The sequence below is a fragment of the Cicer arietinum genome, chromosome 3 (genome assembly GCF_000331145.2).
Source record: "Cicer arietinum cultivar CDC Frontier isolate Library 1 chromosome 3, Cicar.CDCFrontier_v2.0, whole genome shotgun sequence".
In the NCBI taxonomy this organism is placed as follows: Eukaryota; Viridiplantae; Streptophyta; class Magnoliopsida; order Fabales; family Fabaceae; genus Cicer; species Cicer arietinum.
The window spans coordinates 75,281,171-75,401,897 of NC_021162.2; the positions used below are offsets into that span (position 1 = coordinate 75,281,171).

A 120,727-nucleotide genomic window follows, 5' to 3' on the forward strand; every position below is an offset into this window, starting at 1 on the left:
TGACAAGGTTTTTCCTCCATTACATGTAAGACGTGGGTCACCAACTTTAATTAACTGTGAATTATCCAATTTCTATATCCACATTTATGGGCTCAACTTACAGAATACCAGAAAAGAAAACTTTATGATTTGCTATTGCCACATTTTGAGAACAAGTCAAGACATAAACTAAAAAGTAAATAATGCAAAGGACAGCCATAGCTTCAACTAATGCTTAATGCCTTTTTAACATTGCCTCATTTTAGGAATTACATAGTGAACTATGTTAGTATCTCATATTAGAAGGGATTTTCCACCACACGTTCAATTGAAACTTGGAGTTCCAAAACACTATTCAATTATACATACACAAGCAGGGAGAAGAACACGGGAAAGGAACGAAAGCAGGGCTGGCTGAGAAGAAACACTAGATATCAAAATGGGTTGATTTGAGCTTTTCAGAATAATATTACTAGCTATTAACAATTAACAAATATTTTAAAATGACAGGAGTGCGAACATACACTTGTAGATCATAATTTATATGGTTAGATTACTCAATGAACAATTCAAATTTACAATGTTTTTCGTTATCATCTCAATTAACCGCCTGATTCCTGAGAAACACCCAAATATGCCAGCATGATCGCCATAATTCTGAACAGACCCGATTAATAACCTTTGTGCCAGATGCAGAGTTGCAGACCACCTATGACTCCATCATGTCCAGCAAAAATACGCACTCCAACTAGATATAATTCAAAATTTATAGTAACAGCTCTCCACTAAAGAAAAACTATCCAAGCAGGTAAGGAGAATGCTACTAAATTTGGTGACGAATGAGAGCTCAGAATTTACAACATTCTTATAATGCCACCCATCAATGCAGGCCACCAAAGAAGAACAGGTGCTCAAAGGTATTTTTAGACATTGACAAGAAAACCTGCGAGTATTAATCACAATAAAGTCTGCATCTCTTGCTGAAACAACACAAATCAAGTATATATTTCACACCCAAGTAGAATGGTATATCAGCATGGAGATTCAATTAAACAAAAACTCTCACCTTTATTTTTTTATAAATAAAACTTATAGTATAGTGTAAAAAGGGAGATGAAATGGTTACAAAATAGTTCCAGAAATCTAGAAGTTACCAATAATGACCATTTGAACACAGGTAATTCTGTCCTATTTGATAGAGAACAAACTATTAACAAAGATTAGGTTTCTTCACCTAAGATTACGTTTGTAACATTTACATCAATAATAAGGAAAAGAAATGTGATCCATAAAATATAGTTCCCCTTTCCAGATGGCAGTAAATTATGTTTACGAAAAAAAGGGAATGAAGCCATTTAATCATTAGTATCACATTGTATTTGTAGCTGATAAAAGCCACACAAAGCTCAGGATTACCAACCTTTGATGCATATCCAATTTGAGGTCACTTGCCTTGAACCACTCTGTAATTTAGGACCAGGTCATCTGATTTCTTCCATATATAAGCTCGCACCGTGGCTAAGCTCATGTCAGGAGATAACACCTGGAAATGATCAACAGTCAGCTAAATCTACATTACTTCAGTTCAATGATAGAAACTTAGAAAGTATATCATTTTAAACCAAATACTATTGCAAATCAAATAAAAACAACTTCCAGTCAATGTGGGTCAAACAATGTTTCTGTTCTTAAAAAACATGATGTCATTGTTCAACCAATCATGAGATGTAAGTTCAAAAACTTCATTAAAAATAAAGATTATAGCACATGAGAACAGTTAAAACTACAGATCAAATACAATCACTACAATTAGAGCCTTCGATTAAGCCCCAAAATCCAAAATACCCATTAAAAAACCCTGTTAAGCCCATAATATTAGGCCCCCTATTGAAATAATTTTTTAAAAGCCTCAGTCCATTATTTCATTATTTTTTTTTAGCTCAAGTGAGGGGGACTCATGGGCTCATTAGGCCCATTTTTTTGAAAAGTTTTCGAAATTTATTTTTCTTGGAAAAATATCGAAAGAAATCTAAAACATTTTTTTCTAAAAAAAATCGCTTTTTTTTTTTCGAGTCAAAAGAATTTCGAGAAAAAAGTAAAATAAAATTGTAAATCATTTTTTAACGAAAACAAATTTGTCGAAATTTATTTTTAAAAAAGTGGGCTCATAGGCCCCACTTAGCCAAAAAAAAAATTAGAGGCTTTTTAACTTTGGGGGCTTCCTTTCTTGGGGCCTTAATAACTATGAAATTTTTGTCCCCTCAAATATGTGGACTAGGCCCAATAATTAGTGAGCTTGTGAAATTGACAGCTCTAACTATAATCCATTTTAAGACTTCAGTATAACTGTAATGGTGCTTCAGTAAGGAGCATATAATACATGAATTTCAAAACTAAGGCCAAACCAGTAGAGTAGATGAAGATTTTAAGTATGAAGACTTGTGACGGTGAAGATAAACTATCACATGACTACAATGCTTCTACTAAATGAAGCTTTATTGTTGCTTGAAGTGAAATAAAGGTTTCCAACAAAACATTTGAAATCATTGGTAAAAGGTATGTTGAGCTAATTTAAGGGATAGTCAAACCAAGAATACTTAAAACTATATTTAAAGCTACTGCTGCATCGTGATTCTATAAGTCAGTCAAAAGTGTAGCTTTGTAAATCAAACTATAATGCAAAATGAAGTGCAATTCTAAAGATACATGATAATATGATGTATTTTATGACTTACACAAAACACCACAATGGGAAACCAAAAATAGCATATGCATAAACTGGAAAGATTCTAGATTAGAAGGCATATGCATGAATTGAAAAGTAAGCCAAAAATAGAAAAATAAAGCACAAACTCACTCACTCTCAGCATCTAAAGAACAGTATTATTTATATGCATGTTATTGTGACTCTGTTTAAGAGGACATATAACTTGCCTGATTGTTGCATAATATTTCAATGGAAGGTCTAAGCTTTTGCCAAGGTTTGAATCCAGATCCAGATCGGAAAGATCCATCCCCGACTGCTTGAAGTTGTGATTGTGACCCAGCAAGTCCAGGGGTAAAATTACCATCAGCGTGTAAGTTATCCAAAGGTTTATCGAGCACCATCTTTTCTACCACATAGTTAATAACCTAAACCAACAAAAAAAGGGATCGCCAATATGAATAGATAATCATTCAGAAATGCATGGTCACCTAGGAAAAATATGCTTCTGAAGTCCACAAAGCACAAATTGAAGACGTAAAAGAAGTTCATCCTTTTGGGTAGGCATGACCAAAGTCAACAACGCATGCAAAGATTTTTAACAAAATTATTATTTCCCAATTGTTAATTAATATAAATATGAAAACTTACTTTGTGAATTCTTAATATACGTGGAGCACTTAGCTTCCCTTGTGTCAGGATTTGGACTGGAGAGCCTTCACATGGATGTAAATAGAAACTGCATCTGTAGAGGTCGTAACAAAATGATCTATATCAGAAAGAGCAATATATAACTGATCAAAGACCAATGATAGTCATGCTAAAATAAATTCCATCAGACTCGGACAATGAATTCATAGACAATGTTCCATTTGTTGTTTATATCTTCAAAAGTAAGGAAATAAATTCAATATTTTCATGGCAAAAGCATCAAAAGTACAACAAAATGTTCAAAGCTATGTAGTCAGTAGCAGACAGTGTAGCGTAGCAGCAACCCTCAAAACACTATAGTGGGTAGTGGTATGGCCGCTACATCGAAGTCTACGGTAACACTAGAAGCAATTTATACCATAACAGAGGGGAAAGGGAATGGCTGAAACAGAAACAGAGTTCGGGAATGAAGACAAGTGGTCGGTGGAGAAAGGAACTGAAGAAGACCACCGTTTCAGTTCGTGATCCTTTTTTTTTCATCATAAATGTTCTCTTCTTCCTTAAAAAAAATCTCTGTTCTCATGAAAACAGGGCATGTGCTCAAGAGAAGAGGTCAGCCTTTTATATAATAAATTTTTTATAATAAAATATTAACTGCAAAAAGACAAAACAAAGTATTAGAAAAACCCTAAACGGATTAAAAGAGGAGGGTATTTTAGACAATCTGTATTGCAATTACTGTTGCGTGTTTTTTCCAGAAGATCGCGCATCATTTTCTCTGCTATTCCGACGCGACGCTCCGGCACGATTGCAGCCGCAACGGCCGCTACTGACTACAGAGGTTCAAAGATGCTGCCTGTAATAATCAACACATAGATAGACCAAACAACAGATACAATTGACAAAAGATAGATTCCCAAGACTTCTTACGCGTGTAGAAAATGATGTCAGTTATAGACGTTGTGTTATGCACCATCATTTTTTCTAAATGCAAGTGTAAAGTATTTCCATTTAGCTCTCTAGAGTCACGTTCTCATTCACAAGGGCAACAGCAATTTTAAATCATCAAGTTAGTTACAATAACAAGAAATGCAAATTTTCATGATCACAGTTTCTTCCTTTCAATTATGTCTCAATGCAACAATAAGGGAAGGAAAAAATGAAGAGAATGAGGAAGGAAAAGTTACTTAGTATTTTCTCTGGTAGGTAACCGATTATTCAAAACGCAATCTAGACACCACCAGGGAAAGTCTTTCTCATCCTCTGTTCCATCTAAATCAGTAATTTTTTTCCTCCACGGACCTCCATGAGAGCCCTCAGTAACAATTGAAGGAGGGGAAACAGCTGAGAATTCAAAGGGAGGATGAACCATAGCATCATTCTCAGAACTTACATCAACCTCAGCTCTCGAATGGACAAGACTTCTAGTAGCAACATCCTTTCCAGATAATTCTCCATTAGCTAGAGCTGGAGCTGGAGACCCCACTCTTTGCTTTCGTTTTCTCAACCAATGAGCCAAGAGTCCTTTCAGGGTTTCTCGACCCAAATTAACCTGTGCAGATTAATAAGCATTGATTTGGATTGTTGATGGTAAACTACTGAAAACATTTACATAAAATCATTTTGTATGCATGAATCCATTTTTCTTGAAACTATAGAAACACATAAAATAACTTAGCCAATGCCAATGTCGGTTCAACATAAATATGACATTTAAACACTTCCACGTCCTGATACTAGTACCATGATAGGATCATAGGAATTGTTTCAGATTGAGCAAGAATACCAACTATGATTATGAGGAGACAAATGGCGTTACCAATTGTATAAAACTTGAAATCAATTATTATAGCTGACAGTAACAAGCAAATAGTTGCATAAAGTTGATATTGATTCTTACGGCATACAAAAAATAGGAGCAAAATCAATATAATTAATAAGGAATTTAAGATAAGGGCAGCTAAATTGCTTATGACAATGGAGCAAGTACCTTGTCATCTTCAGGCTTGCCGACAATGTTTAGATCTACTGAATACATCTCTGCAGAAAAGCATTGGGGAGTGTCCAAATGGACTGACAAACTTCCAAGCCTGGTATCCACTGTGAACCATGCAGGAATGTTTACCTGAAGCAGTACAGAAAGAAAAATAAACACTAGCCAGGGCTAACAAACTATTACAATTCATAATATTTTCATAACAATTACAAAGTATAACCAAAAATAAAAATCGTGCTGTAAATCACTAAGCGTACCATCTCAAATAGCTCTTCCTTTTTCTCCTTAAATGAAACCTAATAGTCCACAGGTAAAGCATGAGATATTACGAGGCAATAAATGAGCTGGATATGATTGAAATTCGCAAGCATTATTCAATAAATCCAAGTTCCTTTCCTAGCAAATATGCAATGCAAGTTATCAAATGAAAAACAACCAGCAGTCACCTTTCCATAATCTTCAACCACAACACCTCTGGTAATCTCCCACAGCTTCACTGAATCAGATGTATCCTATACCAAGTGCCAATTACCAGTTCAACAGATTATCGATAAAGGTTAACAACTTTGCAGAAGAATCAATTACAATGTTAGCAAGTATGGTGTAATAACATGAAAACAGAATACCATGATTACCTTTGTCAGCACATGCCTTTTATTATTCAAAACTTCATGTTGCACTATTCCAGGGGTGCCCATGATAGATAAGGTGGGTTCTTTATATATAGGAACCTATAAAAAATTAATAATTTAAAAAACAAATATGACAATTATTAGTTCTCCAGAACATAAAGAACCAAAAGAAAATTTATTTTCAACAAAAGCTTGTTTTGAAGACAAACTCCGTCACAAATAGGAAGCAATAATATGGGATATCTAGACACATGCTTCATCTATAAATTTACTTAGGGTCTTTCTCAAATGAATGCCCTAGGAGTACGGGTTAAAAATAATTTGATACACTATATTACATGTTTTTAATTATTTTAAAAAGTATGTATTGAATGTTTTTCTCATTTTCAGGGTAATAAATGTTTTACTTATTTTGTATCTTTAATTGATGCTATAAGAGTACTTGATATCATACTTCATTTATGTAAGCAACTGGTATAAGTAGTTCGCAGAGTAACACAGCACTTTGAAAATAAAATAATAGAAAATTATACGGTGACTTTTTCAGAAATGTAACATACAGGGATAGATCCTTCTAGGGACACCCTTGCTCTTGAAAAGGACAAGTTTCCAGCTAAAAACGAATTGCCTCTTTGGAAAATCTTTTGAGGGTTGCACCCTTCAGCAGGCCATCTATGAACTGAAGAATCTGTTGATGCAACCCATATGTTATCATTGTGCAAAGCCAATTGAAGAATGGGGTGCTCGCCAGTGCAAAGCAAACTACTCTCTCTAGTTTGCAAGTCTGTCAAGTATAACTTAAGGCATAAAAGAATTTGGCATTAGAAAGACAAGCTTCACAAATTAAACAGAACAAGGAGATGTCAAAGAAATTCCACTCATATTGATAAATAAAAAATTGATGTTATTTTCATTGAAGTTGCACTCACTGAAAAGTCTCTGCCACCACTATAAACATGACTAAATGTCGGGGTGCTGGCAAGTGCCCAAACAGAATCTGTATGAACTGCATAAGAATGAACACATCTCTGCTGACCTATATCCCAAAGCCTACAAGGAAAGATGGAAAGATTATTAGTCAACCACACAATAAAACAAAAAGAAATTCTTCTAACACTATAAGCATAAATTACCTTATCATAGAGTCTGAAGATCCTGATAAACAATACCTGCAATAACAAAATGCTAAAAGTATTGAGTTAACTTGTTAGGAAAAAGTACAACGTAATTCTTTAACTAACAAAATTATCCAATGAAAAGAGGCATGGCAAAGAAAATCCAACAGCATTTCATTCATCATTTTTTTTTAACGGAATGGCATTTCATTCATTGTACTGACAGTCAAATAACACTCCACTATGACAGTCAATGAAGGTTGTTGAGATTCCAGATCGACAAAAGTTGTTGAAATCCCACATCAACTATACATATGGCCAAGGTGGTTCTTAAAAGGCTTCGTTAATATCCTCGCCGAGTCGCCTCTTCAGCTGGATTTTGGGATTGAATTAGGTGTAGCACAAATTTAAGATGGTATAATAGTTTATCCTAAATTTGTTATTGGATCACCTATATTTGTCCACGTTCTAGATGTCAAGTCTTGGGTATGAAGGGTGTAGTTATTGGCTAATATGTTATTAATTATGGATTGTGAGGTGACTGCTTTTCTAATCTTTTTTTTTTATATCTAATAAATATTACTACTGTATATAAAAATCCTATTTATTTTTAATTTGTGCAACTATTATATATTTTAAACAGGTATTTAAATAATTGTGTGTGTGTGTGTGTGTGTGTATACACTACCCACACACACACACACCATATTTTTGTGGAAAAAGGGTGTATTACACTTTTAATACTTTTTAGTGGTGTTAGGCCAAGCCCATTATGACATTATTATTATCAGTTAACCCAAGTTCTCAAGGGTTTTTTGTGCTCCTGCATAGTCCAGCAGACACATTTCTATCTTCATTTTCCCCCCTTCTTCTCTCATCTGTATCCTTATTCTCTCATCCCTACATCCTTCCTATTTCTGACGGAGTGCATCCGTGGAAGAAGGATGTCTCTGTAGCGGTCACAGAACACTTCCAGTGCAATTTACAGCCATGCCGCAGCTAAAAAAAGCTCCACACCAGTACTTCGCATCAAAGCAGACTTTGATTTCACTCCGTAATTGCACACTCTCACGCCACTATTCACAAGTCACAAAATAGGGATTAGCCAGATTTTTTCATGCTCCAGATGTTCATTCTTGGGCGAGCAAGAGTGTGTTGAGATGCCACATCAGCTAGAGATATGGCCGAAGTAGTCTTCACAAGGCTTGGGCAATCCTAATCACTTGAGCTAAATTCTAAGAAAAGTATTATAAGTTGATCGTGTATATTGTTGTAGGAAGGCATGTAATTTGCAAAATAGAAAGATTGAAAAAAAGAAACGAGGAAAGTTTATGATAATAAAGAAAATATACATAAATATAAGGAAAAACAGATTACAAACTTCAAAATATAAATGTCAACAGAAAATTTGCAACTAAATTTAAATATTCTTTCTCAAACCTGCCATTTGGATCCAGAAGTAGAGCCCTAATGTTATCTGTATGACCTTTAAGCTTTAGAATCTTTGATCCTGATCTTGTGTCCCAGACACGTACAACCTAGAGAACCCCAAAAAAACAAAAAATAAAAAATAAAAAATAAAAATAAAAGAACTAACAAAGCATGCTTTTAGATCGGAGATACTTCCCACAATCTAGCTAGTGAAATTTAAGCAACTGCACTTCAAACAAAACCTCATCTAACATTCCCAGGTAAAAAACCTCAACAAGTCAGCGTGTATGCCATATTGTTTGTACCTTTTCTGTGCCACCAGAGACAAGAATTGTTCCACCTTCGTTCATGGCCAATGCATAAACAGACTCCTTATGGCCTTTGGCAGCAATTGGAATGTACCCTTGAGTTTGAGTAGTGTGCAAGGATATACTGTTACTTGAGCTGATATTACGCAAGTTTGTCAAAGGTAGTGAGTTGGCAGACCCATGTATACCATTTGAAGATTCATCAACCATAGCATCACTGCTCTTAGAGACTGGAGCAAGCGCAGCTTCAATATCCCACATAAAAACCTCCCCACCAAGGCCACCAGAGGCAACAATATTGCTCTAAAATGCAGACACTATTAAAGGATCACAAAACGGATTTGACAATGATACAAACTTTTAATTGAACCAAAGTATCTATTAGATTCAATGTGGAACATTATAAAACAAGAAAGTCAACATTTTTTATGCACGTAATAATAAGCGCAGGAAATTTGAAGTACATTACATTTTTTCCAGCTGCTGCAAGGCAAGTAACATAATCAGTGTGTTGGCGGTGTGTCCTAAGACAAGTTCCGGTGGACAAAGCATTCCATGTCTAGCACAAAAGTACGGCAACCCAGTTAAAAAATAAAAGGAGTAAATAATTATATTAGTGTTGGTAATACTGTAGAAGGGTAAGGATTGATCAGAGCAACTAACAGCCAGCAATTAACAAACCTTAAGGGTTGTATCTGAAGAACAAGAAACGAGTGTGCTATCACCGACAAGAACAGCATCGTTAACCTGCAAGAATAGAATAACATTTATATATTCAACTGCAACCTATACTGCTATGCACCACATATTATAAATTGCATTATTTTCATGTTTTGCAAGTATAAAGGAATCAACATTTCCATTTCCTATTACTGTAACACATCCAAATCAAATGCTAATAAAAAATGTGAAAGTCAAAGGCTGATTAAAAGTTGAGATTAGACATTAGAGATATTTTATAAAAAAAAATGCATTATTAACAATCTAACACAATGGTCCAACAAAATATGAGAAGGCCAAAAACTATGGGTGGGGGAAGGGGGGATCACTGCAGATGTAGCTTTATCAAGTAATTGTAGTATAGAAATATTGCTAAATTACCAAAATAAATTTCACCAAACAAATGGAAGGGAAGAAAAATGAATAAAAAAAATAGGATTACCCAGTCCACGTGAGATTCAAAGGTAGCAGAGCATGTTGCCACATCCTCAGCTAGTGCCCATCGTTTTAGCCTTCCATCACGGCTTCCGGTAAAGAGATAATCAGACCCATCAGATATTGCAGACGTGAGTAGGGCCAGACTATTTATGCCTGCACAGTGCTGTAGAAAACAACCAATTTTCAAATATAATAGACGGCAAAACTAAGAAAACTATCAAAATTGAAAGAGTTTCAACCAAAACAACCAATGTTCGTGCAAAAATAGAATATCTGACATGACTTGACACCTCTACAAGCAAAATGCTAAGTACCTACCTGAAAGAAGTTAAATACCATATGAACCAAAAATGAAGCTTTGATTATTTATAAGATGAAGTATTGGGTAAATGTTTAAATATAAAGGAGAAATATGCAAAGCACCAAAGAGTCCGTTCAATATTAAAAGAGAGAAAATACTCCCTGGCCCTGCATAACTGTCCTCTTTATAGATAATAAAAAAACTATTTTGTGAATTATACCCTTATCTTCACTTAATTAACTAATAAGAGCAAAAGTTGTCAAGAGATAAAATATTAAAAAGATAAAGGGAAAATTGGAAAATTAAACAATAATTTCAATACAAATATATTAATTGTATTTCTTAATCTGCACCTTACCTTAAAGGACACTTACAAATGAATCGAGTAGGTGGTATTAAAATTTAGAGTAGACCTCCATTTTAACCTCGTAATTTTGTTTAGAAATTCAATTTAATCCTTGAAAAATTATTACATCAATATGGTTTTAAAAATTTTGGTTTTAACATTAAAATAGTCCAGATACAGTTTACTTGAACCAAATTGAGGACTAACTTGACGACAATAATCTCTCATGAAGCAAATTTTAGCTTCAAAAAATATTGCGGGGAAATTGGGGGTTCACACAAAATTTTAATTATATTTTCATCCAACTAAGTAAAATTTGCATGTGTTTATTATGAACTGCCAAATCAGTCTCAAATAGTTAACAGTTATAGAGGTGCGTATAATACCACAGACAATTTTAGTGGGGATAAAGATGCAACTACAAGAAGCAAGAATCAAACTTGTTTGTTTTCCTAGATCAAATAAAATAAAGAAATAATGAGATCACCTTTGTGTCATCAGAATCGTTCAACACATATGTTAATCTCTTCTCCTTTCGAGGGCGAGTTGAATTGTTTGCGTTACCAGTACTACCCACGCGGTGCATTGCAGAGACTAAAACATTGATAAATCACATAGGATAAATAGTATTCCCAGGAATAAATTGAAGAAAGTAATTCCAATTAAAGAATTCTACTTAGGAGCATTTCCAACAGTACCAAAAATAATATTTGGAGAAAAAAAAATCAAATGATATAGTCATAGTTTATGAAATTATGAAATATGACTATCTACTTAAAGAGGAGGTACACGGTTCAATAGAGCTTTCTCAAGGGCACAGCTGAAGACATAACACATCTACTTCCAGAGATTCCATATACATAAATGGAATAAACCCTAGTACCCTCATATTATCCCTAAACTATCACACGCTCTCCTATTTTTAATCCCTAAACTGTAGAAAGATAATAAATAGCCTCTAAACTATTCTCAATCTATCAAGTTACTCCCATATAGTAGTAGCAGCAGAACTAAAATACACAATTCCAATTTCTTGATCAACTAACTCTTTCTCAACAATACAATCGCGGAAACTCAATACTTCCACACTCTTTGAATTACCAGTCAAATCACAATTTCATATCAAATTCATTGAGACCTCCATGAAAATCAAACCAAAAGCCAAAGTTACACAATCAGTCATCGAACATAAACCTAGAAGACATAGCATACTGAACTTGATGAAGAAATTGAATGAATACCCTAAATACACACGCGCGCGCGCGCGCATAAGGTAAAAAAAGAGTCAGAAAACATAAACAAATAAAACTCTTCACACAAATTAACTGGTTTAATCAGAAGATTAAGCAAATTGCAACTGGCTCTGACATAAGAGCAATTGATAATTAGTTACAATAAATTTTGAGTAGATTGTTCTGTAGAATCGAAAGCAGTGAATAATCGAAATCAAGTAGGAGAAGTAGAAGATGAAAGAGTGGAAGAAAAAGGAAATAAACTAACCGTGATCAGAGATGAAATTAAAGCAGTTTAGTTTTGTGGTAGGTTCGTTCCGAAGCTTGAGTTTCAACTTTCAGAGAGAGAGAGAGAGAGAGGAAGGAGGAGAGGGTATCGAACAGGGTGTAAATACGAGGTGCGTCAAAATTTATTCCGGTAGATCCTTTCAGGTTTGACCCGATTAGTGCATTTTAACTTTAAGGATAAGATTGTCTTTGCGATGAATGTGAAACTATATGGAGAAATATATTAATATTTCTTTATTTATTTTAACTTTATAGTTCTTAATATATATCTTGTGCTTATAAATTTCGAAAAAATTATAAATGTAATAAAATTATTATTTTTTAAGTTAAGAATTATACGAAAAAATGTTTAAAGAAATATATTTAAATTTTATCTTTATTTTTTTATCAAAACAGTATTATTTTAATTATTATTTTAATTATAAAAATAAAAATAATTATTAATGTCTATGCTTAATAAACAACACATGTAATAAACAACACATGTAATCGCTAAAATTTTAAATATTTTTTAAAATTAGTTCATAATAGATCGTAGTCTAATAAATATAAGTCAAATAATTTATCAATCTTTCAATACTAACTCTATTTTACCTAATAAACAAATCTTTATTTCCTTCTTTCCGACATCAAAAATAATTAAATGCTCATTTTTTTTTAGAATAATTGAAATCATATTATTTTGGTCTCTATGTAAATATATATATATATATATATATATATATATATATATATATATGTATGTGTGTGTGTGTGTGCGTGCATCAGCTTAAAAGCATGTAGTTCTATTTAGATAATGAAATGATAGTTGTTAGTATGTTATGTATTTAGAATTACCATGATTTTGGAAAGGGTTTTCCATGGTGTCATTGACTAATGTTCCAAGTGAAAAGTGATGAGATTCATGAGTTGTTTGAAGATGAGGTGGTATTGAAGAATGATGAGTTGGAGAAAGTGGAAAGGAATAAATGAGTTTGTCATCTGAATGAAAGGGATCGCGAGACCGTACATGTATAAGACTATATAATTGAATGATGAGTTATAAAAATTATTTGATACTATTCATATCAATAAGATGCATTTTTTTATTTTAGTTCGTAACATAAAACATTTGTAGTTAAATGTCTTTGATTTGAAGCACCAATTCAGATGGGTGACCTTTTGAAATGTTTTACAAAAAAATATATGAGTGAGGATAAAACATATTGAATAAATTTGTGGGGTAGACGACGTGCCTTGAAAGTTGGTGGACAAGTGACATATGAGACAAACGAAAATATGGAGTGATTGTCAATGCACAAGGCATGTTCAACGAGCGACTCGTGACATGTTTCAAAGGTTCAAAGCAAAAAGACATATGAATGAATAAAGTTCACATCAAAACGAGAAGAATCCTAATACCATACATGTATGACACTGTACGGTAGAAAGATGACTTATTAAATAAATTATTGGTGTTGCTTATACCATCAAGATGAAATTTCTTTTGTATAGCTTTTGTCACAAGAACTCCATAGTTTCACACAATGTATGTGAATGAAAACAAAATACACTAAAATGGTTTGTGATTTGTGGGGACAATCGAACATTCCTAAAAAACGATTTGAGTCGTTATACTACACTCTATTTACATCGTTACGAGGAATCAACGTCAGATAAGACAAAAACAATTAAAATCACTCAATCACCTATATGTGCTTATAAAAAGATTAAATATTCAAAATATCAAAAGGGATCATGTTCGAAAAATAAACATCATACAATATGTTTCTTAAATATTTAAATATGTAGGAAACACAACTTTGCTACTAGAATGAGGACAAAATCAATGATAAAAATAAGCATTGTGTCTGAGAGTATAATGCATGAGATAGGCTATAACTACCCTTTAAATTTTGAAGCATCAACACCAACAATCACATAAAAAAAATATTATGTTGAAAGAAGTTTCGTATAGGTTTATGAGTGTTTGATAACAATCAATAATCTAAACATCTTGGCGAAGAAAAACATTAATTTGTCTATTAAGTGAAGACAAGTTTTTTAACAAATGCAAAGTTGTATTCTTGTTAAAAAGTCATGAATTATAAGTTGAGTGATTACCAATAAATAATCACGTGTTTGTATATAGAATTTAAACAATTAATGTTTGTTACTGGAAGATAAAAAAACTAATGTAACTATCGAGTTGATTTATTAGTATAGATTAGGTTAAATAGCACATACACTCCCTTAACTTAATTTTATTTAATATTATAGTATTTTATATTTTTTCCTTCTGATAATTTATTTTAATTTTAAGTGACAATTTTATATTTTATGTTTTAAAATATCAACATTGTTATCTCTTGTTTACAAAAATTCATCAAATTTTTCAAACAAAATCCATAAAATTAATAATCATCTTCAATATAATATAAATTTCATCAAATGCTTAACTCAAATATTCAAATAAACTCATATTTTCATCTTCAATAATATCAAGTTCATCAAATAAAGAATGAAATATGAATTTATTTAAAAATTTAAGTTATGAATTTGATGAATTTTGCATTATATTGAAGATGATAATTAAATTTATGGGTTTTGTTTGAAATTTTTGATGAATTTTTGTAAAAAAAAGGATAATATTATTGATATTTTAAAACACAAAAGATCAAATTGTCACTTAAAACTAAAATAAATGACCAAATTAGAAAAATAAAAAAATATAAAAGACTAAAACGTTGACTGAAATTAAATTAAAGGACCACATATGGTATTCAACCTATAAGTTATTGTGTTTATTTATTGTTTTTCGTAAACTTAATACATAATTATTTTTGCCTCTTATTTTTGAAGAACTTGTTTTTTCAACGAAATTATTTTTATCAAAGATTTTTAATTTTTTATTTATTTATGAAAAAGTAATTTAAAATAACAAAACATATTTTGCAATTATGTAAGTTGTTTAATTGTACGAAATTAATATATTAAGATTCTTTTTTTTTTCCCACGAGTCCTATAATGTTTAATTAATATTTTTTTTTAGAAGTTGAGACTAAATTAAAGATATCTGAGCCAAAATGGTAGAGTGATACATGTATATAGAGAACAAAGAGGGTGAAAATGTGAAAGTAACTTAGAAAAATATCAAATGTGAATAAGTGTTTTATTTAAGTTTCTTAAAAATAACAATGTAGGTGGGACATATTTTTTGAAAAAGTAAAATCGGTCAAATGTGTGAGTCCGACTCATTTTATCTTTTATTTTAAATAAATTAAATTGAAAATTTGAATATGTTTATTTAAGTTGGTATATCTCATTTAACCCACTAAAAAATAAATATTATTTTGGTCTCTATGTAAATATATATATATATATATATATATATATATATATATATATGTATGTATGTGTGTGTGTTACTGTATTTTTTTTGTATAATATATATTTTTATTTTTTTATTTTATGACTACTTATTTTTGAATAATTTTATAATAATTATTTGTCATTTTTTTAATGGGAAAAACTGTTTATTTTAATTTATCTGAATTTTAATATAAATATTCATATAATGTTGTATTGCTGAGAAGGTTTTTAAAATAATGTTGTTGATTTAAATTTAAATTTGAAAAAATCATAATTGTTAAGTATAAGTGATGCATGAATAAATGAGTTTGTCATCTGAATGAAAGGGATCGCGAGACCGTACATGTATAAGACTATATAATTGAATGATGAGTTATAAAAATTATTTGATACTATTCATATCAATAAGATGCATTTTTTTATTTTAGTTCGTAACATAAAACATTTGTAGTTAAATGTCTTTGATTTGAAGCACCAATTCAGATGGGTGACCTTTTGAAATGTTTTACAAAAAAATATATGAGTGAGGATAAAACATATTGAATAAATTTGTGGGGTAGACGACGTGCCTTGAAAGTTGGTGGACAAGTGACATATGAGACAAACGAAAATATGGAGTGATTGTCAATGCACAAGGCATGTTCAACGAGCGACTCGTGACATGTTTCAAAGGTTCAAAGCAAAAAGACATATGAATGAATAAAGTTCACATCAAAACGAGAAGAATCCTAATACCATACATGTATGACACTGTACGGTAGAAAGATGACTTATTAAATAAATTATTGGTGTTGCTTATACCATCAAGATGAAATTTCTTTTGTATAGCTTTTGTCACAAGAACTCCATAGTTTCACACAATGTATGTGAATGAAAACAAAATACACTAAAATGGTTTGTGATTTGTGGGGACAATCGAACATTCCTAAAAAACGATTTGAGTCGTTATACTACACTCTATTTACATCGTTACGAGGAATCAACGTCAGATAAGACAAAAACAATTAAAATCACTCAATCACCTATATGTGCTTATAAAAAGATTAAATATTCAAAATATCAAAAGGGATCATGTTCGAAAAATAAACATCATACAATATGTTTCTTAAATATTTAAATATGTAGGAAACACAACTTTGCTACTAGAATGAGGACAAAATCAATGATAAAAATAAGCATTGTGTCTGAGAGTATAATGCATGAGATAGGCTATAACTACCCTTTAAATTTTGAAGCATCAACACCAACAATCACATAAAAAAAATATTATGTTGAAAGAAGTTTCGTATAGGTTTATGAGTGTTTGATAACAATCAATAATCTAAACATCTTGGCGAAGAAAAACATTAATTTGTCTATTAAGTGAAGACAAGTTTTTTAACAAATGCAAAGTTGTATTCTTGTTAAAAAGTCATGAATTATAAGTTGAGTGATTACCAATAAATAATCACGTGTTTGTATATAGAATTTAAACAATTAATGTTTGTTACTGGAAGATAAAAAAACTAATGTAACTATCGAGTTGATTTATTAGTATAGATTAGGTTAAATAGCACATACACTCCCTTAACTTAATTTTATTTAATATTATAGTATTTTATATTTTTTCCTTCTGATAATTTATTTTAATTTTAAGTGACAATTTTATATTTTATGTTTTAAAATATCAACATTGTTATCTCTTGTTTACAAAAATTCATCAAATTTTTCAAACAAAATCCATAAAATTAATAATCATCTTCAATATAATATAAATTTCATCAAATGCTTAACTCAAATATTCAAATAAACTCATATTTTCATCTTCAATAATATCAAGTTCATCAAATAAAGAATGAAATATGAATTTATTTAAAAATTTAAGTTATGAATTTGATGAATTTTGCATTATATTGAAGATGATAATTAAATTTATGGGTTTTGTTTGAAATTTTTGATGAATTTTTGTAAAAAAAAGGATAATATTATTGATATTTTAAAACACAAAAGATCAAATTGTCACTTAAAACTAAAATAAATGACCAAATTAGAAAAATAAAAAAATATAAAAGACTAAAACGTTGACTGAAATTAAATTAAAGGACCACATATGGTATTCAACCTATAAGTTATTGTGTTTATTTATTGTTTTTCGTAAACTTAATACATAATTATTTTTGCCTCTTATTTTTGAAGAACTTGTTTTTTCAACGAAATTATTTTTATCAAAGATTTTTAATTTTTTATTTATTTATGAAAAAGTAATTTAAAATAACAAAACATATTTTGCAATTATGTAAGTTGTTTAATTGTACGAAATTAATATATTAAGATTCTTTTTTTTTTCCCACGAGTCCTATAATGTTTAATTAATATTTTTTTTTAGAAGTTGAGACTAAATTAAAGATATCTGAGCCAAAATGGTAGAGTGATACATGTATATAGAGAACAAAGAGGGTGAAAATGTGAAAGTAACTTAGAAAAATATCAAATGTGAATAAGTGTTTTATTTAAGTTTCTTAAAAATAACAATGTAGGTGGGACATATTTTTTGAAAAAGTAAAATCGGTCAAATGTGTGAGTCCGACTCATTTTATCTTTTATTTTAAATAAATTAAATTGAAAATTTGAATATGTTTATTTAAGTTGGTATATCTCATTTAACCCACTAAAAAATAAGGTAATCACAAGATATTGCGAGTTGATCTATTAAATTAAATTAAAAATTTTATTTTTTTAACTTTTTTTAAAGATTTAAGTAATTTATTTTTTCTTCAATTTTTTTTACTAACTCAATCAAACTAAAAAGCTAAATTTCACACGATAAATATCTAATTAAAATCTGAATCATATGAATTAGAGAGGTGAAATCATGTTAAGAATGCATGCTAACCTCCCCCTAAAGTCATGATACATTTATTAAATTTTATAACTTTTTATTTAAATCAGCAGACTTTACTACATTTATTTGGAATTGTTTAATGTTTGTCGGTTACAACAAAATAGAGGGGCCGTGGGTGACATAGAATTTAGGGAAGGTGACCGTAATTTCCCAGCCCCAAGTGAATGCTGTAGCCTGTGGACGCTATTTGGCACATCCAAACGGCGTCGTTTTACCCCGACGTCAATGTTTGGATTTTGAGGGCAATTTTAGTTTGAGTCTCGTTCGTTATGACCTGAGTTGTCACTCGCCAGTCTTTCAGGAACAAGTGTGAGTTACACGGTGTTTGCATTTGGAGAGAAGAAGAAAAAAGAGGCGAATTGAAAAATTCGATGGCTACACTTCGCATCGCAAGGAATTGTCACCGTTGGTTAAACAAAAACCAAGATTACCAGTACCGATCAATTTTCACTACGGTGCAGCTTCAGAGTTCATGGATGGACAAGATCAAAAATGTCTTCACAGGCCAAAATACCGAATCAGGACAACAACAACCAGGCATATATCAATTCACCTCCGACTCGTTCACCTTACTCAGTCAGTTCCTTTTCTCATTTCAATTTATTCTTCTCTGTTTTCTTCATTTCTAGGTTTTCATTTATCTTTTTATTTCGCTTACAGATTTTGCTGATGAAATGAACAAAGCAAGAAAAATTGGGGCGTTTAAGGAGTATATGGTTGGACGAAGCAGTGAAGTTACTTTTGCTACTGCATTCCAGAAATACGAAGCCATTATTCGATTTCTCGGGGCTTTGGATCCCACTGGAGAGGTACCTATTTCTTCTTCCTGTCAAGTTTGAATTCTCCATCATAATGCACCATTAGATTGAACTGTAATGTAATTGGCCTGGCCCTATTTGGATAAATAGTTTAATCAAACTGCTATAGCATAAGCGCTTAAGTGCTCATATATAACTTATTTCTATAACAAAAGATAAAATAAAGTCAAATTATTCTCACGCAAACTATAAAATGTTTTAATAAACTATCATGGAGTTTATGAAAATAAACTCTAAATAGTTTATACACATGTCATAAGTATTTATGCCAATAGATAAACAGTTTCACAAGTCTGTTTAAATTATTTCCTGCAGTAGGGTTTTGTTTATTTATCTTTGCGGTGATTCTGTTATCTTCAGAACCTCAAGACCAGTCAAAAACAAGAAGCGGCAAAACATTGTAATTGCACAATTGCTGATGTGGAGAATGCACTTGCAAAGTTTACTTGGGCTAAAGAAGCACACAAGAAGATTCTAAAGTTAAACCAAGAAGGAAAACCCATGCCAAAAAGCGTTGCTGAAGTAATCTTCCTCTTTAATTAATACTTTCAATTTCTTCAACGCCTTCACCATATTTTATATTTGTTATATACTTGAAAATAGGTCTTGGTTGGACATTTTAACTTAACATTTGTACTTTTGTATAAGTAGAACAATTTGGGTCTGTGACTCTGTATGACACTATGACTAGCTAGGTGCTAAGCCTTGGGTGCAGTTCCATGATTTATTTTCCGTGATAATTAATGAATAATGATGAATCGGTGGTTTCCCAAACTGGTTTTAGAATTATTATAGAGCCAAAGACATTTAATGTATGCTGGACTGCTCAATATTAGTTGCTCATGTTAGCCTTGAATCGTTCAATATACTATTTAGCATATCTGGAATTACAGTGATAGTGGTCAAATCATTATGTCACCGCGTATCATGATTGTGTCGCACAGTCACAACGTGATCATTGCAATTCTCAAACACATGCATACTGTTCTTCTGTTAAGAGCCATCAGAAACTGCATCCTTGATGTTGATTCATGTTACTAGAAATATATTGTGTGACATCATGCCCTAGATGAAAATAAATAAATAATACCACATTGATGTGTCTGTTTTGTATTTTCTTGTCTTAATATTGTTGGTAATTTGGTATTGATATTTCATTCATAATTCCTTTAATTGTTTACATGATTTGGATGTCTATGTAAATAACCTAATGCAAACTAAGTCAATAATCAATTTCTTTGCTAATTAAGATATGTGAGTATATGCATATACAGCAAGATAAGAACATCACTTTGTTTTGTTAAATAATTTTGCAAATGCATTTCTTGTAGGGGTATTTGAATTTATGTGTAACCATCTATACTTGTATTTCTTGTTCTTTAGCTCCAAAAGCTGGTCGGTACAAATCCATTGGATCTTGCAAGGTCTAATTTGGCTCAAAGTGGACAAGTTAGCCGGAATGCATTCTGTCCATGTGGTTCAAAGAAGAGATATAAAAGGTTGGTTTTTCTCTTTCTGTTAAAAAAATGAAATATTTAGAGAACAAACTGATTCCTGACTCTATTTTTATGTTTTATAGCAGTTCCTTGTTCATAAAAAAGTTATGTCTCTATTTGCCTGCTAAAGTTCTTGGGTGTTCTCATATATATTTACACAGTAGTTAAACTTAATGGTACATCTTTACATGGCTAAGCTAACAGGTTTACAGAATACATTAGTGCTTTGTCACCTATAATCTATCACTTTTCTATTATTTTGATAAATATTAGATTAGTTTGCCACCTTTTACTCATTTTGTATATTTTCAAAAACTGGATTTGGTGTCCCCCAATTGTTTTGAATTTCAATATACCAGAGTTCTTTATGAAAAGGTTTTAAAATATATCAGCTTATGCTTCTGAATATTATTTATGAAGGTGCTGTGGAAAGGATTGAACGAATTCAGAGACTAAGTATTTAACTGCAAGGAAGCCTTATTTGTTAGAGGTGTCCCGCATATTGCTGAATGGATCTACACTTGTACTCTATTTTATTTGGTTCAGATCAAGCCGTCCAATGCTCTAGACTGCAGACATGTTCACAGTAGGCTGATGTTAGGATGAGATATTTTGCTAATTGTTGCTTGAGTCTGTTAATCTTTACAAATTTTGAGGTGAATTTAGGCAGAACTAAATAGAATATTTATTTTTGTTCAGTTGAAGAGTAGGTAGTTTGTTCTATTCTTTCCCTTACTTCCACCTTAATGACAGGCAAGAGAATAAAACAGAAGGGTTGAAGCAGAATTTGATTTTGATTCTCTGTCCTCTCACTTTCATCTTTCATTGATCCATTGTGTCATCTTGTTTTGATAATTAACATATTTCAGTTTCAACTAATTGGTTTACTATTTTAAATCAACAATTGAATACATCTTTATAATTCTGGATTTTGTGTGCAAATATCATCAGGTTTATGATATATTTGATACACTATTGATCTCACTTATAGATAAGATGTTTAGGCACTTTTTTTTTCTTTTATCAAACCATAGTTAAGCTTCTGCCGAATATGGTTCAGCGACAGAAACGCTAAAATTGAACATCCAACTATTAGCTCAAAATTGTTTGACACAATCGGAACTTCATTAGAAATAGATATTTGCTACTGGACCGGTATATTATTATTAGGGTTTGGGCCTACAGAGTAGTGGGCCGAGGCCGAATACAAGACATTGTGGCCCGAGAAACCAAAGGATCAAGGATAGATCGTGTCTGCCAGAGTGAGGAGCAAATAAACTTAGTAGTTGATGGTCGAGAATATCGGGAAAAGACCGAGTAAGCAGACTTGAGAAACCCTAATTTAAGCCCTATATAAAGAGGAGAAAGAGAGTCAACTGTATCTCATTCATTAAGACTTACACCATAAACACTCAAGTCTTGATCACGACACATCGCCGAAAAGACTTATCAATGTATCCCTGAGGTCTAGCTCTTGATTCATAACATTAGTGAATCCTCGAAAGTTTTGCATGAACAACTATTATATGCAATGGTCATTAATTTTTCAGTTGGAACAAGCGCTAATGCTTCTTCTATAAAGAGATCCTCTAGGCCAACCATTTAGTAATTGTTTAAATTGACATCTTGATGTTTCGATTGGTTGGGTTTAAACTCTGGTATAACTTTCTCCAACATATAAAATATAACTATCATCATTAATAATTGGGAACCCGGTAAAAAATTACACTTGTTTTTGTTATATCCACGTCTTACACGTGATCAAAATTGCAAAGTTTGGTTAATGTCATCCAGTCACTCTGTGAAATATTTCTCATAAAGGGTATGACTAAGATTTTGACAACAAAAAAAATATCACCAAGATTGAGTCGTTTATAGAATCCTCATATGAATGTTCAGACAAAGGTAAACAATCCCTTCCACGGCAAGTATGATATAGAAAATATAAAACAAAAATAATATAGTATGGTATACGTTGAAAATTAAACTTGTGTTGTTCGTATACAGTCAATTGTATAATCTATTTTGCACAAAGTTCACTGACCAAATATCATAGACAAAGCATGTGCACTTAGTATCATTCAAAAATTTCGATTGAACTACTCTGAGCGCGCACGACTGTAACCCAAAAAACTAAATAAAACTTACTAGATCCCATACAAATAACAAATTTTTGAAATGATAACTAGTATTGTTTGATAACTACAATGAATGATATTAGTAATAAACTCAATTGACTATATTGATACACAAATCTAGGATATTTTATAACACCTCTAAATAACGACAACTTTGCTTTTGAGATCAAATGACAATAATTGCTACAACATGTGGAAAACATTTGATGAAAATTTACCTAAAATATTGAGAAGGATGGAATAATCTACAACTACAAGAAATGTCTCATCAATTTATGAGGATGTTGTCTTCTCTTATTTAAATGTTCTTCATTAATCATAATGAAACTTTGAATTTAAATAATAGGGTCACATGCACTAACATTTGAATATTTGCTAAGAATCAACAAGCAACAATTCACTAACAAATTGGAAAACAGGTCATGGAACACTTCAAGCATATCAACATCAAACATAAGCAACAATAAAGAAATAGCATATATGTAAGCCTCTTGAAGGAGTAGTGTATTCTATTCTTTGTTTCTTACCAAGTGACAAAAGACTAGCTGTTGAATCTATCAACCACTATTTAATGATAATTCAGTTCATTTGCATAGTTATTGTTGTGTAATATTTGATGGAAAATGTAAAAGAGAAGTCTTGAGAATGTGTAAGAGAGAAGAAAAAATGGATTAGATCAGCCAAAGCACTGAAGCAGTATGGAGCGTTGCCTTTTAAGTTTGCAAAATATTATCAAGCATGCCCAGTGTAATGCCTTTTTGTTGTTGATAAAGACCACTTCGCAATATCAGAGTCCCACATCGGTTACCTGTATGAGCATAATTTAATAGAGAGCTATAAATAAAGAGGGAGTGGCAACATTGAAACATACTTACCTGGATGGGGTCTATGGGTGATCATGAAGGCCCATGGCCTAGGATGGTGACCTCCATTGCACTTAGGAGGGGTGTCATTCTAAGGTCTACCCAAGTGGTGGAGCCTACATCATAATTTGTTGCTGTGGGGGCCTGCGTTCGCGCGGCCCCTCTCAATCAACTTCAATTCTTGTTCGTAGATCTGTGGAACGCTTCAAACTCATTCTTCGTTGGGTAATCGATATTGTATTTAACTCATTCTGTTTATTTTCGCCAATTTGCTCTAATGGGGTTTTGTTTTACCATCTCGAAATCTCAAATTTTGAATATAACTCTGTTATTAGTTTGTCAACATTTTGTGGTGATCACTCTAAAACTCAAATAAATATTCAGTGGTTTGTTTCTAACCTTTTCTTTGTGGGCTATATAGTTTTACTTGTTTTAATCGGAAACTTTGGGTTTGAATATGAACAAGCTATCTCCTTAACTTCGTGACTAATTGATGCTTTTTGGTAACCTTCGTGATTCTTCTTGAAATGACTAAGCAACTCTTACCTGTAAACGGTTTTCTGGTATTGAGTCAATCCATTGTATTTAATGATATTCACGTTACAATTAGCCTTGTTCATTGTTCATCTCCAACATCTTCACAACTTCCTCTCGCGTGGATTCTTCATCATGGAGCCGACATAGTGCCTTCCCTGGTGATTGATTTTGCATTTTGCGACCTCAACAAGTTAAGTATCTGTGGAGCTTACTTGTGTGTTTAATTTGAATGAAATATCGTTTACAAACAATTTGTCACATTAGGAGTGCTAGAATGTGTCTTTTTAGAAAATAACTACCTCTTCATTCTTGATTAAATGACATTAAAATTGTAACTTGTGTCGTTGAGACTTCAAATGACATCAACTATCAATTCCTTTTAGAATTTGCCTCCTATAACATTTCTTTAACTTCTCATGTGTTGTAGGAACAACTAAGATAAAAAATCTTGATAGTGATACTAATATGTGTTCATTTAAAGTAAAGCTCATCAGAGATGGTTTGAAGGAGATTGAAGATGTTGTGCCAATATCTGAGGTAGCAGGGAATCGGACAATCGTTGCTTTTGTTCAATGCACATGGAAGTTTGCTAATACTCTAAAGCATATAGATAACTCAGCAAATTTTGTGTTTCATGCTTAATTATATACATGTTATCGTGGTTAGCTACCAGTTTGCTTAATAATGGTTCAATTAATGTGAAATCATGTACCACGAAAATTTTTCTTGTCTTGAGAGAAATCTGAAATTGTGATTTTTTTTTTCTCTGCCTATTGTTTTAAGTTTAAAAATTAACTAAGTTGATTTTATCTCAAACAGAATACAAACTCTGTTGTACACATCCACAATTTCAGATTTTTGCTATTTGCTCTTAGCTTTGGAAAGCATATAATCAGTTAAAAAGGTCTTCAGAGCTGCCGTATTTGGATCCGAGTGGAAGTGCCGAATGTTTGTTTATGTGAATGTATAGTCGCAGATTGAATCCGTCCCAGTTTAGATTTTAGATTCATGATTTCCCTTTGGACAACAAAGTATGCTGCAAATGGTGTCCGGTGTTTCATAGTCAAAATGATGTCTAAGCCATTACAAATGGACATCTAGCTAGTATATTTATTAGAAAGAATTTTAGCAGCACCCATGTAGATTTAAGTCCCACATCTACAATATAGACAAAACAATGAGTAAGATGAGATATAAAATCAAAGTGTCTGACCCTGGATTACATACTTACCTGGATGGGGTCAATGGGTGATCAATAAGGCCCATGGCCTAGGGTGGTGACCTCCATTGCACTCAGGAGGGGTGCCAACCTAAGGTCTACCCAAGTGGTGGAGCCTACATCATAATTTGTTGCTGTGGGGGCCTGCGTTCGCGCGGCCCCCTTCATCTGCAGTCCAAATTTTGAAGCTCAATTTGGTTGAAATATTTAAATCCAACTGATTTTAGGCCGAATGATGAGACCGATTACCGCTATTTGTGGTTGAATTATTTAAATCCAACTGATTTCAGGCCCAATGTTTTTGAGCGATTACCATATACCCTTTTTATTATTTAAAAGGGACCATATCAATTTAATAACACCGCACTTGGAGCCTCGGTCAGCTGTTAATTTTAAAAAAAATGAATTGAAATTGGTTGGTTATCTTTTGTGGTCGTTCGAATCATTAACGATACAAAATTGTTTTGTTTGAAATGAATATATTGTAAGGTGGTAGTAGGTAACAAGAACAATAAGTAGCATTTGACTAAAGATGTCAAAGGTGGATCTGTCTGCGATATGTCTCCGACCGTTCAAGCTAAGCGACGTTGACGATTTCTTGTTATGGGCCGGGGACGATGAAGTCATAAAAAACATCCGATGGAAGACATGCGGTTCGAGGGAAGAAGCTCAATCCTTCATTAGAGATGTCTGCATACCTCACCCTTGGCGCCGTTCTATCTGTCTAAACGACCGTTCAATCGGTTTTGTTTCTGTGTATCCTTGGTCAGGTGATGATAGGTGCAAAGCTGACATAGGCTATGCTGTTGCTGCTAATTATTGGGGACAAGGTATAGCTACAAAAGCACTTAAGATTGCTCTGTCTCAAGTGTTCATTGATTTCCCTGATTTGTTAAGGTTGCAGGCTTTTGCTGACGTGGACAACACGGGTTCAATAAGAGTTTTGGAAAAGGCTGGGTTCCTTAGAGAGGGAGTTCTTAGAAAGTATACTTATATTAAAGGTATCATCAAGGATTTAGTTGTGTTTAGTTTTTTGTCAACGGATGAAATTCCTCTCATTCATTAGTTAGGCTTCTAGTTAATATAGTTCTAAATTGCTTATTGTGAATCTTTGATATCACATAAAAATGCTAGAAAATACGGCTGATGTGGCCGTAATTGTCATTGGAATGCCTTTACAAAGAACTTTAAAACCTTTAATGGGCTTAGTGTGTTGTAATTCGATTCTAAATAATGTCAAAATAATGTCAAAATCTACAATTTTTGCTCCTATTTCATCTGTTTTGTTAGACAAATTATTTCATCTTTTGTTATTCGATATACAATTAAGAGATGTTATATGAATTTCTTATGCTAGCCGTACATATAGTCGTGGATACAGCTGGATATATAGAAATAAATTTTATCTCTAACTTTAATTGTCTCCACAACTGCTATCTTAATGTAAGGAATTCAATCCAAGTTCTTTGATGATATATTAAATTCCTTCTAAATTAAAAAATGATCATATCATAAGGATCGGCACCACTAATCAATTATATAATGGGTTGTCATGCAAGGCAACAAGGGGGTGGTTAGCCCGTACAAAATATTTTATTACTAATCCAAGAAACTTTTTTATATAAAGATTCAGTTTTGTTTTCGTGATTGTCCCTTTTTTACTATTGCTGATCAACTTGAAAGTTAGTCCAACAAATTGTTAAAGGGCTTCATTGGTGGACAAGATAGGATGTAAACAAGATAAAATATAAAACAAGAAAAAGATAAGTACAATAATCAATCATCACATAATAAACATTATCTTATTTTATAGTTGTTTTTATTCAACTTTGTGTAATGCAAGCACATAACATGAAAATGAGTCTTCTGTCCACAAATTAAATGAACTCACAGGTAAAATGGACATTTGTTTATATGTAATTTGTATATCAAATTTTTTGAAGTTCTAAAGAGGATTTTTTTTTGGGTGAAATCTAAAGCAAAGATTTTAATTGTTTAAATTTTAGAAATTTGGAGGCTTAAACTTTAAAGCAAGGATTTTAATCTAAAATGTAATTTGTATACGCAAAATTATTGGTGGACACCCTTCTATTCTATATAAACCTAGAGAAACAGAGCAATATAAAAAGTGATGTAATAGATCTGATAAAAAAAAAGAGATAGAAAAAATGAAATGTGAATATAAAGAAATAATAGATTGTGAACTTTGCTAAATATTACAAACAAAACTGTACAAGAAATATAAAAATAGACATATGGTAACATCTTTAAATAAATATAAGACTAATTAGTCAAAGTTTTGCTGAAATCATAGGAGTAGTAATTGTAAATGATGGTCTAAATTTCTTCTTTGCCTTTCTTGTTTTTGTTGTTCATAATAATAAGCATTTTTGTTGTTTGTATATAGACTAAACCTAAATTTTGAAGATTTAGAAGCCTTTTTATTTGAGCCAAAATTTGAAGGACTAAAACAAGGACTTTAATTGCCTTATGCATGGGCTTGCCCTGCACATAAATTAACATAATACACTCTCCATGATAATTTGCAACCATGCATCTAATCCATTCCTTCTAACTAACACGTACTTAAGTCACTAAAAAATATCTAACTAACTAAACCAAAAACTACATGAGTTGCACCCATGTTCCAGAACTAGGCACACCTTCATGCACTAAAAACAAAATATAATAACCTGGTGGTGCAATCTCTTGAGTAGATGGTCCCACAACAGTAGCATAATAAGTCCCAAAATTCACTTCCGTTACCCCAATCAACTTCAAAACCACCATCCTCTGATTCATTCCATATGAGTGTGTACTAAACGAAGGTGCCAAAATCCTAACAGACACATCACTCGCCGAACCAAATTTACCCACTGTAAATGTAACATAGTAAAAAACTCTATACCCTAATATATAACTGGTGACGTGCCTTATAATTGGACGCACCGGATCAAATTCTGGTGATAAATACGGCGGAGAAAACGCTTCCAAACTTAAATCCGTTGGAAATTCAACTCCACTGAAATTGTAATTCACATGTGGATTACTTCCACCAACTAAAACTCTTCCATCTCTTAAAACCACCGCAGAGGAATGATATAGTCTTGGCCTTGAAGCTCTTTGCATTATACTAAACCGTTGAGATTCCGTTACCGTTACCGATGACCGGTAAATTACCGGCGTTAAAACCGGTCGACGTCCGTTTTCCCAACCGGCTGTACCTAATTCAACGCCGTTAATTATAATAATGTCGCCGTTAGGTAAAATTAACATGTCTCCCATTACTCTTGCTATTGGCATATTTTTCATAATCCAATTAGGATTTGAATCTGTTACTTTAAGAAATCCACACGTGTTAAGTGCTTGAATGAAGTTTCCTTTGGAAGCTTCTTCAAACGCGCCACGTGGCGCACCACCACAAACCATGATTTCAGCTTCAATTGAGTTTAGGTTTTCGTCTAATGGAAGAAGAACCGATGAGCCTGAACTTGGATAGTTACGTGGATCACCACCTGAAATTTCGGGAAATTCTTTAACGACACGGTTTTGTTTGTAATCGAGTAAAATGGATCGTTTATTTGCGAAAATGAATAGGTTTCCGTTTGGTAAAAGATGAACAAATGGATATAAATTGTTTTCGTTTGGATCGTTAGTTTCTTGTAGAAAAGGTAAATGAATCGATGAAGGAGATGATTCAGAAGAAGTTATTGTTTTAGGAAAGAATTCGTAGTTGAATTGTTTTCTACCACCGATGATAATAACACGATTATCTGGTAGAATTTGATTTGTTGCATACCATCTTCTTTCGATTAAGTAACTTGGAAATTCAATCCAATCGCAGTTTTCGTGGAAGCATGGTGTGAACATTCGGATACGGCGTTCTCCGTCGTTGAAACCACCGGTTTGGATCAACGTTCCGTTTGGGAGAACGGAGCCAGAGGAACACCATGTATCTGTTTGAATTGTTAATGAGCGGAAGGTGTTTGTGTAAATGTCGTATAGAACGGAGTGAGCAGTGCAATCAGTTTTAAGGGCAGTGTCGTATGGGTCCATACGACACTCTCCATTTGAAAGAGGGAGGTTTGATGGACCAAAATCGGTTCGGTCGAAAATTATGATTTTGTCGTTGTGTGTAAGTTGCATGTGCATAGCTGATATGCCAATGGTTGGTTGTAATAGATTCCATTGTCCTTGATTGCTTGGAGGTGATATTAATGATGATGATGCTAATGGGAGATGAAAATATGGTATGATTAATGAAGATAGTGTGATGAGAATTAGGAATAATGTGATTGAGGTCATTGTGGGTGAGTTAGAAGAGAAAAGGAGGTTATAGAAGTGTTGGAAGAATTAAGTAGCTGGTAGTTGAATTAATTAATTTATTACTAGTAAAGTGTTGGTGGGATTTGGGGTTAATTGTTGAGTGATAATAGGAAATGGAATTTATTTTTGGTTAAATATTACATGAAAAGAAAGAAAAAAAAGATGGAATGTGTCGTTGTAAGGAATGATCAATTCAGCAGCTAAACTAAAGGGGCGGTACTCCAGGAATGCAATTGAAGACCAAGAAATATGATATGATTCTTACACATATGCAAAGAGATCTTGAATTCCACATCTTCAGGTAAGACTAGGCATTGGACTCATTGTAAGTACTTAAGATATGTTTTTATTTATTTATTTTTTGTGGTACTATTTGGTATGACGAATTAAATTATCACAATACTGACATATTCTTTTCAAATACTTCCTTAAAAAAATAATAATACTATTTTTGTACTTATATTTCTTTAAATATTGGCGATGGTTGCATGATGAGTGTTCTGTGTGACTTATTCTCTATAAGTAATTCAATCGCCAAGTGTGGTCACTTATATACAAACATTTGGATGGTAAAATTATTTTGTCTTTGTGCAACCCAAACAACTTTATAAAAGAGATAAATCACGTTTGACATTGGCAATGTACGTTCAGATCAGTTCAACGTGTATCCAAGCATACAATAAACATATATCATTTCAATCTTGTTCTAAAATAATTTTCTTAATTATAAGATCAGAATACTTATGAAAAAATCACACCACTTTCACATAAGCTACCAACTCTTGTTGGTTAACTTTTAAAAATAAAAATAACTATTGTTAAAGGTTTCAACTTATCGCAATAGCAAACAAATCTTTCATTTTCATTAAATAGTAGATATAAGCTCAGAACACAACTTTATTTAATAAAAACATAGTAGTATTGAATTATTTTCTTATCTATGGGAACATTGATATTTAAACTATGATTTTTAACTAATCATATATTATTTTGGATGTTTATATATATATATCATGAGCAAACTTTTTTTATTTCTAAAAAAATTAGAATTTTTTCCAACGATTTTTGGTAGAAAAGAATCTCGATTTTTTTTTTTAATTTTTTTAAGAAAAATCAAGAGTTTTTGTATTTTATTTTTAGAAAATTTTTGAAAAAAATATTGGTCGTAAAACTGGTTATGGATATAACCGTTTTGTAATATCAAATCCAATTATATAGATTGGTTATAGGATGATTTTGGTTACTACCAATCATTTCATCTAACTCATTAGAAAATCTCTTCATATCTTCGTAGGGCAAGGAAATTGGTAACATTAAACTTTCTTCTCCTTTTGCATTCTTATACGGGACAATAAAGGTTACTCCAGTAAATGGTCCAACTCCACCTTTTGCCACACCACCATACATCGCCTCACCCCATCCAAAATTCACTTCTGAAAGTTTAACACGAGCTACATCTGACACAAAACAAGACCTTACAGTTGTAAATAAACATCGTTCTTTAATATCCATAAGATCTGCAACAGAATTCATGTATTCCTCTGTAACTTCAACTTTTGCTTTTCTTATTAACTCCACCAACATGTTTAGAAGTATCTTTATCAATCACATTAATAATCAATCACTCTTTACCAATATGTTCAATAAAAAAAATTAAAAATATACATTTATTTGATGTGTTGGAATGTTATAATTGATTGCCAATATATGTCTAGTCTTAAATCTAAAAAAAAGAAAAATGAAAAGTATCTTTATCATTTTAGCACCTTAAGGGGCAGTACTCAAGGAAACAGTTTAAAGCCAAGAAATGTGATTTATATGGGAAAATTATATCCAATATTCTTATATGGATTATTTATTGAATTATTTATTTAAATATTAGAACATCACAAGCTACAAATTACAAGGAAGAGTTGACACTAGGACCACTGTTAAGTATCTCACCTAACTCTTTAGAAAAGCTTTTCATAGCTTGATAGGGCAAGCAAATTGGTAACAATAAACCTTTTTCTCCTTTTGCGTTCTTATACGGGACAATAAAGGTTCCAGGAAAAGATTCAATCCCACCTTTTGCCACACTACCATAAACTGCTTCACCTCATCCAAAATCCACTTCTACAAACTTAGCACGAGTCAAATCTGACACAAAACAAGACCTTACAGTTGTATATAAACAATGTTCCTTAATACTCATAAGATCTGCAACAGAATACATATATTCCTCTGTAACTTTACTTTTTGCCTTTCTTATCAACTCCACTGCATAACCTAACGAGTTTCCACAAAGCTTCCCTGCAGTAGTGACAGCGGCTGGAAACGCAAAACAGTTACCATAGTACCCAACAAGTGATGAACGGTTAATTTTCTTAAACATAGAACGTGCATTCACAACACACATAATTCGTACATCTTCATTTGGCTCTAACTGCATTGCTTTTGTGTGACAGTACCAAAAGCATGCAGTGATAAGATCGAAATCGGTGCACTGACGAAGATTAAGTGGAACCAAGCGACGAATCGTAGCTATGTGAGAATGTGTAAAGAAGAAAGATTTATGAACTATGGTAGTGGTATCTTCTTCCTTGGTGGTATTTGGGAGGAGTTGTTCGTATTCGCGATGGTTGAATGAAATGTGAGGTGGTTCTCTTCCCATTAAGAATTCTCTAAACCATATAGGTTGAATGGAAGGTTGATGTGATCCTCCAGCCATTTCCGCCCAAGCATTCATAAATTGTTTGAACCCACTTGCATCGCACATAGTGTGGTTTATAGTTAAAGCAAGTATAAAACCACCGCACTTGATACGTGTCACCTGTCATTTTAAATAGATAAATGTTATTTAAACACAAATACAAACACATATAGTGTATACGCATACATACTTAAGCACATATACAAACTTAAGGGATATTTTAGTTATTTTAATAATTTTTTTTTCTCATTCCTCAGAAACCATTTCATTATGTTCTCCATCTTCTTCTCTTCGTTTCTCCATATTCCTCGTTGTCACTCGCGAGAGGTTGCATCTGATTTCTGCCGTTCGCTCGCTGCATCTGTTCGTTGGCTCGCTGCATTCGTTCGTTGGCTCGTTGTCATTTGTTGGGTATTTTCATTGTAAGTTTACTTCTCTATATCATTAGGTTTTTAGCTATTGACTTAGGGTTTCTATTTTGGCTTCTTCGTTTAGGATTTTTTATTTTTAGGGTTTCTATTTTTGCTTCTTCGTTTAGGATTTTTGTCAACAGGTGAGGTGGGAGTTAGTACCCCTTTTGAGAATGTTGGGGATGAAGTCGCGTGTGAGCCTAATGTGAACAATTCAACAAAAGCAACGTCAAACATAATTACGAGAATGAAAGATAAACCAAGAAAACGAGTTAAAAGTGTAGTCAATCAAAGTCTGTTTGTGAATCCGGATGAAAAGAAGAAGAAGAAAAAATAAGTGTGTTATGGGCATGTTTTGAGTTTGTGGAAGGTTCTCTATAGCGATGTAGTTGCTGACGTTTGAACTACACTTTTTTGCTTGTATTTCTCCTTCTTTATGCTTTTATGAATAAATATGAACGAACTTTATTTCTTTAACAAATATGTATGAACAAAAATGTATGAAATTTTGAGTTTCTTTCTGCTTTTATGAACTTTATGTTCAAATCCATTAACCAAGTTGTGCAAGGAATTAACCATATTGTTTTAAGTCATTAACGAGGTTTATATCTTGTTTGATTAGAATGTCAAGTTTTCAGTTCGAATTCACTAACCAAGTTGTTCACAACATTAACCATGTTTCTTAAAGCTATTAACCATATTTATATTTTGTATGATAAGAATGACTATTATGTTTAAATCCATTAACCAAGTTGTGCAAGGAATTAACCATATTGTTTCAAGTTATTAACGAGGTTTATACCTTGTTTGATTAGAATGCCAAGTTTTTAGTTCGAATTCATTAATCAAGTTATTCACAACATTAACCATGTTTCTTAGGGCCATTAACCAGATTTATATTTTGTATGATAAGAATGAACATTCTGTTTAAATCCATTAACCAAGTTGTGCAAGAAATTAACCATATTGTTTTAAGTCATTAACTAGAATTATATCTTGTTTGATTAGAATGCCAAAGTTTTCAGTTCGAATTCATTAACCAAGTTGTTCACAACATTAATCATGTTTCTTAAAGCCATTAACCAGATGTATATTTTGTCTGATAAGAATGACCAATATTCATTAACCAATATTGTTTATATTATTAACCAGAAGCAGAAAAATCAGGTATGTACCTAGAAAACGTGTATGAATCCAAAAAAACAAAAATTCATATTTAAGCAAAACAATGTACAAAGTTACCTTGCAAGCGAGGAGATAAAGTTGCTCAAGTTACTTTATCAAAAATTTGATTAAAATCAGTAAATAAAAGAAAAAATGAGAAATTATGGAAGAAAGTGAAAATATGAATCTATTTATTTTTGTAGAGGAAGACAAAAAAAATACTGAAAAAAGAGAGACAAAAAAGGGAAAGTAAAAAAAGAGGAAAAGTAAAAAATAAAAAAAAGGAAAATTTAATGAAGAGAAAGATTGTGTGGGAGCTACAAATATTTGTGTTTGTATTTATATTTAATATTGTGTTCAAATATCATTGCTAAAAATATAATATTAATTTTTTTTAAATAATCAACGTAATTAATTGTTAGAGACAAGGATTCTACTCACCATCCCTTATTACTACAACTTACCCAATCTAAAAACTACCAAATCTAAAAGAGATTAAAAATTATATATATACAAGAAAATAAATAAAAATAAATTGAATAATTAGACCTGTATGTGTAGAAGGGGACAATCAATAATTTGTCCTATGTCTGGAGCATCATATAAAAGTTGTTGGAAACATGGAAATGGAGGTTGCAGAGTGTCACCAAATTGATCAAGTGTTACGTCAGCTTCAGCTTCAATGAACATGACACCTTCTCCATTGCAATCCACCATCAACTTGCGATTATCTCCCTCCCTAATTCTTCCTGCAAATGGATAGTAATACACAAGTGTTTGTGAGAGTGAATGTTTAAGAACTTTAACAGGATCTTTCTCTATCATTGATGGTTCGTGACGATATATAAATATAAGAGGAATATTGAAACGAAGTCCTTCTTGATCATCTATGTTTGATAACAGTTTAATTTCACGAGGTGTTGGTGCAATTGGAGATACCAACTCTGATTGACACCTTCGTACTGTGAATGTTAATGTTGATGAACTCATGCTATTAAGAAAAACCAAATAGAGTTAATAAGTGTTGTGTTTTGTTTAGGGGAGTTAAACATTGTTTGCATTTATTTATAAATGAAGAGTTTCACCTTATCTTACTGTAGTAATTTTCAATTGTACCCAAAAAAAAATAGTGGGGGTTGTGAATTATGTGATAGGAAGTGCTTGGTTTTCACAAGCAATGCAAATTGATTCGTCCATATAATTTTGAGTTTTTTTATTTTTTATTTTTATAAGTTTTTTTTAAAATTTAAATTCAGTCAAAAAAATATAAAACAAAAGAGTGACGTAACATTTTAGCGTATCAGAAAAATAAATTAAATAATTAAAAAATAATTGAAAAAAAAGAAAAAAAAATTAAAGGTGTTATGTTTTAGTCATGCATCCAACATCATAAATAAGTTTGGAGAATAGAGTTCTTGCCTCCTTTCTTTATCACCATTATTAGATCACTAACATCGAATCATTATCTTTGAATCGCCATCATCGCATTATCAGCAAAAAATTGACAACTATAAAGGGTCTACAAACAAAAAATTAAACATTAAATATTTACTATAACTACAAAGAATAAACATAAAAATAACATTTAAGAAAAATTATTCTTATTCCAATGAGGATGTCTCCAAAATCGCCGTTTAAGATTTTTATAAATGTTAGAGATGAATATATGTCTTGTTTTCCTACACCTACATTCAGACAATTGAAAATAAGTTGAGTTTGTTTACAGACGAATATAACGCCATGGTTGAACGAACGAAGAAGTAGATGAAGATTAAAAAACGATGGTGATTCGATGATAGTGATGCGAAGATAGAGAAAAAAGGAACCTTAATTCCTAAACTTATTTTTTATTTTGGATAGATAAACTAAAATATAACACCTTCAACTTTTTTAAATAATTTTATTATTTTATTTTATTTTTTAATTATTTAATCTATTTTTCTGTCACCTCAAATTGTTACCTTACTCTTCTGTCACCTCAAATTATTTAATCTATTTTTTTAATAGCAACTAATAATCGAGATAATTTTAAAATTAAATTGAACTTATATAATTTAAACTAATAATAAAAAACATACAAAAATAAAAATATAAAAATGAGAAAAAAAAATACGAACTTGAATAAAATATTTAAATCTATTTTTAAATATAAAATATATTAAATTAATTGGTAATTGTGGGCGAGAGTGAGTAATACTTTTTTTTTTTTTAACTTTGTTTTCGGATGGCTTGATTTGTAGGAAGTGGTCCCTTTAAAGGATGCGAGACATGACCCCAAACTACTAGTCAAACATGGGACTGGTTGTCTTTAAAGCTAACAATACTAGTGAAGAGTTATTTTTAAGGTGAATGTTCACGTATCTATCCTATTTGTTTTTCTGCCTTTAAATATGGTACGAAAAATTAAAATTTGACAGTGTATTTTATTCTATTTAAAGTTAAATTTATGTAAAAAAGAAATTTTAAAGGGTTGAACTAGTATTTTTATGTTGAAATCTATTTCATATCAATTTAAAATTTTATTTTATTTATCTTTTAAATCTTAACTCAATATATATATATCGATATTATCATGTAGCATATTTGATTAACCTCTCTATTTTGAAGATTATAGACCTTTATAATTTTTTCATGCCCAAGTCAACAAAATACAAAATAATCATAAAAAAATATGAAAATAGCACTGCAAATTAAAGTCTTTCGCTTAATTTGATCCCTCGTTCTAAAGTTTATTTGATTCTTCGTTCTAAAGTTAAAACAAAAATCTTTCTGACTACAAAATCTCTATACATATATCAACTTGTTTTTATTATTTTCGTATTAGCTATTTTTTACGTATAAAAACAGTAAAGACTAAGGAGAAATAATTACTATTTCGTGTTCTAATTTATGTAGTTACCCAATCAATTGGGTTGGATCTCCCATTCCCACATGGGCCACATCTCTCTAATTTTTAATTTGTATCAAAAAATCTCTACTCCCTATAATAAAATCACAATTATTAAACTTTAACAATATCAATACTTTTTTTTTTCTATCAAACTAAAATTTAAATATATGAAATAAACTAAAAAAAATATTTATTATACAAAATAAGTGAATAATTTGTTTGAGAGCGGATTTAGGGACATAACGGGTTCAACATCCATCTCCAACTTCAACTTTGTATAACAAAGAAAATTTGTACTTGTCTCTGCCCCATCTCTAATCAATAATTTGTCATGTCAAAATAATGTGAGTCCATGCAAGTATTTAGGGCCAAATAGTCTAAGTTGGGATTTTGTGCCTCAAAATTATTTGACATATTCGTTATATATGTTTGGCTAATTCAGTTGATCAAAATATGAATCTCATAACTATCCTGATCCTATGTTCGAATTTGGATACAACAAAAGCTGCAAAACAATTCTTTTTTATTTTTCTTTGGTATGTGTAGGTTATTTTTTAGACAAAAATATAGTTGTGATTCTTTAAGTTTAATTAGTCCAATTTCTACTTAAATCTTTTACGTTTTTTTTCATTAAAATTTGGTCTTTTTAAGTTATATTATTTTTACACCGTTGGTCTTTTATATCACTTTTAACAACATCTAGTTTAATTAAAAGTATATAATCATTAGAAATTCTATCAAATACTCTAATAATATGTCTCTTATATTAAATCTTCATACAACATGTATAACCTTAAAAAATGAAAATAAATGTTGACCCACCTAATCAAAGTCATTAACTTATTTTACTTCCAAAACAGTTTCGACAGTCAATTTCATGTATTGTTTAAATTACATATTAATATTTCGTGACAATAATTCAAAAAAATTGTTAAATTTAAATGACATCATGTGTAGTTGAATATAAATTAAATGTAATTTAAAGGGTTAAATTTAAATTAAAAAAAAAATTAAAAACTAAAATTGAATTAAACTTAAAAAACCGTAAACATATTTTTTCTTATTTTTATTTAAAAAGAGTTTATAGAAGAAAAAGAAAGTTTTGATGATAAATTGTTTCATTCATTCATATTCATGTATTTTATTGCAACACAATCAACTGATTTATTTAAAGAATCCTATGAATGTATTTTATTTCAACACAATCAACTGATTTATTTAAAAAATTCAAATTTTTGGTAAAAGCAAGAACTTCAGTGACTTCTTAAAACGTAATAATTAAAATAGCCATTAGCCTAATATAGTCACTATAACATTTGTTTTGAGTCTATATCTATTATTTTTGGATAACTAACCTAGTCTATAAAATTGATCTCTGAAATTTACAAAAAAAAACTTCAAATTAACAAAATAAAATTTAAAATGGATTGCATTAGTATATTTTAGCAGTTCTATTTAATTAGTCTTTGAAATTGTCGTATATTAATGTGATGGAATCTTTTCAATCTCATAGATAACTTTAGAAATTTCATTAAGATATGTTTGAAATGGATTATTTGAGTTTATCTGTAATATAAATATTTGTGAAATAATTTGAATGAACTTATAAAAACAATTTAATGTTCATAAATTAATTTCATCTAAATTTCATAAACTTTTTAAGATAATTTATAAAAACAATTTATAATTTATAAGAGAATAATTTATTAACTTTATTGTATCTTTTGTTTTATAAATGCTTTAAACATAAACACAGATTATAAGCACTAGTTATATAAGGATTTTGTTAATTTGTTTATCCAATCATCGTCCAAAATTGTCTCATTCACAACTTCATGAACAGAAATGGCGATTAAGTTAAAAATGAGGCATGTAAAATTAATTTAAATGATGAGAGACTTTATATAATTGAACATGTATGTGTAATGTGTAGAATCGGAGGTTACACTTCACGTTCCCACGAGTTAAATAAAAAAATTGTTTTTGCAAACTTTTCGATATGGCAACAACAATGTATTACTTTTAATATACTACGGTTAAGATTTAATTTATGAGAAATGAGGAATGGTAAGAAAGTACAACTAATATAAACGAATTTATAAAAACAATTTTTTCACTTGTGCTCTTATGTTTTTGATGAATTATGGAAATGACTATTTGATCAACCTCTAATAAATTGACAACTCAGCATTCATTTCTTTAAAAAATTATTTTATAATAAATAGCATCAATTTTACTTTATATACACTAAAATTATTTGATTTGTATGGTAACCACATGAGTGGTTGTAATTAGGGGTGTACAATATTTAGTCTGTCTTGCGAATCCGTCGTAAACAATAGGATCGGATCCGATATCAAAAAAATAAGGAGAAAAAAATTTAGACAAGACAACGTAAAAAAAGAACTGAGTTACTCGTCTAGTCTCAAATTAATTTAAGAACAAATAATTATTTTTTGTTATTATTGATTCACTCTCTTTAAAAAAATTAATCGCTAATTTACTAATCTATAGTCTGTAAAACAATATTATGAGTTACTACTCTTGAATAAATGGACAAGTGATAACAATACATGACTTATTATGAGTTTATTTATATTTAATTGTTTTTTCTAAAAAAAAAGTTTAATGATTATTATTTGGCGTCTCGTTCAAGGACCAACTCGTTCTCGTCTTTATTTTCGTCTCGTCCTTAATGAACCTACAACTAATTGAGTTTGATCGAATCAACAGACGGGTTAGGGTTTAAAATTTGACCCGGTCAAATATATAGACCAGTAAAAAACACTTCAAACTTAACTTAACTCGTCTTTGTACACCCCTCATTGTAATCTGGTAAAATAGTTTATATCAATACAAATTAAACTTTTAAGGTTAAAGGATAAGAAAGATAAATTCTCAAAAACATATTTATCACAAAATAAACAAATAACATTGTAAATAAAAAGGAATGAAGCATATACAATATTGTCTTCACGAAAAAATTCATCCTAGAAGAATTCTGGTATTTGGATCTAGGTTAAACCCATGTATCAGGATTGATATAACTTTCAGCATTGTTATAATATGTACCAATTGATAGAATTTAACAGGATATTCATAGAATCATGACATATTTATCTAAAAGATGATAAAAAAATGAAATACTTTTAAAATTTAAAAAGGAAATTGAGAAAATAGAGATGAAAAAAATATAGATGAATGGTAAATTATCTTCATTGACATTGGATTTAATAAAATGATTGAACTTATCACAATCTATTAAAAACAAAATCTAACATAATAATTCATCTTGCTTAGTAACAAATTACCATAATATATATGAATAATAATTGATTAATTAAATAATTAAACTAACAGTACTATGTTATTGAATATAGTATAAATATTTAATTATAAGTATTGAATAAACCGACTCTATTGAAATTGTAATTAATCGGATCAAATCAATAGTCCTACAAAAAATTGTTCTACATACTCCATCCAAAATATTATATATAAGCAAAATTAAATAATATTTTTTGAAATAAAATACAAACAAAAATCAAAAGTTATTTTCCTATTTAATGATAATATTTCAAAATTATCATTCATTTAATATAAACCTTTGTATTTTCAACGACTGAATTTGTTAATCATTGAAGGTAATTTATCTTAAAATTACCATTTTTTATTGAGAAATGCATAAATTAATTGTGATTGACAATATTCCTTAATATATATAATTTGATCGATTTTTGTTTATAATTCATTTTAAAATTGATATTTATTTTATCTCAATGTCCCACAATAAATTACTCATTTATTAAAAAAAAAATCCCAAAAACTTATAAATTTTTTAATATAATATTAATTACTGCATTTCAATTATACCGTTTAGTTTATACTTGCATCAACCTTAAGACTTATTCATGAAAAAACATAGGATGAAAACCTTTGAAGCATAGGAGTTTTGGACCACATATACTACATTTAATGCCTTTTAACCTTATCATATCACGAAGATGATTAACCAATGAAAACTATTAGGATAATAAATAAATGACATAATTGCTTCTACAATTCCTTAACTTAATTTTAAATAACATTTCAATTTATTTATTTATTTAATCTTTTATTTAATTTTAAATAATAATTTAATCTTTTATGTATTAAAATGTCAACATGTTATCATCTTTTTACAAAAATTCAAAATATTCATTAAAATTTTCAAACAAAACCCATAAAATTAATTATTATTTTCAATATAATGCAAATTTCATTAAATTCATAACTCAAATCTTCAAATAACCTCATATTTCCGTTCTTTATTTGATGAATTTGATGTTGTTGGAGATGAAAATATGAGTTTATTTGAATATTTGAATTATGCATTTAATGAATATATGAATTTTCTTGAAATTAATATTGAACTTTATGGGTTTTGTTTGAAGATTTTGATGAATTTTTTAAGTTTTTGTAAAGAAAGGATAACATTGTTGACATTTTAAGATATAAATAATCAAATTGTTACTTAAAATTAAATAAAAGACTAAATTAAGAAGAAAAAAAAACGGAAATATTACTTAAAATTAAGTTAAGAAACCGTTAAATCAATTATACCTAAGTAAATTAATTGGAGTTTTGGACGGCATAATACTATATTTATATTTAATGCCCTTTAACCCTATCATCCCATGATGGTCCTTAACCTTGATTAAATTGATTTGCTTCCATGTGCACTGATTGACATAATTGCTTCTACAATTCCTTAACTTAATTTTAAATAACATTTCAATTTATTTATTTATTTAATCTTTTATTTAATTTTAAATAATAATTTAATCTTTTATGTATTAAAATGTCAACATGTTATCATCTTTTTACAAAAATTCAAAATATTCATTAAAATTTTCAAACAAAACCCATAAAATTAATTATTATTTTCAATATAATGCAAATTTCATTAAATTCATAACTCAAATCTTCAAATAACCTCATATTTCCGTTCTTTATTTGATGAATTTGATGTTGTTGGAGATGAAAATATGAGTTTATTTGAATATTTGAATTATGCATTTAATGAATATATGAATTTTCTTGAAATTAATATTGAACTTTATGGGTTTTGTTTGAAGATTTTGATGAATTTTTTAAGTTTTTGTAAAGAAAGGATAACATTGTTGACATTTTAAGATATAAATAATCAAATTGTTACTTAAAATTAAATAAAAGACTAAATTAAGAAGAAAAAAAAACGGAAATATTACTTAAAATTAAGTTAAGAAACCGTTAAATCAATTATACCTAAGTAAATTAATTGGAGTTTTGGACGGCATAATACTATATTTATATTTAATGCCCTTTAACCCTATCATCCCATGATGGTCCTTAACCTTGATTAAATTGATTTGCTTCCATGTGCACTGATTTGGTTTTTGCAAGTAAACGGACCTTTTATTGTTGGAAAAATCTACGATTGAAGTTTATGGAAGTTTAAAAATTATGTTTTGACGAGGTAATTAGAAATTTTTTAAAATAAAAATTTAAAGCAATTTAAATATTTTAATTGAATTTATTTTATTTTTATATATTTGTTTCTATAGAGTAAAAAGTTATTTACTTTTAAACTTTGTTGGACTATTTTTATCAAATTTCAAAAAATTGAGGAATCGCTTTCAAAATATGAAAATAAGGACTAATTTGCAAATTTTAGTGACCAATATGCAAATTTCTAAAATTAGGAACTAAATTGCCATTTTTTAAAATTTATAGGGAAGATCTCATAACCTTCCTAATTAATGTTGAATGGTGGAACCGGTTGGAGTTAAACCTTTTGAAGTTCATCGTCCTATACAAGTGACATAAAAGTAGTGGCTTCATCCCTTGGCGGTGGTTGGAACGGACCAACCATCCTTGGTTTTGTAACCTTTTTTGGAGCTATGAGTAAGATTGTACTTAATAACGATGATGGGATTACAATATTCAATTACTACAAACAATGCAAATGATCCAATGTAGACATAGGTCAGAAAGATGGGAATAAGACAGTGATTGATGATAGCTATTCGGTGGAGGGAGTATGTGGCAATGTGCATACACTCTAAATATCAAATAAATTTGTGTTTTAAGAGTGAAAAAATTTAGGATTAAAATGTTCGGTACATTTACGTATGTCATATGTCCCTTTATAGAATGTCCTCTAGGGTTTCTAGAAAAAGTATGTATCGTGTTACTAATATTGTGAAATGATTGCCATCGCATGGCCTTGGAAGAAGGTCCAAGTGAGTTATGGTCGTTCACCTCAGGTCCCTTTTGCTATTCTGATATACCCTGATTTTTGAATGTGTTGTATTTTAACTTGAAATGGATCGGATGGGTCTATGTCCAACCCAAATCAAGAACCTTCTCGTACTGTCTAGCATTTTTATTTTAACTATACTTAGTCCTGATTTAACTTAGTCCTGATTTAATTTTAAGTGTTTGTCGTGATGAGGAAGCCAAAATTCTGGCTCCGCACCTGGCTAATAGTAACCAAAGCTCACATTTTCAAACATGAAAGAGAAAGGGAAAATGGCCACGATGTATGACACATATGTCACTGAAAGAAATTCTGAAAACTGAAATAGAAATTGTGTTGATAAAGAGATCAAGTCAAAAACAACCATTAAGAATTTAAGAAAATTATAAACACCAAATAAAGTCTCATTTAACTTCAAAAGTCTGACTCATTTCATATTCATTCAACACAGTGAAGAGTTCTGTTGGGTTCCATTTAAAGATCTGTTTCATTTCATTTCACAACGAGCAAGCTACCATGAACCTTCAGCGCCAACTGTTGGATTCTTGAAGGCGGAGAACTCCCAGTATGTTTTCAAAGAGAATGGTGGGAAAACAGTAGCACCTTCTTCAGTAATTTTAGATATCTGCAAATTCAATATTACAATGCCATAGATAACCCATTCAGTTTAGCTGCATATTATATTACAATGCCATACAAGATTATAAATTTAGCTTTATATTTAAATGTATTTAAGATATAATTGATGTTTGAGATTCTGTTTAAATTTTGTTCGTTATTTTAAAGATATGATTTAAGCTATGCTTTTGTTTTACAATTTATCTCTATATATAGAGCAATTAATAAAAGTTTAAAAGAGACTTCTCCACATATAATATATCTCATATTTCTGCAAATACAAACAAACAAAAACCCTAACAATATGACAGTCAGAATCGGAATGTATAAGCACAACAACTGGCTGTCATGGTGACCCACAACACTATACAGAATGGGCAGAGTAAGAGAAATTGAAACTTTTAGGCGTATGTTATGACCAAGATGAGGCACCTAACAACTCCTAAATATAATCAGCAGACAAAGAACTATCTGGTAGTGGTAATTCACAAGCAAGCAACCATCTTGTAGGTGCTATTACCTTCCAAAATAACTAGCAATGCACCAGATTTTGAGGTCACTGAACAGAATCATAAGCACACAAAAAAAGTAATATTATTCAAGTGTATTGACGTCCAACATTAAATACTGTAATACATCTAATTTAGTATCCCACTACTACTTACTAGTTACACAGGTAAATCCTTCATTTCTCATATTCTATGCCAACATGTTAAGCTATGTTAATATGAGCCAGCCAAAATTAATTACTCTAACAATGAAAGGAAGGGAAAAACATCCTCATTGTTCTAGATTAACAAGTTATTTCTTGTAATTTCAGTACACATATCTGCAGTCTGGAAATCTATTAGCTTGTCTATCCTTTCAGCTAGATATTAGAGACGCAGTTATGTGACTTAGCAGTAGCACATAGCAGCAAAAATGCCTATCGACTGAAGTTCCATGCAAATGCTTTCACTGAACTACATACTTCTTAAGGTATTAAATGTGATTGTTAAAACTGCTAACCAAGAAATTATGTGGCTTTCTAAACAATGACACAAATGCAGAAAAAATTAAGAGAACTACAGATAAAAAACACCATTCGATTTCAAATAGCTCCCTGACAAATTCCATTCATGATCCAAAATAATTAATATTTGAGCATGGTCTTAAAAACGTGTATATGGAACCTTGAGATTTGAGAATATTTTCCTAAGTGCAGCAGCTGGCCCTTGGCTTATGGGCATGCTAGATGAGCAAAGGTGAAGCATTGGCAGCTATAAAAATGTGGAATGGATGCAATTTCACTATAATTGTGTGTTAACCTACTTTGATATTAAATTTGTGTATTTTGATAAGTTGTTTAGGGGGAATGGGGAGGAAGAGAGCAGAATAGAGCAGAGAAGCAAGAAAAGGAGGCGGGACAAAACCTGAATCTTGTTGACAGCAGACCTATCACGGTACAAAAGCACACGCATGCATTTTTCGAGTAATCTGACCCCTTCTTCAAATGTCAAGTTTTCATTCCACTCATCACGTAGAATTGGCCTAGCAAGGTGATTTCCAAGCCCAGTTGCTACATGGTTGTCTTCAAAATTAATACCAATCATGTTAACCTGGATACGATGCACAAATCCAACAAATAAAAACCACGTGCTCAACTGTTAGAGTGAATGACAATTGACAAGACAAAGTAAGGCATACCGTGCCAAGATACTTCTGCCCCTTTTTAACACCACCAAGAACAAGTGAGTTCCACAATGGATTGAACTTGTTGCGCCTATTATACATCACACGAGTTAAATAGTTGTGCACCTCCTTAGGCCCCAAAGAATTCCCATCATCCCACATGTTGTCATAAAGGCTGCAACAGTCAAAAGCAATAGTTATACAGGAATATTGAAATTGTAATATTAAAGTCAAACTAGTCAAATGAAGTTGATGCAGACCATTTAACTAATCACACCCTTCTGTGCTTCACTTGTTTGAAATAAGCAGTCATATTTAGTGACATTTATTATTTTATTTTGAAAGTTTACTCACATAAGTTCATCAAGGTAGCGCATAATCTCCTGAAAGTCGCTTATTTCCCCACTAGCACCGAGAAGGGAGTGCTTTCCAATAGGCTTCAAACGCTCGACACTCTTGTACCGCAGTGTAGATCCATATGAACCTATCATTAATTCATTCTATACATCAATCATCACTGATATTACATCAAGAACAAGGCAAATACTTACACACTACAATGAAATTTGCACAGATGACACATTTACAAATCAGAAGAAAAACACTAAAACTGGCCTTTGTAAGGAAACAAAATTTATCTGTCCATAATATTTTTTTCTAAAATAAATCACTCAAAAACAAATTTTGATGCGAATTTGATTTGTAGCACTTTGGCATTCCCAATTAAATAATAAGTTTGAAATTGAAAGAAGCAAAATCTAACCACAAACTAACAGAAACAAAGTAAAAAGAGTGAACAATAAAAATAAAAAGGTACATACATATTTTCAACTGAAATAATAAAGAAAAAAAAACAAATTCCAATTCAAAAAAGGTAATGAAAACGATTGTGTTAATATGAATTAATGAGATTTAGCATCGGACCTCCCATATCAGCAGCCATAAGAATTCCATCTTTGTATTTGATAGCAACAACGGAGGATCCAGTTACGTATGGGTACCTGAGAATGTGAAATAAAAAATTAGGGCACAGAAAACGAGCAACGATGAAAACGTATAAGACTAAAATCAAATTACTCGCCGTAGAAACCCTAAACTCAAATCGAAAAAGCATAAATGAAGGAAGATAGAGGAAGAGAGATAATACATACAGAGTTCTCTGTGATTCAGATACAGAGTCCATCGCAATGAGTATCAGTTTGGATGCAGTGGTAGAGTAGAGAAGAAGAAAAGAAGAACACGAAGAGAGAAAAGTACGAAACTTTGTTTAAATATGTTTACGGTAAGAAGGTTAACGAGTTGAGAATTATTTGTCAAGAGTTGATAAAGTAACTTTCTGATTATTTATTTTATGAGATTATTTATAAAAAAAACATATATCGAAATATGAGATTTGTATGGTGATTTTGTCATTGGTTAGTTCATAAATAAGTAATTAATAAAATTTGTATCAAAATCTGTCTTTTTTTTTTTTTACATGAGAAAATTAAAAAAGAAAACAATTAGAAGAGTAATTATTAGGAAAAGATAACCTTAAAACATTCACCAATAATGTCAAGAATAAATCTACTAGTGCTTAGTACTCTCGTTTTGGAGAGTATGACGAATAAATATCTCTTATTTAAGAACCATTTTAATAAATTTTACCAAGTTGGAGTAATGATAAAAGTGTCATATAGTCATGCACCAACTGAACTAAGTGTGTTAGAGTATGAGTGACACACCAACTTCTTTAAATTTGTCTCCCAATAAAAGCTTTAAACTGACTAAAAGAGACTATATTTCAGCATGTAGAATGTTTGATCAATCAACATTACCATAAAACCCAAGAATGAAACTCTCGTATGGCCTCATAGCCTAACAACCAAACCTCATCATGCTTGGATTAGTGATAGTCTTCCCATCAATGTTGAGGATAATTTCATCGTCACTCCATCGCTGCCAATAGACCATACATATTGTCTTGGAATATCAGAGTTACCCAAAACACCAAACTTTCTCTACATTGTGTTATGATGTGCAAGGATAATTACCCAATGACACTGGAAATTATAAATTCATCTTCAAACAAAAATGTATATCTCAAGCACGGGATATGTCACGTGATCAAGGGACCCATATTACCAAATTTTGCATAAATCTTCTTAGCTTCATACTATTTCTCATGATTACGAAAAAGGGGCAATTAGGCAATTTGTCAAATTACATCCCCTTAATTAGATATGCACTTTGATCTCCAACAATATAACTCGATTTTGATTTCTACTAAATATTTTAATTTGAAGGTCACAAATTGATTCCTCACTTCTTAATAGTCAAAACTATAGAGATATATTTGATGATAATTTATTTTAAGAAAAATAGATGTTCGAAATATTTTATTCATTAAATAATCGGTAATATATAGAAGACTTTGGTAAAAAAATGTAATTATCTATTAATAAAATTTTCTTATAAAATTTATTTGATTTTCTCCTAATAAACATACTCTAAAGTTTTGACTAAACAAAATAAGATCTATGGCCTCTTTAATAATAACACCACCTTATAATCAACTTCAATAAGAACATCACGCAAACTCAACTCACTCATTCATTGAAGAGTTTTCAAAAGATCAAAACATAACTATGTCAATCTTTAGAACAACAAAAGCCTTATTTGAATTACAACAATTTCCAATAGATTTTAGTGCTTTTTTAAAAGGAATTTAATTTTAGTGCTTTTTATTATTTTATAGATTTTAGTGCTTTTTATTATTTTATTTTAGTGCTTTTTTAAAAGGTATTTAATGTATTATGTCAATTGTACTAAATCACATCAAATGTTTTGTTGCAAAAAATTCAAATTAAATTTGTACTCTCGTTTCAATATAATTTTATTTTATATATTTGTTCTCAATATATTATTATTATTATTATTATTATTATTATTATTATTATTATTATTATTATTATTATTATTATTATTATTATTATTATTATTGTTATTGTTGTTGTTGATGGAAACCATAAATAAGAGAAAATGTAGAAAAATATTGAAACAAATTAAAATTCTAAGTTGAAAAGAGATAAGGATTTATTTTATATTTTATAAATAGTAAGTAGTGACACATCTAAAAACAAGAAGGAAATCTATCATCTTACAAGTTAAATTTTTAAAGTTAATATGTCTCTGTTTATAAAATAAATAAAAAATAAAGACTTTATGTATTTTCCATGTGAAGTTTGAGATTTTTCCAATACACTCCTTAGTGTCTAGCGTTGTTGAGTTGGTGGATGGATAATTTGATAGATATATTCTAATACCATATTACTACTTTGATGAAAGTCATGGATAAGATAAGAGGAAGATGTAGTAAAGGAAAATAAACTATAGTGATAATGAAAATGTACATTAAGGATTAATTACACCACTTATAGAGACTAAGTGAGCAATTAGGTGAGCAACTAGCTACACGTACCTAGATCAATTGGTGAGTTAAAGGATGTCTAAAATATAAAAAAGAAGTATCGTGTTTCAAACTAGAAAAATTAACATAAATACTAATTTACTAACATTTACCATTAAAAAAATGAACAACTAACTAATAACAAATTGTCAACTAATTAATTATATCTCTAAATTTTTTTAAACTAATTATATATCTAAAAAATAACAGGACTTTAAAAATTAATTGATATAATATGAATGAAAATTTATAACTAGTAAATAGTAGTGTTTACCATGAGCTAATCTTGTATAGTTTATAAGATCCAATGCATGACTTTTAGGTACGCACATAAAAGATATATTTTTTAACAACATTAACAAAAAAAAGAAAAACAATTATTATTAGAAAAAGTGTCTCTTTTATGTGTATATTTAAATATTATAAATTATGCCTTTTTTCTATACAAGACCCAATGGTTTACCATCAATTAGTATTGACGAGATGGAAATACTGGAGATTTATGAGTTAGTTTTTTCTTCCAAACTTCGAGGATTTCACGATGGAGGATGAGCAAGGAGAGACAATTGTGTGTTGGATAATGGATACCATATTTTTATATTTCTTTCTGTTATTATATTATGTCTCTATCAACACCAAATAAATTTTAAACTTAAAAAAATTAAAATTTCAAAACTAAGCAGAAACATAATATGTAATATATGAGTTTTTGTTTTGTTTTGTTTTTTTAATATTAAAATTTTATGGTGAGAGATTGGTATTTCAATTTAAAATTAGGAAAATCTTAGGTTATCAAATACTTACAAAATAATTACATTTGTTTCTCTTTCATTATACTTAAAATTGTCTAAAATGTTTTTGAAATCTGTCTTAATTTTAAAAATTGAGTCTTAAAAAAAATAAAAATAAAAGAAATTATTTAAATTGCAAATAACATTAAATAAATTTGAAAAAACTTATAAATAACATCGAAAATCTAAGTCTATTTTTTTTAAAAAAATATGGGTCTTTTTTTTTCTCTAAAATTTTATTCTATTTATAGATTCTGAGTATTTTTTCATTTGGGCGCTATAGTGCCTAGTAATTATTCTCACTTAATATTTTATGGAATCTATAGTTCTTTTGAAAAAGTAAAACTTTTTCAATCCTATACTATTGGTATATCGACCCAAACTAAAAAAACAACCCTAATTACGTTAATAGAGAAGTAACTCCTGGATCTAATGTCAATTGAGGTTTTTAATACATAAGTTTACCACTAAAGTCCTTTTTTTAATAGTGAATTTCTATTTTATTATTATTTTTTTAAATATTTAATCAACAAGTTGCCTGAAAGAAATTGCTAATATTTGCCAACATTATACTAGTAAAATATTAAGATGAAAATCTCACTGCTTAAAATAAATCAATAAATATACTCATGTATCTAAAAATTTCATATTTCAAAGATAACATTTTTTAATAAATTATAGATATGTTATTTAAGATTAATTTTTATAAACTTTCACTACAAACAAAATTGTATAATCGATAAATTATAATAATAAATATATAATTTTAGAAATAATCATAATTAAAATTAGATGAATTTTTAGACGTTAAAGTATAATAATTTAGATTGATCAACCGTACATATAAATTATAACTATATTAAATGTATATTCTGAATATTCGAAGAATTAGAGGATACCTAAAAAAATAAATCAATATATAGAAAAATGGAAATCCAAATCTTATTGAAAAGAAAAATCCAAGTAGAAGTTTGGTAGGGGATAACTTTAAGGAGGGCACTTTAGTATCATCGTCATCATTAAAGTATTAATCGGCCACCGCATCCGCCCGTACATTCTGAGATCTTCATTTTATTTCTCTCTCTCCGTCTTTCCGGTCTTTCTGAACCGGACCAAACCGAGCCGTAAAAATGGGAGTGCCAGCGTTTTACAGGTGGCTCGCGGATCGGTACCCCCGATCTATTGTCGATGTCGTGGAGGATTCACCCACCGCTGCCGCAAGCGGTGTTCCGTTTCCCGTCGATGTTTCTAAACCTAATCCCAACGGCATAGAGTTTGACAACTTGTACTTGGACATGAACGGCATAATTCACCCTTGTTTTCACCCTGACGGCAAGGTACCTACCCTACCTTCTTCTCCTCACTTTACTTTCATTCAATTATTATGTTGTTTGTTTTGGTTTAAGAAATGTAATATCTATAGCAAAAGAGAACAACGAATTGTAGTAGTTAATTTTTGAAATTTATTTTCAAATTTCCCATTTAAGGTCTTGGTATGAGTTTTCATTATTAGATTTACTTGTTAAGGTCGTCATGTATAGTGAACTACTGCTTCATGCTTAAATTTATGTTGTTTTGGTTGTGCTTGGTTCTCCGGTGATAAAATTTAATTTTGACTTAATTAATTTTATAATATTGATTTTGGTCGAAAGTGACTTGAATGTATAGTGGTTTATACTCTGGTACGTTCACGAAAAATAGTGATTTTTATTTATTAATGTTTGGATAGTCTGAATCATAATTGCTTTTGTCTGTATATTATGCATGTCAATAAATTTGAGAATTGATTCTGACCGCATAAGCTAGATGGTTGTTTGGATTTCTGTTCAGCGCAAAATTTCGGCGTCTCAATGCACCGTCAACGTGATTGTTTTGATGCTATATTTTCAAGTTTCTATGTGAACATGCGTTGGGGAGCCTTTTGGACGTGGTTCCTAACAGGCAATAGAAATATTAGTTTTTAGGGATAATTGATTTTAGGTCTAGAATCAATTTGAAAACTGGAAACCAAACAAAGGTCAGATCACGTTCGACTAACCCAAACTTGATTTTGGGAGATACAAATGTGGAACCAAACATAGGAATGTGCCCCCGAATTGATTGTTCAAAACTTGTTGCTGTTTTTAGTGGTGGTTTGCTTTTACAGTGGGAAAATAATGAACGTGTCCAACTTAAAAGCTACATAATGTAGCTTCACTATTTTCACGGTAAGAAAGCTTCAGGATGTGAGAAGGAGAGATGTGCACCGCAGTTCCAAACATATAATAAGTTGCTTTGTTAACTTTTTGTGTACCTAGTGTTTATTGAAGATATGATTTGATGCCTCCAATGATTGTGTGAGTAGAGTGGAATCTCATGAACTATAAAGCAGACGACTACACCAGGGGAATTTGGGATAATAAGTTTATTGATTTTGTGTCTGATACAATGTAATTTATGTAAACTTATATTTCAATTATGCAAACTGCTCGCTGATTAAATTTTTCAAATGCAGCCAGCACCTGCTACCTATGATGATGTATTTAGATCCATCTTTGATTACATTGACCATCTCTTTTCGTTGGTTCGCCCAAGGAAGCTTCTTTATCTTGCAATCGGTATGTTGCATTTTATTGTTTTTTGTATTTCTCTAATGCAATAACATTACTCAGACATGTCAAGTTTACTTCTGTTATCGGGTCTTCCTTGTCAGCTCCTTTAAGTGATAAATCCAAGATATTTGATACCTTAATGTCAAAAACCTTGAAATGACAATGAAGGAGTCAATAAAGAAGTTTATAAACATTCAACTACTTGCTTTCCATTAAACCTTCAATTTCTTTTTAATTATTTGTAACTTAGTACATACATCCCTAAGTGGTTTGATCATTCAAAGTTACTGCAGACATTTTCAAGTGAATACTCAGATAAAAGTGTTTGTAAAAGCAGAAAAGCCAATATGGAAAATTAAAACTTGTATCCAATTTTTTGAAGGCTGCAATCTTTCTGTCTGTCTTCTGTGATGTGAAGATTGTACGTCTTATTTAACTTTGAACTGCTTTCTCGTTTCAATAACTTTTTTCTATATTTGTTTTTCTTTCCCTTTCAGATGGTGTTGCACCAAGAGCCAAAATGAACCAGCAACGATCTCGGCGTTTTCGAGCTGCAAAAGATGCAGCTGAGGCTGTAAGGAAATGAATATGCCTTTGTTTACAATGGTCTCTTACTATTTCTTTGACAAAGTTTTGAGTTACTATGTGGTGTGGTGTTGTAGGAAGCTGAAGAGGAAAGGCTTAGGAAAGAATTTTCCGATCAGATAGAACTTTTGACTTCTAAAGAGAAACCTGAGACTCATGACTCAAATGTCATTACTCCTGGCACTCCATTTATGGCAGTGCTGTCGGTGGCACTTCAGTATTACATACAAACTAGATTGAATTACAATCCTGGCTGGCGGAATACAAAGGTGCACTTGACCTTATCCTATTTATTCTTTGCCCCTTTGATCCCAGCAAGACTGGGTATTCCTTCTTTGCAGGGTAATCCTGATATATTATTTTCCCATATTACACACATCCATTTTCAGATAGTTTGTCTCTGCGTATTTGTTTATTTATTTATTAACGGGCTTGCTTGTGCTGATTATATGAAGGTCATGCTTTCTGATTCAAATGTTCCTGGCGAGGGAGAACATAAAATAATGGAATATATTCGATTACAACGTAACCTTCCTGGTTTCAATCCAAATACTCGGCATTGTTTGTATGGATTAGTGAGTTTTTGTCCAATTTGGGAAATCTCGCCTTATCTGATCTTGTTATATTTATCCATTCATTGATTTTGACTTTGAGTGATGTGATCTATAATTCAGGATGCTGATTTGATAATGTTGTCCTTAGCTACACACGAGATTCATTTTTCAATATTGAGGGAGGTTAGTTTCTAGTCTACGAATTGTCGTGCAGATTTTAACTCAATAGGCCTTAATGGATTGCCTTGGTGATTAATTATCTCAATGAACAGGTAATTACTTTTCCTGGACAACAGGAGAAATGTTATATGTGTGGCCAAGTTGGTCATCTTGCAGCTGAGTGTCGCGGTAAGCCAGGTGATAAAGCTGATGACTGGAATCCTGTTGATGATACCCCAATTCACAAGAAAAAATATCAGGTTAGAGGATTGGAATCTTGAATGTCAATTTGAATCTTTACTTTTCTTTTCTGTTGATTTTTCATTACTAATAATTTCTATTCACAGTTTCTTCACATTTGGGTGCTACGTGAATATTTGCAATATGAAATGATGATTCCCGACCCTCCATTTGAGATTGACTTTGAGCGCATAGTAGATGATTTTGTATTCCTATGCTTCTTTGTTGGCAATGACTTTCTTCCGCATATGCCAACATTAGAGATACGTGAGGTAAGCATCTGACAGGTGCCACTGCCATGTTAAACTGAGCTGTAGCTTGAAACAGAAAGAATGGCAATTCCATCTGATGTATTGATCTTTATTCTTTAGATGTGGGACCTTAACATACTTAAGTTTTGCCCATTTTACCCTGATATTTTGCTTTATTCCTGATGGTCGATGTACTCTTTGATAAGCTTTTTACTTTCTCAGGGGGCTGTGAATTTATTGATGCACATCTATAGAAAGGAGTTCACTGCCATGGGTGGTTATCTTACTGATGCCGGTGAGGTAAATTCCTTTTCTCTGAAATTGTGTTCGTTTTGCATTTGTTACTGTAAGGAAGTGATTTGTTCTGTATTGTAATAGATTATTTTCCAGCAATCCTTCAATTGCTTTTGTTGTGCTTTGAATTGTGTCTTTAAGTCATTCATGTGATTTTTCTACTTTTTTCAATGAGCATTGCAATGTGAATATCAATAAACCTCCCAGGTTTTCTTAGAGAGAGTGGAGAATTTCATTCAGTGCGTTGCTGTCCATGAAGATCAAATATTTCAGAAACGAGTTCGGATTCAGCAGGTATTGTGATTTCTGACTTTCTGTGTATTGACTGTCTTGTTGGTTGGAAGAGTTAGTTATTATGAATCCTTAAACTTCTGAACCCTCGGAGGTTTTGCACCAATCAAACTTGTTAGCTGTGAGAGTTGTGATATCTTCATGTTCTGTATTTAGAGTTGGGATAGCATGCTTGATGCCTTGTAACAAAGTTCTTCTGTCAATTTTGATCTGGGAAAATCTTCAATTTGTTCTATTGCATTTTGATTCTGTATATTTTGGCCAATTATAATTGTTGAACATAATTTTTCCTCAGTCTTGATTATTGCCACCTATTTAAGTTGATTTGAAATTTATTTTGTAAGAAGAATTGAAGCCTTCCTTAATTATGCTGCTTCTAAACATTTAAAGTTGCAATGAGTATATAAAGAGGAGTTAAATATGTCTTGTCAATTTCATGAAATGATATGCACAAACCTTGTATATCTTTACTATGGTTTTAAGTTTACTTGCAAATGTCTGATACTTGTGATTTGGTTGTGTTTTAGGCTCAAGAATTTAATGAAGGGATGAAAGCTAGGGCAAGAGGAGAAATGCCTGAAGAGCCACGGGCCTCAGCTGTAGATAAGGTTCTGTGATAATATTTGTTGTCTGACTTTAACCAGTTGGCTTGACTTTTTTTTTAGTGAATTTTTGAACGCATGTTCGGGAACTCTGCCACAACTAATTTTCTAGACTCAGACCAAGCTATTCTATTGGCTTCCCAACATACACCAAGGGTAGCAATGTAGCTTGTTTGGGAGTTGTGCTGCGTATTAATGACATTGTTTTCCTCTAGAACTGTGATTGCGTAATTCACACTTTGACTTATAGAATTATACGTTTTTATGTTTCCCTGTCCAATCCCCTAAAATATACAATTTTGGCAACATTTGAATGTAAGGTCACTAAGGTTGAACTTATTCATAGTTTTCCTCATTGCTTTTATGTTAACTATTCTCTAAATTAACTGTTTAGATGCATGATACAAAATGTATGCCATGTTTGTAGCTCCTCTAAAATAATTTTGTCACTCTGTTACTTCTGCTAATTAGAGTTTGTCTTTCTGGGTGGCTCTTTTCGAACAACATAATGGTAACTTTTTCATTCCTGCGGAAGTTTGCTTTTTTGAAATTGAAGTTTTCTTTTATCAGCTAGAAGTATATTAAGAATCCTTGATTAGATAGATTTGCTTTTTTTTAGGGTGCAGTTCATATAAAAACTGAACACACTAAGCAGTGAAGCATGGCTAATGTTAGATCACATGAATTCTAATGGTTAAGAAATCTGTAAGTCATGAGATTTTTTTTAATAAACTGCTAGGTGTTTATCATCTCAGGTTAAGTTAGGAGAGCCTGGATACACGGAAAGGTATTATGCTGAAAAGTTTGGTGCATCTGATCCAGAGGAGATTGACAGAATTAAAAAAGATACAGTAAGTTCTGTCAGTATTCTTGGAATTGTTTACTGTTCTTTAACCCACACTCACACTCTGACTTTCCTTAAAACATTCACGATGTAAAATGGAAATAATTATTTATACTACAATCTCATTGACAAATTTATTGAAGTCCCGTATCTTCAGTGATAATATTTTCCATTTTCTGAAACATGTTTTAGACAAGCATGTAAATTATTCCATTTACTTTACTGAAATATTGGACCCATGCTGTTAGCATGTTTTAAATTTTGATCTTTCTATCAGCCTGTGTTTCACAAGGAGGAAAAAATAATTCAGTGCTAAAGGAGTATGTAGTCCTTCAGTTCAAATTGGACCACTTGGCGTGTATGGTGCTAGCTTTTTTAATTTATCTTAAGAAAATGTCAAACTTTGGGCATTATTAAGAGTAGTAGGTACTAGGGATTGCTCAAAATTTTCTCTACAAGGAGAGGGAATATGCTTGTTTAGTTTCTTGCTATGTAGTCAATAGCAGATAGTGTAGCTGCCGACCCTCCAAACGCTATAGTGGTATAGCGGTATGGCCGCTACGTCGGAGTCTAAAGTAAAATTAGAACCATTTTATACCATAACAGAGGGAAAAGGGAATGGCTGAAACAGAAAAGAAAAAAAACAGAGTACGGGAATGAGACTGAAAATTAGGGTACATGGATGAAGAATGGTGCAGAGAAGAAAGAAACTGAAGAAGAGAGAAGAGCACAGTGGAGAAGAGAGGTGGTCGGTGGAGAAAGGAACTGAAGAACACCACCGTTTCAGTTTGTAATCCTTTTGTTCTCTTCTTCCTTAAAAAAAATATTTGTTCTCATGAAAACAGAGCATATGCTCAAGAGACGAGGTCAGCCGCCTTTGATATAATAAAATATTAACTGCAAAAAGACAAAATGATTAAAAAAACCTTAAACGGATTAAAAAAGAAGGGTACTTTAGACAATCTGTATTGCAATTACTGTTGTGCGGTTTTTCCAGAAGATTGCACTTCATCTTCTCCGCTATTCCGCCACTATCAAGGCCGTGATGGCCGCAAACCTAATACTTGACGCGACGCCGTATTGCGTAGCTCAGGGTCACCACGACGTTCCGGCGCGATTGCGGCTGCGACGGCCGCTACTGACTATAGAAGTTTCTTGGTATGTTATGCTCATGAGTAAATAAGGTCCGAGCACTGCTGCACTGGCTGAAAAATTATTTTATGCATTAATGGATATTTGTTGGATTGTATATTTTTTACATTCTTGATGAAACTCAACTCTCTTTATTTATTATTTACATGTATATCACACTGAAAGATAGCTGATTGTACATTTTTCCTGGTAGGTCTTGAAATATGTAGAAGGCCTTTGTTGGGTTTGCCGGTATTACTATCAGGGTGTCTGCTCATGGCAGTGGTTAGTCATGCTTTTATTAGTTAACAGTTATAGTTTATATTTGCTCTCCAATGCTTACTGTTATTGGATTAGCAAGCTGTTCATTTGCTTGCATGATATACGGTTGGTTACTAGTTTTGATGAAAAATGTACTTCTAAACTCATTCTGAGAGAACTTGAAGTTAACATCATTAATGGCCCCTCGGAGAATCAATTGCAACTACTTTGACCTTTAACAGTACTAGGAGACTAACTTGTCCGGAATTCTTGATATTTGTTTGACATACGATTATTTGGTAGCTTGATACTGCTAACCTAGGACAATGAAATAAAATTTATTGATGTGTTTCATACACTTAGTTATATACACTTATTTTTTATTTGGTAGATAGACAATTTTAGCATGATGTAGCTGTTACATAATTGTTTTGCATATCAATTTTTCCTCATTTCATAATTACCTCTTGTGCTTCTCCAGATTGTGTTGTAAGATGATATAAATTTTTTAAGATGCTTCATATGAAGGATGATAATACAATCAAGGAAAACAATAGATTGATTTTTCCCTTTCATAATTGCACTAAATTACTTTAGTTGCACGTTTTCCCTGCGTCTTTGCATTCTCTTGAACCATGCGTTGCTACTTGGAACTTTTAATTTTCATTCAAATCTGATATTTTATCCAAACGATGGTTGCTAGTGGGACTGGGAACTTCAAATCATGATTTTATATGGAATGTAATGTAATAAAATGTGATATACACTGGATGCCTTGATGGCTGGGATATCGGGGTTGGCGCTTAGTTACTTTAAGATGACATAAATTAATTATCTCGGAGTCCCCTTCATTTTAGTTGAATTATCACTCTTCATTATTCAAATGTTTTTCTTAATATTCAGGATATGTATCATAGGCTAATTGTTAGTAGTCCTAGTCTATACAATTTCTTAGACATTGATGTAATTATTGCAACATCATTGTATGTCGAAGGGGCGTGATCTCATTAGACACAAAAATTTCTCATATTTTACATGACCATAACAGGTTTTGATTCTGTGACTTGTTTTTGTGCTTCACTACCGCTGCCGGCAGCACCATAACCACCGTTTTCATAGTTTTTCCACAATTCTCTTCTTTTTTACACTGTTACAGCTATGCCAACACCAACTGCCTAAAACCACCGCACAATCCTCCGACGAGCTCAGCGGTGCTTTTCCCGTCGCCAACAGCAATCACACGCCTCCACCTTCTTTGTGCTCTCTCCGGCCAGTTTTCCAGCATCGTCCACTTTCTATTCCGACTTTTTATTCCCACCTACAATCAATCCGGTGGCGACTCATTTCCCACATATGAATCATATTAATGGTTTGGTGTCATTTATTTCCGCTGACGATCAACCTGTGGCGACTCATCTCCCACATAAGAATCATATTAGTGGTGTCTTTTATTCTCACCGACAATCAATCCGATGGTGACTCTTTTCCCAAATATGAATCATATCAATGGTGCCTTTTATTTCCACCGACAATTAATCCGGTAGTGACTCTATTTCCACCTATGAATCATATTAGTGACTCTATTCCCACGCATGAATCATTGTTGGTGCCTTCTCTTCCCAACTAGTTCAACAATTGTCAAACTTTTTCAATTTCTTTTTGATAAAATGTTTTGATGTAACAAGTTTAAAGCATAGTAAGCTTTAGCTTGAGGGGGAGTGTTAAAATTCAGTGTATGTTTTTATTATTCCTTGTGCAACATCCTAGACTAATTGTTAGTAGTCCTAGTCAATACAATTATCTAGACATTGAATGTAATTATTGCAACATCATTATAAATAGAAGGTGTGTGATCTCATTAGATACACATAAATTTCTCATATTTTACAGTTTTCAATATTTATTGTTTCATCAGGTATTACCCGTTCCATTATGCTCCTTTTGCTTCTGATCTTAAAGATTTAGCTGACCTGGAAATAACTTTTTTTATGGGAGAACCATTCAAACCATTTGATCAGCTCATGGGGACTCTACCCTCTTCAAGGTTCTTCACTTCCCGTATTGTCAGATCTTTCGTATCACGCTTCATATATTGACGGTTGTTAATTTCTTGATACAGTTCAAGTGCACTGCCCGAAAGATATCGGGATTTGATGATTGATCCTTCATCACCTATTCTTCAATTCTATCCTTCTGGTGAGATCACTTGGCTTTTATTGATGTATCCTGCTATATCTTGTATACTCTCTAGCATTAATTGGATTGGTTTTTGACAGATTTTGAGATTGATATGAATGGCAAACGGTATTCATGGCAGGTAATGTATTATTGTTTTGTCTCGTGTACACGTGCTCATGCGGTTTTTCATCGTTAACGCATTTAATGAAATGCTTTAGATTGACGTGGTAGTAAGGCTATTATTTGGAGTCTTTTCAGGGGGTTGCCAAGCTGCCATTCATCGATGAGAAGAAGTTGCTTACTGCCACAAGGAAGCTTGAAGGCACATTAACGGTCTGGATAAATTATTATTATTACTTTTTCTGGGAGGGATTTTTTTTAAATTTTTACTATGCTTAGTTTTCATCCACCACATTAATGAACTTACTAAGATTTGTGGTCTAAAACTGTTGACCTTCAAATTACATCAAAGAATAAATCTGATAAGAAAATGATGATTATGATTTATCAAAATAGAAGTTGCTGATTGACATTATCAGCTTTTAAATAGACAATGAACCTGATAAGTACTAATCCTGTCATCGCCATCTCTGACTACACTAATTATCTCAACTTCTGAATACTCAATTGAATGTTCTTTTTGGGGGGTTTGAGATCGATTTTTTTTTCTTCGTATTCTTTCCAACCGGTAGCTTCAAATATTGTTTTTTTTGGGTCTAGTGCAAGCCATGAATTTATGAGACCAACACGTTGTAGTTGTGCCTACATGCTCAATTTTGTTACAAATTGTTATGTGCAGAAGGAGGAGCAGCATCGAAATAGTAAGATGCTTGATTTGCTTTATGTCAGCTGTGCACATAAGTTGGTTCCACAGATCTTATTCTATTACCATAATTATAGTCATTTGCCTCTTCAAGAAAGACCTGTTCTGCCAATTGACCACAGTGCTAGGTTAGTGACTGTGTTGGTAATGGTAATTAATCAAATTCTGGTTAGCTTTTTAATAGGCTCACGTGCTTGTCATGTTTTCTCTATTGGCAGCGATGGTATGAATGGATTTTTGTGGTCATTTGAAAGAAATGTGTTCAGAACAGTTGTATCCTCTCCCATCAGAGGGTTTCAGGATATTGAGTGTAATCAAGTTTTGTAAGTTTTGTCCTTCACACCTGCCTAATATTTTTAAAATCTTCAGATGTACTCATGCTGAGTGTTTTTAAATTTCAGAAATATTACTTATCTTAATCCTCGTAGTCATAGGCATATCCCAAAGCCTCCGGATGGTGTAGTAATGCCCAAAAAGGTCTGTACTTACCTTAGCATCTGACAAAAAATGTAATGAATTCATACTGTTGATGGGGCTTCATGACTAGATTTGTGTCAAAAACATGGCTCAGATGGTTGCCATGTGTAAATTTGTTTTATAAACTACTGTTACATTATTTTCAAAGAAAAATTGAATTATCTTCTATTTCCTTTTTGTTCAACGATATTGATCACATATACTTCGAAATTGGTTACATTTGCAGATATTAAGAGCCCTTGATATTAAACCTCTTCCTATGTTATGGCATGAAGACAATAGTAGGCGGCAGCAAGGCAGACCAAGGTGAGAATCCATTCCTGAGTTTGTTAGATTGGTCATTGGTGTAACATTGTTTTCATATTATTGCCTTTTGTAAAACAATATGACAACCATTCCAGACCCTCTTAAATTTAATGTTCCATAAGGTAGTATTACTATACGTGGACATCTTTTTAGAAGAAACCATGCATAGTTCAAGTAGTATTCTTGTGGAAATCCTAGAAAATTTCATGTTAGGCAGGGGTTGTTACATTCTCAGTGCCCTTCAAATTAAGCATGTGAAGATTTTGGTGTGCGAAATCTGGTCTTTATAATGTGAGTGATAAGTCGAATACTTTGAAAGGGCTCTTACTTTTCACTGTGATACATCTGACAGACCACAGGTACCTGGAGCAATAGCTGGCCCTCAACTTGGAGAAGCAGCTCACCGTCTTGTCAGAAACTCCCTTCAGGTCAACAATTCATCCTATGGATTATCGGACCAACTTCCAGGCCATCATACAATGCACAGGGTCAGACCAACTGGAGCCTCTGGATCTGGAAAATATTATGGTGAGGAAACAAACAGTTATTATGGACAACATTACAGTCCCCAGGGCCTAATGAACAGGCCTAGATTTCCGATGCCGTCTAATGGTGTGCCAAATGACAGACAGAATTTTAGAATACAAGATAGGTCGCAATATCATGAACAGTTCCACAACATGAAAACTGGATTTCATGCGTTGACAATGGATGAAGGTGTGAGACCTAGATCATCTGCAGTACCTTTACAAAAGACACCTGCAATGATGTTAATGAGGCAGCCAAATTCAGGGCACACAACCAATCTACAACCCCAATTTGTGCAGAATATTGGTCCTCCTATACCACCTCCAAATTGGATTAGTAAAGCTCCAGATACGAATGGAATATATGCTAGGCATCAAGAAGCTGCATTGGGAGGAGCTTATGATAAACCCATAAAGAAGGTGTACCAAGTTAAAACCCGTCAGCCCCAAGATATGCCAGAGCAGGGGAATCAATGGTGATTGTGGTGGATTTTATTTGTCTTATTTGACTGGAGCAATCTTGCTTCTCTCAGCCCCAGACTTGAGCTCATACAAGTTCGTTACTGGAGTTTTAGGGGGCATTTGTTTGACACCGTAATGTAATAGGCAGACAAATGCTTATCAAAAGCCATCAAAGACATTCTGCAGGGAAGGTGCGGCCATTATCTGCCACACTGCTTCTCCTCAAATGTGGTCCAGGCTTGTTCCAGTTGGAATGGTGCGAGAGCCATGAGATGTTCGTGGTTTTCCTACTTGGTCGAGGCCGATGGAGGAAACGAATTAGATTAATGTAAATCAAGTGTGTTATAAAATGATGCTGGGCTCGGGGACTTTTTATCCTGTACGGTGCCTGAATTGAACTGACAATTGGAAATAGTTTGGAGACACAAGTGAAAAGGCAATTGTTGTCTTTCATTTTTGTTCTTTGTTTCTGCTTTTTTAACCTTTAATGTTATGTAACGTTTGGTCGTCGTAGTAGGATGAATGTCCAAAATTATATTAAAAAGAATATTGTTCACAGTTTATCTGTTCGCCCTGCACTGATTCAAAGCCAAATTACATATTTTGATGGTATCTGTCTAAATCAATACACAATTTCGTGTATAGAATTGTCACGTGCATTCCTGTATTGGATGAAATATAGTGTAATAAAGTGTTAATAAGTAGTAGCATACAAACTAATTTTGTAGGTTTGTGTTAGGTCCAATTTAAATTCTAATTTAGTATTGGAGTTTATTCAAGATCATTGAAAAATATAAACTATAATAATCACCTTTGACTTTGGTCTTTTATGTGAACTACGAAATTGAACCCAAACTTTCCACTATTCAAACAAGGTCTAAACTTGCCCTTCTCAATTGTAACAGTCCCTTGTTATATGTGAAAGTTAAGCTTGCACCAGCAATCCCCCACATCCAAGAATTAATTGATTTTTTAAACATATTAATTCATCAAGAGTAGCATATTTTTATAAAACTTGAAGTTATCCACCACTCGAACAAACGTGTAGTGTAATCAACAATCAATAATTTACCTAAACAAGAATAAGTTGATCTAGCATAGTTTCCTTCCGTAGACATATTTTAAATTTAGGGAAAATGGATTGATAATCCTCAAACTTAGCTCTTACTATTGGGTAGTAGAATATTGTATTAGCTACATCACCAACAAAGCATTGGGCGATATAATGTAACTTATCTTAAAATCATTACAAATAAAAAAGCTCCAAAACACATAATCAATTAATACGCATCCAATCCATCCAACGCAAATCGATTGTTGGTAATAAAATAAAAATGATTAATAATAATAATAATAATAAATTAGTAAAAACTATTGTATGAAATAGCCACTTAGAAAAAGGCCAAAGAAAAGCAACAAAGTACCATAAATAAGCACAGTCTTCTGACCAGAAGTAAGAGAATTACCACCAAGCCCATATTGTTGATTCTGAGCAAACCCAGCAATTTCAACGCTTTTACTTTCAAAGAAACTCTGTGCAGCACCACACGTTGGACATCGCCAATCATCAGGAAGTTTCTCGAATGGAAAACCAGGTGCAATTGGATACGAAGGATCACCCACACCTTCGTCGTATTTATACCCACACGAACGGCATTCGTAGATTCCAGTATTCAAAACAGCGAATTTCTCTTCCAATCGACGCTTATCTGAATCGGGCTTTTCTGCAGTTTCTTCTGCTTCGTTAGATATGTCGATGGAGTTTACGGTTAATTTTTTAGGGTGGTGGAGTTTGCGTTTGGGAAGGAGGAAGAGAGAGGGGTTTGTGAAATGGAGGTTAGGTTTGAGAGTGTGGATTTGGTGGTGGGAGAAAGGGGTTGAGAGATGAAACGTGGAAGCCATTGTTGGTGTTAGTTGAATTGACGGAGGGTGAATGGGGTTGTTGTAGTGACAGTGAAGTGTATCGAAATGGATGATAACCTTTCATCGTAATGTGCCGTTGGGATCACAACACGCTTGGATAAGGTAACCCATTCTAATTCTATTTCTATTTCTTTTTCTTTTCTTTCTATTTTTATAAATACAACTCTACAACATGTAAATAGGGTTGAGAGGTAAAATTGGGGGTGTTACTAGAAAATTTTAGATTAAATATATATTTTAAAAGTTTTGAGAATATAAAGAAGTGGAAGAGAAAACTAATTCTTTCTTTTTATGCTACTAAAAAACTGCATTTTTAAAAGCATGTTTAAAACTATGCATTTACATCCCACAAAATTGATATAGTTTTTTAATGCACACATCTAAACTAAACTGATATCGAGGTTGAGAAGTAGCCAGAAATAAATCTGTTTATATATAAAATAAGATATATATTTTATAATCAAACTATATCAATATAATATTTAGAGACCAACAATATCAACATAAATCAGGTTAAAATTTGAGTCGAAAAAATTAACCGTATATTGTAGATTGAAATAGTCAAACTAATTAGATAAAATTTTCACAAATAAATTACTAATATTAAAATTATAATTAAAAAACTAATTTTATATTAACTTATAGGTTAAAATAATCAAATCAATTAAAAGATGATATATATAATTTCTTACTTTACTATTTTTCATCGCAACAATAATATTTTTCTTTGTAGAATGTTATACGCTTGAATATAAGACTGTTTTGAAAGCTCTCGCTTGAATATAAATCAATACTAAGGATAGATTTTGGTTTTATAATGTGTTAAATAAGTAAAAAGAATCCCTAAATAAACACAAATAATATAAGATCGCCACAATAGTTGTTGTCTTCATAAAGGATTCACATGTCATTCAAATTAAACATTTATTTCTTTTGATATTATCTTTTCTGCCACATGATTGTACTATTATTATTTTACATGGGTTATAGTTATATGACATTGCAACTTGCAAGTACACATCATTGAATAATGGATAAATTAATCATTGCACAAAATCTACTGTAAAAATAAATAAATTTATTGCACAAATCTAAACACAAAGAAAAATATTTTTTATTTATTTAAAATATTTTACTTAAAAATTAATTTATTAAATTTTTTTTTAGTCTTCATGAGGTCGCATAATGAATATGCAGTCATATATTGTATTAGAAATTTGCTTCTTGAGTAGTTTATATTTTGAGAATGCGATCATCTATTACTTTTTTGTTTAATAAATTAAAAAATAATAAAATATTAAACTACTAAATGATCATATTTTTAGAAATACGATTTGGAGAAGAAGAGAATTTTCAACATAATATATGGTCACATCTTAATCCTACAACTTCATAAAAATTAAAAAATATAGAATATTTTGCAACATTAATGTCAAAATATTATATTTTAGAATTATTTTTAAAAAAGATTATATAATTGAAAATATCTCCTTTTTGTTTTTCCTCTCATTTTTTGTGGACAAACATCAATTTAAACAACCTTAAGAAAATCATCTTGTATGAAATAGTACCATAGTAGTGGATGTTCTTTACTCTAGTTCCTGAAATTAGACCAACTATTTCCCTTTTCTTAGAGTAGATCAACTATTCCCCTAACACCTCTGCGGCTGGAAAAATGAGGGTGTGTTGGCAGAGAAAATGAAGAGAGAATTGGAAGATGACGTCGAGAGAGAAAGAGATAAAAATAATGTTTGAAGGAAATGATATAGAGGATCTAAATATTTAATTACACTTTAAGGTAAAAGAAGCATTAACTTTTAAAAACTGGAGTACAAAAATCAAAACCAAAATCTACTAACAACTGAAAAAGGTTAAACATCTAAAACTACGAAATAATTTGATACTTTGACTTCTGCTTGCCTATTAGCATATGTTGTTTTCCATTATTCAACAATCAACAAACCCTCGCGTAATTTTGTTAGGTTCAAATATTTAATCTTATATTTTTTTTTTATATTTTAAGTTATTTTTAAATTTTACTTTAGTTTTTAATTTTTTTTTTATTGTGCTCTCTTCTTAAGTTATAAATTTTAGATATTTTGTTATCTCGAATTATTTTTTTATTTTTTTTAGTCCCTTAAGTTATAAATATAAAATATTTGGATCCCTTTAATTTACAAAAAAAAAAAATAAACATTTTCATCGCCTAAGTTTCAATGTTAGATATTATTAGAAATAACAATGTATATTATTTTTAATTTAAATGATTAAAATATTTAATATTTGTAATTTAAATGACGAAAATTACTTAAAAAGAACATCTAACATTTATAATTTAATAGACTAAAATAAAACGAAAAATATTTAAGCGACCAAAGTAAAAACTAAAAATAACTTAAAGACCAAAAGTACAATTTAACTCTAATTAAACTATACATTGTAATTTTCACAAAGTAGCAATATGAAAATAATGCATATAGATTTGATTCCACTGCAGTCAATGAGTCTGCGTTCACGCATTTAAAATATTAGTGATCGTTTAATCAATATCATATTGATAATAGATATTTTATACATTGTTTGATTAAGATCGAACTAACATATTAAACACAACAAATGCATCATCCAACACAATTTACTCTTACAAATGTGTTTGGATTGTTGAAGATAAATCAATTATGCATAACAAAATCGACTCCATCTAAAGCCAAGATTAGTAACTATTCACACTAACTGCAAATCGATTTTACAACTTATTGTTAAGTGAAAGTTACATATCTTCCTCAATTCCCTTTTTGCTCCAATTCATTTCAATGTGTACATAACTACATGAAAAAGTTTCTAAAATTCAAAGAAATTCTGTTGGAGAAAAAAAAACTAAGGAATTACAATGTTACATTTTATTAAACACAACAAATGCTCTATGAAAATCAACCAGAAAATAACTAATTCCTAAACTATCAGTATCATCGACCATATGGCAGATAAATTAAGAAGCAACTCTGTATGAGTGAAAATAACGAGAAAGAAGAAGAATTACAATAACTTTAACTAATCATCACTAAGCTAAAACAAATAAAACAAGAAGTAAATAATTAAACTAAAACAAGTGACTAATTGCTGAATTATCATCCTCCTAATCCACCAATTGATCGCAACTCGTCAAGAGAAGCTTTAATCTGATCCTGCACCAACTCCAACCTCTTTGAATACACTTCCAACTCCAAAATCTGTTGCTTCCTCCATTTTTCATCCAACACTTCTCCACTTCCGAAACCGAAATTCATCAACTGCAACGGAAATGGATTCATCGAGAAACCTCCTCTCGTTCCGAACGGTCCTCCCATCGCACCGGACACCAATTCCTTCAACAACGGCGATAAACAACTCCTCACCGTCTCTTCAATCAATCCAGATACGTTTTTCTCACTGCTACTACAATTATTATTATTGTTATTAGCGTTAATTGCAGTAGCATTAGTAGTAATAGGTGTTGTTGATGCAGTATTAGCGGTGGTAGTATTTGTTGTTGTGGTAGCATTAAAATTAGCATTAGCGATAAAATTAGGATTGGGATGGTTGAGGTTGATATAATCGCGATCTCTGATCGATGAATCATTCGATTCGCGCTTCTCGAAGCTTCTGATACCGGATCGAGGCCGTGAACGCTTCCTCGTGTTCGAGATGGCTTCGCTCTTGAGAATTACGGGACTGAAATTGAGATTAGGTTTCGGACTTGGATTTAGGTTGATTTCATCGTCGTCTAAGGCAATTTCTCCGGCGATCGGCGCTACGTTGTTCCAGATCTTACGAGAGATTTCGAAGGTGGCTTGATCGTGAGCGGTTTTGAAGGAAAATTCCTTACCGGAGCTGATTTTGTTGAGAACGTTTCTGTATTTCTTCTTCAACCTTCGGATCTTCTCGACGAGCTGGTTCTTGTTGAAATCGAGTTGAAGCTTCGACTTGATTTGGTCGTAGAACAAAGCGGTGTCGTTGTGGTGAGAGGATCCTCTCTGCGTTGTATAGTCGAGGAAACCTTGCAACAGTTCCATCTCATCTTCGTCGGTCCATAGACGCTGAAAGAGCTTACGCGAATCTTCCAGCGGAGGTTTTTTCTCCTCAATTGGCTCCAATCGCTGCCGTTTCGAATCGGAGGAGGAGGAATCAGCGAAAACGATCATCGTCGTGGTAGGCGTTGAAATTGGAGCTCTGACTCCTCCGTTGGAGATGGAGGAACCAGGAACGGCAACGGTGACGGCGAGAGCGGAACCGGTAGCAGAAGGCTCGTTTTCTTCGTCAAAAACCAAAACGTCGTCGTCTTCCTCTTCTTCTTCTTCGTATTCGTGAAATCCTTCTTCATCCTCGTCGATATCTTCTTCGGGGAAAACGGTGTCGTGTTGCTGTGAAGCCATAGAGGATGAAAAGGGAGTACGTTTGGTTAGTGGTTAGGCCGTGAGAGAGTGGGGTCACGAGTTTTTGTTTATGGTTGGAGTCATTCACCTTTGCACCTTGGTTGCAGGCAGGTAAGAGTAGTAATGCGATTTGTTTGTAGGAATGGCTTTCGTTTTGGTTTAGGTGGTGGACCAACCAACCACCCTTCCTAGGCTCGTATTTCTCTTTTTTTCCCTATTGTTAATCTTTACTGTACACATGGTTTCGACCAATAAAAACCTACTGTACAAGGAAAATGCGAATTCTATCGAAACAAGAATAATATTATTTATTTGGATGAGGGTTAATTTAATGCAAGAGTAAATGTGAGAGGACTTTGTATTTTTTTTTTTTTTTCCTAATAAAAGAGAACAGAAGACTAAAGTTTTTCACTTAATTTATTTTCTTCACGTCAAATGTGAGTTAATCGGATATGTCAATTCAACGTTAACATATGTTTGATACACTTCACTTAAATATGAGTGTTATTGTTAAAAATTACTTTGTAAATTGTTGTATCAATCAACACTTTAAAATTTCTTTTCACATGAAGATGGGTAATTCTTTGGCCGTCTCCTATAACTATTTCTAGATACATACCTCACATTTTTAGATGGAAGAGTATCACAAATTCCAAACTTTTTAGGGTAGCCTTCAACCACCTACCATCTTCATCCCTCAAAAGAATTGTTCTCTTTAATAATTAATTGTAAACTTTAAATTTCATAAATTCAAGTATTAAATTAAAAGTTAATGTATGATTGGATCAACTCAATAAATTCTCATAAAATTAAACAGTTCAATTGATTAGATTTGATGTTTATAATGAGTTAATAAGATAATAAAACCTTCCTTCTTTGAACTGTCTCAACCTTCCTTTTATGCATTATTTTTTCTCCTTTTATCCAAGTAATAATTGGTTTCAATGTGTATCAATTTTTTTTCTTTTGTGATTTTATCGTTAGTTCAACTTTATTTAATTTGTTATTTTATTGTTGCAGTATTCATTTAATTTAGATTGACGTATCGACTATCGATACAGGTCATTATAAATTCAGCTATTCACTTAATCGTTAATGTCACAAATTTGAATAAATAAGTATTTTAATCATTTTAATTTTGTTAAATTTATGGACATATTTATGCTTTATCTTATTAACTTAGATGTTTTAGATGTTTTGAGTTTATTCGAATACTCATATTTTTTTTTATCAAACTTGAATTTGTGTTGTTTTTTATATATTATACTAATTTGAATAAATGAATATATTCTTTTAGTTAAATATATTTGCAATGAGTTATAAAATAAAACAAAGGCTAAAAAAATAAGGTAAAACTTTTATCAACAACTCCATAAATACTAGAGATTGGAATAGGTTAGATCGATCGACAGAGATTTACGGTTTCGTCTACGTAAAACTCAAGACATATCAAGTTGACCTAATTTTGAGACTATATGCCACATGAAAAAGTCATTCACCTCTATCAATTCGACTTATTTAAATAAATATAAATAATATTTTTTTATTACTACTATAATTATTATATTAAATTTTAATCTTTTTGTTATATATTAAACTTTTAGTAATTTAAAAATATAAATCTTCTTTAATTTGTGAAATATTATAAAATAGAATTGAAGTAAGATGTCATATAAAATAAAATAGATTTTTAAATAGAATAGCAAGCCATACTAGACTTTTATCGATGTCAAAACCAAATCTAAAAAATAAGTTTACGCCATAAACTTGACTTAGATGTTAAATTTTTTTAATGGACCAAACTCAAACCGTGTAAAATCTAACTTATTCTCACCCTAATAAAAACACACAGTAGAACATTTAACCATAATGGACTACAACCCTACAATATCCCTCCACCTATCTCTATATGTATTAACTTTTTAAATATTAATATTATTTATATTTTATTTCGGAAGTAGTATATCAAAAACCAAAGACCCAATACACCCTGGCAAAATTGTCTTCTCCCGTAAACCCTAGAGTAAGAACTTGTAAATCAGTCTTCTAACAAACCTCCGTACATCCTATGTCATAAGCAAAACGTAGCACGATGAGGAACGAAACCGACAGTTGCATCTTCACAGGAACATATGAGCTCTTTTCCGTAAATTTGTGCACATGTATTTCTATCTTCATAGCAATAGGAGTTTCTATCCCACCAAATATTGTATAGCATTATAGCTGCAACTTATAGGACATGTAAATGACCTTTTGACAAAGCTCTTTCTATCTACATAACAAGTTTGATTTGAATGTCTTTAAATTTATCTCCGAATAATGGAATCATATTTGTTTATCCCAAACACACTACTTGACAGTTTGATTTATAGTTTCCACTTTTTCCTCACACCTGCGAAAAAGAATAGAATAATCGATGCTTTTTTTTTAAGGTTATCTCAAACATTCACGGCTAGGTTTGTTATTTTCCAAAAGAGATACAGGTACTCCTAGAGTAATATAATCCTTTCTCGTTTTTTAAAAAAAAAATAGTAATAATACATATTTTCTTGTTAACAATAGTATGATAAAAAAAAAGTGTTGGAAACATCAATCTAACACTATTTTTATCATTCGTTATTATTTTTTTGAATGGAAATACTTTAAGTCTCTCTACTTAATGAATGATTCATTCTTAAAATTGTGAAACCTACCTCAATTTAACCAAAAAGAATGTGCTGAAAATTAAATATTAGTGTTGTTGAATATTTTATAAATGGATTAGACCATCTCATATTCTCAATATTAAAAGAAATGATTAAAAATAATAATAAGCTAACTTATTTAATGTTATAAAACTAAAATTTATCACAATATTTTCTTTTTATTACAAATATTTGCTAGTATCAAATGTTTTAGATCCATTATATGACTTCTAGTAAATATTTATATCTAACATAATAACATTAAACAAACTATATCAATGTGAATGTCATTTTCGATATAACTAGCCTAAAAATACATGTGATACTCTGTAATAATATATAAATTGTAGAATTGAAAATTAAAATATTGATTACGTAGATGTAAGAATAATAATATTTTGAAGGTATATAAATTTTTTTTCTTCTTTGTTTGGGCATGGGAGAGGGAGAGAGATTTGGGTTAAATTCTAGTTTTATTTTTTTTTATCCACAAGGGTTATTTTAGTTCGACTTGACTACTTCGCACAACAAAGTCTATGTATACATTATCCAGCTGGTTTGAAACTCACGGATTTCTTTCATTTCACGTTTCATTCCAATTACCAATTAAATCCATTGCGTGTTCCATTCACATTACCAAGCGACTGTATTTCATTTGCATTTTTAATATGTAATGTAACAAGATGGAATCAACAAATTTTCTCCAAAAAAAAAAAAAGGGATCACACAACAAATAATAGGATACCTTTAAAAAAAATATAATTTGGACCAAATGGTCGAGGCTGTCATATTTTGCGTCGCATAAAACTGTACTCATTTCATTTATCTTGAAATTTAAATTTGAATAAAATAATAAAATCAGTTTTTTTAATTATTTATCTAAAATAATTAGTTAAATATCAATGTAAATTTATTTTTACACCGACAAACAAGTTAAAAATATATTTCTAAAAATGAGATATTGTGGCAAAACAAAGAAAAAAAAAAAGATAAAACGACAAAATAATGAACTTTCATTACATGTCTATTAAACAAATTTACACTACCATTACATATATTTTATTAGTTTTTGATGTCAGAGAAATAAGAGGGGCCGAAAACAAATTCATCTATATGAAATAATTTTTTTATTAATATAATAAATAATTTGACAAAAGGAAATTAGCAAAGCATTATTTTCTAGAATTTAAGCATTTTTTAAAATTTAATTTTATATGTAAGTACGTGTAAAAAAAAAATTTACCCCGTAAATCAATCCCAATTGAAAATGTATATAAAAAAACAAATGGTGTTTGATGAATTCTAGAATGTATATAAAATGTAAAATTCTAGAAGAATTTGCCTTACTGCTACAATCGGTGAATAGCTACTGGTGGTCCCCTGGCCAGGTGTCATTTGTGGTGTTTGATCATAAATAATAGTGGAAGGACTCTCCATGTGATATGACCCATTTCATGCCAAACGTTAAGGGTGCCGTGTAGAAGACAAATGAATGAAGACACAATTCAAATTGATACAATGACAGAAAGAAAAGGTCTTAAGTTGTTGCAATCATCAATTATAAACTTCGATCTTAAAATTCATCAAGCAACTATAGTGGTCGCAAGGAATATCGTGTAGGTTCACAAGGACCTATAGTGGTCACAAGAAATTAAACATCATCACAGTGCTTGGATTCAAGAACGACTTTGAAACCCGTTTTCATCGACAAAAATAAGATCGAAGCTACAATTAGTAGATATATTGCTTAGGTTATACAATTAAAATACAATCATTCTGTAGTCTCCAACTGGACCGTTTATAAAACAATTAGTTTTTGTTTATCCCAGCTACATCTGTTTGATTTCAAAAACCCCTCTATTTTCCTAAACCCGTTCATTGGTTTATATTTTTACTTTAAAGAAAAGCTAATGTTGTAGAGCCACTATCAAGTTTCAATTTGACGGCAAAAGAAATCGAGGCCAAAACTCACGCCCTAATTTTAGAGGAAAAATACCTTCTTCAAAATTATTTTAAATGTTTTATTGTTTATTTTGATATATAAGAATAAGAAAAGGACGATCATTTTAGATTTCCTTAGACAAATGTTTTTATCTTAGTAAAGACATCATAACCCAAGTTAAATGATGATCAACATAATCCAGTTAAATGATAATCAACATAATCAAAGTTGAATGATCATTTAGAAAGAGCAGAGTAATAAACTAAACTGCATCCAATCAATTAAAAATATAGAGCCAAAGGAATAAAGTTAATAAAACAAAAAATGTCATTCTAGTACTGAAAATATCCCGGTGTAATAAAATAAAAATTAAAACAAGGTTTAACAATAACAATTGTACCAAAATATCTCATTTTGTAGACCATGCATGAGATAACATAGCTATCAAAAAAACTTGGAAAGCAAAACAACCTTAAAGCACAAACACGACAACTAAAAACTCATTTCTTTTTTCCAGCCTTGGCAGCATCAGAGGCCTTGGTCTGCAAAGAACACAATTATGGTTTAATCAAATAAGGAATGCTTGCTGCAAGCAATCATAAACAAATCTTGGTATATATATAAAAAATTACCTTCTTTACACCACGGATCTTCTTGGCCCTATTCTTTCTCTCCTTCATTTGCTTCCTTGACTTCTCTATTTTGGTGTCAAGACCATTCTGAAATATATGGATATATAAGGTCAGACACAAAGAAAAGTGTAATCATAATTAAGATAAACTAATTATAGCTAAAGTGTGTTTAAATTCACTAAGATTATTTCAAAAACACTTATAGTAAGTATTAATTGGTGGTAAAATGCTGACAAAATCAAGATAACTAGCAAACACAATTTAAAAGGCACCGCAAATAAAATCTCTATCAAAATCAACATAGACAAATAAGATTTTAAAAGATTCATTAACACGATTCTGACCAAGAAAAAGGACCAGTTTATCAACTCCTAGGGTAGCCTATTCGGGAGAAAACCAAAACTAAATGAACAAAAACAGAAATGTCTCCATGCCAACTTAATGATTGACCACATATAAAGTCTAGAGGAGATAAAATTGCATGAATTCCCTAGATATTAAAAATCCTAATTAGAGTGGATTGGAACCTGATGTACACATGTCTTAAATAACAAACACTTGAAGTGTGTTTGATTTGACAATTAACAATTGTAACTCTACCCTCTGCTCTGGATAGAAAACTGACTTCAAATAATGAACAAAAACCAAGATACAACTCTAACAATTGTAAAGACACAAACTAGAACAATTATATAAGCAAATAATACTAGAAAGTATGTTAATCGTAAACATATAGAACTCATATTGAAGGATTTGACATCAATGATGTAAGCAATAACCAAAGCAATGTACAGTAAATAACATAATAATTAAACACAAATTCAACAAGGTAACTATAGAGTATGTTAACTCACCCTGATAAGTCTGTATTTGGGCTCATACTTCTTAGCATTCTCAACTGTATCGTAAATCAAACCAAAACCGGTTGATTTGCCACCTCCAAAATGGGTACGGAATTTGAAGACAAAAACAGTGTTAGGGTCCTTAACGTCGTACAACTTTGCCAACTTTTCCTTAAGCTCAGCCTAAATACCATTCACAACACATCAAAAATCAACAATCACTCAATAATATGAGAATGTTATTCCTAACTACTAACCACTTAACAATCAAATATCAGATTGCTAACTAAAGATACAGAAATCGTCTTAATATTTCTTGATTTAATTGAAACTATAAAAACATAAAATAAAGTACCTTGGAAACATTTGGTCTACCGGGATGAATGGCTTCAACAACCTGTATTCAAAGGCAATTAACAGATTAGAATCTCCATTTAACCAATCAGATCAGATAAAACTAAGAATTAAAAAATTTATTGCAAATATTCATATTCAGATCCAACAAAACCACCATTATGCCATATATGAATTAGGTCAAACAGAGAAAACCCTAAATCATACATAAAACAGAGAAAACCCTAAATCAAAGAAGAGTTGCAGTTGGTAAAGATGAAAAGGGGAAAGAAAAATGAGAAACTCACGAACTGCTTCCTGGAAAGGAGTCTGTTGGTCATGAACTTCCTAGTCCTTATGGTAACTGCCTTAGTGTCTGCCATGATTTTCGCAGTTGAGTGATGCGAGCGATGGAAGAGCAGGAAGACGGAGGCGGCTTTGCAAGCTCCAACACTAACACTCGAAATTATTATAGAGAAACCCTATTTTACATGGTTGGGTTGATCCTTTTATAGTATTTCTCATGGGTTCAAAATAGGCTGGGCTAAAAACTTTAAAGGCCCGTATACAAAAGCCTTAATGTGTTACAAGAAATCTATTTTATTCTTTACCCCACTCTTATGTCTATACTCCCACAGTATTTTTTAAATCTCATCTTTATCCTTTAAATCTTATAAATCTTTTATATTTTATAAATATTTAAAAACAGTTTTCTGAAAATGTGTTAAATTTTTTTTTGATATACAACTTTAAAAAAATTATATTTTAATTTATTTATATAAAATGTAACATATATAAATAAAATGATATTATTATGTAATAAAACATTGTTGACACTATCAATGCTTTCGACACACATTAAATATGAATAATTATAATTAATAATATAAAAATTTATTATTATAATTAATTATTATAAATTATTTTATATATTATTTCAGATATTTGATACATGAAAAGTTGTAAAAACCTATTATTATGATTAATTATTTATTTATTTTTTATTTTACTTTAGATAATTGATACATGGGAAATTGTTGTGGATTGTACTAGAGAGATTGGTATCAAAAACAAAGTGATGGTTATCATGGACGCCTTAAATCAATTTATATGATGTACTCTACACATCTCAATCTACAAATATTCTATATACATCAATCTATATAATGCATATCATTTGATTATATTAATTCATGTAATAATAAAATATGTACAAATAACGTGTCACCTTCTTATATATAAAAACAATTGGACTCATAAAATATACAAATTATATAATTTAAAATTTATACAAATATTTCAAAAATAATTTTATTTTTGAAATAATTCTTTTAAAACCTTTTTTTTTCTTTCAATTTTCCTCAATACTGTACGGTATCACCTCATCACAATTTAATATTAAAACATAAAAAATATATATATAGTTGCATACAACATAGAGAGAAATAAGAAATAAATTAGTATTAGATTAAAATAAAAAGGTTTAATTGCAGTTTTGGTACCTTTATTTTAACTGAATTGCGAAAGTAGTCCTTCCATTTTGTTTCTCCCCAATTTTGGTCCCTCAAACAGAATTTTAGTCTAAAACTTGATGAAATTTCATTTTTTAAAGCTATACTACACCATTTATGATCATATATTTTAGGTACAATTGTTGCAAATGGGATTTTGAGGCATGATGTGACTTAAATAAATGCAAAAAAAAATGAAATTTCATCAAGTTTTGAACTAAAATTCTGTTTGAGGGACCAAAACTGGGGAGAAACAAAATGGGGGGACTACTTGTGCGATTCAGCTAAAATAGGGAGACTAAAACTGCAATTAAACCAAATAAAAAAGAAATACAAGGACCGATGTTAATGGCAGGTGAGAGGTGCTAAGAATATATGTAATATTGCAAGTGAAATAAAAACTTATATAGTGAAACAAACAAAGAGAAGGTTGTTTTTCACGTAAAATTTGGTACATGAGTAATACCATAGGTAATTAAGTGTCCTATATTACACGTTTTTACAAAAATTTATATTAAGTTAATTATGGTTGAAATTTCCGTGTATTCTAAGATTAAAAAAAAAAAAGTGGATAGAGTGAGTGACGTGGCTACATGAAATAGACATGGGAACGAAGATGACAAAATAAGGAGATTTGGGGTTGGGGATGAGATGAGGTTCCTAAAGCATGGGGCACACAGTATATACAACACAAGACAATTCTTCATCCTTATTTAGAAAACCAGAGAGAATACTCTGAATTTCTTCCTTCACATATTATTTTCCCAATTAATCAAATAATTAATCAACCCCCTTTTGAATTCAATTCAACAAATATTACAATATATCAAAACCATGATCATACCCACAACTATGTTACTCGAATCCTACCCTTTCCAGTTGAAATTGAAGCAATTCCCTTTCCCTCGACACCGTTTTCACACTCACACCTTCACAACTTCAATATCAATACCCAACACTAAACATAACACCGTCAAATGTCACTTAACCCCCCTAAAAACCCCGTTCTCATCAATCTCTAATTCCAATTCAAATTCCAATTCCAAATCCCCGTTAGAGTCTCTCGCAACCGCAATATGGAACACGATACGAAAACCCGCAATTGCCGCGGTTATAATTGGGATTCTATTGATGTACGATCCAAACACTGCATTAGCAGCATCTGGTGGTAGAATGGGTGGAAGATCTTTTTCTTCTTCTTCTTCTTCTTCTTCGTCTTCATCGTCGAGGAGTTATTCGGTTCCTACACCGACCCCGGGGTTTTCTTACTCTGCTCCGTATTATGGGCCTTCTCCGTTTAGCGGTGGGGTTTACTTTGGTCCCGCCGTTGGGGTTGGTGTTGGTGCTGGGTCCAGTTTCTTTCTCATATTAGTGGGTTTCGCTGCTTTTATTTTGGTTTCTGGTTTTCTTTCGGATCGTTCTGAGGGTAGTGTTCTCACTGCGGCTCAAAAAACCACCGTCCTCAAACTTCAGGTATCTTACTCTACTTTATACAATTATAAGCATTCATTATTTTGCCATGCTTTGTGTATTTGTGTTAGTATTGTTGTTGCTTTTGCATATAATTCATGAACAGTAGACAATGTTTACTTTTCATTCATCGTTGCATACAATGTTGGCGTAGGTTTCTGAATTAAAGGTTAATTATTTAGACTACTTATAGTATGTTTCGAAATCTAACATTCCACTGTGAGAAACCACGTCCAAACTTGTAGATTAGATTCACAACCACCACATGTTTGCTTTCTCTACCCACATTTTAGCATATGTTTGGAACATTTCTCGCGTTTCCATGCATTTTGGGGAGGTCACTATTTGGAGAGTTTGGGTGAACGTGAGTTTGCACTGTGATTTAGTAACTTTCCAAACACGGTTTAGTGCATGTGTGAATTCACTTTTGGGCCGGTTGAATGTGATTTTGAGGACTTAAAATTGATTTTGGCATGTGGGTTCTTGATTATCATTGATTTTGCTTCTAGAATTTATTCCAACTTAAAGCTATGATTTGTAGCTTTTTCCTCAAAACATGATTTTTACACTCAAATTTCTTGTTCATCGTCGTTTCACATGAATGTTACCCAATAAAAATTGTTATTTCTTAAACTCACTTTTAACTAAAATCAATTCAATCAAACTCCGTACACTTGCAGATTTTTCTCATTGGCAATAGTTGTTGCTATTTTCTGTGTTTAGAAGGTCTTTTCATCTCTGTCTTGTTAGCTACCACCAGTACTGTTGTGCTGCTTGGTCAATGTGTGTTTATTCGTGGAGGAAGGCTAGCAAAATAAACCTTTTTTCACTCTCTTTATTATAGATTCACATTTTAATAAATCAACACATGTGTGTTGTAAAGTGATTGCCTTTCAATAAGTGTTGGTCTTTTCAAATATGGATCAATCACAAAAAAGTGTTAAGATGAGTGCATAAAAAAGAGCATATTGCTAGCATTCCTTTTTAAAATCATTTTGGTGAATTTCAATGGAGGTGTTGTTTTAAGGATGAGTTGTTGGGGTTATTATTTTTTCATCTGGATGCAATTTTCTTGTATCAACCTCTCTAGAATGAGAGTGTTTGTATAGAATTACGTACGCAATACGAATACTATGATTTAGAAGGAACCAATAATCAGAGTGTTTGTCTGTTTAGACTAGTTATGGGCCTCTGACAGGGGAACCTGACTTATTTTCATCCGTACCTGAAATCATGTATTGCTACTTTTAAGCTCACTAACGTATACAATGTTTGTATAGATTTGTAAACAAATATTATTTTGTCCAAGTTTTATTGTAATTTTAGTTGGGTTTTTAAGGCTTGTTTGTCAGCATCTTGTTAGCTACCACTACACCGCACAACACAGTTATTTCTTTTATTCAGTATTCTTAAATCGTTGGTGAATTTCAAATTCTCAACGATAGCGTTATTCTCTTAGGTTGGGTTGTTAGGGCTGGGCCGTTCACTTCAAAGGGATCTGAATAGGATTGCCGAAGTTGCAGACACATCATCTTCAGAAGGTTTGAGCTACGTATTGACAGGTGAGGCTCCTAAACATGTACTTTTTTGGTCACTTAACTGTATTCGTTTCTTTTTTCCTAGCCAGATGATAGTACTTTAAGGTTTACCGAACATGTAAACGCGATTAGTGTAGTGCTTTCAGTATTTTGTATAACAGGATTATTAATGACATAAAATTAGTGCTTGTGATCTAGTGTAAACTATTTTGGTTTTAATTATCAATGTAGAAAATATTGAAATTAAATATTCACGTTAAATATTAAATTACTTATGATTGGATATGAATTATAATGTAGCTTAAAGCATCGTGGTTGTACCATATGATCTACTTTCTAATCTAATGTGACCTTCTGTTGCAGAGACAACATTAGCTTTGCTTCGGCATCCTGATTATTGTATCTCGGCATATTCATCTGTAAGTGACTTTAATCTCTGATAGCTGTTCATTGGTTACTTGAGGACACTGCACACAACTTAGTGCTATTGTACTGTGATTGATATTGCTTTTTATTGATTGTTGACAACTTGATATTAATACTTAGTACCATTCCAATTGTATTGCTAGAATAATGACATCTTTTGCCACATCATCTCCACATTAATACTCAAGATTTTTGCTCCAGTTAAAAGAGAAAGTATTGAAGTGGCTATATCGAATTCAATGATTGCTAAAGTTTTTGTGCATTTTTGGTTTTGTGAAAATTCAAGCTTAATGTTGTAAGAGTAGTATTTTCTGTCCTAAAAAATAATACCTAATTTTAATAGTTTAATGTTGTAAGAGTAGTGTTTCCTATCCTAAAAAATTAGAGCATCCACAATAGAGCACCCGGGTTTGGTGCTTAAACGGGTCCCGCCTATACACTCATTTCATAATTTTTTTAATAACAATCTTTAATAAGCATTCAATCTCTCCAACCCAGCACCTAAAATAAATTGCTAAATGAGTCCACTAATATCTCTATATCACTACATTTCAACAACATTCATTTATTTTATTACAATTTATTGTGTAGGAACCACAAAAAGTAAAGACAGAGGGTGCTGGCATAGCCACCCTTCTCTATAGGCACCCAAAAATATTTCTCCACAATGGGGTTGCCTATTTAGCTTGGTGCAAAATAGGTAAAGCAACCATTGTGGATGGCCTTATACTTATCATTTGCTATTTAAAAAAAACACTTCAACTTTTGTTTGCTGTTTATCAAGCGAACTGTATCTGATATCTAGTATACAACATTAGTTATTTATTAGAGTTCATCATCAGTGAATTTTTTTTTCCAAGCTTGTAATTTAAATTATACTCCATATTGTTGTAAACTTGCAATAGAACTAAAGGAAAATGAGATTGTGTAAAGTTGAAAGCACATACTTGCCGACATTTTTGTAGGTGGACATAAAGCGGGGTATAGAAGATGGGGAGAAACGTTTTAATCAACTTTCAATTGAAGAACGGGGAAAATTTGATGAAGAGACGCTGGTCAATGTTAATAACATAAAGAGGCAAAGCACGAGAAGCCAGAGAGCTAATGGGTTCAGCAATGAATACATAGTGGTATCATAACTTTCTCGGTGTTTGTTTTCAACATGTTGTATCTTTGTGTGCACTATTTACTTAAAACTTAAAAAACAACTCTTAGAGTAGAGAAACATATGGAATCTTATATTAGTACAAGTTAACCGGCTCTAGGCATGAAATTAGACACATGAGTAATCATTTTAGGAACCGGTTCAACATCCGGGTTTTATATCTCTATTGACATCAATATCTAAAAAATTATATATTTTTGTATCCAAAAGAAAAATAATCTATAAAAGATATGGAGAATGTCTGGTCCATGGCTTCCTTAGGATTATGCTTCCAGCCTAATTTATTTCACTGAGAATGAAACACTTAGTTTTTCGTTTGTAGATTCAACATTTTCAATTGGCCATTTTTACATACTATTTAAGATCATTCCTGTTAATGTTTCCAAAGATTCCAAACACGATCCTTGTTGACATGCTCGGACTATGTCAACAATCATTGTTCCATTGAGAAAGACAAAGTATGAATAAGTAGAAAGTAATTTGGAACCTTTCTCATGTGGGTTGCTCTACAGAAGACTAGGATTCATTTGATTCATTAAAAAAATGAAAGAATGGGCTACACACAAATATTTGTTCCATGTTTTGTTTTAAAATAGTTGTAGGACAGGAAAAAGATGAATCATCGAACAATGTCGTACATTTATTGCCTATTCAACCATGAGACAACTTTTTGTCCCACGCTCAACATTCAAAAGTAAAAACATAATCAACCATTTCCTTTTTCTCCTCTACAAACAGAACAAAAAGTTGCTTCGTAACTCAATTACTTGAATTGTGTTGTTACTTAACATGCATCAAATGTACTCCTGTAGTTCTATTTTGGTGATTGATGGATCAACTCAGTTGAGAGTCTGATTACATTTGTCTTGTTAAAGAAATAAGTAGTTTGTTTTAATTTGTGTTTATGGTAACAGATGAATTCAGAGTGAGTTTGGGTTGCAACTTCTTTTTGAATTTGTTTTCTTATCTTTCTCTTTCTTGATAATTGTCTGACAGTAATGATTTGCTTGTGTCACCCTCAGCCTTGGTGCTTAACATAGTTGATTCTTGGTAGCTTCATAACTACAGTTCATCTTATTTTTTATTGACATAGATAGACATCCATTAACCTACATTTCTTTCCAAACAGGCATATCATCACTCTCCTAAATTCAATAGGCATTTAACCAAACTAAACTATATGAACCTGCTCTTATTTTTGTTCGGCTGCAGAAATTTTTAATTTAAGCCCTGCGAATCTGCTCACTGAAAACGGAAACAGAGCAAAGAAATTAGAATGGGCAAACAATTTGTGTTAACTTTTAAGATTTAGATCGTCTCGTCGCTCAAAAATGTGAATTTCCATGGGGACTGTTCATATATCTTTCTTCTAACCCTAGTTGTTCTGTTCTTATATATCAGATAACAATCTTGGCAGCTGCTGAAGGAGAACATAAACTTCCTAGCATCAATGGAAGTGGAAATCTGAAGGAAGCTTTACAAAAACTGGGATCCATTCCTTCAAGCAAATTATTAGTAAGTTCAATAATATTGTCCTTTTTGCGGATGTTGTTAGTACCTTTCTTTGAAACGTTGTCACTGTAATCGCAGGCAGTTGAGGTGCTATGGACCCCACAAAATGAGAACGATACTCTCTCAGAACGGGAATTACTCGAAGATTACCCACTTTTGCGACCTTTGTAAATTGCAATGGTCTGCTTGCATTCTACTTCCGGCCTTCTACAATTATGAGCTGTAATCGGGTTGTGATTGTGTATTTGAGGATATCATATGTGGTAATGGTAATACTGAAATAATAAGCATTAAAACCATTGAATCACTGATATTATCCTGCTACTCAATCTGCAAGGTTATACAGCTGCGGCCAATGTCAATATGACATTGTGTCAACTATATAAAGGTCCGATCATAATCATTGGTGATATTAGTTGTACAGATTACCCATTAGGATATCCTCTAAAGAATTTGTATCATATTATAGAGAATTATTTTTTCGCCTTAATTCGAAATAGTTGTCCATTCTGTTTAGAAATTTCTTTGCTGTTGAATTCGGTGGACTTTTTAAGTTTTGCTTACAAGATAAATATAAAATTGTTAGTTTTGTTTTTGTATTGTGTTGATTGAATCCAATATCTACCTAAGAAAGAAATTTACAGAAGGCCATTTCCTAGATGCAAGTAGAAGTTAAAATTGTAAACAAGGTGGTTTTATACTGAAAAAAAATAGAATATATTTTTCTGAAACCAAACATGCCTTCAATTTTCAACCCTGTTCTTGGGCACAATTTTTCAATGTTGAACGCTTACAAGCAGAAACTGTTTTTCCTGGGTACTGAAGAAAATACTCGATTGATGGGGAAATGGGGTTCATGAGCAGAATCTGACCCCTAATTTGATTAAAACTTCATCAAATCAAGTATCATGAGGAACATCAAGATATATTTGTGTGCTAGTGATAAAGTGGTTGAACTCCACTTCCAATTACAAAATGTGCACTGGTCTATACTCACCAAGCTCCTCCCACGGCAAAAGTTCCGGACGCACGAAGTCGAGGAGATGAAAAAAGAAAATCTAAAAGAGGAGGAAGAATAAATAATATTAAGAATTAATTACAGTTTTAGTCTTTAATTTTATTTATTTATAGAATTGGTCTCTTTATTTTAAAAATCAACAGTTTTGGTATCTCCTTCATAATTTTGAACTAAAAAATAACGGTGTAACATATTTTAAGTAACTTAACATACAATTCCATAATACAGAACTATCTAAATGTATTAATTATTAATATGTCATTAGTTAAATTAAAAATATAAAAAAAATTATGAAGTTGAAAGTTAAATGTTTATGGTGTTTTTTTTTATTTCATGAGTATTAATCATTATATATTATCCTATTATATATTACGTCATCTAAAGTATATCGCGCTATTATTTTTCAGTTAAAAGATTCAAAAGAAATACTAAAACTGTCGATTTTTAAAATAGTAAAATCAATTATAAAATCAATTTCGTGAATAAGTAAAGTTAGAAGACTAAAACTATAATTAAATATAATATTAACTATACTATAATTTGCTATTAAAAGAATATCAAAGTAGAGATTAGAAAAAAATGTAGTTTCATTACAAACAAATTATGTTGGTGGTTCTCCCAGCTTGTGTATCAACTAATTCAATAAACCCATAATTTAACTTATAATAAATTTAACTGATTGTAATAATCATACATTAATCTGTTTCAAACTAGTTGACGTCTAGCATGGCTAACACGTCTAGTTTTGCAAGCATAATCCATAAAGCACGCGTATAAATAGAATACAAAAACCTCTCAGTCTTTATGGGGTCCAATTATTTAATTTATTATACATGTTGTATGGAGGTCCACCATGGATTGGAACTCAAATTTGTCTAAAACTGTTGCAGATATTTTTAGATTTATTGGAATTAGTTTTATATTTGTTTAAGATAGTTACTAAGTTGTAATTAGTTAATTATACTAAGTGTCTTAGAATTTTTATATAAAGTGCATTCTACACATATTATAACCATCTTTTTTATTCAATTTCATTTTATTATTATTTATTTTTTGTTGGATAATTCTATATTTCTTAACATAATACGAAAGATATAATATTCATCTTAAAAAGATTATTCTAATTATTATTAAAGAAAATCTTAATCTCTAATCATATACTGTTTTTATTTATGTTTTTAATTCCGATACTTTATTTTCATCCTTTTTTTTCTTGAGAATGAAAACATTCAAGGACAACACACTATTATAAGTGATATTTTCTCAATATAACGGAGTTTATCATTTACCCTAAGTATTTGGGGGTACACTTCTTTAAATTTTTTTCTTTCTTGGTTAGTCGTTGTTGACTTTATTGTATGCTTCTATCATAGGATAATTAAACAAAGCTCATTCTCTATACGCTTCTACTTTATGGTAGCTGAGCTTTTTTTTTCTTTTTGCTTATGTCTATGCTGGTTAAACAATTTTTTATTCTTTGTGCTTCTATTCTATAGTAAATTAAACAATTATTATTTTCTCTATACTTCTATCATACAGTAGTTAAAATTTATTTGCGAAAAATAACATTTAAATATTATGTAAAGTTAAGGTTTTTGATTCAGTTGAAGTGAGTATAGTAGAGAAACTAAAAAATTTTCAAAATAATCTAAAAGTAGATCAGAGACTTCTAGGAGTTATGCACCTTAACTACTACCACTTTCTACATCAACTATTTTTATTTAGCCGGTGTGATTACAATTTGTATTTTTCTTCTAAATTTCATTCATTGTTATATTGTATTTTGTTCATTTCAAATTAAAAATGTTAATACACACTTCCAACTTGTGAGAGCTGCTATTGATAGTTTTAAATTTATTAGAATTAGTTTGAAATCTTTTAAAGTAGTTACTAGTTAATAATAATTAGTTATTTTAGGATCACTATATAGATCTACTTTCAAAAACTAACACCGATACTCATTCGAAAGTTTAAACAGTTTTCAAATATTTTTTTTAAATTTTAATATAAACAAGACTTAAATATATTTTTAATCTCAAAATCTACTTAAAATTCAGTCCCCTTTTCAAGATCAGAGTTTTTTTTTCCACAAATTTTGCTACCCAAACAATCCATTCACTCATCCATGATTGAGAAGGGATAAAGCAATAAGAAAGCAAAAAAGTTCATAAGACCATCTCATTGGCCAATGCCAAGTCAGAACTGAATAGTACGTGAACGAACCATTGAACCAAACTAAGAAACAGAATAAACAATTTGATTGGTTCCGTTGTCATTTATCAACGATTCTTTAGCCACTTTCTCATACTCATTAAAAATCTACGACTTTTCTACCTGTAAAGTGTAAACACTAACTTTAACAAATATATACTATAATAATGCATTGAATAGGTAAGAAAATACAATCAAATAAGAGTTCTGAAGAATAAAAACATATCAATACACTGAAAATTATCAGAAAAATACCACATCATAAAAGAATCTAAAAAAAAACATAAAGGATTTAATTTAAAATTATATACTTTGATATATCAGTTTCTAAAAACTTTCTATAAAAATTTATGTAATGAAATGTGATTGGACACATAAGCAAAATATCACACGCTGACAGCTAAACTAAAAAAACTGAGTATTTTAATCCTTAAAATTATAACATTCTATTGATTTAGCCTATCAATTTATGTGAAATAGCAATTAATCCGTTAGATTGAAAAATCTAAATCAATTTAGTCTTTTTTTTCCACCATAATTTAAAAAATGTATACTTATTTTGATGCATAAAAAACTATTTAAGTCAATATAAAAGTATGTTCACAACATTTATTTTATTTTGAAGTGAGAATACTTTTATTAATATGGTAAAATAAAACCAGTACAGAATGTAGCAGATGTTTGGTATATGACATGCCCCTCAAGTTTTTGTGTCAACACTTTGAGACAACCCAACAAGCTCATGAGCCACAACATTCAATTGCCTATTAACATGGTTTACATTAACCAATTCTAATTGGTTCATTAGCATCTTACAATTAAGGATGAGATCAGCATACAGATTGAAATTGAGACAATTAACAGTAGTAACATCAAAAAATAAAGATATTCTGTTCAGATTCATATTCACAGACCTACAACCATTTGGAGGTTCCACCGAACTCCAAGTACTTCAGCCAACAATGGGTCTGCTGCAATTTTTTCTTTTTGGCACAATTACACGGAAACAACGCCGGAGTTGTCGTCGTACGCGACGAGTCCCTACCATGTCAGTTCTGCATGAAAACAACCAGCATGGACGAAAACAGCAAAATCTCTGGCATTCATGTTCTGCACAGTATTTGTGGTTGCATTGCTGCTTGGAACAGCCCTGTGAGATGTTTCTTGATGAAATTTCTGCAAAAAGAATGTTGCTTCTTGAGAATATTTATAAGATCAAATGACTTTTTTTAAAACATAACTTGGTTGCAAGTTCCCATATTTTCCACATCAGAATACAAAATAATAGATTTCCACCAATAGATTCTTCATAGTCTATACAATGAAGAAATCATTGGTTATAAGGTCAATGGTTTGGGGATCATGGATGCTAAGTTGTGAGGAAAACCAAGTGAGCTTTGCTAATTGGCAAGACTAGAATAAATGGTTTATTGAGAAAATTCTCTTACTGTGTTTGGACGAAAAAATTGTTTGGATAAATGAATTGTTCTTTAAAAATTGAGTTGTTTTTATAAATTAAAATTTAGGTCAAATTGAAATTTTGAAAAAGTTAAAGGATTATTTTACAAATTTTTAGGGACCAAATTGCAGAAAATAAAAAAAAAATATAGGGACTAGTGTGCAAAATCTGAAACATATAACATAAAAATTGTAAATTTAAAAAAATTATTAAAATTCTTTAAATATAGTTTTGACAAAATACCTTATAAAATTACTTTATTTTAAAAATTCTCTAAATTTTTTATCAGAACAAAATAATTTGCATTTTGAAAATTACATTCACTCAAAAATTTCTCATCCAAAGACACTAAACTTCATGTCTCACTAATTTGATTAGACTCCTCCAATATTGGTAACAAACTCCATGTTGCACCATAGCACTTGAAAATGCATGTTCTTTTGGAACAATAGTCAAAGATAATTGACTAAAATAAAGGGACAAACACCCAAGGTTGAATCTTCATATGTGCATCAACTTGACCCAGTTGGCACCACAATTATTATTATTGCATACTTCCAATTGAATTTTTGGTAACAAACATACATCATTCAATGCAACTTAACATTTGACACACGACACGTTTTCTTCTTCCAAATTATTTTGGGAAACACTTTGCCAAATTTGCATACACTTGCTCCGTCATGCAAGACACATTCAAGATCTTCAACACCCCACCAAAAAAAATCTAAGTTTTCTAAATATAAACTGTACCCTGCCTGTATTCATAATTTCATTTAGTACTTTTTTAGGAAAATGATTTGGTTTCCTTGGAGGGAAATTAAAATTCCTAGAAGAAAAAAAAAAGGAGATATAAAATTGGTTTGGTGACTAGGGTAGCAGAATTAGGAAGTATAGTGATAAAGAGGTTACATATTTGATCTTCACTTTCAACATAATATTAACAATATTAATGTGCATGATGAATTCAGATATAAGGGTGGTATCTATATACATAGTCTACAAAAGAATTCAATGAGTGCACCAAATTGTATTGTATATATATATTAAATTATTATTATTATTATTATTATAATTATTATTATTATTATTATTATTATTATTATTATTATTATACATCCACAGCATCAACAGGGAGTGAAACTGTCCTATGTAGTGTGTCTGGAAGTAACAACCTAATGTAAAAACTCTTTGCAGTAACCATACCTTCTTCATCGGAACACTTCACCGCGCAACTTTGGTCCCTTCGGGTGTCCAAATTCGGGTGGCTCTTGTGCTCTTGAGAATCATAATTTCTGTAATTACCAATGGGTTTCGAGTGAATCTCGTTATCGACCCCATTCACCATTTCAGGCGGTGTTTCGTGCTCTCTGTCACTAGTATTTGGAGATTTAGCTGCTAGACACAACTGTTTATCCCTAAGTTCCATTAACTCCATTTGATATTTTGCCTTCAGCCATCTCAGCTCATGTTGAATCTCTTTCTCATAATCATTCTCAACGTCACTATATAGCGAACCGGTAGTAGAGAAATAATCGTTCACTGATAAGTTTTCTGAGTTTCCTGCATTGAGTGCAAAATTGTTTTCCCATGCACCCTCTCCTTTTTCTTCAGCCAACGATGATTTATCTAATAGTAGTTCATATTGTTCGTCAGAATGGCTTTGAGTGGACTCAACCGGACTCAGTTCGCGGCTTTCGTGATGATTCCACGATTCCTGATACTGCAACAAGAAGTCTGATTGGTTTGACATGTTGTTAGGTGCATCCTCTCTAACATGGTTGTCATATTCCTCAGATTCGAACGAAACCTCCTCGAACCGGCCGTGCATTGAAGCACATCCGTGCCCGATGCATTCAAGAAGCTGCAGGTTTTTTCTACCTTGATTATGTGAAAGAAAATCCATAACTATTCCACCAGAAGTATGTTTTGACACACAATTACAACAGAATCTTTGATTTTCAGAGTGAGCGGTTTCTTCAATTAATGGTCCTGGCCTCCATTCAGGTACCAAAGAAGCAATTTCGCCATCTATCATACCAGCTATTCTAGTAACATCCTGATCGGTAATGTCGAGTTCCGCAACCATTTCAGTTGCTACGCTTAGTGCTGTGTCCATCTCTATGTCAAACGGGAAATAAATGTTTCGGATATGACCTGCGAAAAGAATTAGTCAAATTGTCAAGCTCAAATTCCATCCTAACATATACAAATCACGAGAATAAAATAGTAATATGATTAAACTGTTGTCATTCCAACCTTCTTTGTCTGCAATTCTTAGTCTCAAAAAGATGCCACCGTCGTCTTTCCTCTTGCCTTTGATGCTTATGTCGACATCTTTGGAGTGTTCATCGTCATGGGACTCAAAAAGTTCAATTCCACTATGTTCAACCTCAGCTGGAAGAGAATACCAATCTACTTCACACCCAAAACCATTTGAGTATTCAGTACTTATGTTACTATAGCTGCGATCGAGGGCAAAGAATGACTGACTAAAGAGAGGACTCAAGTCATCGAACTCTCCAACATCTGTCGGTCCCAAATCATATTCATAATCATCGATTCGAAGAAAAGGATCGTCCAGAAGCTCCCTTGCAGAGAGCCTTAGAGACGCTGTTGCCAGGCATTTATCAACAAATTCTCGCACTTCTGGTTCCTTTACTTTATACAAAGCATCCGGTTTTTTACCCTGGAGATGTAAAATGTCAATGATGATATATTGCCGCTCCAGAAACAAAACTTTAAAAGGAAATGAGAAAGAAACCAATCTTACAGAAGAAACTTTCTTGTAGATTTGTGCTGGATGGCTGCATTCGCTATAAGGATACTCAAATGTGACCATTTCTAATACACACATACCAAAGGAATATATGTCAACTAATTCATTATATTCCTCTTCATATACTTCTGGTGCCATGAATTCGGGCGTTCCTGCGGAAATAAAACATAGAACATATAAAAATCCGACTAGAACTACTGATCCTAGTTCAAATCAATCCTCTAACTTTAACTATCTTATAAACATCAACCACATGTTACGACCAAATCATTTCAATAGAAGGCATCATCAGGCCATTAACTAAGTCATCTAATTGTGATCGGTGTTGAAGTAAGGCGGATTTTATCTTGAAACCTTATTATATTCTAAAAATTTAGAGAAGGGAAAATCATTATTCATTAAAGTGGTATTGATGGTCATGTTACAACTATCCCGAATGGATTTGAACTTTCTCCCATGTGAGGTTACAAAGCCAGACTCTTACCACTGAGCAGACACCTCAGAGACAACCTTATTATATTATACATACTGACATGAAAGAAACATACCTACACAATGAGCAGCATGCGATTTCCGGAGGATTGCTGCCAAGCCAAGATCCCCAATTTTCACTTCCCCTTGATTTCCATTAATGAAAATATTATCACATTTGAGATCTCTATGGATCACAGGTGGATCATGGCTATGAAGATATAGAAGTCCTTCTAGGATCTGTCTACACCAATGCTTCACTGCTCTGATGTTAACTCTCTTATGCTTTAGCCTATACCTATATTGTCATTAAATGAAAGAAAGTTTAACACAAGATCTCTCAAAAGCACAAAAAAGATAATGAATCTTATCAAAAAGAATTATTGATATATAAAAATATTGAATTAATTCAAGAGAAACTCACTGTCTAAGAGTACCAGAAGTAAACAATTCAGTAACAAAATTGATGTTTCGATTTGCAGTATCAACCCAAGAAGTGTAAAATTTCATAATATTTCTATGCTTCAAAGTCTTGAGGAGATGAATTTCACAGTAAAGCCTTTCTAGATCTTCAGGACTTTGTAGGAAATCATAAAGTTTGACTTGATTCCAAGCAACTTCAATCCCTTCATACTCATCAAATGCTCTATATCTGCATCAATTCAAACAAAAAATCAAAATCAAAATCAACAAATGTCCCTTTCAACAAACCCAGAAAAACAATAATCAACTAAAAGAAACCCAAAAAAAAAAAATCTAAATTTTAAGAAAAATAAGAAATGGGTATATGAGAAAGTGAAGGAGAAAAATGGGTTTGTATTCATACACTATCTTAGAAGCTCCTTTGCCGAGAATTTCATTGTACTGAAACAAAAACAAAAAAAACATCATAAAACTGAGTGAGGAAAATAATAAAAAGGAAAAAGAAAAAGGGTGAAATTGATTAGTATGAATACTGACTCTGCCATATCTACCGGTTGGATCAAGTTCAACAAAGTCAGAGTAATCTGTTTCAAGCTGTGTTACATCATTCATCTTCTGTTTCAAGCTCCTTCCTTTTTTGCACGAATGAATATATTCAAAGAGAGAGATGAATTGATGATGAAGAACAAGAAGAACAAATATTTGACGAAATTATCTGTTTCTCCGTCGTGTATTTAGATAAATAAAATAAAGTATTTATATTGAACTGCAACCTTTCAGAGAGATATAAAAGTGTAATAATAAAATAAAATAAAAATATGAAATTATTGACGACAGCCAGAACATGAGAGGGGGATAGAAAGGTATCATATGAATACTAAAATATTTTTTGTTTGGTAGATAGACTTTCAATAAATAAAAAAACAGCGAAATTACATTAAATATCTTATAACTTATTTATTCGTCAAAAACTCTTTTATCTTATTTATTTATAATATTTTTTTTTATCTTTTTTATTTTTATTTTTAACATTAATCTTTTAAAATGTTTAAATAAATTATTATTTATTTTTTAAAATGTTTATTAACTTATTATTTATTTTGAAAAACAATTATTAGGTCATTATTTATTTTTTATTATTTGTTTTTTTTTCATTTAAATTGTTTATCTTTTAATATATATTTATAAAATTTTAATTTAAAATGTCAACAGGTCATTAAAAATGTCGCTATTTTTAAAGAATAGTTCAATACATATATTAAACATAATTAACTTAAACGAGATAAAAAAATATAAATAATTAATTTATAAATGTTTCAAAAATTAAAAAATAATTTCGTGAAATGTTTCAAAGATAAATGATATAAATGAGAAAATATAAGAATAAAATACTTAAGATAAATGATTTATCTACACAAAATTAGGGATTTATCTTTCTATTTTGTCTTTATTTTTCTATCCCTTCCTCGTTTTTAGAGTTAATTTTTAATGGAAATCACTTATTGTTTATTCATTTTATTTTGACGAGTGATTTTTACGTATATTTATTTTGTATTTTTATGTGATTTCGCCAATAGTGTTATTTTGTTTCATCGTCTTTGAACAAAATTGTCTACTTTTTAATTTTATTGTACTATTTGTTTTATTTAAATTCACGTATCAATTTCGATCATTGCAGATTAAGTCAATGATTTAGTCATTAACATTCAAAATATATTGAATTTGTTCTCTAATTTGTCATTTTTAGATTTAAACAATTTTATATTTATGCTGCTTTGAATGTTTTTTATTATTTGATTATGGTTATATAAAAAATATTGAAAAATAATTTTTTTTTCATTGCACTTTCATTAAAAAAAACATTTTAAAATCAAGTTTATTTGTTACGAAGTTGCTTATAGAATTGCATTAATAATAAATAAAAAAATTATTAATAAAATTGATATTCGTTTATTCAAAATAATAGAAAATCATATCGATCAACAATATTACAATTCAAAGTTTCTAAAATAAATAAATAAGTGGATATCCGAACAAAACCACAACATTCAAGTTAATAACATAAAATGATAAAAGATCTACAAATGTGACAAAGCATAAATATAATAAAATTGAAGTGTCGAAAATTCCAATGCCTCCACAACTATAACATTGACGATACTAAAATCATAGATTGAACGACCCAACAAGACGGAAAATCAAAACGCCACATCAAGACGACCAACAAATACAACGCTGCACAAAGACGATGAAACCACACAAAAAACTAAATTTGTGTGAAAATAATTTATTTAAATAAATAATAATAATAATAATAATAATAATAATAATAATAATAATAATAATTTAGAAGAATAATTTTGGACAAAAATTAATCCTAAATCACCTACCTTTGGTGAAAAATAAGAACCAATCAAAAGAAAGGACATGAAAAATTGCAGAGGCAGCGAATAGGTTTTTTTGAGATATTCAAGGACTTAGGGTTAAGACAATATTGTAATCATGTCTTCAATTAAAAAAGAATGTCAATAAAGATGTGTGACTAGGTATATAGTTAAATAGTATGAACTACTTCATTGATTTGTTTTTCAATAATCTTTATAATTAGTTTTAAAAGACGAAATAGAAAATAGAACGGCAATTAAACATAATATCACCAAGCTCTAAAATATCCACTTGAGTTTGACGAAATTTATCAACTTCACGTTTAGAGTTCTACTTGAAGTCAACTGATTCAATCCGAAACCCTTGAATCTATTGTAAAACACGAGAAAATTCAAAAGTTTAATCTACCATAACTAAGCACGTAAAATAAAACCATTTGATTTTAGTTAAGACAAAATTATGATTATCGTCTACAATTCTAACTATATTTTGCTAGAAAGTAACAGACAAAAAAAAAAATTAACTGCAGTTTATGTTCTCATATTTGTATTGATTTACGAATTTGGTCAATCTATTTTAAAAATCGATAATTTTGATCTCTCATTGATGTTTTAACTAAAAAATGATAACGTACATATGATACGATGATACAAAATTATTAACACTCATAAAATTAACATAAAATACTATAAAAACTTATCTTTCAACTTATGAAATTTTTCATAATTTTAATTTAATTAATGAAATATGAATAATTAATACATCTAAATAGTTACATATCATACAATTGTACGTCATGTTATTTAAAATATATCAAACTATTTTTTTTTAATTCAAAAATATACTACAGAAACTAAAATTATCGATTTTAAAAATAAGGTGATCAATTTGTAAATTGATAATAATAAAAGACTAAAACTACAATATTAATTAAGTAAAAATAAATAAAATTATTGTATATTAAATATTACAATCACTATTTTATATACATTAAACTTACATTTGAAAAAATTCTTTTATACATCAGCAACAACATTTATCTTACTTATGGTTAATAAATTATAATTTATTAATTTAAGACTCCTAAAAAATCATGCTACTTCAATTCCGAAATGAATTATGTTGTCGATACATTTGTTGCCTACTACAATATTATAACTACTATTTTGTATGTATATCACATAGATTCCAAGCAAAAACTTGTCATCATGTACATCATGACAATATTTGTCCTCTATATATATATTTTTAGTTAATACATTAAATTATAATTAAAGTGCAATTATTTCACTTACAATTTTACGAAATTCATTCCTAAAATATTATTTTTTTTTTGCTGAAATATGAAGATTTTTGTTTTTCTGAAACGGCAAAATATTTCATTAATAAAACACGCTCAACACCAGTAGTGCAAGACTGATTACAATAAATACTCACGCCTCATCCACCAAATACAAACCAAATTTAGGGATTATAAGACTTGTTTAATAAGGACTTTATATTTTTTTAGATAAAATTTAAGTAACTTATGAAATTACGGTTTATGTTACTTTAAAAACTATGAATTTACGGTTTATTTAAGTAACTTATGAATATACAATTTAAAAATTTAAAGTAATTTAAAGAAATTATATTTTAAATTAAAATTAATAAACTAACTAAATAAAAAATATACATCAAATTAATAAATAATTTATTTATTATAATTTAAAATATTTATAAATAATTAAAATTTTAAAATAATTAATATCTAAAGTAAACATTTTATTTATTTATTTATTTTAAATAAATAAAAAGATATTAAATTAATTAAAAAAATAGTTATTTCAACTTTTATTGCAACACTAGACAAAGAAACAACACTAACAGAAATAACTCATTCTTCCCTTATTGGCGAAACGAAGAATTGTATTTTAACTAATTGATAAGTCATAAATTTTTCTTTAAGTGTATTGTTTACTTAAGTAGTGCATCCAAATGTTAGCTTAATATAAACATCTATTTTATGGACTATATTTTAATTTATTTCGATTACGTACTAACAAAATTTAGATTGTTGTTTATTTATATTATGTAGTATATTTTATTATAAAATATAAATTCAATTGAGAAATATCAATAATATTAAATTAAATATTATATTTTAAATTTATGTTTGAGATTTCATATTTATATAAATTACTTTCGATAATATTTTTGTATCTTATAAGTTATAAGAAAGAAGAAAAAAAAAAAAGAATACCAACAATATATTGTATTCTTGGAATATATTTACTAGTAAACAACCTTTCTCAAATGTAAATTGAGCATGTGTCGTGTTTGGATGTTAGGGTGCATTTATTGTCGATTACAGCACACGTCCACATACAAATGGGTATGTATGCGTCTCTCATCCAAACCTTACCAATATTATTATGTGCATAATAATAATAATTGAGGAACCAAGTTGATAGCACCATATAATCATAGCATTTCTATTGTTTTGTTTTGTTTTATTTTATTTTATTTTAAATAATTATTTTTAAATTCACACATATTAATTGTGAAGAGATGATTTTTTTGGATTTGAACTCACGTTTGAATATATTAAATATATTTAAAGAACTATTATACAAGTTGAATTTACATAATGAATTTCTTATGTTTTTATTTGGTACAAATTCTTATGCTTTTAAGTAGTTTGTTTAATAGAATTTGCTTTTATAATTTCTTTCAAAAAATTATTTTTCTTTATTAAGAAATTGAGGAATCAATCAATAACGATAAATAATTTAATGGATGAATTAGATTTAAATTTTTAAAACAAAATAAAGAGATAAAAACTTATTTTGTCACCCAAAAAAACTGCAATTTTTGTTTTTCATTTTTTAAAGTTTTTGTATCATACATGCTCCTTCTATCTATATTTATAAATAAAAGTGTTTCTTTAAATCAAATATATCAACAATTTTATTTATAAATATAATTTGATTTTGACGATGATATAAGCAAAGCTTTGGTCAATGAATTCGTGCAAATCTACGTCATAGTATGATTAATTAGATTATATATAAAGTTGAAGATCCTATTGCTTTAAAAAAAAAACAGAAGTTTAAAGAAAAAGGCGATGAAAAATAAACTACGGAAAAGTGTACGCGATATATATAAGCTTTACAAATCAGAAGCAGAGAAACATAGAATAAATGATCCCACATGCATGTGCATATGCATGTGCATGTGCATGTTTATCTATAAAATGAAGAACTTTATGGGGCGGACACATCATGTCATGTAGATGATGAACCACAATGAGAAAGCATGCATTAAAAACATTGTCTGCTTCGTGCACGATGTACGTACGTCTTGTTTTCTAACAAATCAAAAAAGCAGAGTCACAATTTGAAGTTTGGTTAATGCTTAACTGTGTCCAATTGTCAATGCCATTGGGGACCATTCTTCTAAATTATTAATTATAGGGTAGGCGCATACAACTCGATTTCGGTTTTATTTTTATATTTTTTCCTACCATATTTTTTTACTATGTTCGAGCATGGGCCAACATTACACTTATTAACATCCTTCTAAAAATATATATATATTATACTCTTATGTCATGATGTCAACCATTTTATTTCCATTTACAATTACAAAAATGGATTTTGAATTCATTGTTATAAAAAATTAATTTTGGTTAATAATAAGTTGAATTTAAAAAAAATTATATATAGATATATTTATGTAAAAGTAAGTTGTATAATTTTTATCAGAAAAACTTTAAATCTCATGTTTGAATTAGAATCAATTTCTAGAATAAAATCAATTATACTCTTAAAATTAAAAATATGTCTAAATCAATTTTAAATCTTTAAAATCAATTTAAATTTTTCTAAAAGTGAAACTTAATCTACGATTAATAATAATTTTTATTTTATGAAATTTAATTATTAATTTAGAAAAAACTTGGTCATCACTAAAAAATTGTGACAAAAAATGGAAATAAACAACAATTTTTAAAGAGTTAATTATAATTATTTTATAGAGTATTCAATTAAGTGTCGTTCAAAGTAAAAAATGTTTTAATAGAAATATATCTCGAATACAAATCACGACCGAATCAATAGTTTATTATAATTTACTTACCTCATTTAAAACTCCATATTATCACAATGATTTTCTCTTAAAAATAGGAGGATTGTGATTTTTGAGAAAATAAATTAAATTTGACTATTTGAGTAAGTAGTAGAAAATGAAATTTGAGTCGTCGTAATCTAAATTTCTCTCGATCTCCGTTAATTATATTCTTTTTTATTTTTAAAATACATTTTTATTGAATTAAAAATTTATATTATATATATATTATTCATGTAAAGTTTTACATGAATATAAAATTATTTGATGTCATTAAAATCTATAAAAATTAGTTATATTTAAAAAATATTCATAATTTTAATATATCTTAATGATACATTAAAATAATTTTAAATTTATGTAAAATTTTACATATATATTTTATATGATATAAATTTTCAATAAAAATAAAAATATTAACATAGAACCAACCGATACTTGATTAGTTGTTATTTTTAATATAGTAGTATTTAATATTTTGTTTAATTTGGCAGTAATTTATTCGGTGCTTGGAGATTTGTATCACTTCTTTTAAATTACTTGTCAAAAAGTGTTGGTGAGCTTTTTAAATAATTGGCCCAATTATGATTTAGCAAGATAAGGATGGCTATATATCTTTTTGACTTACGTAGTGGCTTGTTCCACGTTGAAACCCACCCTACTCTCTTTCTCTTTCTCTTTCTCTTTCTCTTTCTCTTTCTTATAAGCCTTCAACGGAACTACTACCTTTAATCATGGCTGCGATCGAATAAAATTATTTACTAATTAATTAATTTGTTCCAACTCCATGGAAATTTTCTTTGTTTCTAATTAATTTGGTTTGTTGAATACGAAAAGAAGCTTCCAGTGGAAAGAAAAATAATATGGACCCAGCGATCTGCATATTTCTTATACAACTTTAATTAAATAAATTGAAAAAAGAAAAAGATAAACACAAGTAATGCGTGCAAGTACAACACAATAGATCACTAAACATGGGAATTGAGAATGTTAGCGACCAATGATAGACCACGATTAATTGCAATTTATCCGTACTTTGTTTTTACTTATGATTTATTTAAGTTCTACCAATTTATCCGTACTTTATTTTTACTTATGATTTACTTAAATTCTATAGTCTTGACTTAATATTATTTGAAGTTGTATTTATTGAAAAATAATAATAACATATTTTTTTAATATATTTTAGGCTAAATTACATATGTGGTCCCTTAACTTAATTTCAGGTAACGTTTTAATCCTTTATATTTTTTTTTCCGATTTAGTCCTTTATTCCTAAAAATATCAAATAAAGTATGAAAATATGAGTTTATTTGAAGATTTGCGTTACGAATTTGATGAAATTTGTATTATATTGAAGAATATAATTAATTTTATGAGTTTTAATTGAATTTTTTTTTGAATTTTTGTATAAAAAAAGATATAATTGTTGAAATTTTAAAATATAAAATATCAAATTGTCACTTAAAATTAAAATAAAGGACCAAGTCGGAAAAAAAAAGATAAAGGACTAAAACGTTACCTGAAATTAAGTTAAAGGACCACAGATGTAATTTAGCCTATATTTTATAATACATTATTTTTTATTAAGTTAAAATACATTACTCAAAAATTTACATGAGAATGTTTTTTTTAAACCTATATAAATTAACCAATCAAATAAAATATATTAAAAAAATATGTATTAAATGTGTTATTAATACTCTTCTTTGATAAATCTAGATTGAGGAACAAAATTCATTTCTTGATTTATTTGCAAAAAAAAATCATCAAAATTTGAAAACAATTTTACACGTGACCTGTGTATATTCGAATTGGAATTCTTAGCATCATAAATACTCCTTCAATGTCTCAATATTCATACCACTAGACTAATATAATTTATCAAATAATACAGAGATGAAGTGCAATTGTTAATTTTTTATTTTTATTTTTATAGAATGATGTATATTATAAATAAGATTTAATTTATATATATTGAAAGTATAAAAAAAATTTATACTGTCAACTAATCATAACTGTTAAATTATTAAAGGTCTTTAACATTATCAATACATAATAATTAAACTCTTATAAATATTGTAAGATAAATCAATATTAATCTATTATCTAACTATCTTGTAAAGTAATTATATTTCCAACAGTGATATATATACACATGTATTTTTCATACACTACTTCAACAATATTCTTGTCTCTATCTCTTTTCTTATCTCATTTCCAACTTATCTAATACAAAATTCAATAATATAATATTTATTAAATTATTTTTTTCTATTTTTGTATTTTTCAAAATGTCAATCGAGTATTTAACATTGTCTGCCAATTTTTTGTTGTTGTTATATTTCTACTTGAACGTTTTACTCTACAAGTTATATACCATGAAAGCTTTTTTCTTTTAAAAATGTAATCTTTTTTCTATTATATTAATTGATTCTACAATAGTTTCAAGTTTTTCAAATTTTAATATTTTTATATAAAATATAAAAACAGTTTTTGAAAAAAGAATTCAAATAAGCTCTCTCGAACAACATTGTAACTCGTACTTTAATTTTAGATATTTTAATTTTATTATTAATTGGTCAGTCAAATTATCAGATTGAATAATTGAAAATTAAAGCTTTTCAAAGAAAATGGCAGCTGAGGTGACGAGAGTAATAAACTATGTAAATGGATCAGCATCCACTAACTCTTCTAGAACTAAAGAGATTTCATAAGGAAAAAAGAAAAAACAAGGATAAATCGAGGAGCAACCCAAAGCAATACTTTCTGGTTCTTTTGTTTAAACGCATTTCAAAAGACTATCAACAATTGTCGAGTTGTTTCAAGAAGTAAATAAGTTTCATAATTTATAACAGAAATTGCATTTACCTCTTATAAAATAAATGGCGGAGTTTTACTAAAAAGTTTGGGGTGACCGACATAAAATATGCAAATGATATTATATAGTAAAAAATTAAGTTGTAATAAGCACAAAGTGAAGTATCACATAATTTAACTCAATGACTTAAGAATACCTTAAAGTAATGTTCTACCCTATTTAATTAATTTGAAATCATCAATGATAGACTCATAATTGATATTTGCAGCTAAATTTAAAGAGTTACATTCTAAAACATGCAACCATTATTTATGTTTCTTTATTCTAAATCAACAAAATTAGCAATTTAGAAAATAAATTTAGGAAGCAAAATCAGCAAATAGACGACTATCATTCTAAATATGTCATATATCTTGTTCAATAAACAGAGCAACAACAATTTAAATTAGCCAATTTAGCAATAAAAATAAGCAACAACAATTTAGTAAATCATTCTAAAATCAACAATTTAACAATTTAACAATCTAGCCATTATTCTAAACAGGCAGCCAACAATTTAGCAAATCATTTTAAAATCAGCAATTTAGCAGTTTAACAATTTAGCCATCATTTCAAACAGGCAGCCAACAATTTATCAAATCATTCTAAAATCAATAATTTAGCTATCATTCTAAAAGTGCAGCCAACAATTTAACAAGTCATTCTAAAATCAACAATTTAGCAATTTAGCCATCATTCCAAACAGACAAACAACTAACAATTTAGCAAATCAGCAAAAGCACAAACACCTTGTATGCAATAAAAATCAGCAAATCAGCACAAACATCTTGTTCAAACACTTTGTTCAGCAAATCAGGAAAATCAACAAATCAATAAATTCCAAACCTTTGGAGTTTTGACGATGAACGACCGAGGCGAGGCAAGGCATCAACGGCGCAAGACGGCAAAAGGGTAGAATCGTGAATAATCGTGTTCGCGTAAGTAAGAGGGAGAGAGAGATGAAGTCTGGATCTGGAAGAGAGGAATAGAGATTTGTTTAAGGAAGAGAAATTGAACCTATAAATCTTTATTCTCGGCCACCCCCGGTCCCTACCAAGCTGTACCTCTGTATAAGATTACCTTAAATGACACTATATTTCTTTAGTTTTAAAAAAACATTCACATTATTTGTATTTGCTAACAAACTGTATCAAATAGATATATTTTATTTGATTAAATTGTGTGAAATTTTAAAAACTTGTGTGAGTTATGTGACTAAAAATTGTTAAACTTGTAAGAATTGAAATTCTAACTTTTTCAACTTATCGATTATCTATGAATTGTGTGAAACTCTAACAAAAATTATATAATTTTTAAGAATTTAAATTATAATATTTTAGTTAATATTTATCGCTCACCGGCTCCCCCGATATCTTGTACAAGATCCGCCACTGGGCGCAAGATGGCAAGAGGGTGGAATCGTGAATGTGTTCGTGTTCAGAAAGCAAGAGGGAAGAGAGATGAAGTCTAGATCTAGAAGAGAGGAAGAGAGATTTGATTAAGGAAGAGAGACCAGACCTATATTTTTTTTTAGCTCCGCCTCCGTATAAGATTACCTTAAATGACACTATATTCTTTTAGTTTTAAAAAACATTCACATTATTTGTATTTGCTAACAAACTGCATCAAATATTTGTTTGTTACACTTATATCTATTTATTTCATTTATTATATGACACAATTATAATTTTCAATTTAATTTATAAAGGTACAATTATACAACTGATATTTATAATTTTGAAAGATACATTATCTTTTGGGTAACACAATCGAATTGTGTATTATAGTTCTTTTTTATAAATGACATATAAAATTAAAAGAATGACATAAAACAAATATAATACACAATTTTTTTAATGAGTATATAAAAATGTTTGTTTTTTTAAAACCAGATAGAATGTTAATGTCAGTTAAGACGACCTAATAGGAAGTACGTTTTTTTTCTTCTAATCTATATAATAAGATATAATCATATCAAGATATAATTATATGGTTAGTTTTTTGGATTGAACTCAACACCATAAAATCCTAGTTGCCTGCTCGAAAAAAGGACTCAACTATAAATTTGATTTTGATGATGAAGATTGCTAAAAATTTGTGAGACTTTTAAGCTAAAGTACAATTAAGGTCTTTAACAGTCACCGAAGAAGTAATCTAGTAGTTTGACTGAAGACTTCAAAGAAGTTTCAAATAGGAGATCTTAAGTTCAATATTTGGCAACTACACTTTCCATCTATTTAACATATATATTAGCTAAACTAACTAACATTCATATATAAAAATAAGGTTCATAATAACTGTTTAAATTTTTTGTAGCTAATATCATGACAACAGACATGTATATTCAATGTACGCACAACAAAAATTGAGGCCTAAAGAAAACTTTGAAATAAATTTTAATTTTAAATGGGAAATGATAACATAAAAAAGCTATTTATAAGATTTAGAAGTCTAATACGAGTGGTCATTATTGCAATTATGATCAAACTAATTTCAACTCTTTTAAGAAAAGGGCTAACTAACAAATGTCCTAAAATCACTTATCAAAAATACAAAAATAAATTTTTTAAATTAAAAAATAAATTTTAATATTATAAAAATTAAACATACAATTTTCAAAACATTTTTATTTTTATCTATAGATGTTTAATAAATGTACAATTAAGTTTAATAAATGTACATTTGTGATCACAGAAAAAAATCCTTTCTCGATCAATCTCTCGTCTCTCCCGAAAATGGTCCGTGGCCATGGCAATTAAATTATTATCTGGGCCTAGCGCTAAATCTGTTTTTGGTGGGTCTAAAAGGCTAAATCATTCTGGACTTAAATGTTATTGCCACCTTCTTAGTTCATTTTACCACCTCTTAATTTAACTCTAAAATGAAAAAAAATACCCTTCTCGACCCCTTCTCCTCTCCATTATTTTCCACCACCCGAAACTCCACTCTATCATGATTTATAGCCAATTAAGCAAAGAAGGTTTTAATTATTGAAATAATCTTGTATGAATGTTTTCTCATAATACCAACTCAAAGATTGCACATTGACACAACTAAGACAGGTGAGGAGTTTATTATTCCACAAAAAACCAACAACACAGATGGAAAACAAGAAAGACAATTTCACAATTTAGAGATTGAGTGATAAAATCAGTTGGCTAACCCTAATTCCTTATCAATTGCAATATTGGCAGTGTGAAAATCCTCATCAAAAACCATATCCCAATGACCATCCCACTTGATGAAAAACTCAGTATCCACGTGATACTTAACTCTATGAACATCACCAGCAGGAGTAAACAAATAATCTCCAACCGTTAGATCGTATCTCTCCTCCTTCGTAAGATTCCAAACGCTCTTCTTCCCTTCAATCACAACCAAATCATGCCCAAACGTATGGTGATGCGCCGGTTCAACACTCCCCGCTTTGAATCTCACGAACGCTGACGTCGGACTCTCCCTAACAATCTTCATCGAACCGCCCGGAATTAAATCGATCGGGTTCAGTTCCCGGTTCTTCACTAAACAGCAAACCGCACACGTGTCAACCGGTTCACTTTTTCCGATTTCCGGCATTTCAACGAGAGATTGATCGAGGAAGTTCTCGATCTCTTCTGGCCATGGTTTGTTGTCGTTTGCGGGACATGGAGACTTGAACGGCGTGTTCAGCCACGTGTCAACAATTTCGATCGCTGTTTCCAGCGAAGTGTATTTGCCGGAGACAGCGAGGACGTTCGAGTTGTTGATGGATCTGGCGTTAACGGCGTCGGAGGGGGTAAGACATGTGGCGGCGAATACGCCGGGGAATTTGTTGGCGAATATGGAGACGCCGGCGCCGGTTCCGCAGGCGACGAGGCCGCGGAGTTCGGGAGAGGAGGAAGATGAGAGGGATTGAGAGACTCGGCGACCGACATCAGCGCCGGCGGAATAGTAAGAAGAGGTTCCGAGATCTTCGAATTGGATGTTGAGGGAACGGAGATGGGAGAGCAAAGCATCTTTGAGAGGTGTGCCGAAGTGATCGGCAGCGGCGATGATTTTGAAAGGTTTGTTGGAGTGTGCCATGATTGAGTTGAGCTTGTAGAGTGGAAGTATTGAGAATGAAACTGATGTGTGTTTACTCAAAAGTTAAGTTAAGAGCATGTCCAGGTTCATTCATTCAATTTAACTGTCTTTATCCATCCACACCTGCCTCTGCCTCTGTGCCAACTTCACTCTATTCACTAATCAACATCTCAACACAAATTAAATTCAAATTATCATTTTGAAATTTTCAATCAGCTTGTCATAGATTTTTTAAAAACATATGAAAATTTAAGAAAAAGTTCTATAAATGAAAAGCTATTTTTAGTAATTTTTTTTATAACTATTTAAAAAATATTTACATTATAACAGATAAATATATATTTTTTTTCAAATTTTTAGATTATAAAATTTCAATTTTTTATTTATTTATAATTTACGATAAACGAGTCCTTAAATTAACAAAAATGAATATATTTAATCTTAAATATGTTTTAATTGAATTACAAAAATTGTTGATTTACATTAACATAATACAAATACGGATATTAATACCTCAAATAACATTATTGAAATTAATTTGTACGACTTTTAAAGTAGATAGAATTAAAGTCGAATATTTTTAAAAATAAACTATTACTTTATGTCTAAGGTAGTCCATAAATTATATAAATATGAGAAATAATTTCTAAAGTATTTGAGTTTTGTCGATCTATTCAGTCTTTAAAATATATAAGTATATCTGAAGTATCTTAATAGCAGAGATTAACTTGACAAATTTAATAATTAGTGTGTTAACTCATTTATCGTATGAAATATAAAATTTGTCAAGTTAATATCTAGTATTAAGATATTCTATCTATAATTATTGGACACAAAAATTTCATAATTTTTTTCCAATGTCAAATACATTTTTCCCCGGATAAATAATGGTTATTGAGTTATTCTATTAGAAAAGTAAAGAACCAACAATTGTGTTGGTTTCTATTACAAAAATGTCCAAAATAAAACAACATAAGTTTTAGCACCTACCTGAGGTTTGGCTAAGACACCTAACACACTTAATGTCTAAGATATCACACTCCATGAAACAAAAGTCTTTTGTTAAGAATGCAACACAGTGGATGCCAAGGCAATTTGGAGCACCGAATGCATATATACTCTTTAACTTGACCTCAATACAACAAAATTTATTTGGGAGTTCAAGGTTTCCAAGAGCTCAAATTAACTAACAGAAGAAAATAGATTCCAAGAGAAGTTCTGAGGAAAACCAGATCGTAGCCTTGTTGATAAACAATATGTTTAAATGAATCAAACACCAATACAGCAAACACATTGTCAACTAGTCATAAGTAGAGGGATCAAATTGACATGTTCTAAATGGTGGGAGAAACCCTCAATTCTATCTATGTCTTTCCCAAAATACACGTACAAAACACACTGTCAGACGCTAATATCAAATAAATGATTGCTAAATTCAAGAGAAACAAAAATTGACAAATGCATTTAAGAAAATAAAAATATAAAGACACAGTAAAAATATGCAACTTGAAAACACACCACCAACAAAAAAAAGAAGAGAAAACACAGAAAAAATAAAGGAAATTAAGATCATTTTAACTATCAATAATATGCACATCACCATTTATTTTAATCCAAAATTTTAAACTGAAAATTGACAAGTTCTTATTCAAATATGAAAGTGTATTACAAACTTCTAAGAATTTTAACATCTTAAAGATATTGACATGAATCATAGTCATCAAATCAATTATAAATCCACAAACTTACACAAATGCAAATTAATGTATAAACTTCCAAATTATAAATAGTTAATAATACTTTATTAAAAAAATACCATGTAAGAAAAAAGGCAAGCAGGAACGGAAGCATTCGTGGCATAGTTAAGATATTAAACCACATGCATATTTCAAAGGGAAAAAACTCATAAACCTATGCAAATTTTTTGGTAAGAGAATTGAATCAGCAAAATCATATAAGGATATAAAAAGTAGAGTAACACTTCCACAATAGGAATTGATAGGAGAAGAAAGATGGGGTAAAACAACAAAAAGAAATTTCTATACCAACAAATCAAGAAAACAACTGAAGTAAAAACGAACAAGTATCTTAGAGAGGGTTTTTAATTTGCTGGAATTGAAAGAAAAAAAATATATAGATGTGAAAGGAATATGACAAACAGGTCTTAGGATATAAGGGTGATTCATTTTTTTTCTTCTGTTTGAGGAAAATAAAAAATATCAAAAGAAAAATATTGAAATCGAACAATTGAATAGTTGCTTTTAAGGGATGTTTATTCTTTTGATGTTAATTAGTGGGCAAAGTGATAATCCTCTTCAATGTCTATTTGTTATTACTTTTTTCTTTCAAAAATCGGCCGCATAAAATTGTAATAAAAAACATTGTGTGCATCTATCGAGGGTTGGAATCCGTGACGACACATTCAATTTAATAAAAAATATTTTAATAAAATTCAAATTAATAATTAATTAATAAATTATAAAATAATTAGATTAATTGTTAATTTAATTGTTAAATGAAAACTTAAAATTATAATTGATCTTTTAATAATTATTAAATAACATACTTTTTATAATATAATATTTTAAATTTAAATATAATATTGATCTCTGAAAATATAATTATTTTTAATTTCAGTCTTTATAATTTTTTTTAATGTTGAAATGACGATAGAAACTAAAATTAAAAAATTAATATTATGTAGAGATGGTATCTAAACAAAAATAACTATATAAATTAAAATAAAAAATATATCTATTTATATAAATAAAAATTATATTTAAATTTTTATTTTCTTGGTAGTGATCCAACGAATGAGATTCACACCAATAATTGTGTATATGAATGGAAGTTCTATATATGTATATTTTAAAATGCTAATGAAATCTTATACTGTACTATGCAATATATTGCATTTTACAAACCATTATAGCTAGATAGAATTGATGAATAATTAAACCTCTTAAACATATATGAGTATAAGATTAATAAAACACATAAATCTATGGATGAAATATTCAATATCTGGTCCAAGCATACGGCAACAAAGAGAAACCACTAATAGCATTACTCCCACTCTCACAACAAGACCCCATTGACGAATTGTTTTTCTCTACCCACTCCAATGTTAGGTTAGAATCAGAAACACTTTTCCTCATTAACCTCTTTTCTACTCCTAACATTTCTGGCCAAACAATTCCTTGAATTTGATCTCCTACTTGAAAAACAAACACACTATTATTATGTCCATTATTGTTATTCTTTGTGTTATTGTTTTTGTAGGCCCAATTAAACAACACATCCCAATAAAATTCCACTTGAATTCCTTCAATTAACACTATCTTTTCATATCCTCTAAATCCCCATGCCATCCTTTTCACAACATAATCACTTTCACCATCCACTTTCATTCTCAACACGCCTTCCACACATTCAATTTCTATTTCATGTTTCGAACCAAACAACACCACACGTGACACATAACTACTATTTCCAAACACGTGCTCTCTCCTTGATACTTTAATTGAATTACCACACTTAATTTCTTGGTTGTTACGTTTCAAATTCAACAAAATATCTCCTATATAAAATAGGAGAGTTCTGTTGTACGAGATTGCCAAGTAGTAGTATGAAGATGGTTCGGCCGAGTTTTCGACGAATTTTGCATTGGAGAAGTTCCAATGGAACTTGATTTTATGGGAACATTGGTTGTAGATGGATTTTGATCTATGAAGGTTTCGTTTGGTTTTGAAGAAAAAAAGAGTTGATGGGTTGAGAGAAATGGTGATGGAGTTGGGAAAAATATTTGGGGCGTGGATTGTTAGGGAGTGAGAGGAAAGGGTTCTAGACCAAGTAAGGGTGATATAAGTGTTAGATTTGCATAATTGAGTTTGGTATATGCATGTTACCACATGTTGAGGAACTTGAGACCAATTGTTGTTGCTTGATGATATATTTGATTTTGGTTTTGGTTTGGTGAAACAACGTGGGATCATGTTTTTTGTTGTTGTACGTGTCGGTTATACCACTTTGTTTCTCAAACCATTTATAGTTAAATAATATGTGGAGAGGTTAACGAAGGAATTAACAATAACGTATCTTATGAATTTTTCTTTGTATATTTTAATGATTATAAAACACACGGTTTACATCTATCCTTACGGCTACAATTATCTGGTGTAAAAATGTTATGGTTTTATTGGTTCATATTTTGCTTATCATAGATTTAATTAAGCCTTTGACAATTCTTCTCAAAGTCATCAAAAATCACAATCACTATGTGACTCTGTGGTTATCTTGCATCAACATTTCCTTTTTCTAAATTATTTATTCGAATTGGCCCTTTTTCTAAAAGTAGGAGCTTAACCACATATTTTTCTTCCGACCCAGAAACTCTTTGTATGAGACAAAAGCCAATATGCCCACATTTTTTAGTACTAATTTTTTAAAGTGTGTTCTTCATAGATTACATTATTATTAATATTATAATATATTTTAAAAGTGGGCAAACTTGTATCAGTTGAACATGATGTCATTTTAAGAGTGTTGAAATATATAGCTTGTAGTATATTTACGTAGTAGCTAGATAAATCAATAGCGATGTATTTTTACGATTTGAGGGAGAGTCGGTGAGAGAACAATATGAATTATCTATATAATCATGTTTAAGATGTTTAATGTTAGATTAACCGTCTAATAAGACAATAATTAAATAGTTAAAAAAAAAAATATCTCTAATTGAATTTAACATAATTGTCCAATTCATCACGGTCTATTAAAAACATCACCTAACACTATTAATCAATTAATTAGTATTTAATGCAAAATAGAGTATGACAAATCTAAATGGATTGGTTTTTTAATTCACTATGTTCTTTTATATATGTATTTGGCGCAATAGGAACGAAAAGGTATGGGATGATACTGAGAAGCCGATTCCAATCTTTGTTGCAATGGCCAAAGATCAAATTCTCGAATGACTTGTACATTTTATCTTGTTAGCATCAATGGAAGACTATAAGATGTAATTGAGTTTGATTTGTTGTTGACACGTTAAAATCTTGTTATCTTTTTATCAAAATTATAAGATTAGTTTCATTAGGAGATAAGGAAACCTTGTTGCTCATATACTTACTAGGGTGTCAAAGGTCTAATGTTAGTTACCAAACTTTTTATTTGAGTCCGACGTGGATTACTCACATTATTCATGCTGAAATAAAACAAATTTATTCTTGTAAAAAAAAAGTAGACCATAATAATAATTAATGTTAATAATAATTCTCAAAAATTGATTATTTTCATTCCATAGTTGATTAATTCAATAATTAATGTTACACTCTCCATTTTGGATGACAATAATTAATTACCAAGAGAATATGAATCTTAATATAATTTCCATTATGTTCAAATCACTTGTCATCCAAAAGTGAAGTAAGCTTCAACGCCGCAACAATGATCATTTACATTTGGGGATATAAAATTGGTTTTAGGGTTAGCGTGAGGAATATAGGAAATTGAGTGATAGCGATGACGCAAGTTCGATCTCCACTCTAAACAAAATATTAATAATATTGGCCATTGAAAAAAAATGAAAGAATTATATTATGATAATGGAGTTTGGCAGCACGTTAAAAATAGTCTAAATGACATTGACATGTAACACTTTGTTAGCTTAAATTGATTGACTAACAACAATGACAAAAATTGAAAATGGTGATATTTGGTAAGAATAAAAATTATATAAATTTTTTTTTTATAGAAAATAAAAATTTATTTAATTTATTTATTTGTTTAAAATACATTAAACCACTTTGCTTGTGTATTTGCATTAATCAATTGTGCTTTTGACCGTGGTACTATATAACACATATCAAACAATATTTATACTCCATTTTGGGAGGGGCTATTATCTTATCTTAGCCTTATTTTCTCATCTGTATTTTGGCTTTAGTGTATAATAGGCTCAATATGAAAAACTTACAATTTATACCCCACACTTTGAACTCTAGCTCTATACTTTAAAAAAAATCAAATTTTACCTCAATTATTTTTTACAATTCTCGTTGAAAATTTTTGAACCTATTTTACTCGCACATAAATATGATATTTTCTACGTGAATTTTTTTCTCCAAAAATCAAAATTAAAAATTAATATATCAAAATTGAAAATTCTAATATATATAAAAAAAATTACATATCGAAAACGAAATTTTCGATGGCAAATAAACATTGAGAATTTTTTTTTTACGTATATCAAATTTAGTTTTTAAAATTTTTGATACATAAAATTTCCTGTTATTTTATATAACGAAAGTTTATAATTTTTAAAATTTCTGATATGTAAAAATAACATTATATGTGAGATAAAAAAAATCTATTTTATTTAAATATTTTGTAATTTCTACTAAATATTTTTGATCAAACTGAAAAGGACAAAAGGTGGAGTAGAAGTAAAAATATGGGGTATGAAATCCAATTCTTCTTAATATATATGTGTAAACATTTGTGTAATGGGCCATATACATTTGAGATTCTATAAAATGTTGGATTATCATTAATTAGGGCTTATGTAAAAACTTTTTAAGTCATTTTCAATATATCAAATGATGGATTGTCAACAAAAAAAAATTGAATATTCAGAATTTCCCTTTTGTTATATCTTTCACACCTTCTTATTAACGAATTTTATAAAATAAAAATAGAAAATATCTTTATAAATTAAACAGATCTTAGTCTTCAAAAAATTATAATGAACTGCTGGTGGTTTTCTTGTATATTTTTCCTTCTCCATTTAGATGTTAATAATGTGTGCGGGTATTTTCTTTTCACTCTGAGTCACACAAAGTTATGCCAAAAATAAAAATTGTCACTTTTTTGCCTATATACTTATTTTTTGTGTTATTTAATTGCAGTAATTAAACTTGGTTAAAAATAAATCGCAGTGAGTAAACTTAAAAGAAGAAACAAAAGTCTCTATCTTGACGCTTAAATCCTATAGAACACGAAGTATTTGAAATTCGCAAGCAAAAAGTGAGTTTGTCTTTTTGTTTACTAGATGACAAGACAGTGAAGTAAGTAGTTACTTTGTTGTGAGATATAAACTAATTTTTTTTGTTGGTGACGTAAATTTTCTGTGTTTGATTCTATGTTTATAAAAATTAATTTTAAATAAATCCGAATTAAATTTAAAGGAGTTTATATTTGAATATGTTTACATAAAAATGAATCAATAATATTTTTTAATATTAATTAAAATTATATTTTGAGTAAAAAATAATTAATGTAAATTTTATAAAATTACGGTAGATCACTGTAATTTTGTTACTCCATTGATAAAATCAAATATATGTAAATATTAATTTTAAGTTAGAATTAATTCTAAATATAAAATTAATTTTAGTTGATTTATGGTATAAAATCAATTTTATGTGTTTGAATTTTTTTTTACTCTCTCTACCCTAAAACCAAACAAATTATTGGTTCTTGCAGCAAGGATCTTGTGGATGTTGTTGATTCTTATTCTTATTGCATTGTTGTTCCATATATGATTTTGTCAATCTTGTTGTCTCCTTTTAATCGGGTTAGAGAATAATTTTAACTTTTTATATACATTTGGTTACTTCTTCACAGTTTTCTCAAACTCATGTTTAGTAGTTAACCCTTAATTGTCATAACAATTAACATGAATAACCTATATTCTTCATCTAACTGTATTCATAATGTGATATTTTCAAAATTGGAACATGTCAGATACTCAAACATATTTCTTGTCATACATGATCAGTAGTATTTTTTAAAACAATTTGGAGATTCATTTCTATCTCTCTCTCTCTCTCTATGTGATTTATGAGTTGTAAAAGTAGCATATAAAATTAAACAGATCTTAGTCTTCAAAAAATTATAATGAACTGCTGGTGGTTTTCTTGTATATTTTTCCTTCTCCATTTAGATGTTAATAATGTGTGCGGGTATTTTCTTTTCACTCTGAGTCACACAAAGTTATGCCAAAAATAAAAATTGTCACTTTTTTGCCTATATACTTATTTTTTGTGTTATTTAATTGCAGTAATTAAACTTGGTTAAAAATAAATCGCAGTGAGTAAACTTAAAAGAAGAAACAAAAGTCTCTATCTTGACGCTTAAATCCTATAGAACACGAAGTATTTGAAATTCGCAAGCAAAAAGTGAGTTTGTCTTTTTGTTTACTAGATGACAAGACAGTGAAGTAAGTAGTTACTTTGTTGTGAGATATAAACTATTTTTTTTTGTTGGTGACGTAAATTTTCTGTGTTTGATTCTATGTTTATAAAAATTAATTTTAAATAAATCCGAATTAAATTTAAAGGAGTTTATATTTGAATATGTTTACATAAAAATGAATCAATAATATTTTTTAATATTAATTAAAATTATATTTTGAGTAAAAAATAATTAATGTAAATTTTATAAAATTACGGTAGATCACTGTAATTTTGTTACTCCATTGATAAAATCAAATATATGTAAATATTAATTTTAAGTTAGAATTAATTCTAAATATAAAATTAATTTTAGTTGATTTATGGTATAAAATCAATTTTATGTGTTTGAATTTTTTTTTACTCTCTCTACCCTAAAACCAAACAAATTATTGGTTCTTGCAGCAAGGATCTTGTGGATGTTGTTGATTCTTATTCTTATTGCATTGTTGTTCCATATATGATTTTGTCAATCTTGTTGTCTCCTTTTAATCGGGTTAGAGAATAATTTTAACTTTTTATATACATTTGGTTACTTCTTCACAGTTTTCTCAAACTCATGTTTAGTAGTTAACCCTTAATTGTCATAACAATTAACATGAATAACCTATATTCTTCATCTAACTGTATTCATAATGTGATATTTTCAAAATTGGAACATGTCAGATACTCAAACATATTTCTTGTCATACATGATCAGTAGTATTTTTTAAAACAATTTGGAGATTCATTTCTATCTCTCTCTCTCTCTCTATGTGATTTATGAGTTGTAAAAGTAGCATATATCTGTAGTAGTACTAACTGTGGAATATGAAGGTACGGAACTCTAATTTTTTGTTAGAGAAAAGGATACTAGAATATTACTTTCGAGGGGATTGTCGCTGTCTTCATATTTGTCTTATATTTTATTCATATTTAGCATTTTTTTATCATGCAATATTAAAATTTTATTTTAATTAAAAATTAATTGAATGTAAAATAATTTTTAAATAAACTCGCACGTGTATAGCTTTTGTCAATACCCGTAACATTAAAGAATATCCAATGGTTAGTTTTTATGCGATTCTTCAACGAATGAATGATTCGAAAACATATAATCCTGATGTTTGACAAAACAACGTTTGTCAAGATTATTTTTAAAAATAATAAATATAAAATATTAATGTAATATGAATTGAAGTATAAAATATTAATATATGAGTTAAAATTTTAGAACTATTGTAAATTTTTAAGACTCGTAGTATTTGATGAAAAATGAGAGGACACTTCAAGATGATTAAATATAATGAATCTCAACCTCCAAATAACTTTGGAAGTACAAATAACTACAATTTGATTGGTTGATTTAAATGCAAATACAATATGCGCACATAGGAATATATGATAATCACTTGGTAGGAGGTCCTGGTAGATATTTTTGTGTACTTAGTTAATTTTGATATTTTTTATGTAGTCATACATGCTTCTTAATTGGGATGAAATAAATTCTAGTTGGATACATCATAAATGCATACTAGGTTTTTAGCTTGAAACTAATGATTTTTATAAGTAATTTAAAATAGTTTTTAATTTGAAGTAATTTAAAAAAAAAATATTGACTATGGATAAAATTGCTAAAAGTAATTATTAATTTTTTTTAAAAAAAAGTGATTATTATAAAATAAAATAAAATAAAATAAAAACTTGAAGATTATTTTAAGAGTTTAGAAACATAGAACTGTCTTTTCACTTATTATCCTTATGAAGATGGCAGATTTATTAATTGACACAAAATCCAGTGAGGAAAGTGTTATTAATTAAAGTCCTTAGTTTCAGTGTAGCTTTTTAGTTGTGTATGGGGCAATTATAGTTGTACTTTACTTTAAAACCCCACCTACACCCTGTAGCTTATGCTTATCTCTGAAAAAGTATAATATATTATATATACACATTCAGAGTATTACTATATTATTTCTCATACTTGCATGCCACCTGGGGTCTGTTATAATATATCTTTTGCGGAGAGGAGCAACAACGTCTGATCAAAATTTTCAGAAAAATTAATATGGATAATATGTTTTATATATTTAATATTTAATTTATTGTTAGTTGATATAAAAACATAATCACTTAAGATTATTAAAAATATTGTAGAAAAATGAGTAAAGATAATTTGATTTACCCGTGCGAGATTTGATTCATATTTGAGTGTATGTTTGACTTATGTTTTTTTTTAAGACATCTTTGAAATATTATAAGTAATTTGTCTAATATTCAATGAAAATATGACATATAAATAAATTTATAAAATAAGTATATATGAGTTTGTGGATATCGTTTATATATTTATTTATATGGTAAATTTTTATTGGATGATGGATAAATTATTCATAATTTTTTAAAAGTAATTTAAACTTCATCTTATTTTAATTAGATCTACTTCAAAACAATATCATAATAGTATGTATAGTATACTCGTACTCATTGTAGTTACTTTTTCTATTATATCGTGTATTTTTCCTATTTTTTGGTATTATTTTCTCTATTTTTGACTACTTAAATTTTCAACTACAACTATGTAAATATCACCTTTTAACATTTAAGCCATAAACAATAGGATTGTACATGAGAGAGTTTGAGTTGATTTGCCGAGAACACATAGTTGAATTTTTTATATAAAAAAATATCGTATAAGATTAGGTTGGGTCAAGCCGCTCATTTTCGAGTTGAATTGAATATTGAATTATCTATACTTTTTTAATTTAATTGTTAATGATGGTCCATCGTATTATTTAAAAAAAACATTCACAACCTTAATTTTTCTCTAAATATATAGTGTAACCTATTTTCACTATTTTTGTCAACAACTAATAATGAGAATATCAAAAACATAAAATTTATTATAAAATACTTTCATTGCAAGCAATAAGTATTAATATAACTAATTTAGAAGATTTTTAAAATTGCATAAAATACTTACAAATATCAAAATAACTAAAGTGCAACATCCTAAAATAAACAAATAATTTTTAAAAAATGGGTCAAATGGATAAAATTGATTGGATGTGATTTTATCCACTGACTAATTTTTTTGAACGATTTTGTGAAATTAACATCACTCATTCACAATTATTTATCCGACCTAAATCATTTTTTTGGATTGATTTGGGTTGAACTAACCAATGTACAATTCTAATAAACAATCATATTTTTTAATAATATATGTATATTAGATTTAAGTTATATATTTGATAAAAAAAAATTAAAATTATATAGAATAAAATAGGAAATAAAAAATAATAAAAATAAAAATGCTTATATTAACACATGCAAGCTTTTATTTTTATTTTTATATATATATAGGTCGATAGAATACATAAGCTAATTCAAGAGATAAAAATATAGATGTATAATGATTTCAATGTCATAGACTTGTCTAAAATATTTCCTTATATATCATATTATATTAGGTTGAAATTTATTTATTTTTAGATTCAAATCAACTGTTACCCCAAAATATTTCAAGTCAATTAGTGAGCAAATCGTGTGACGTAAATCAATAATTGATTCGCATGCTACCTAAAAATTTAAATACTGATAATTATGTTCTTAACCAACAAATTGATATGTGAAAGAATAAATGACTCGTTATATTATAAAGAAAATATATTCATTTATAATTAATTATTTATTTATTAAAAAAAAAATTGTCCAAAATGGAGGGATTGTCTCATGCTATGTTTTTCGCATGTGATCTAGATTTTATTAAAATGTAAGAGAATGTGTTTTTAATATTAAAAAGGGAGAGAGTGTAATTAAGAGTGGAGAGTTCCTCCGTAATGTTTATAGAATATGGTTTTTTGGGTTATAGTTGATTTTTGTTTTTAGAAGATATTAGGAATTTTCATTTTAGAGATCCACTCCGAAAAATGAACAGATCTTTTAACTTTTTAATGTATAATTGATTATTTTTTCAATTATATTATTTAATTAATTCCAGATGCACAACTCTTAAACTAGTATTTTCTCATTTATATTAAATGTACTATCAAATACATTAATAATTGATAAAAATAATATAATTATTTCTTTTATTTATACATTTTTATGTAAAGTACTAAAATATTATTTTATTTTTATATAAAAATAATATTATTTTAATATTTTGATTGAGCTTTCTTGGCATAAAAGAAAGTTCCACCGCCATTTATCTATAACCAACCTCGATCGAAAATTTATTTAACATATACTTCAAACTAAAATTTCTCTATACATAAATGTCGTATTTGAACTCCTAAACATTTGTTTAAAGGCCTATTTGATACCACTTGAACTAATTCAATGTTGATTGGTTTTAATTAGAGTTAGCATAGAAGATTTGAACTTGTGCACTTATATTTATAATTTGAGTTCAAGTTCGAAATTATTTAATTGATAATGTATTTTATAAATAAGTTTAATAGATATATAGTGTTAATATAATTTATTTTACATTAATAATAAATAAAAATAATTGATTATGTAATATTTTAGAATGACAATTATAGATTATAAAATAAAATGATAAAATAAAAAACGATTAATAAATATTAGGATCAAATTAATTTAGTTAATACATCACATATTTTCTCATTATAAATAGTTGAAGGTTTGCTTTTAAATGAAATATATATTTATTAATAGTATAAAATGATTATAAAATAATTATGCGACATTTTTTTTTTCTTCTGATATTTTATTATATATATATATATATATATAATTGTTGTTTGTTCTTAAATAAAATGGATAGCATTGAGAAAGTAGGTAGGACGAGGTATGTGAGTGTGTACTTACAGGTTCCGAATCCAAACAAAGCAAGTGTGTGTGATGCTTGCATTCATTTGCATTTACACGAGGTCGTGGGATCCACGTCCTATCAACCAACCCTTTCTCACTTCTAAGATGCTCTCACTTTCCAATCCACATTTAACCCATTTAACTCATTTTAAATTAAAAATATATATTTGAGTCAACAAAACAAGAAGTAAATTGTATCACAATTTTTAAACATGATAATATATTTATTTTTAACTGTATTAATTATTTATTTATTAAAATGATATAATTTTTTTTTAGTAAAAAATTTAAAATACTATGACAATAAAATAAGTTCAATAAAAGAGAATAAAAAATAGTATGAAAATAAGATAAATTAATTCTCACTTGCAAAAAGTAAACTTAAAAAAAATATTATAAATTATTAATTTAAGTAGACGAATCTTCTATTTTGACCAAGTAAATAAATCTGGTTATATTTTGGAAAAAAATATAGTAATATAGATTATTAAAAAAAAATACATTGAGGCGTTGCAGCAGAAGTACATGTAATAATGCATGTATAATGAATAATGATGTTTTGTGTTTTGATTTATTGTATGAAACCGGCAGTTATATTATGCGAGGAGTCGCTTCTCGTTGTCGTAAAAGCAAGCAATGTCACAACTGGAAAGAAAAAGTAATAATAGTATTAAATTCATATATATGGAAATACCATTAAATTAAATATATTTATTTATGGAAATAGTTACTAAATATATATAGCACCTTTTTCCCTCCCCCTTCATCAGTGGTGAGTACTATTAAGTATTAACCAGTAAGTAACCTTTATTTTATTTTATTTTATTTTATTTACTTACCCACTTCCGTTTTCTTTTTCTTTTTCTTTTTCATTTCTCTTCTCTTCTCTTCTCTTCATGTCTCCATCGCCATCTTGAGGTTTGTTCCTTTTTCTTTTCCTTCTTATTTTTATTATTATTTATTATTATTATTATTGTTATTATGCTTTCCCTTTTTTGCTTTTGGGAGGAGAAGAAGAAGAAGAAGAAGCATTGACAGTGAAACTATTAGCTACCATTCTTTTTTGATTTCTCTGATTCTCTCTCTTATTCTCTGATCCTACATTCTCCAAATTTGTTTTTTTTTAATCCAATTCATAGCCATTTCTTCAATTCAAACGTATCTGAGTCTGAGATAGGTTTTGCAGTTAAGTTATTCCTATTTTTCCTGTTTAAGTCAGTGCTTTTCTTTGTCATCAAATTTTGTGGGGCTCTATCTGTTTGTTGAAAAACCCCAAACAGCACAAAAAATGAAAGATTTTCCTACTTGTTTTGGTGAAAATGGTGTTCAAGTTGCTGATTCTTCATCTTCAACTGCAACTAAAAATGCACAAAACAACATGGTTACTTGTGTTTATCAATGCCGGATACGTGGTAGGTCGTGTCCGATTACTGTCAATTGGAGTAAGAATTTGGTGGGTCAACTTCTCACTGTTGGGATCCATGATTGTCTTTGTAAGGTGGATATCAAACCCTGGGTTTTCTCCAAGAAGAAAGGTTGTAAGAGTCTAGAGGCGTTTTCTGCCAAAATTGATGTCTTTTGGGATCTTTCTTCTGCTAAATTTGGTTCAGGGCCTGAACCATTGGAAGGGTTTTATGTTGGAGTTGTTGTCGATCGACAGATGGTTCTTCTTCTCGGGGATTTGAGGAAAGAAGCTTTCAAGAAAACCAATGCTGTTCCGTTGCCTTCTAATTCAAATGCTGCTGTTTTAGTAGCCAAGAAAGAACATGTTTTTGGTAAGAAGTTGTATGGTACCAAGGCTGTGTTTTGTGACAATGGTCAGATTCATGATCTTGTGATTGAATGTGATACAACAAGTGGTGTTAGTGATCCGTGCCTTATAATTCGCATAGACAGCAAGATTGTGATGCAAGTGAAACGGTTGAGATGGAAGTTCAGGGGGAATCATACTATCCTTGTTGATGGTCTTGCTGTGGAAGTTTTCTGGGACGTTCATAATTGGCTCTTTGGTACTTCTCTTGCAGATGCTGTCTTTATGTTCAGGACGTGCCCCTCCGCGGAAAAATTGTGGACTACACAACCCCTTTCTTCTGATGATGCTAATATGCTGCAGTGGTCTTTCTCTGAGAGGTTTTCTGAGACCAGATTGCAAGGTCTTAGTTTCTCACTTATTTTGTATGCCCGGAAGAATGTGTAGAGATGCAGAAATCCATTATATATTTATAATACTAACAGACATCTTAGTGAGTTTTTTATATATGTTTATTTATCAACCATGTCACTGAAATACAGTTGACAGAAAATGAGTCTTTAGTTTTGTTTCTCTCACTCCCCCTGTTAAATTTGCATACTCAATTAGCTGATTAGCTGAGCTATTTCAACAGATCAGGGGCTTTTGTTTTGGCAACCCATATGGCTGTATATTTTGCCTTGAGGTGATAATTTTATGGTCCATTTTGTTTGAAGTTTGTTTCCTGTGTTATTCAGCTAAGTACTGAGATTTTACAAACTGATAGTACATGTCTGTACTTTTAATTAGTATGTACATACCTATTAATTATATACAGTTCCGGGTTGCCATATATTTTAACTTTTAGCGTTGCGATTTCATTTTATCAAATATGTAATGTGGATACTCCAAGTTGGTAATGCACAATTATTACAAAATTACTGCAATTCTAAGCTTAGGAGAGTGGAGGTTGAAAAAGGTCACCAAATTACAATGAATGTCAATGCTCTTGCCTTTTTTACAATTATTGAAGGCTTTCTTCTATGCCCACGGAACTGAGGTGGCGAAGCAAGCTATCATCAGGCTCTGGGGGATTAGTACTTGTTTTGTGCACTACACTCGAGACATGAATATTAATATTTAGCAAATTGGGTATGAGATTCTTACCCAATATATATTTATATGCTGCTAGGCCAAATATCATTTTAGTTTACTCTATCCAAGCAAATTGCCATTCTGCCATTGTTTGTGAATCATTGTTGTCATTCCATTAACTTTGGTTGCTAAAACTTTGATATTCCCCCTGCTCATTGTGACCTCGAAGGCTATATTAATCTTCATCTCTTTTTCAGCCATGTAGCTTGTTTGTTGTATGATTCTCTGCTGCAGGAGTAAACTTGCAGATTGCAAACAATGATAATTTCATTTAAGATCGGTAGGCTACAATTTCAGTTACAAACTTCATGCG

At 30.2% G+C, this 120,727-nt stretch overlaps 16 protein-coding genes and 2 non-coding genes across 25 annotated transcripts; 7 read left to right on the forward strand and 11 right to left on the reverse strand.

Moving 5' to 3' along the window:
- Nucleotides 1-407: 407 nt before the first annotated feature.
- Nucleotides 408-12,286, reverse strand: LOC101491434 (uncharacterized). 4 transcript variants are annotated; one of them, XM_004494608.4, is made up of 19 exons: nucleotides 12,122-12,283; nucleotides 11,109-11,215; nucleotides 9,979-10,137; nucleotides 9,498-9,563; nucleotides 9,286-9,375; nucleotides 8,814-9,119; nucleotides 8,518-8,615; nucleotides 7,096-7,131; nucleotides 6,892-7,012; nucleotides 6,523-6,759; nucleotides 5,966-6,061; nucleotides 5,777-5,842; nucleotides 5,588-5,626; nucleotides 5,325-5,459; nucleotides 4,522-4,886; nucleotides 3,335-3,428; nucleotides 2,914-3,111; nucleotides 1,400-1,522; nucleotides 408-922 (listed from the first exon to the last, which is right to left on the reverse strand). In XM_004494608.4, exons 2-18 carry the CDS (start codon nucleotides 11,205-11,207, stop codon nucleotides 1,424-1,426), a joined length of 2,304 nt encoding a protein of 767 aa, XP_004494665.1. In that variant the 5' UTR covers nucleotides 11,208-11,215; nucleotides 12,122-12,283; the 3' UTR covers nucleotides 408-922; nucleotides 1,400-1,423. The 4 variants fall into 4 exon arrangements, 2 of the variants coding, with proteins under 2 accessions (XP_004494665.1, XP_012569650.1); XR_012162342.1 differs by lacking the exons at nucleotides 408-922; nucleotides 1,400-1,522; nucleotides 2,914-3,111 and adding exons at nucleotides 3,753-3,988; nucleotides 4,074-4,190 and having other exon boundaries at nucleotides 12,122-12,286; XR_012162341.1 differs by lacking the exons at nucleotides 408-922; nucleotides 1,400-1,522; nucleotides 2,914-3,111 and adding an exon at nucleotides 3,753-4,190 and having other exon boundaries at nucleotides 12,122-12,286.
- Nucleotides 12,287-18,464: 6,178 nt separating this feature from the next.
- LOC101492178 (uncharacterized) lies at nucleotides 18,465-21,473 on the forward strand. Its single transcript, XM_004494609.4, has 5 exons — nucleotides 18,465-18,949; nucleotides 19,034-19,182; nucleotides 19,552-19,713; nucleotides 20,575-20,690; nucleotides 21,108-21,473. The coding sequence occupies exons 1-5, from the start codon at nucleotides 18,745-18,747 to the stop codon at nucleotides 21,124-21,126; spliced, it is 651 nt and encodes a 216-aa protein (XP_004494666.1). The 5' UTR covers nucleotides 18,465-18,744; the 3' UTR covers nucleotides 21,127-21,473.
- A 2,204-nt stretch (nucleotides 21,474-23,677) lies between these two features.
- On the forward strand, nucleotides 23,678-26,716 carry LOC101492518 (uncharacterized). Of its 3 annotated transcripts, XM_027332575.2 has the most exons (3): nucleotides 23,678-23,913; nucleotides 24,299-24,415; nucleotides 24,653-26,716. In XM_027332575.2, exon 3 carries the CDS (start codon nucleotides 25,977-25,979, stop codon nucleotides 26,508-26,510), a length of 534 nt encoding a protein of 177 aa, XP_027188376.1. In that variant the 5' UTR covers nucleotides 23,678-23,913; nucleotides 24,299-24,415; nucleotides 24,653-25,976; the 3' UTR covers nucleotides 26,511-26,716. The 3 variants fall into 3 exon arrangements, with proteins under 3 accessions (XP_027188376.1, XP_004494668.1, XP_073222729.1); XM_004494611.4 differs by lacking the exon at nucleotides 24,299-24,415; XM_073366628.1 differs by lacking the exon at nucleotides 24,299-24,415 and having other exon boundaries at nucleotides 25,045-26,716.
- On the forward strand, nucleotides 23,693-23,853 carry LOC113785886 (U1 spliceosomal RNA). The gene has a single exon (XR_003472069.1). It is a non-coding gene; the product is annotated as a U1 spliceosomal RNA (small nuclear RNA).
- On the forward strand, nucleotides 25,449-25,609 carry LOC113785885 (U1 spliceosomal RNA). Its single transcript, XR_003472068.1, has one exon. It is a non-coding gene; the product is annotated as a U1 spliceosomal RNA (small nuclear RNA).
- Nucleotides 26,717-27,863: 1,147 nt separating the features above from the next.
- LOC101493723 (aldehyde oxidase GLOX) lies at nucleotides 27,864-30,157 on the reverse strand. Its single transcript, XM_004494615.4, has one exon. The coding sequence runs from the start codon at nucleotides 29,747-29,749 to the stop codon at nucleotides 28,070-28,072; it is 1,680 nt and encodes a 559-aa protein (XP_004494672.1). The 5' UTR covers nucleotides 29,750-30,157; the 3' UTR covers nucleotides 27,864-28,069.
- Nucleotides 30,158-30,970: 813 nt separating this feature from the next.
- Nucleotides 30,971-31,354, reverse strand: LOC140919853 (benzyl alcohol O-benzoyltransferase-like). The gene has a single exon (XM_073366537.1). It carries the CDS (start codon nucleotides 31,352-31,354, stop codon nucleotides 30,971-30,973), a length of 384 nt encoding a protein of 127 aa, XP_073222638.1.
- Nucleotides 31,355-31,657: 303 nt separating this feature from the next.
- Nucleotides 31,658-35,057, reverse strand: LOC101506394 (benzyl alcohol O-benzoyltransferase-like). The gene is made up of 2 exons (XM_027332318.2): nucleotides 34,586-35,057; nucleotides 31,658-32,582 (listed from the first exon to the last, which is right to left on the reverse strand). The coding sequence occupies exons 1-2, from the start codon at nucleotides 35,024-35,026 to the stop codon at nucleotides 31,869-31,871; spliced, it is 1,155 nt and encodes a 384-aa protein (XP_027188119.1). The 5' UTR covers nucleotides 35,027-35,057; the 3' UTR covers nucleotides 31,658-31,868.
- Nucleotides 35,058-43,507: 8,450 nt separating this feature from the next.
- LOC101494044 (proteasome subunit beta type-4-like) lies at nucleotides 43,508-46,804 on the reverse strand. Of its 2 annotated transcripts, none has more exons than XM_004494616.4 (6): nucleotides 46,647-46,803; nucleotides 46,420-46,496; nucleotides 45,850-45,979; nucleotides 45,511-45,670; nucleotides 45,237-45,422; nucleotides 43,508-43,831 (listed from the first exon to the last, which is right to left on the reverse strand). In XM_004494616.4, the coding sequence occupies exons 1-6, from the start codon at nucleotides 46,676-46,678 to the stop codon at nucleotides 43,718-43,720; spliced, it is 699 nt and encodes a 232-aa protein (XP_004494673.1). In that variant the 5' UTR covers nucleotides 46,679-46,803; the 3' UTR covers nucleotides 43,508-43,717. The 2 variants fall into 2 exon arrangements, with proteins under 2 accessions (XP_004494673.1, XP_027188804.1); XM_027333003.2 differs by lacking the exon at nucleotides 43,508-43,831 and adding an exon at nucleotides 44,247-44,383 and having other exon boundaries at nucleotides 46,647-46,804.
- A 3,876-nt stretch (nucleotides 46,805-50,680) lies between these two features.
- Nucleotides 50,681-62,871, forward strand: LOC101494356 (5'-3' exoribonuclease 4-like). Of its 2 annotated transcripts, XM_004494617.4 has the most exons (22): nucleotides 50,684-51,071; nucleotides 52,229-52,331; nucleotides 52,823-52,899; nucleotides 52,988-53,179; nucleotides 53,366-53,485; nucleotides 53,585-53,647; nucleotides 53,737-53,883; nucleotides 53,971-54,135; nucleotides 54,337-54,414; nucleotides 54,616-54,702; nucleotides 55,227-55,307; nucleotides 56,057-56,152; nucleotides 57,491-57,561; nucleotides 59,453-59,581; nucleotides 59,657-59,733; nucleotides 59,814-59,854; nucleotides 59,974-60,048; nucleotides 60,515-60,666; nucleotides 60,757-60,861; nucleotides 60,940-61,015; nucleotides 61,242-61,321; nucleotides 61,674-62,871. In XM_004494617.4, the coding sequence occupies exons 1-22, from the start codon at nucleotides 50,865-50,867 to the stop codon at nucleotides 62,326-62,328; spliced, it is 2,877 nt and encodes a 958-aa protein (XP_004494674.1). In that variant the 5' UTR covers nucleotides 50,684-50,864; the 3' UTR covers nucleotides 62,329-62,871. The 2 variants fall into 2 exon arrangements, 1 of the variants encoding a protein (XP_004494674.1); XR_003472011.2 differs by lacking the exon at nucleotides 60,940-61,015 and having other exon boundaries at nucleotides 50,681-51,071; nucleotides 61,674-61,790.
- Nucleotides 62,872-63,569: 698 nt separating this feature from the next.
- LOC101494665 (uncharacterized) lies at nucleotides 63,570-64,372 on the reverse strand. The gene has a single exon (XM_004494618.4). It carries the CDS (start codon nucleotides 64,210-64,212, stop codon nucleotides 63,682-63,684), a length of 531 nt encoding a protein of 176 aa, XP_004494675.1. The 5' UTR covers nucleotides 64,213-64,372; the 3' UTR covers nucleotides 63,570-63,681.
- A 2,739-nt stretch (nucleotides 64,373-67,111) lies between these two features.
- LOC101494985 (probable transcription factor At3g04930) lies at nucleotides 67,112-69,036 on the reverse strand. Its single transcript, XM_004494619.4, has one exon. The coding sequence runs from the start codon at nucleotides 68,643-68,645 to the stop codon at nucleotides 67,362-67,364; it is 1,284 nt and encodes a 427-aa protein (XP_004494676.1). The 5' UTR covers nucleotides 68,646-69,036; the 3' UTR covers nucleotides 67,112-67,361.
- A 4,539-nt stretch (nucleotides 69,037-73,575) lies between these two features.
- On the reverse strand, nucleotides 73,576-75,570 carry LOC101495311 (small ribosomal subunit protein eS24z). The gene is made up of 5 exons (XM_004494620.4): nucleotides 75,387-75,570; nucleotides 75,101-75,142; nucleotides 74,758-74,928; nucleotides 73,904-73,990; nucleotides 73,576-73,813 (listed from the first exon to the last, which is right to left on the reverse strand). The coding sequence occupies exons 1-5, from the start codon at nucleotides 75,459-75,461 to the stop codon at nucleotides 73,772-73,774; spliced, it is 417 nt and encodes a 138-aa protein (XP_004494677.1). The 5' UTR covers nucleotides 75,462-75,570; the 3' UTR covers nucleotides 73,576-73,771.
- A 1,654-nt stretch (nucleotides 75,571-77,224) lies between these two features.
- Nucleotides 77,225-83,295, forward strand: LOC101495636 (FLUCTUATING-LIGHT-ACCLIMATION protein 1, chloroplastic). The gene is made up of 6 exons (XM_004494621.4): nucleotides 77,225-78,062; nucleotides 79,519-79,621; nucleotides 79,961-80,016; nucleotides 80,989-81,153; nucleotides 82,590-82,703; nucleotides 82,779-83,295. Exons 1-6 carry the CDS (start codon nucleotides 77,424-77,426, stop codon nucleotides 82,869-82,871), a joined length of 1,170 nt encoding a protein of 389 aa, XP_004494678.1. The 5' UTR covers nucleotides 77,225-77,423; the 3' UTR covers nucleotides 82,872-83,295.
- A 3,296-nt stretch (nucleotides 83,296-86,591) lies between these two features.
- On the reverse strand, nucleotides 86,592-91,901 carry LOC101495961 (probable serine/threonine-protein kinase WNK9). The gene is made up of 8 exons (XM_004494623.4): nucleotides 91,599-91,901; nucleotides 91,465-91,502; nucleotides 91,063-91,290; nucleotides 90,716-90,936; nucleotides 90,162-90,319; nucleotides 89,648-90,077; nucleotides 88,595-89,545; nucleotides 86,592-87,105 (listed from the first exon to the last, which is right to left on the reverse strand). Exons 1-8 carry the CDS (start codon nucleotides 91,671-91,673, stop codon nucleotides 86,882-86,884), a joined length of 2,325 nt encoding a protein of 774 aa, XP_004494680.1. The 5' UTR covers nucleotides 91,674-91,901; the 3' UTR covers nucleotides 86,592-86,881.
- Nucleotides 91,902-103,457: 11,556 nt separating this feature from the next.
- LOC101496513 (DNA damage-repair/toleration protein DRT102) lies at nucleotides 103,458-104,664 on the reverse strand. The gene has a single exon (XM_004494624.4). It carries the CDS (start codon nucleotides 104,473-104,475, stop codon nucleotides 103,564-103,566), a length of 912 nt encoding a protein of 303 aa, XP_004494681.1. The 5' UTR covers nucleotides 104,476-104,664; the 3' UTR covers nucleotides 103,458-103,563.
- A 2,571-nt stretch (nucleotides 104,665-107,235) lies between these two features.
- LOC101506723 (uncharacterized) lies at nucleotides 107,236-108,493 on the reverse strand. Its single transcript, XM_004494907.4, has one exon. The coding sequence runs from the start codon at nucleotides 108,468-108,470 to the stop codon at nucleotides 107,493-107,495; it is 978 nt and encodes a 325-aa protein (XP_004494964.1). The 5' UTR covers nucleotides 108,471-108,493; the 3' UTR covers nucleotides 107,236-107,492.
- Nucleotides 108,494-118,523: 10,030 nt separating this feature from the next.
- Nucleotides 118,524-119,856, forward strand: LOC101496846 (uncharacterized). The gene has a single exon (XM_004494625.4). It carries the CDS (start codon nucleotides 118,819-118,821, stop codon nucleotides 119,725-119,727), a length of 909 nt encoding a protein of 302 aa, XP_004494682.1. The 5' UTR covers nucleotides 118,524-118,818; the 3' UTR covers nucleotides 119,728-119,856.
- Nucleotides 119,857-120,727: the final 871 nt, after the last annotated feature.

Excerpts from the sequence above, each read along its gene's own strand:
- LOC101495636 (XM_004494621.4), top strand. The coding sequence starts at position 77,424 with ATGATCATACCCACAACTATGTTACTCGAATCCTACCCTTTCCAGTTG. Across the intron at positions 78,063-79,518 it reads CCACCGTCCTCAAACTTCAG|GTTGGGTTGTTAGGGCTGGG; the intron begins GTATCTTACTCT and ends TTATTCTCTTAG. Across the intron at positions 81,154-82,589 it reads TCAGCAATGAATACATAGTG|ATAACAATCTTGGCAGCTGC; the intron begins GTATCATAACTT and ends CTTATATATCAG.
- LOC101492518 (XM_027332575.2), top strand. The coding sequence starts at position 25,977 with ATGTCAAAGGTGGATCTGTCTGCGATATGTCTCCGACCGTTCAAGCTA.
- LOC101494665 (XM_004494618.4), bottom strand. The coding sequence starts at position 64,212 with ATGGCTTCCACGTTTCATCTCTCAACCCCTTTCTCCCACCACCAAATC.
- LOC101506394 (XM_027332318.2), bottom strand. The coding sequence starts at position 35,026 with ATGAGTTCATCAACATTAACATTCACAGTACGAAGGTGTCAATCAGAG. Across the intron at positions 32,583-34,585 it reads GTCCCCTTCTACACATACAG|GTGACACGTATCAAGTGCGG; the intron begins GTCTAATTATTC and ends TTAAAATGACAG.
- LOC101496846 (XM_004494625.4), top strand. The coding sequence starts at position 118,819 with ATGAAAGATTTTCCTACTTGTTTTGGTGAAAATGGTGTTCAAGTTGCT.
- LOC101495311 (XM_004494620.4), bottom strand. The coding sequence starts at position 75,461 with ATGGCAGACACTAAGGCAGTTACCATAAGGACTAGGAAGTTCATGACC. Across the intron at positions 74,929-75,100 it reads GTAGACCAAATGTTTCCAAG|GCTGAGCTTAAGGAAAAGTT; the intron begins GTACTTTATTTT and ends AATGGTATTTAG. Across the intron at positions 73,991-74,757 it reads CCAAATACAGACTTATCAGG|AATGGTCTTGACACCAAAAT; the intron begins GTGAGTTAACAT and ends CATATATTTCAG.
- LOC101491434 (XM_004494608.4), bottom strand. The coding sequence starts at position 11,207 with ATGCACCGCGTGGGTAGTACTGGTAACGCAAACAATTCAACTCGCCCT. Across the intron at positions 8,616-8,813 it reads TCTCTGGTGGCACAGAAAAG|GTTGTACGTGTCTGGGACAC; the intron begins GTACAAACAATA and ends GGGGTTCTCTAG. Across the intron at positions 3,429-4,521 it reads CCTACCAGAGAAAATACTAA|ATGCAGTTTCTATTTACATC; the intron begins GTAACTTTTCCT and ends CGACCTCTACAG.
- LOC101494985 (XM_004494619.4), bottom strand. The coding sequence starts at position 68,645 with ATGGCTTCACAGCAACACGACACCGTTTTCCCCGAAGAAGATATCGAC.
- LOC101506723 (XM_004494907.4), bottom strand. The coding sequence starts at position 108,470 with ATGATCCCACGTTGTTTCACCAAACCAAAACCAAAATCAAATATATCA.
- LOC101495961 (XM_004494623.4), bottom strand. The coding sequence starts at position 91,673 with ATGAATGATGTAACACAGCTTGAAACAGATTACTCTGACTTTGTTGAA. Across the intron at positions 91,503-91,598 it reads CAACCGGTAGATATGGCAGA|TACAATGAAATTCTCGGCAA; the intron begins GTCAGTATTCAT and ends TTTTTGTTTCAG. Across the intron at positions 91,291-91,464 it reads AAAGGAGCTTCTAAGATAGT|ATATAGAGCATTTGATGAGT; the intron begins GTATGAATACAA and ends GAATTGATGCAG.
- LOC101494044 (XM_004494616.4), bottom strand. The coding sequence starts at position 46,678 with ATGGACTCTGTATCTGAATCACAGAGAACTCT. Across the intron at positions 46,497-46,646 it reads TCTGAATCACAGAGAACTCT|GTACCCATACGTAACTGGAT; the intron begins GTATGTATTATC and ends TCACATTCTCAG. Across the intron at positions 45,980-46,419 it reads TATGGCTGCTGATATGGGAG|GTTCATATGGATCTACACTG; the intron begins GTCCGATGCTAA and ends AATTAATGATAG.
- LOC101492178 (XM_004494609.4), top strand. The coding sequence starts at position 18,745 with ATGGCTACACTTCGCATCGCAAGGAATTGTCACCGTTGGTTAAACAAA. Across the intron at positions 18,950-19,033 it reads CGACTCGTTCACCTTACTCA|ATTTTGCTGATGAAATGAAC; the intron begins GTCAGTTCCTTT and ends TTTCGCTTACAG. Across the intron at positions 19,714-20,574 it reads TGCCAAAAAGCGTTGCTGAA|CTCCAAAAGCTGGTCGGTAC; the intron begins GTAATCTTCCTC and ends CTTGTTCTTTAG.
- LOC101493723 (XM_004494615.4), bottom strand. The coding sequence starts at position 29,749 with ATGACCTCAATCACATTATTCCTAATTCTCATCACACTATCTTCATTA.
- LOC101494356 (XM_004494617.4), top strand. The coding sequence starts at position 50,865 with ATGGGAGTGCCAGCGTTTTACAGGTGGCTCGCGGATCGGTACCCCCGA. Across the intron at positions 52,332-52,822 it reads GCTTCTTTATCTTGCAATCG|ATGGTGTTGCACCAAGAGCC; the intron begins GTATGTTGCATT and ends TTTCCCTTTCAG. Across the intron at positions 60,049-60,514 it reads AGCTTGAAGGCACATTAACG|AAGGAGGAGCAGCATCGAAA; the intron begins GTCTGGATAAAT and ends TGTTATGTGCAG.
- LOC140919853 (XM_073366537.1), bottom strand. The coding sequence starts at position 31,354 with ATGTTGGTGGAGTTAATAAGAAAAGCAAAAGTTGAAGTTACAGAGGAA.
- LOC101496513 (XM_004494624.4), bottom strand. The coding sequence starts at position 104,475 with ATGGCACACTCCAACAAACCTTTCAAAATCATCGCCGCTGCCGATCAC.